This window comes from Bacillus rossius, chromosome 1 (assembly GCF_032445375.1).
Source record: "Bacillus rossius redtenbacheri isolate Brsri chromosome 1, Brsri_v3, whole genome shotgun sequence".
In the NCBI taxonomy this organism is placed as follows: Eukaryota; Metazoa; Arthropoda; class Insecta; order Phasmatodea; family Bacillidae; genus Bacillus; species Bacillus rossius.
Genome location: NC_086330.1, coordinates 259,716,118 through 259,839,745, shown reverse-complemented (window position 1 = coordinate 259,839,745; position 123,628 = coordinate 259,716,118). Strand labels below are relative to the sequence as shown.

Genomic DNA, 123,628 nt, shown 5'->3' with positions numbered 1-123,628 from the left:
ATAGGCATGCAGTAATTGCAACCAGCAGGCAAGTGGGGGACACATGCAACAGTATTTACGAGCAGAAGGCTCGCCCCTTCGTATCAGTCGCACCCCTAATTTTGGGCAATAAATGTTTTAACATTTTCACTGTAAAGGTAGCCCTCAGATATGAATTGCGCCATATAACTGTCTCCGTATAATACAAGCTTATTGCAGTGTAAGAAATGGCACTTTTGTAAGTACAGTATAGAATTTGATTTATCAGGTGCCATTTTTTTATCATTTGGAATTAATTCGGATACACAAGAACATGTGGTGTCAACCATACCAAGTATTTAAATTAAATAAGAATTTAATTGTGTTATCTGTTGTTTTACTAAGTTCACATAAATGCAAAGAAAAGTGACAATACATGAAACAATCTTCACACTTGGTAATTCCTTAACATTCAACACAAGACCATAGGATGTGTAAGTTAAATATAATGTAGTTTTCAAGATTCTATACTGTACTTACAAACGTTACATACAATTTGAGAACAAAATGAATGAGACAATCTGTACAGTAACCTCTGGGCAAAACTAAGCAGCAAATTATAGCGCATGAAATTATGAAAAAAAGTAATATTAAAACTATCAATATGTGTTTGAGTACAGAGAAAAATGAATTTTCTATATAGATTTATTCATACAATTCTTTACCCTTAAAATTAGAACACTATGTAAGGGTGGTTCTACACAATAAATGCCTGTACAATTCTCCTTTTACAGATACTTTTGCACATGTGAATCCAAGTTTGTCAGCATACTACCAGTTATGGAAGTCCTATGTTGCAAACTGGTATTCTTGTAGTTCACTATGCAGTTTATTACCACTGCAACTTCTGTTACACTGTAAAACGATGCTGGGTCTTCTGATATGTGTAGTTTGGTACTATGATCTTCGTAGTAGGTCTGGCACTTAAATGCTCATGTGCTTTGAAGGAACAGTTTATGTATCAGTTATAGAGACAATCTTCTATTAAATGTTGTAGTCTGTAGTTTGAAAACCACTATCAAGAATGCCTCTTGATTAGCAATGTTTCCCCCCAGAAAGTCTTATGTGGTGATTGTAGACACATTTTTGGTGGTCACTGACTTAAGTCTAGACGAAGTCTCACTTCGAATTATTTCTGGTTATCTTATTGGTAATGTTAGATTCTTGTAGCTCCGATAATTTTGCATGCAGCCTGATGAACACTTAAAAGTCCTCAAAATTCTCAACTCTGAGAAGAAAATAAACAATGTCTTCATCGTTGAAAAACCAACTACAGTAGAACCTCGATGATATGTTCCCGTTTCATACATTTTCCAGTGTCATACGCCGATTAATTTTGGTCCCGCCGAAAGTACTATATTTACAATGGTTTACTTTCCCGGAACATACACTTATAAAATAATTAATTTCCCGTTTCATACGTTTTTATGAAGCGGAAAAGTCCTAAAATTCACAATTTTTTTTTTTTTGTTATATTCATCCTGATAAACGTTTTAATGTTTTTATTTTGAAAAACGTTCATTGTTTACCTTTAAAACGTAAGAAAATAACTTTATTGCACCATAGATATGAATAGTACCAGGAAGACTGTGCACTTCGCTAGTAGCATCTTTGGCAAGCACCAAGCGAGACTAGTGGCGCAAACTAGCAATGATTATGAAAATGGTGCACGCGCTTTACCAAGGCACGGATCTCATATTTTGTGCATTCATTAATCTTTGAACTGAATATACTCGTTTGTTATTGTTTTCTTACGATCGGATTGTTTTGTATTTTACGTTTCTCAAGTTAAAATTTTATTGTAAATTGTTCTGTTGCATAAAGTTGTTTGTAAAATGAAATAAACAAGCAAAAATTCCTGATTTTCTTTTTACAATAGCCTAATTTTTTTATTTCTAATTTAGGCTTGGTGACTTTTCCCCCCCTCCAAGAAAGGACTTCATAACATTTTGTAAGGCCACTGTTTCTCATGTCAGCTTTACTTGATTATGGACTGTATTTTACATTTCTGGTGGTTTTATATATGTATATATAATGATGAATTCATATCTTTCATTAATATAATGCAATTATTTACACATTATGTATTTAAGTTTAATCTGATACTGTGCTGGTATGCTAGATTGAAAAAAAAAATTATTATTGCCATTCCCTTTTCATACACTTTCCCGCATCATACACCATTTTTGTGCCCTCCGTTGAAAAGTGTATGACAGGGGTTCTACTGTAGTTAATATTGTCTGTAGACTCACTTTATTATAGGCTACATATTGCAAACCGTCAATATGTTTACAGTTTTTTTTCCCCCTTTTTTTTATGAGATGAGTACAAAATTTATGTTATTTATTTAAAATGTTTTATGTTAAAAACAAAGTAAGAGGAAGATGTGAATAAAGAGCCTTAAATCTAATTAAGGATGCTATTGCAAAGCTATTTTATCTATGCATTTATAAAACCATTACTATATTTTAGCGCGGTTTAAATTCTCGTTATTCCTACTTGCATAAGTCTGTGGATTTTCTATTCCAGCTTTGGTTAATTCATCTATGGTTGCTATAAACAGGTATTCGTTCGATAGTGGTTGTTTCGAATATGGATTCTTCAAAAGCAAATAGAATACTGAGTGAGAGTCGTACTTCTCTTTACATTTCCGTTCAGCTCACAAGAAGAGACTACAGCGGAGTTCTATTATTTTGATAGAGGTCAAGTTGAGTTCATAAAATTCTGCATTAATTTGACAGAATTATGGATTTTCCGAACTTCAAGAATGAACTTACACTTAGGTCGATATCTACGTTCCTGACCATCCTGGGTTCAAATCTTCGTACTTTCCATTCCTGAAGGATGATGGTCAGTGCCGTCAGTCACTGTCACAAGAATTCTGAGACCTGAGTTCCCGACAACCATGACGACCATACTTCTGAGATTCCATGTTGTCTACGTTGGTGAGATCGTTTCACATTAATTATAAAGACTTTTCAGGATCAGATCAGAGAAGGATGCTGGACTGCTGTCATCTAATTTTTCAACTAGAACAGTAGTATTCTTAGTTTTCAGCTGGTCGAAAACGTCCTTGCCTCTGGTTACCGCAATCCAGAGGTCCCGTGCTGCATAGTTTGAAGTGTCTCCGAACAACTGAACTAGGCGTAAGGTTATGTGAATCGTGACATTACTAGTATGAAATACCTTTACTTAGATTTTTGGCTTTCTAGGAATATATTTCCGCATACAGATAACTATCACTGATCTAGTACATATGTTATCGAGACTTTGATCACCCAAATAGATGTTTTTATGTTTTCTTCTTTTAAGGCAAGATAATATAATTAACATTTTGAAAGGTACAACTAGTTACGTCAAATTCCTAACCTTTGGCATATTCTTTTTAAATATCCATTTGACAAATTGAATTCACAATTGAATATTTAGTTTATGATTCACACTACACTTATTTACTACACATTTTGGACACTTACATGTTTTGAAGCGGAAACAAATTAGCCAGGAACAAATGAGTATAATAACTTGGATTAAGCAATATTGATAAGAGGAATCATAATCAATTGTTTATTTCTGGAGATACACCATACATATAGAATTAGGCACCCAGTGTCAATAACAATAAGTACTAAATATCCCACGTTCTACAATATAAATGGTCCTAGCAATTTCTAAATAAAACTTTAGCATTAGGCTTAACTATACGACTAGCTTCTTGGTAGTCACATACCTGATAGTTCTAAAGAACAAACAAAATTTCTTTAAAATGCAATTGTTTGCCAAACAGATAATATTTACATTACTTACTTTTAAAAAAAAAAGTGCAAAGTTGTTGATTTACTGAAATAACTGAATTTGTATAGTATGCTCTGCTACATTAAGTAATAAACATGTTATCTAGAAGGAAAATAAAACTTTAATTACAATTGTACCTCATCACTCTTTGAAAGTTGAAATATCCGTATACAGTAAAGCATCGCGTTAACGAACTTCAGGATAACGCACTCTTCACTATAACGAACATCTCTTACAGTCCCGCGAAAACGCAATGCAATCAAATGTAAATTATTTTCAACTATACAAATTTTCCATCAATATTTTGCGATAGGTTTACAAAATATTCACGTTAACGAACACAATATATACGCTGTACAATCATCATAAATACTTCCATCTCAAAATTTCGTTATGAAATGATAACGAAACGTAAGAAGCAAAACAATACGGCACACAATGACAGCAGAACACATCAGTTAGGTAACAGCGCTATTAATATCTAACGTCTTTTGTTGACGCGCCTACAGCGCTCCCACTTCCAGCATCTGCCGCCACCTTGCATTGGCGCGCCTGCAGCGCTCCTAACTTCTAGCATCCGCCGCCAAAGGCCATTTTCCGTTGCGGATGTTTTGTATACACCATTACGTCATATCCATGTTGTGTGTTTTTATTTTGCGCCTGCAATACGAAACGTGTTACGTAAATTGTAAAGTATCGTGTGAGTTTTAAGTTTGTGTTTTTTTTTTTGTTGACGTTTTCAAATTGTTTTGGCAAAATTTTGCTGAGAAAGCGGAAATCAATTGATATGAAAACGAAACTATCTAAAAATAAAGCAGTAGACGACGGGAAGAAGAAAACCGACATCGTGACAATTTGGAATCACAAAATCTACTTTGTCCACAATTTTAAATCACCTGTCTGAAATTATGAAACATGATTTTTTATCCCACAGCCGAAAACGAATTTCAGCAGCACCATATGAAATCCTGGAGAAGCGATTGTTTGACTGGTTGATGCAATCAAGAGCATCAAACATACCAGTAGCTGGGAATGTCTTGCAGGAGACGGCACTTGAAGAAGCCCTAAAATTTGGATTTGACAACTTTCAAGCTTCAGGTGGGTGGCTACACAGATTTAAGGCAAGGTACAACTTGAGTACCCTGAAAGTGTGGTGGAGCTGCTGCTGTTGATGTCACTGTACTGGATACATGGCAAGCCGAACTGGATTCTCTGATTTCCTGTTATGAAAAGAAAGACATTTTTAATGCTGATGAGGTGGGAATATTTTTTAATCTCCTTCCTGATAGAACTTTGGAGGTTAGGGGTCAAACATGCCATGGAAGCAAAAGAAGCAAAGACCGTTTCACAGTGTTTTTTTGTAGGGGTGCACGAGTACTCGAAATTTTGAGTCGAGTCAAGTTTTTAGTACTCGACTCGAGTCTAGCTTTGAAGCTCGAAGATTTCGATTAGTTAAGACTTGAGACATTGCCACATTTAAAATCACGTTAATAGGTTAATACATACCTGAATGACTGCACTCTCTGTAAAAGTCGTTACTTTAAAGAAATGTGGTACAAGTAATATTTACAACTCAATATTTACGTATTGAAATTATTAACCCGGCATTAATTATAAATTTGCGATGGCAAAGTGTTATGCATATTAAATGCTGCTGCCTTTCGCGAAATAAAGTAAATTTTTACAAAGAAATTATATTTTATTTGTTTCACATTACTTATGTATGCTTTAGTTTCCATATAGTTATGAGTTAATGTGCGTTCTGTATAATTACGTAGGTTAACATTAAAAAATAATGCTCTTCTATAGACTTTGTGCTCAAAGAATGGTTAGTTTCACACTTATAATAATTTTTATTAATATTATGCTATCAATTTATTTTCCAATACGAACATAATTTGTACCATTTACTTATAAACAATCGGTACAAACACTTTTATAATAACTCGTCACTAAGTAAAACTGCTTGGCTGGTGCAGACGCACAGCACAGCAAAGCATTAGAAACAAGAAAAATGAACAGCGTACAAGAGATAAACACCAATAAAAATGGCATAACTATCATCCCTAATCTACTTTTCCAGTACCATATTCCAATATATACATATTGCGTAAACGAATATTTTAGCGACACTGCTTGATACACCTACGTTATGCGCTATGCCAAAACTGTCATACGGTAAATATGTAGTGTACGGATTAGCGCCAAAAAAAATCGTACAAATCTGAAATAACTTTTATTATATGCTCTTTTACGTCCTATTTTCATAACCGCCTGAAGATAAGAAATTCCAATTACTTTTGGAGATATCGAATTTTTAAATTTTAATTATTGTAAAAAAAAGTTTATAAAAATCTGAAATAACTTTTATTATATGCTCTTTTACGTCTTTTCATTACAGCTTGCGGAGATAAGAAATTACAATTACTTTAGGAGATATCGAATTTTTAAATTTTAATCACTATACCTGCACATTCACACGGCTATCACCATTGTTTTTTGTTTAGGAGATCAATTGTTTTTTTTTTTTTGATAATGTTGTCACGTGATAGTTCGTGATGGGCCAATATTCAAATGAACCAATGGGCCGCCTTCAACTTAGGTGAGTTTTTAACGTTTCAAATTTTTATGCTTTAAAAAATTACGTTCGTTCCTACTGTTAATCCTTTGTTCCGGTTTGTTAGGTTAGGTCAGCTACATTATAAATACTTAAAACCATACAACAAGTAAAATTAATTGATATTATTTTTAATTTCCGTTTAAATTGAAGTATATATAATGTAACTAACCTTACCTAATGGAAAATTTCTGTTATTTAGGCATTCTTGCGAACACGGCAAAATATAAAATGGCGACGGTCGAATGATTGCATAGGTCTTGTATTGCAAAATAAGAACGGCGATATCTCCAAAAGTAATTGGAATTTCTTATCTCCGCAGGCGGTTATAAAAAGAGGATGTAAAAGAGCTTCAGATTTGTACGATTTTTTTTGGCGCTAATCCGTACACTACATATTTACCTGTCATACAATTAGACGTGTATATCGCACGTATACCGTATTATAGTTTTATTCTATCTATATTAATACATGGGGAAGACCAAGATTAGGCGATGGAGTTTAATGTTTAAAAACGTTCTGTAAAATTTATAAAAATATTTTCCTATGTAACGGGTATCCAAAAGGCTTCTGGCCCAGTCAAGCAGTGGTGATGAAGACGATAGGGAAACCGAAAATATTTTTATTTCACAGGAAGCTAGCCTTCTCAAGAGCAACAATGGTACTGCAACTACTGAAAAAAAAACCAATTTGGATTTTTTATTCAAAAAATAAGAGCGCAGCCAAAAATGACGCTACTACAACCTGTAACTGTTGCGGTCAAATACTAAAAATTAAAACTGGCCAAACAACAAGTTTGATTGGACATTTAGAAACCAAGCACCCAGTAAAACATGCACAGTGGAAAAATGAAAATAAGGATTGACACTCATAAACTGCCTCAAAACCAGCTTGTAACTTACGGAGACAGGTATCCATGATTGCGTTTGTACATTCTACAATTAAATGGCCAAAAAACAGTGCAAAAGCAACAGCTCTATCTAATCAAGTGGCAAAATGGATTGTGAAGGGTAACCATCCTTATTCAATTGTCTGTGAGCCTGAGTTTAAGCAACTGATGTACTTAGCTCTTCCGGAATATATACCTGGACGTAATTATTTTTCAAACATTGCAATTCCTTCACTTTACATGAAAACAAAAAACCAAGTGTGTGAATATATCAAAACAGACATAAACACATAATATTTGGAATCATTGTGCATGACCTCTGATATCTGGACTTCAATGCTAATGAAAGTTTTTTTTTCAGTCACTTTGCAATATATAAATCAAAACTTCACTGTGGAAAAATTTCTATTGGCAAATTCTTATTTCTCAGGAAGTCATGATAGTGTACGAATAAAAGAAAAAATTAAGTCAATCATGAATGAATATGATTTGAAGGAAACAACATTGCTAATATTTGTTATTACTGACAATGCAGGGAATATCTCAAATGCTGTGAAAGGTAACTGGACTCATCTAGCATCCTTTGCACACACTTTGCAATTAGTAATATCAGATGCAAAAAAAACTTACAGAAGGCATAGGCAAGCTCTTGACAAAATCTCGTGCTATTGTAGGGCACCATAAGCACAGTTGCCAAGCAAGAGAGAGACTTCAAGCCCTTCAGAAACTCCATGGGTAGAAATGCTTGGAAGTTATCCAAGATGTTTCAACCAGATGGAACAGTGAATTTCTTATGTTAGAAAGACTTCTAACAATGAAAAAGTCTATTAAATGCAGAACTAGCTACAAATCCCTGCTCTGTTTCTACACTTACAGAAGGAGAATGGTGCTTGGCAGAGTCATACTTTGCTCAATTACAGCCACTTCATCAAGCAACAACAGAAGTATGCTTGGATACCAAACCAACTCTCTCTATGGTTCTACCAATAGTTTTTGGACTAAAGCAGATGAACAATAAGTTTATTAGAGAGAAACAAGGATCAATGTCATGATGTTTCTCAAATGACCGATTCAATTGTAGTGTTGATATTTTTAAACGACGCTTAATGAGCAGTGGTATGTTGGTATATGCTCCCAAAAGGCAATTCCAGCTACCTTTATCGGGCATCCAACTACCTGTAGCTAGTTTTCGGCGAGTGCAAGAAGTATAGAAGTACCTCAACAGAACATGACTGCTGTAATCAGAATTTTAAAAGTGGAAAGCTGACTATACTGGTCCAGTATTCTCATGTAATGTAAGGCAGGTGGTTTCTGGTTGCAAGGTACTTGAATTTGTTGGCTGGTTGCTTGCAGAAATATTCGCAGACAATGATGGTATATCATTCATTTAACTCTACGTTCACTGGGCGAGACAGCCTTATGCCGGGTGATTTAGGGTATTACCTTGGCGGAGGCAAGTACACAAATATTTATCCACTCTTGGACACAGTCTGGCTAATGAGAGGAGAAGCTAACATGTGTTCTCTAGTTGAGGTAGGCTTGGATGTATTGATTATCAGGTGTCCAGCGACAGGTGGTGTAGTGAGTTAAGATGTCTAGTGGCGGGTGGTGCGGTGTTGTATGACGTCCAGAGGTGGTTGGTGAGTGATGCAGTGATTTATGATGTCCAGCAGTGGGTGGTGCAGTGTTATGATGTCCAGTAGCAGATGGTGCAGTGAGTTATGATGCCCTATGAAGTATGACGTCAAGCAGCGGGTGGTTGCAGTGAGGTATGACGACCAGCAGTGGGTGGTGCTGTGTTATGATGTCCAGCAGCAGGTTGGCAGTACATTATGATGTCCAGCAGCAGGTGGTGCAATGAGTTTTGATGTCCAGCAGCTAGTGGTACAGTGATAAATTGTCACCCTTATATATAATTTCCTGAGGGCTCAAAGGGTTCAGGGGTTACTCCTAACTGCTCGTGGTTTTCCTGAATTCCAGGCCAGAATAGTGTCGTGAGTACTTGACCTGCTTGCGATAGATTGCAAGGCTGTCGAAAGAAACTATAAGGGCTCGGAGATAATTTTGTCCCACCCCCTCCCCATTACTTTATATACAGATTTTTAAACCCCACAATTAACGTGGCCATAATTAACCGTGATCAGGAAAATAGCATAACTTAAGGTTTCCAATGAATATTATTAGCAATGGAACTATTTTTTGTTTTACTATCAGGGTAAACACTATAATAAAAGAATATTTTGGAACTCAACTGGGCTCCCATTGGTGCTTGAACCTCGGGTATTTTGTCTCACCCCCATCCCCTATCTTGGCGGCCTTGGGGGAGGGGTCGTCACAGGCAGTGGCCGGCGAAGTGGACTCTGACCCCTCAGCATTGTGTCTGGAAATGGAGCACAGTGGGGCAAATGACTTATTTCCCTGGATAAAACCCAAAAAAAAATAAAAATTTACTTTACTGCATATGTTGGTGCTATGTAATGTCCAAAACAACTAAAACCACCAGAATCAGAACATTAGCTCTATCTGCTTACCTGTGAGAAGTCTCCAAAGTAGCCCGATTATGCGGATTTCATAATTTTGCTTTTATAGTGTCACAAAAGAAGGTACAATATTCCCAGGCTAGTTAGTGGCACAAAACTACAATGTATTAATTTGGCCATTAAACAGCAGTCCATTCTTATGTAGGTGAGAGAGCTGAAAACTATAAATTTACACATTGATCAGGTTATCAGTTTTTTTTTCTGTGTGAGGTCAAGTTTGGCATACACATTTGTACATTCATAGACGTATAAAATTTGCCTCACTAGCCCCAACTTTATTTTTGGTACTAACATTTTCAGAAAACGATTATCTATAACATACAAGCATGACATGTCACCTCTAGCCATCTTGATGGGAAAGCACGAATGAGTGACAACATGCACATCTTTGAGCGAGGCCTGGTGGACAGGTGGAGGTTGGACCTGTTTTAGAAAGAGCAGTGTTGCTAGCAGTAAGAGAGAGTTATTCAACGCTAGGTGCCTTGAAGTTTCACGGATATGTTGGTCATATTCACTTATCATGAGATATACAATCTTCTCATGGAGAAGAAAAGTTATATTTGAAGCCTTCGGCACTTACATGTGTGTGATCTCGTTGAAAATAAACTTGGCATGAGAGGTAAGAATAAAGTTATCAGGCATTCCGTCACGAGAATAAATTCTCGTGTTAGAAAAAGAAATGCAGGGTGTCTACTGACCCTGGAAAACCTGGAAAACCTGGAAAAATCAGGGAAAAATCAAAGAATTTTTTTAAAACTCAGGGAATTTTTGTTTGGTAGGTTGTAGTTGGCAAAACGTTTTTGTTTATTGATCAGCTTGCATTGACGTAGCATCAAGTGTATCCCCTCCCATTTTTATTATAACGAACAGTTCCCACGTCCATTTTCTTTTATTTACCATCGGATTCGGAAGTTATGTTAAATCACGTGATACAAACTGGTTGAAGCTGGTCTGTCATCCTGCTGACGTATGTGCTGCGGCATGTGCTTCCTGCGCTTGGATTACACCGACAGGTGCATTTAATTTTAAGTAATTGTGGATGCCCCCAACGTAAACTGGGCATTTTTGTTAGCTTTGAAAATACATTTCACAGACACTTTTGGTGAAGATTCGCCATCGTTGCTAGAAATTGGTAGCTGTGGGCTTCATACGGTCCATGGTGCTTTCAAAACTGGAATTTCTGCTACACAATGGAACGTTGTTAGTTTTTTGAGGCACAGTTACTTTTTGTTTAAGCATGTACCTGCAAGGAGGGCAGATTACCTACATTAGAATAACTAGATCAGAGCTTTTTCCCAAGAAATTTTGTGCAATCAGATGGTTAGAAAATACTGCAGTTGCTGAGCGTGCCATGAAAACGTTACCCCACCTAAAGAAATTTGTTAGTGAAGTTTCTATTTCATCTGTCTTTCAATGTAGTGAAAAGTGCTCTTGAAGATAATCTTCTAGAAGTAAAATTTACATTCTTCCACTCTTTGGCATCAGAGCTGGAATTGTTTCTTACATTGTTCCAAAGTGAAGCACACATGGCACCTTTTCTGTATGATTCACTGGTAGACATTTTATTAGCTTGGGCAGGAAAGTTTGTGAAACCAGAGGTACTGAAGAGCTTTAGGGAAAAACTGAATGTATCTCGATTGGATGTAGATAACCAGGAAAATCTATTGACTGCTAACAATATCAAGTTGGGTTATGCAGTACGCCATGCCATCAAGAAAGAGAAAGTACCAGAAAAGTCTGTCCTGTTACTGAAAAAATTATGTTAGGACTTGCCCAAAAGTTATGGTAAAAAAACTTCAAGACAAAAGTCCACTAAAGTACAAACTTACCAAAGGAATTTCCTGCTTATGTCCGTCTATGGCTTTAAATTTGGGTGTGAGGAAACAGCGTGTGAAGTACAGTTTAGAATTTTGTATTCGAAACAGGTGGCTATCAGGACAAGAAGCTGATAACATTGAGTGATCATATCAGTTGGTATGTTCCTCGCAATATTCTGAAGCACTGTTCTCGTCTTTTTCTCACTTTTGATCACTTGTGGATGCTCATTCTTAAGGCACATACAGTAGTTGCCAAAACAGGCCTTCTAAAGTTTGTGAGGATGATGATGGAAATGCATCATTGGAAAGAGGATTTTCAGTGAATTCTAATCTGCTGACTGAAAACTTGCAGGAAGAAACACTGATTGCACAAAGACAAGTGTATGACTTTGTTCAATGTTCTGGAGATGTAGAGCATGTTGATATCAAGTCCATGTTACAGTATGTAAGAAATGCTAGTTGTAGGCGTAAGGAAGCCCTGCAAACAAAACAAAAAGAAAAGGAAGCTACAGACAAGAAGAAGGCTCGAGTGTTGGATTTGGCTTGTTCTGAAGAAAGTGCTATAGACGCAAAAGTTGAGTCACTGCGAAATTGACGGGAGCTTCCTTTTACTAATGTTTTTTGCAAAAGTAAGTGTGTGAAATATTTTTAGCAGCATGTTTTATTTGCCATCAATTGAGTCACTTTGGCCACATCTAGAAGAAGGTAATATTTTTAATAATTTAAGTAAGTTGATATACTTTGAAACCCATCAATGTATTGTTATGCAGTTTTTCAGTTTCGTGGAATGTCGTAATTGTGTTAAAGAAAACCTGGAAAAATTCAGTTTTAGACCTGGAAAACCTGGAAAAATCAGGGAATTTCATTTACTAGATCTGGTAGACACCCTGGAAATGGGAACAACACAACATAACTGAAGAAAATTTTATTACTGCTTGCAAGGAATGGCTGGCCAAACTGTGGATCTGGAAAACAGCGGCAGCCTAACGCACTCATGTTAAATTAGGTGAACTTATTTTTAATTAAGTTTCCATTGCATTTTGTTAACTGTGTATAAGCTTTCTGTCTTAAATTGAACACTTCAAATAAAAGTATTTATCATTTAAAAACTATTACAGTTGTTGGTGCTATTGAACATTTAAATAAGTTGTATTTTAATTTTGGAATCTGCATAGTATATGTATTACCCTATTGCCCAGACAACTAACTGGGTTCTGTAGAAAGCACCAGTTTCTTTGAATTGCTCTTCGTGCATGTAAAGCTAATTAGCTAACTATAAAAATATGAAAGTTCTGAATGAATTATTCATTTGGCAGAACAATGTCAAAAAGTCATAGGGAGAGTTGAAAAGTATGTAATTACAGCAAATGTACTTGTTTCTAACATAGTTTTTAATGTTTTGTTTTGTTTAAACTAAACAGTGTTCTATTTATATTTTAACTTATTTATTACTACTATAATTGACAACATGATAATTAAATTAGAAATTTATGCATAATGAATTCTGATAGTGTTGTCAGGAATATAGTAAAAGTAATAATAAATTGAATTTTCCAAGGACTGAAGTGTTGTCCAAGAAAATCGGTCATCTGCCTCACCGTGCTGCGCAGATCATTTTGTTTTTCTGCCTCGATACACAAATGTGGATGGAGGATTGACGGCTTATTGTTATCGATCCAAAGCATACTGCATGCAGCACATCAATATTGACTATAGCAAGTGTTTTATAAATAAGTAATTTAAACAGGTGTGTAAAATCTTTTTGTTTTAACACTCGTGAACAATTTTGTTGTAACGTTTAAACTTCGTTTGGAGTGCGTAGTGCTGTGTTTCTCTTGGTGGGAGCTGTACTACACGTGAGACTGTGGACTCCTCCTCCAAGACACTATCCCCTTTTTGGTACTGTTATTAAATCTTTAGTCTGCGTGATTCTTGGCTTTGATTAGTTTTTACTCCAATTTGGTTGCACTTGAGTTAATATTGTGAACCATTGTTGACAAGCCACACAATTTTTTGAATATAATGTACAGACTTCTTATTTGTGTAAAATGAGTAGAAATTAGGGCGGTACGGGATCCCAAAATTCGGGAAAAGTTTCAAGATCGCTAATATTTTTTCCTCCATTGGATAATAAAAATTGTGTTTTTTTTTTTCAGGTTTATTCAAGGATAAAAATGGGGGGGAAAAAGTGGGGAGATATTATTTTCCACTACATTAAGTGATGTAAATTGAGAGAAAACAAATACAAAAAAAAATGATTTAACATGGATGGTCCGAGACATAACAACTGTTTTATTGGCTTGCGTAATTTTACTGAGAAGAGAGTAAAAATATATTGAACTGTCAGCAATCTGAAAAAAAATTTTAATTAATGGGCATTCATGTCGCAATAAATGTAATTAATTTAGTTTTATGTAAAAATAAAGGTTAAGGCCTACATAGTATGAATTAATCCACTGGACTGAGCTATGAATTTAATAATATAGCTATAGATAATTAAAATGTATTTCAATATATTTACTTAAAGAAAAATTTGTGTAAACCTGTAATCTGTTTTAAAAAATAATCAAAAATGTTTTTACAGTGATGAAGTTTGAACCTAATAAAAAAAACTACGCCTAGAGATTATTGCCTCTGCATTCTACCACTGTGCTATTGTTACTATTGAGGTTTGAAAGGAGACTTTGTACTATGAGTAGTGGAATGACAGTTTTCTTACGTATTTTAAAACTCTGATGCTTTTTAGTATGACTATTTTAATCTTCCAAATATATTCCAGGTAGTTTCACTATCATAAAGTTTGACTCACTAATATGTTTGTTTGGTGTGTACCAAAGTTTACGAAAGTGACTATATGGGTTTATGTTGCTACACATGGGTCCACCATCTGTGTGTCACATTTCAGTTCATTGACTTTTGTTTCATTTTCACGAAATTACTAATACCAAATGCTGTTTACCGAAGAGCTAAAATGTTTGCACGTTAAAAAAGATCGCTACACAGTGTAATTAAAAAACCTACATATTTTTTTTCCCCCACGCAGGAAACTTACTGCCTGCAATCCATCACCCTGCATTCCGCATTGCGCCCGCTCGCTTAGCAACAAAGCGATGTCGGGGCACCTTGACTTCTCTGAAATTGCATGATTATGGCCCCAAAATAAGTAATTGAAGTTTTATTGTGGCCTAGTTTGGTTTAATTTAAAATCAGTTTTGTGTTGATATAAGAACAGTAATTTAGTCACCATGGAATTGAGTTAACAATTTATTTATTTATTTGTAATTGTAACATGCCAACTAACAGGACAAAGCCTTTAATGGTTGATTAAAAAACAAACAAGTTGTTGTGGAAATTCCTAGAAGTTTGTTTTGGAATCTAAAGACTTAATGTTATAGTTTCTGAAGAAAACAAATTGCTGTCTTACTTTCTTCTGCTGTTGTTTGAACTGAGGGCGCCAACTAGCCTAAGTTACGGGCCTGCGGGCCAGTTCACAGGTAGAGCACGATGGTTCTCTTCTAGGCGTGATGTCACCACGTGGCATCAGCAGACGACAAGCACGATGCTATCAGGGTCCCTCTTAGTGATCGAATGACGGGGCAGTTTGTAGCCAATGAAAATAGTTGCTCGGTTAAGGCGACTGGTGCACGGTAAAAAACGGTCACAGGCCCGAAAACAATGAATTTTGTATCATATGACCACTAAAGAGTCTAGATGCCTATGTGGGTGACCATTACTATGTAGGGAGGTCAGGAGCTTAGTTCCAGCTCGTCAGTGGCGAGATGGCCTTCATACGGGAAGGGTGTCGCTGGTGGTTGCTCTGCGGCCTGCCATCTAGCGGGAACTAACAAAACCTCGAAGGTTGTATCTCGCTCTCCCTCTAACACACAGCCGATAAGGTTCTATCGTGCCCGGAGGAGGGGAAGGTTTAGCAGGTTTCTCTTTCACTCATCCTTCGCCATGGGGAGGCGGAATGGATTATTTTTTGTCCGCAACTGTGCAGACGTCATGTGGCCACTCCCGCACTCTTCTCACTCAACTCGCTCATTCTCTCACACTATTTCAATAAATCTTTTCAAATCTTCAACATCAATACTTTAAACCATTGCGCTTCCTACGGATTAATTATATTTCATGCACGTGCCCGAATTCAGCTGCAAAAAAATAAAACGTGTAGTCAATTTTTTTCTTCAAAAACCTTCCGAAACACTATGTGTTAAAAAACATTCTGAAAGCCCGTTTTTCTAGATAAATGGAAAATCTAAATCACCTACGCCACAAGGAAACATTGTGCTTTAATATTATGTAAAGAAAACACCTCTTAGTTTTATAGTTATGTAAAGGTGGTGTGATATGTTTTAGATGTCGCACCATCTTATCATCCATGTAGAAGAGTTACCCGAAACGCTAACAAGACTATTGCCATGGAAATGGAAATATGGTTAAGGAAATATTTTTCAAATGTTTGTAAACAGTAAACAACATATAAAAAAACTTATAACTGTAAAATTAAAATACAAACAACCCTATAGCAAATTTAATTTCAATATGAAAAAGTCTACAATAATGTTTACAAGAAACGAAATTGCAATAGCAATACAAAAATATCGCAATTTTGTTACATTGTTAACATATATATTATTTTTAATAAAGGCAATAAAAATGACATACTCAATATTTGGAATACAATAAATACCTTAAGCCCTACATAATTGCTGCGATATTCACAATAAATGCTTTTCTTAAATATAGTAATTAAAAAACATCGTAAATAAATTATGAACATACATATTATGGTGAAGGAAAGTGGACACTATCACACTGAAAAATCTTAGAGGGTAGTTTTCCTCATCTTATTTCTTTCTTTGCGTTTTTGGTCTTGTTCGTTAAAATATTTCATGTTCAAATACTTGATACGCATATACGTTCTTGTCCTGACAAAACAGTATATAACTTCTTCTGGATATTTATTTTCAGTAGTTCCGCAAATAATTTAAGTCAGTGATTCAAAAATCCGCTCTTTTTTGCACAAATTGTTGCCATGAACATTATCAAAACACATTTCAACGATCTTTATTGATTCAAAAAATTCATTAGTGGGACATTTTAAGTTACCCTTTGATTGTACATGTATCCAGCTATCGTCCTCCGAATTGAAATCCGTAGTGCCAAGGTCAGGATATTTATTTCTGAAACGGTGAGCTATATAGCCAGAAACATATGACGTCCCTCGGCTTGAGGCCCCCGGTTCCCTGCTTGCGTGAATGTCCAGTTATGCCCGTACTGCTCTGCGGAGAGTGGGCTCTAGGCCAACGTGGCCGGGACCGGGAACTGCGGGACCTGGAGGGAGGAGTTAGGTGGAGAGGAAGATTGGTAAATTGTTCCAATAACGATTTGGAGTTGACGGTTTTCACGAGCCCCTTTTATTAACGGTTTATGACCCTGCCGCAGCCTGGCGAAATCACCGCGGAACCAGCTCCCCTCCCACGGCGACCTAGACTCACGTAACACCGTAAGGTCCGCTATGACGTCCCGGCACAGACGGAGGCGGCTTTCACGTAATACTAGTCCCGTTAAGTTACACCACGAAGAAATGCTGTGCGCGTGCGCCCTGTTACGTAATGTATGGTCCGGAATGCTCCGCGAGTAACGTCTCTCGGAGACTCGTAAACTCAGTAACGCGGCGAATGACTCGCGGAGGCAGCTTGACTGCCGCACTCGGCTGGTAACGTCACTTGACGACTCGTAAACTCCATAACGCGGCGAAAGACTCGCGGAGGCAGCTTGACTGCCGAATGACTCGTGAACTGAAAGCGAAAAGTGGCCACGAGCTCCGGGTACGCGCCTCGCGAGCAGCGCGGAGCGGCGTACTCGACCGTCCTCGTTCGAGCCCTGAACACGACTTACTCTCCCCGCCCGCCCGCAGGCCTGGCGCCCGCGGGCTGCGGGGAGGGGAGGGGAAATCGGCCGGCGTGGGAGAGAGCCCCGTCTTGCGGCGCGCCAGGCTGCAATTACATACTAGCATACGTGCGGAAACACAGAATATTCACAGCAAACGAAACAGTAATCACAACAAGTTTACAGAATTAATAAATTATATACAATATTTACACACTCGCACTGGCTCACTGGCATGCAAGGGCGCATGCGGGTGCGTCCCTGGCCGTCACACTTCACCGGGGAAGGGAGGACGTTGACGAGGCATAACGGCCTGAAGGAGCCGAGGAGACACTTGGGTCAACGTCACATATTTCAGCCCTTCAAGAGAAATTTCGTCACTTGAAAGGGGCCTGGCCTCTAAATCTAAGTCTATTTCTTCCATGTCAGCAAGATCTATTTCATTTAAAGGTGATTTCTCTTGAAATGTCTTTGTAAAATACATTTCCTTGCACAAAAGTAGTTCTGTAATTTCATTCTGATAAGCACTGTCCTGTTCCATTTCATTTGACGAAAAATCACTTACCAAACACATTTCGTCTGTCTTCTCATCCGTGTTTTTCCGTTCAGCAAAAACTGCTGCAGAATGTTTTCACAATATGTAGTTTATAATTCTGTATTTAAAGTAAATGGGCGACATGCGTATTTTGATGTTCCATACCTCTAATATACGGACAGAGAAAAAACCACTCTAACACATCTTAGTTCAGTTTAACTGTTAACAAATATTTAGGTTAACAGGTCCTATACATATTTCCGAATGTTTTACTGACTGAGTTATACTGGACATTAATTAAATTGATCGCTGATATTTATACTTTTAAACGAAATTTTGGATTTATCATTTTATGTAAACTCTAATGCGTTAAAAAGTGTAACGCAACACTACACACAGGTAGTGATGTCTAGTGCACTGCCCTATGCACATTAGTTAACAAAAAAATAAAATGAAATGTTAATTACTGATAAATAATACCTTGATGTCGTGATACAAGTAACACATGCTTATCTGATATTTATCTCAATTAGAATACGAAATAGGAAGATAAAATAATTAACTGATTTTAAGACTGATTTATTACTTACACAGTACAGTGCATTTTGAAGACAAATGGGTCTTAAGAAGCGAAAATCGTACTCGATTAAAGGATGGTATGGTGTTCGGTATATTAAGGTTTCCCTCAAAGTAACGGTTTCAGAATGCTTTTAAGATATTAGTTACATCCGAACATAAGTGTAAAACATTTCTCTTAAGAGTGTGCTTCGTAGCATTAAAAAATGTGCCTAATTATTTTGCAAATTTATCATTGTTATGGTGACGATGTCAGGGGTTTTCGTAATTTTTTTAGAAATATAGTACAGTATTAGCAACTACGTTAAGAACTGTTATTTTATTCACACAGAGAAAAGAAATACAAAATGCTAAAATTTGGCGTTTGTCTTTTTATATACTATATAGGTTTGTTATTATATGTGTGTTGTAACATGTATAAAAATGTTAAATATATTCAACAATATTTGGTAATTATATATATTAAAAAACTTTTATGTACGCGACTTGAAACTACGTGAAAGGTTTTCAGTCTATAAAGGCCTATTCTATGATTTTTTTAAAATTATTAATTCTTATGCAAACAATTAATAAAATTGGAAGTTTCTTACATTGTCAATATATGCATAGCATTACAGTTATTCCAAACAATTCTCTACCAGTGTTTACCTAAGGTTTGCATGTTACGTTGGTTCTTCTACCAATACACGTATATTACAAGAGGTTTGTAATAGATTAAATGAGGTAAGTAAGAATTCGTTTTTATAAACGTTGTGTATGAAATTATAATTTTGAGATGTATAATAACAAAAAGAAGTGCGTTCCGAAGACATATGTCGGTAGTGTTACCCACTGAAACATTATTCCCAATTCAACTCTCTGTAAAAATAAAAGTAAGGGGTTGAATGCGTCAAAAGGGGTATATAAATAAAATTTGAGGCTTCTTCCTTATTTCATACGCCGGTGTCCCCCACTTATAATTGCAAACAAAAATTTTTCCTCAATGTTGTAATTTACTCTGCGTATTCACAAAAATTTTTGGCAGTAAATAAGTATTTAATTTTTAAAAATGAAAGCATTCATGTTTCGAAAAAAATATTAAAGAGATGTGGGGAAAAATGTTTACAGATACTCCAGTAAAATTTTCAGTTTGATTGTTTTGATAGTTTCGGAGCTGTTGCGAGTTTAGTTTGGAGGATTTTTCGGCCGCGCGAGGCGAGTTTGGCTCTTTTTCATTTTCTTCCAGCGTAGGAAGCCGTGGCTTCACCTCGCATCCTCTGCTGGCCTACCCTTGTCCTCTCCAGATGTATTACTGTATATTAGCTCCATGAGCGCGACCTTGACAGACCCTTCGTTTCTTCGGCCTCCTATCTCGTCATCCCTCTACACCCCATTCTTCCCCCTACCCACCCGCAGGCTGCGGCCAGCCGGCCGGAGCTCCGCCGGACTACCTGGTTCCGACAAGCGTCGCCCTCAGCGCCACGTTGCGGGGACATTCTTCCCGGCGGCGAGGTGTTTTACACGCAGCACTAGAACTGTCACTCCAGAGGGCATGTTTTGAGTCGGATCGTATCAAAAACAAAAGGATATGAAAATATATACATAACTCAATAGTGTTCTGCCAATTATGTTTTCATTTTCATTTAAATTTATTCTTTAAATCGCTCCTGAAGTAGTCCAGCAGTGATCAATGGAAATTGTCAATATTAAACTGTAATTTTGACGATGAAAATTTTTTCTTCTTACTTTTATATGTGCAGAAACCTATTCGTACACTCGTTTCTTGAACTATACTTAAGTTTAACATAATTATGTGTTTTCTAAATAATTCTGGCTTGGAATAAAAATAAATGCATTTAAAATGACATAACTCAGTAAAAAAAAAGTTTATTAAAAATATCCTAGGTATATTATGTCTTAAAAAGAAGCATCAAAAATAAATATGTACAGTTAAATTAGTTTTGTCGTAATATTTTTCATGCACCAATCGCCTTAAGACATTCATTGACATGATACGCTCATACGAGGACTGCGTGGACATGGTCTGTATTGCATCGGTGCTGCATGCCTATCCCTATTCGCTCGTGTTCTGAGCATCACGGTTTGGTTGTTACACGGTCAAATACGTTACGGGCCTGCTGGCCTGGGTCAAGCATTAAACGTGCGGCACTAAGATGCTGCCTTGACATGAAAATTATGCGTTGCGCATTACTGGACGGACATACAATTACACTAAGAGTTACACTGCACTGGGCATACACGAAACAAAACCCTACATGAAAATACGCGACACTGAGAAAACAAACAAAACTCTTACAGCTCTGTGGCCATCCCCCAATGGCTACGCAGGCGGATATCACAAAACCCTAACATTAAGCACTGTTAATAAATTACCACAAGCACGTGGGGAAAACATGCCGTATTGTGCAGAACTAAACTGGTGTGAAGCCATATAATAAATCCCGCCGCACATGAAAACGAAAGTGCAGGCTCCAAACGTCCTTGAGCCACCTTAAATAAAAGAGATTACAGTACACATTTCGCTAAATTGACAGCCTTGTGTGGGCTAAGCTAAGGACACACTGGTGGCATCGTTCATACGTTGCGCCCAAGATGCAACATGCGTCCGAGCGAAAGTTTGTGGTCACGTATAATGCTAAAAGTCCCTATAGGTTACACATGATTAGATTACGCGGTGGCCAGTCCAGACGGACCGAAGGGTGTCGTGGAGTCTTAAAGAAAGAGATTCAGAGAAATTAAGCTACGGAAGTTACAGGGCCACAAAGGTTGAGGACTCCGTGATGCGAAACGCAGCTTACCCTGTTGAGATAATCTACTGCCGGGGAAAATGGCATACCCCACGCCACTACGGCCCTGTTCCAACGAGAACGTGTCGTGCGCAAAAGTGTAACACAAGCCATGTTTCTGTTTGGTCGTGCAGAGACAAGATTAATTACTTTTTAATTGAGAAGCTTTCCTGTGGAAAAACATTGTTTATAGAAAGGTCCTGTGAATAGATATTACAATAAATGTGGGACCAACATAGCAGTACATGGGTGACGTCAGTGGGTCGAGTGTCGTGCAGGCGACAGTCGATCTGCTAGTGGCAGTTGGCGTTCAGTGCACTGCACTCGCCTGCACACACATGTTCACCATGCTACGCTCACCTACCCCACACGCACTCCAGAGAGATGTCGGTCTGCACTACGTCAATATGAAGCCTGTTTCTAAAACTTTTTCACAAACAGAAGTGGGCATACTGTTGCAAGAATGGATAGTCCTGAGACAGCCAAGCTTGAATAATTGTTGCAATATTATATGTATGAACCATGACATATCACCTCATACATGAATTATCTCTTGGAAATGTGGGTGACACTATTAATTTTTGAGATACAGTTTAAATGAAGGCTACACCAGCTGCAACTTAAAATTTCGCATACTTAAATATAAAGACAAAGGCATAGCACAGTTTTGTTTTTTAATAAATGGGTTAAGAATACTGCATTTGAATTATGAATTGCTTACAAATTATAGGCATATATTAACATAATATTCTGCTTAGCACTGATTAATGGCATGTTTCACGAAAACCCTGCATAGCAAAGTTATTCTTATTAAACACACAAACATTACTACTCATATTCCAGAGACTGTTGGAATTACTAATTTCAGTCTGATACTGACTGTATTCACCTGAAAATAAGTTGACCATGAAGGTTCGAAGAAAAATTAACACACCTTTTTTTCTTTCCTTGTTTAGTAGGAAGTCACTGCACAAAATATAACAAAAAAATCAGAATAATTTTTTTCTCGCCTGAAATGTAAGAATTAAAATACTTATTTGATATTTAATGTCATCAATAATGTTTCTAATAACTAAAATAAAAAAATTAAAATTCTACAATTTTATACAAATTTGTACAATATAACAGCTAATCATTTTCCCCATCACTATCACAATGCATCAATCCTACCGACATTCTCTTTATCACACCACAGCATGTCATCTTCAGAACCATCCATGGCATATGTTTTTACATAACCTAAATACTAATAGTGATTGGAATAGTTTGCTGTCCGTTATGATGACCCCAGATATTTTGGGTGATTTTTCAATGAAAAAACTTGTCTTATTTTTAGGTGAATGTGTAATCACCACAGAGAACCCTGAAAACTTACAGTTTTCTAAATGATCAAAAAGTTTTAAGTTGTGGCAAAGTACACGTGGAGCTTGCTATTAACAAAACTTTTAGTGTAGGAGGAATACCTATTTGTTTTTATTGTAGGAAACTGGGTTGTTCCAATGACTCTGAAGTGATATTAGGCACAAGAAACAGTTCACATATTTTTAAAAATCTAGTTATCACAAGGATAACGGAAGAAACTTGAGTGTGTCAGTGATGTCATTTTGAGCGACAAATGAGGATGGTAAGTTGACAGCGGAGTATTTGAGATCTCGATTGGTGATGTGATGAGTAAATACTGGTAGATTAACGAATACCATGTTTTATGGTATAGTAGTCGCACATTTTATACTAAAATCAAGTTTAAAAAATTAGGGGTGCAATTTTTATGAGTGAAAAGCATTTATCTTGCGGTAAAGTTATTCTATAAAACAAAACCTATTCAATAGTATGTTTAATTAAAAGGTAGAGTATACAAAAGTACGCAATTATATTAATAAGTTGTGGAACAAAAAAAATTTATTTAGTTCAACTTTAAATAGAAAAATGAAAAATGTGAGCCGGATCTAATGCATAACTATTGTCGTAGTACACACTACGAGAGTGCAGGCTATCAATATCAAGATTTGACTACATGCACGCACTCTATACACTGTAAACAGCGGTGACGAAGACGAACAGATAAAGGTTATGACTACACGTGTGCGAATATAAGTTTTTTAGTTCAAATTGAATACAAATACGAAATTATTCTCTAATACAAATATTGAATACACTAGAATGAGAATTATAATCCCACTAAAAAATTAGACAAATAATACTAAAGTGAAAAGATGGTAAGGTTGATGCGGGGGGGGGGGGGGGGCCCATCCTTCGGCTTTATGGTGGATTGTTAGTGGGCGCCACCACGTGGTACGGCATGTGGACCCGGTGAGACTCCTAACTCAGGGCGTGACGTCGCCCATGTGAGAAGTGATATTCCCCCTTGAAAACATCTAGCACTAATTCCTGCCCGCTCTCAGCGTCGGGCACGCTTTTACCTACGAAGTGGGCTCTCAGGCGTCCCACACGCCGTCACACTCCACGTGGTCACACAGATTGAAAATAAAAGAATAATACGTTAAATTCACACACCTGATTTATTCCGCTAATTCAGCTCACACGTACACGGTTGAAACTATGCAAAACGCCCGCGGCACGAATCGGTTTATAGGTGATGAGCCACCACGTGGTCACATATTAAATTACGTAGTACGAGGAAAAAGACCGAGACTGGCCGTAAATTAATTAATAAAGCAGTCCCCCGACCGAGAGCCGCTCCGAGGACTAAAAGAAAATGATTGAGACGAAATTAAAGTTAACAGAATTACTTGGCAGAGAATACAAGCGGTGAGGTCCCCGGAGTGCTGATGCGTCTGCTCTCGGTCGTTGATGGCGGAAGACTGGGGTGAGGTCATGGCTTGCTCGACTAACATGGCGTCCTCCCGCCGAAACAATTGCCGTTAAAATATATTAGCGGATTCGTGCCACGGGAAACTAAATTAACATGACAAGAATGCATTGTAAATTATGTAACAATTTTTGAATGAAGAGAAAAGATTGTACAAATAATAATTATTAAGATTGAAACGTAATTATTGTCTGGCTTCGGGTTTCCTCGGGAATGTCCGGAAACGCTATGATATTTTAATACATTATTTAAAAATAAAAGTACATAAAACCCTCCCGGCCGATCTGCCGTCATGTTGCACTTAGGGAATATAAAAACAAACAACACAATTATATATACTTATATTTTTTGGGGTGCGGCGCACTGGCTCGACAGCGCCCTCTTGCCGGGCGAACACACACGCACGCACACGTACGCACGGGTAGGCGGGAGGTTTGAATGGAGGGTGGATGGTGTTTGGGCGGTGGCATATCGGACTTAGAAGGGGCCGCAGGCCCGGACGATGACAAGGTTAAGCTTGCTAAAATAATTACATGTAAAATATTTGTTAAAATACTTAAACTATGAAATTAAAAATTGTTTTTGATTATGAAACTAATCCAACTTAACCTAATCTAAACAAACCCACCAACTTTTTTTCATTTTACATTTGCTGTATTTTCCAGAACCTGCTACTTTACATATTGATCCAGAAAACTTTTGTGAACCACAAAATACAGTGAAATCCAATGCATTTCACGAAACAATAAATTTTTTTATAAAATACTGTATTCCTAAATTAGTGATTAATGAGCTAGTATTTACAAAAAATATAAAAACCTAGTTATCCACAAGTTTTTGTAGTTAATTACAGCCAGGTATAAGGCTACGGCCAGACGAGCGTTATTTGCAGCAATGTTCAGCGCGACAAATAAAGCAAGCGTTAAAAGTCGCAGCGCATGGCCAGACACGAGCGTGAAATGTCGTGTGAAAAACGGCGTGAAATGTCGCAAGTGAAACGATACACGGCCACACGTGCAACAAATAGCGCTCGCTGCAGCCAGTTGATTGTAGTGTTCCCACTATGGATGTCGTGGAGGAAGCTGCAGTAGTAGCAGCACTTGTACATCGACGACAAAAACGTCGAAGGAAATTGTGGGTACACCTTTTAATTAGTGAACGTCCAAGAAAGGGGAAGTATATACTACTCCATGAAAAACTGAAGCAGTACCCCAACAAATTTCATGAGTATTACCGTATGTCGGTGGATTCATTTATTTACCTGCTATCAGCTTAGACTCTGAGTGGTATGTTAGCAAAACAGAACACCGTTATGCGGGACTGTATAGGAGTGGAAGAAAAACTAGCAGTTACACTAAGGTAAATTAATGTAGTGATAATACAGTGTTACAAGATATAAAATTAAAATTAGAAAGCACCCAACCGTTGTGCTTCAAGGCAACGTTAAACAGTGACATGAAAGACTCGTCTGACTCATGTGATGCCACAGACGTAGGCGACTGTAATTATGTATCTTGGGTACACTGGACGAAGGATGGTTGGGCACCGTAAGATGATGGAGCTTGTGGATAGAAACCCAGAGTCGGTGCAATGGAGAATGATTTCATTACCTCCAGCATCCTAATCTGCATGTCCAATTTATACTCAGGTTTGACAGCTTGCATGCTAGGCAGCAAAGACAATAGAAACATTCTATCTGGGTCGCATTCAAGTTCTTCACTAATATTTCGTGATATCTTGTTACTCCGAAGAACATCTATGAGTTCCCGCTCAAAAGAGTTGGCATCTCTTTTGCGTTGGTGAGAATTTGTCGGCCTGCTGACTGTAGGCCCGATCACTTGAACATCCCCTTGCTCGTCCTGTGTCCTATGCCCTGATCCATCAATGTCAGGTGAAGGATGTGACTATTCTACATCCATATTTCCAGAGGTCCTGTAATATAGATTATACGGTGTTGGGAAAAACTTCCACGTCTTTCTGTATTGTATTGAAATCACTTGTGCTTATAATACGCACCATCTACTAACTGCAATATGGTCCCTGGCATTGATATTGCACACACACCACCACGAATTTGAAATGTATATTAACTGTAATGCACTAATCGACTAACACATATATCACAACAAAAGACATCAACTTGCACGTTTTTCCCAGGTGTTGCACAAAGTTTTTAACATAGTAGTTTGCTGTAAATTGTTTTATATTATTGTGTCATATTTGAGCAAGAGAATTATTTATATTTAGATTAGACATAAATAGTGACCCTGGATTGTTATCTTTAAAAACATTTTTAACTATCGTTGTTTTTATATTACATGGTTTAACTGCAAGTGTTACGGTTTTACACATATAACCACAACCAAGTTAACTACAATCAGTATTGTACACTAAAAACGAGCTCATGTGCTACTTCAGCACATATTAAAACACACACATTAATATGTTTGTAATTTAAAGAACACTTAAATTGCATAAACTATTTCCAAATCATCTCTTTTTTTCAATTACCAAAATCCATTGCGCGCTACGTAGATCACCGTGCGTGGCTCTACGTTTCTCCGTCTGCTGCAAATGTCGCACGTCTGGCCGGTATACTGCCGCATTTGTCGCGCCCAGAAATGGGTCTGGTCCTATTCGTTCTGCGTGACGCACGTGTCGCAGCTCGCTTCACTTGCTGCGGCGCGTCATTTGCGGCGCGTCTGGTCAGCCAGGCTTGCTGCCATGCGACGCATTTTCTGGCTACATTTTGCAGTGCACGAGCCGCTGCAAATAACGCTCGTCTGGCCGTAGCCTAAAACCACATAAAAACCAAACGTCATCGTTTTGGTATTAAATTTTTTGTTTTGCGTAATGTTGAAACTGGTTACATTCTTGAATTTATCATTTACTTCAGAGCTCAAACAAATGTAGCTATTCCAAAGAGTTTTGGAAATATTTTCAGCAATATTATATAAACAATTTCTACTGATTTCACCTGAAATCCAAAATCATTATTTACATTTTTTAAGTTTTTTTCTGTCACGTCTGTTTTGTTATATATGTAAACAGCAAGTAAGCTGATACTGTGTCGCATGTTGTTCAATCAATTGTGACTATTGATTTATACGACATTGAATTTATGGCAGTTTCTTCTTTTAACGGCAATCACAATGGAGTGTCCGTGTTTTGTGGTGTTGAAGTGCATGGTTGTTGACATTGAATTTTTCCCTATGTAAGATGCATGTGATGAAATAAATATATATTTTTGTTTTCAAGTTTGAAATCACAAATATGTAGTTTTGCACGTTTTGAATTGTTCAAACAATATTTCCATTACTGTTAATTGAAACAGTCCTAGAAAAAAAAAACTTTTAATAGTTGTTGCATGCTTAAAACATTGCTTATTTTTAATCTTTTTAATTATGAAATCGTATCAAAACATCAAAAAAGGCTATTTATATTAAACAAATGACTTTATCTCTACAATGAACGCTGGTATAAAATAAACTCACAAGGTATGCTATATTAATTATTCATAAGCAAACAAATACTGTATTTACTCGTGTATAGCGCGCACCACAATTTTTGCAACAAATTCCAAAGAAAAAAAATTATAAATTTTTTTCCCATAAATAAATTTTACTAACATTTTGTGGTACCCGTTAAGTAATTACTTACGAAACAAATGTTTATTTACATTGATGTGTGATGTGTCAGGAAAATACTTAAATTCAATACTCTTCCACCTGAAAGCGAAACTTTTGTGGCATACTGTACCATCTGAAACGACACGAGCAAGCTAAACTCTGCTGTGTAGATGGAAGATAATGAAGCGCTGTATCGTCACAACTGGTACGAGGGCGGGAGGGAGGGAGGCAGGCAAGAACGGGACTATGGCCATCAAGTAACCTTGACAGTTGACAGGACTAAACACCACCACTCCCGTCATCGTTGCTAAGCTGGCGCGGAGGACTAGATGACTCACCTCAGGCACGCACGTGTGTGTGTGTGTGTGTGTGTGAGCGTGTGTGTAAGAGAGACCAGGTTGTGTGTGTGTGAGCATGAAAGAGAGGCCTCGTTGCTTGTGCGTATGTGGGTCACCCATCACCCGGCAGTTAACGACTACCACTCCTCCTCCCCGCCTCCCCCCCTTCAACCTTTTTTTTCCGTGTATAGTGCGCATCCTTGATTATTTCCTTTACTTGAGGGAAAAAAGGGCGCGCTATACACGAGTATATACGGTATTTGTTATTTCAAAGTGTGAACGCTGGTGTAAAATAAACTCACAAGGTATGCTATATGAAATATTCATAAGCAAAGAAATATTTGTTATTTCAAAATGTTAATATTTGAGGTTAAATTGAATATGAATAGTTTATTATTCGTATTCAGGTTCGAAAATTTATAGATCACACAACTTCGTATTTCTATTAATTATATAAATGGTAATGTCCAAATGAATAATAGATTTCAACTTTAAAATACATCATTTTATAAGGGAAACAAAGTACAGTAAAACCTTTTTGTTGTGACCCCATTTATTGCAACCACCTCTCTAATATAACCCAATTTCGAGGAACCGTGAAGAAATTCCCAAAAATCCGAAGGAAATCGGACAGAAAATAAGTTTCTTGTGGTGAGTAGCGTGTTACTGCGTTTCTCTTGCCGAGTGCTGTACTGCCATAGGCAGCGCATATCTAAAAATAGATACCACTTCCTGTCGACCGCTGTCAGTGCTTAACAACCCCCATTCCACGTTCCTTTGACGGCAGGGTGCAGATAAAGGTTTTTGTGGCAACGTGTTTACGTTTAGCTTTTTGCGAGTGTCTAGTGTGGAATGCAGTTAAGGCAAAGCTACCAGCTGGATTTCTCTTGATTTTGATTACTATCGGTTGACAATACACAGCGACCGACTGGATGCACGCCCGCCGCGACTTGAATTTTAACTGCCGCAGCGGTGTTTATTTTGACAGCTCAAGTAATTATCTTTTCCCGTGGGTTGATAGAAAAAGGTCGCTTCACCCAGCATAAATAAAAAAAGGCTACGCCACTTATTCCCCACGCAGGAAACACACTGCTGCCGTCTGTCTCCCCCACATTTATCTTTCTTCTAACATTCCATGTCTCACCTCTCACGCGAGCAATAACGAAGCAACCAAGCATTAGGCCGTTTTATGCTTTGTATGGTGACAGCAGCTTGATTTTATTCGGTATATTCCTTTTCATAGGACCCTTGCTATTAAAATAAATTTATATTTAAGTTTGAAAGCTTGTAAATTCCTTGCCAGAGATGACTGAACTCGAACTTGGTGTGAAAAGTGACATATTTTGACCCCTCCCTCGCCACTTTAGTAACCCATTCATAATAGCCCAATTTTACAGGAGAAGGGAGGGTGAAACGAGCATTTTCTCACTGAAGGTTTTTCAAAGGAAGCGAAGTTGGGGTGTTATAAGGGAGGACACTAGATGGTTTGTGTGTCTGGGAGGGATGAGCTAGCCTTGAAGAATGCTAACGAGGGGTGGGAGGGGTGAGCTCATGCGTCATGAAGCCGGTGCCGCCAGCCAGCCGGGCGAGCTTCGTGTGCGCCCACTCGCGTTGCAGAACCTACAGCTGCCATATTTTTAAAGGAAATGCCCCATTATTTTTTTGTTATTCTTACATGAACATTATTGTGAGTATTAAAGCCGACACAAAAATACGCTGTGTGTTAAAATTAACAGATTTTAATGATCTTTCATTTCGTTTTTTTTTTTTTTTAATTTTTTTCTGATTTTCACATTTTGGTCAAAATGTCCAATTTTTGACGGTTCCCGAGAATGTATTCGTAACATCACTGCTTCATTAAATCCGGGGTTCGTGACATCGGGGTTCTAGTGTATGTATTTAACTACGGCAAGCAGAAAACGTACATGTAAACTAACCAGTAAACCTAAACTGTCTTTTGATATATTTTCTTTATAGAAGTGGCCTGTAGGGCGACTGACTTATCATGAAGGTTGAAGTGGGTTTAAAGCAAAGCCGTCTAGCATTGTGAGTGACAGCATCCTGCCATTGAACGGCTGGTTTCTTAGCGAGTAGCGGTTTGGCAAGGGGGGGGTGTTGAAATCAACTGATAATTTCGGAAAACATCTATTACGACCCCCCCTCTATTACGACCTTATTCCTGGGAACCGTGAGGGGTCGTTTCAGAGAGGTTTGACTGTTTATGCACATCTTATATGGAAAGAAAAAAAAATATATTGAGAAAATGGTGGGGCCGAAACATTTATATTAGACGGAAAATTGTATTGTGTGGGTCCATCTTAAACAAATTGTACTGTAATTGTAATTACTGTATTTTTTCATTATAACTACCAAACTGCCTGACAGAAACTTTAAAACAATTGCTGTTGCACGGTGCTTTATCCTGTCATGTTTACTACCTACAGAAAGCACTCAAAATCTAACAGGACCAAAAACAACATGCACCTTTTATGAGCAATTTTTTTCTCACCTAATTTTGCCACCCTAAAATAATGGTGTGATTTTCATGCGAGTGCGACGATTGTGCGATAAAACACTGAACACGTTACGTTTGTATGTCCAGTTTTTTCTATTGTAATCCTTTATCCTTTATAAAGTTTTTTTTTTTTCACACTACTGGAATGCATGATAAAAAAAAATTTTGTTTTTTAAGTTAAAAAAGTCAAAAATATTTAGTGTTTCCAATTTTCTGCGCAGTATATCCTGCTACTGTTTCACGAGAGAGTAATGAAGTAACTTTGAATACTTTCCATGTATTTAAAATGTCTACAATAGCTCATGTTCATCTTACATGGGTATTTACAAGCACAAGACAACCTCATCAGTTAACATTTTGTTAAACTCAAAACGTCTACTACATAAACTATTCCAGTTCACGAACTACTGAATATTCAACATTGTTGATGTTCAAAATATTCACATAGTCATACAGTTTCTTACTTTTGACTTTAAAAGTTGGACAATTTTTCTTTATAAGGTAATGAGATTTCACTGGTTTCCACCCATGTGTGCAAATAAAGAATTAACAATGAGCAAATATTTAACATTTTATTTTTTGTAGTCAAAACATTTTCATATAATTACAAATTACAGTAAATGATCAAGTAGCAATTTACATGTCTATCATCACGTAACATCAGTTGGACAGTGGATGTTGCACCTCACATGTGTTGAGTTACATATTAACATACAGGTGCAAAAGTCTCTTAACCTGATACATCGCAAAGTTTGGATAAAACTTCAGCATAAATTACTAACTAGTGCAATATGTGAACAAGCATTATCATATAATTTATTCAAACAATGCCAAAATAACACGTTTCTTATTGACAACATTTACACACCAATGATCCAACATTTTCATAAATCACTAAGAGATAAACAAGATTATTCACAATAACAACCTTTATTAGTATTTAAAAAAATGTATCACTAAAAATTGACAAATAATAACTGTTTTAAATTTCAAAATATACATTTCATTTTAGATGCATCAGTCTTGTGAAAAATATATATTTATATTTCACTTAACTGCAGATGTATGTATACAGAAAAACTAAAAAGAATTTTAAGTACTTTATGAAACAGAATCTCTAGTCTGAAATACATTTTAGCATTTGGTTTTCACATTGTCTATCTATTTGTACATCACGCAAATTTAAATTGCTGCAGATGTTTAGTTCTTGCCAATTAGCGTATGCATAATAATATTTTAACTGTTATTAATGTCAATTGAATGCATAAAAAAAAAACACTAGCAATACAAAACCCTCCTTCCCTGTATATATATACACAAAAAAAAAATTAGGGACAGAAAATTTTCATTTGAGAAAAAATATTATCCGAATATTTAGTTAATGGTACGAAAACTATCCTACATGTAATCTGAAGCAAATAATAATAAAAATAATAATAATAACATTTAGAACAGTCTCACTCACAAAAGACACAACAAATCACATAAGTTACAACTGAAAATGTTTTTTTGCGCTTTATCATCATTATAATAAAATAAAATCTTTGATTATGAGGGCACTTTCAAAGAACAGGAAACTATGCCTCCAAGTTAAATACCAATGTTAGCCCGGAACACAGTCACAATGGTCACACAACGTGTGCCACTTGTTCAGCAGAACTGAGGTTGGACGCTCAGTAGCGGCTGGAGGAGTTGGACATCTGGGCGCGCAGCGTGCTGGCCGCGACGTTGGTGGCAGCATTCTGGACGTGCTCGCTGCGCAGGAACTCTGACGTGAACTCCTGCTGCGCCTTGGCGAAGCTCGCGCCAGTGCTGCGGTAGATGCGGTGGATCTGCAACGCGCACAGCACCACGCAAGGTCATTTCACACTTTACATCATTACATTTTTATTGAATTAAATTCCTTGAGTGGTCTGAAATGTTGCTAACATGCCATAAACACAGCTATGGTCTGATTCCATAAAAGATTTTTTTTTTGGACGTAGGTTATTCTATAGTTTCTAGAATGGTGCTATTGTCGCAATTTTGCATGTCTTACAACAAATAATAATTATTTAGAAAGTATATTTTAAAGATTTTTTAGTAAAAGAAAAATTACAACTTGAAAATATGTAACTATATAAATAATTAATGAATTTTCCTAGTCAAGAAGCAATTTTGATCCAGCTGCCTCCTCAAAATAAAATCTATCTAAAACAAAAGAAAAAATTAGTTAATTACAAAAAAAAAAGAAGTAATATTTAATAATTAGAATAGTTCAGATACTTGAATACAATTTCATTTTAATCAAATCCAATGACTAAACGCCAATACATTTCTGGTTGTAAAAAAAGGGCCGTACCTCACAACACAGATCACAAATATTGTGCACAGATTAGCCATTCCAGAGGATCCGGGTTCGATACCTGGTGCAATGGTTCCCAGAAGTCACCTAGGCAAATGCTAAGACGGTAATTCGTAACAAGCCATGACTGATTACTTTCCCAAGCCTCTGCGTTGAGACGTGCAGAAGCAGCAGGTTGCACGCACCTTGGACAGAAGCAAGATGTCCATCGCTGCAGCACTCCCAAACCCCAGCGCGATGAGCAACAGGATCACGCCCACCGTGATTCCCCCGGCCGTCGAGTCAAAGGTCTCTATGGCGACCAGGAAGCCGCTGGAAACAAGCGAGCATCGCTGGCCTTGTCCTTGTGCGGCTTGGCACCCTAGTGGTACAACTGCATAGATTCTACATAGTACATGCAAAGATCCTGTTATGAATGCAATCTGAATTCAAAGTTTTGCCTTCTTATATAGACAATGACGGATGGTGAAATTACAGCAATGAATGTGTGGGGGAGATGGGAGTAGCTCCAGAAAACCCAAACCTTTGATTTAAAAAATAAGAATTTGTGGCCTGAGCTTTTTCATCAACAAGTCTGTCCGTCAAAGGTTTTCCAAACTTTAACTTTTGATGAACGGACGGATGAAATCACAACCTCCAAAATGCTAGCAAGGTATTGCCTGCAACCTTTACTACCTTAAAAGTTTTTTAAGTGTGTTAGTTTGTTTAGCTACTTCTATTAAATGTGTTTAACTAACGATGAACACTTTTTTAAGTTTGATGTTTTTAAGTAATCAACTTTATTCAAGCAAAAAATATACAACACACAAAAAACTAAATATTTTCAGAGTGAATCTTATGCTTATAATGCTTTAAAACTTTGAGCTTCACATCAGACGCGAAGGTTGCATCACAACCAAAGCTTCGCATAAAACGAATAAAAAATTTCCTGGGGGAAGCCAAATCAAATATTAAAAAATAGCTTTGATTGATTCACTTAGTCGAAGCTTCGTACAGGCCAACCACAAACTTAAACTAAGTAATCATTCAATTGATTTTGCAGTATCTCAAATTTACCTAAAGTCCTAAACTAATCAACCATAAATTTTGGTTGCACGTAAAATAATATTATCATCACAATGCTGCCCTTACAGAATAATCACAGATATCACCATAATAACTAAACATAATGGAGCCATAAAAATAGTTCTCCAAATCCATTTACACAAGTATACTATGTTTTTATATTTACAGAAATTCATAAACATAACAAATCTCCTTCTAAATTTTAAGTACGAAACAACTCTCCCTAGGATCGCTGACAGCAGTAGTTTCCATTAATTTAGGTGAGTGTCCAGCATTGAGAATTATAGTACAGTAGAACCCCGATTATCCGTGTTAATGAAGGGGACGAGTGAGTCGGATAATCGAAAATCGCGGTTAGCCGAGTCATGCTTGCCTCAAAGGTCATTAGCCCACAGACAGCCATCTGTGGACATTCGGAGATTACATATATACACATGCTTTGTGTGCGTGTGCGTTGTTGACATAGAAGCGGACTGCTTAGTGCTGGGCAGCAGTGGTTTTTAAGTCTTTCGTGTGCGGAGACGTGGGCACGCGAGTCGTTGTTGCACCGAGGTGTGTGACTAGCCGCCCGCCAGTCCGAGGGCCCAAGACAGCTGATAGCTGCCAAGGTCACGCATTCTTTTCATCGCCCGTAAGCGACGCTGCCACACTTAGCTCATTGCTCTGTTGTCAGTAACACCATCGGGCTGGTTATTGTTTTACAGAACGACTGCCTTCAAAATTATTTTCGAGATAAGATTTTTCATACCAGTGCATTGAGACTTGATTTGATGGTTTTGAAAAGGTGTCTCTGTCTCGTATAATTCACGGTGTTTTTATCCCCCTTTATTTATATGAATTTTAAATGTTAGATTTTTTATTTTTAGCTTGCTGAACGTGGAATTAGTGCAAAAACGGCCTATTATGACTTAGTGTTGCAGATGGGTCGGAAATCTTATAACGACCCTAATCTCGGGAACCGTGAGGGGTCGTTATATCTATTCTCCGTTCACTCTTAGCTGAGTTTTGAAATAAACAAACACCGTCGTATCACTGCGCCGCGTCAGCAAGTGATAGGCTGAATTTATCTTGCGTGCCAAGCACTAGTTGCAACACACACACTTCCGTACAGTCGGTGCTCATAAAATAACGGGGAAGTAATATAACAGGAAAATGGTTCTTCTGTCAAGCCTAGTTTTTTTTTTTTTTTTTTTTTTTTTTTTTTTTTTTTTTTTTTTTTTTTTTTTTTTTTTTAAAATTTACGTCTGCTGTGATAAAATTACACCACTTAATGGTACACCCTCCGACCTTTTCTGTTGAAACCATTCAAACAAACAAGTGTCCAACCTGCTAAATGTGGATTCTTTCATCGTCTTGTGTTTATTTAATCCACTTGAAGTGTCAGCCTGTGAAGCAAACTGAAGGATTTTTTCGCGATGTTTTATGATGTCGCGCACTGTTGTGTTACCGACATTAAACTCAGTCGCAAGTTTGCAATCGTTTCTCCACTCTGAAATCTTTCTATAATTTTTGTTTTGCTGTCGATGGACAGTACCACTCGCTTTCTTTTCTGTTCATTTGATGACATGATGAAATGTTGCGCTCAACACTTCCGCACAACACAATGGTATAATCCGTAGGAATGCAGATCACTGTTACAATACATAAAATTATCACCACCTTCACGCTTCAACAACGTACACTAATGGAATGGACTGTCTCCATGCGCCGGGTAATCTCTGTGGCCCGGCGCCGTGCTGCGCGCGGGAGTGTACAGTCCGGTCATGCGAACGTGGAATCGCGCACCAGTGTATAATCTATTCACGTAACACGGAACACAAAAATATTATGTACATACGTAGGTATGTACTAGTATTTTTTTTAAAAAACTTTGTGTATATAAACATAACTGAGTCAAAGTACTTTGACCAACATACATTTTGCAAAGTATTTTAACATTTACATACATTTTGAATCATTGGTTATATGTAACTAAAAAATTGGACTTGATGGACATAAATCGCGGTTAATCCGCGAATCGGATGATCGAGTCGCGGATAATCGGGGTTCTACTGTATTTGGTAATTTCCTTCCATTTTTCTAAACAAAGTTCTATACAACTCTCCCAAGGTAGCACTAGTGTCTATGGTTTCCATGTTTATCCATGAGTGTCTGACACTGCCTTAACCTGATCGAGGCATTACTTTCAGTACAATGTTAACATCAAAGATGTACGAGGGGGGCCCAAAAAACCCGGAATGAGAGTGTGCTGCCATTCGTAGACGTAGTAGAGAGTTCTCCCATTAGATGAGGTTACTAGATATCTTCACTAAACAGCTGCCCAAACGGTGTTAATTTGAAGGTTAACTTTAGATCATAGTAATGTTTTTCTGTTACTGTTCTCCTGTTTCGCCTGCGAAGTCGTTATGGCAGATTTAAAAGAAGAAAGAGTGTGTTTGAAATTTTGTTTCCTGCTTGAAAAATCTGCAACAGAAGCTTACCAAATGCTTAAACAGGCTTTCAAGGAGGATGCTATGAGCCACACACTAGTTTTAGAGTGATTTGGATTCTTTAATCGTGGTGACATGAGTGTTGAGACCATGCTTGTTCTGGGCGCCCTTCAACATCTCAAAACAATGAAAACGTTGAAAAAATCAGCAAAATAATCAACGAGGATTGTCGTTCCACAATCGATGACATTTCAGAAGCGACAGAAGTGAGTTGGAGCTTGTGCCAGTGGATTCTGACTGAGGATGTGCAAATGAGGCAAGTTGCTGCTAAATTAGTTCCTTGCCTCCTCAAACATGGATAAAAAAAAAAAAAAACATTCAATTGAATTTGAGCCAGGCCTTGAAAAAAGAGCTTGAAAGAAATCCAAACTTCTTGACCAAAGTCATTACAGGTGATGAGAGTTGGAGTTACTGGTATGACCCAGAACCAAGCAAGTGTCAAGCCAGTGGAAGACTCTCAACTCCCCCAGAATAAAAAAGCCAGAGAGTGAGGTGGACAATGATCATTGTCTTTTTTGATGTTTGTGGAATTGTGCACCGGGAATTTGTTCCCCTTGGCCAGACTGTTAACCGCACTTTTATTTGGAAGTCTTAAGATGTTTCAAGAGGATGTGCAGAGGAAACGTCCGGAACTTTGGCGATCAGGTGACTGGTTCCTTCATCACAACACCCCCGCACACATGGCTTTACTAGTGAACTGCTATTTGGCCTCTCACGAGTGGTCTGTCGTTCCCCACCCTACGTATTCGCTAGACATAGCCCCAAGCAACTTTTTCCTGTTCCTGAGAATGAAGAAATATGTAAAAGGGAAGCATTTTGATGAAGTGGAGGTGGTAAAGACAGCTTTGCAAAGGGCACTGGAGGATATCACAGTTTTGAAAAGTTCCATGAGGTGCTTCAAACAGTGGGAAAAAAGACTTGATAAGTGCATCCCATCTAATGGAGAATACTTTGAAGGTGACTCAAGGAATTTCGTAGAAAAGGAAATAAAATTTTATGACAAAAATCAGTTTTTTTTGGGTCCCACCTCGTATGCATATTAGGACATGTTTTTTTGAAACTCACCTGTACACACACATGCCTACATAGTTCCCATGTTTTCATTTACCATAGTTTATGTATATTTGTGTAAGTTATGTTATGTTATGGTTATGTACAATGAACTCTCGATATCGCTGACTTTGATATCCTGGACATCGGATAACTCGGACATCTGCAAAAGTGGGGTGCGCGTCATACGTGGGTATTTGCTGGCGTGAGGTGTGAGAGACTTGGCATCAGTACGTGGTGGGCGGATTGGGAGACGTGGCACCAGTGCGCGGCGTGCCGAGGTGGCTATCGTTATTAGTCACGAGCCCGTCACGCCGGTGGTAACAATGGCAGTTATTGATGCACTTGTGAACTAATGGGTAGTTGGAAAAAATAAATTGACACGTAGCAGTATCTTTTTTGTTTATGTTCAGTTAATTCTTTGCACATTATAATGGCGCCTAAACGAAAATGTGTATCTTTATGTATCGCGCAAAAGTTAAAATTGATTGAAAGGCTAGAGTCTGGCGTGTCTGTGGCTAATTCGTGCGTAGAATTTGGGATTGCTAAACAAACTGTTTCGTATTTAAAAAAGAAAATGGAAAAGTTGAAGGCGTTTGCTGTGAAGTGTGATGCTGAAGAAACTGTTACTAGCAGAAAACATTTAAAGTTGCCAGGCGATACAAACTTGGAAGAAGCTGTACACAGATGGTACGTAAAGCAAAGATCCAGTGGTGTAGCAGTTCGTGGTGTTGAGCTACAAGCAGCTGCCTACAAGTTGGCTAAACACATGAACATTCAGTTCAAAGCAAGTGACGGATGGTTGTGGAGTTTCCGACACAGACACGGCATCGTTAGTAAAAGTATGTTCGGAGAAACTTTGAGTGCAGACACTGCGAGTGTTGAGCCATTCAGAAAACGGCTTTGCAACCTTAATTGACGATGAAGGACTGACAAAGGCGCAGCTTTACAATGCGGATGAGACAGGCCTATTTTGGCGTTCACTGCCTGAAAATACACAAGCTTATAAACACGAGGGCACTGCGCCTGGGCGTAAACTGAGTAAAGAGAGGCTGTCTGCTCTACTGTGCGCCAATGCTGACGGCAGTCATCGTCTTAAGTCGGTTGTCATGGGAAAATCACGTTGACCTCGAAAGCTAAAGGATATAATGACTGATCTGCCAGTTCACTATACCAGCTCAAAAAATGCTTGGTTTACACAGGCAATTACAGGTGATTGGTTTCATAAACAGTTTGTGCCTGAAGTAAAGAAAGTTCAGACGGAAGTTTTAGGCATTGATCCAGAAGATGTCAAGGCTTTGCTAATTGTTGACAATGCACCATCCCATCCCGATACGGAGATGTGTAGAAAGGATGGAAAAATTAAATGCTTGGCATTGCCTCCTAACACCACATCTCTTATCCAACCCATGGACCAGGGAATAATTTTAGCATGCAAGAAAAAATTTCTAGACGAAGTGATGGTGGTGTTGGAAGAATCAGAGGACAAAGAGGATGATACTCGAGGAATGAGAACACTGCAGAACATTCGAAATTACAGCATTAGGTCTGCAATTTTCAACTGGACTTCTGCATGGAAGGAAATCAAGACATCTACACTTGCAAATGGGTGGAATAAACAGCTCTTTGACGGTGACATAGAGCCAGATTTTCTAGGGTGTGAAGCCAGTGACTACCAGCGCACACTAATGGCTGGAGGTGAAATAGGTTTCACAAAAGAAGACGTTACTGAATGGTTGGATGCTGATGAAGGAGATCTTGTAATCAGTTTCAGAGAGGAAGAGATAGCTCAAGATGTTGTGTCTCCTACTACCACGCAGCAAGACACTGACGAAGAGGATGAATTAGAGCCGCTGTCAAAGCAGGACCTTTCCAGTGCTAGACAAGGTGTGGATACTCTTATCGACATTGTTAATTTAACTTCAGATGCTAACCTTCAGTCATATTACAGACATTTCCGAGCAGCACGGGAATTAGTAATCAGTAAGCAGCAACACAAGACCGTCCAGAAGAAGAGAGACAGCTTTTTCAAGCCTTCGAAGTCATCATAATCTGCAGAAGCTAGGCCAGCTGATTTACTCTCCCCTTCATGCTTTTACAGTGACAGCCGCGAAAGTGTGTTTTACTCAGACTTAGGGCTGGGCCGATACCACTTTTCACCTATTCCACCGATAGCGATTCTTATGGGCCGATACTGCCGATACTCGATGCCGATACTAACCAAAGAAATGTTTGTGTTATGAAAGGATATTTTACTTATAAAGTATTTTTTAATTTCATATTAAGTACTTGGAATTTCCTATCTCCGCAAGCTGTAATGAAAAGAGGACGTAAAAGAGCATAATGAAAGTTATTTCAGATTTTTAAAAAAATTTTTGACGATAATCCGTACACTACATATTTACCAAAAATTGAAATCCTGCACGACCTTTTGTTACAGTTGAATAAGACATGCCAAATGCACTGACATGCATTGGAACAGTACCAGTCCATGAGAAATAATTAGCAGGATTTGCATTTTGTGTGTACTTTTTCCCCTAATAGCTGGACATACCTATTCAAACCCAATTATAAAATAATGTTCAACTGTTCAACATACAGTACCTACAGTTTTTTTTTCATATAGTCAAGAATGTTTGTTTGAACTTTCCTTTGAGAAATGTCTTTCATAACTTTGCAATGCTGATACCCACACGCTTTTGGGTACTCATAACTTCTACGGTTAGGCCTACCTACATATGCTGCCGTAATACACTAAATATAAAAATATAAACTAGTTATCCACGTCGTCACGTCGCCATTAAACAAACTTCACGAAACGTCACAAAATGTTCACTAGCGTCGGAAACTGTGTGCCACTAGATCTGTTAAATAAATGTTGTATACGTATTACATTTGTGTACAATTGCCAAATATGTTAATTTGAAATGATGTTTACAAGCAAATTATGGGTTAGGTCATCGAAACAGAAAACAAACAGTAACATAATCGCATTAGTAGTCGTTGGCCATCGTATAATCCACGTTTTATGTACCTAGCCAGATATGGCCGCCATCGGCCAATATCCATTGCTACAAATTTAAACGCGAAAATATGCATTTTGTAGGATAAATATTATTGAATTGTTTTTTTCTTAGTTGAAAAAGTTAGGCGTTTTTTATTTATAACTTGATTATTCCGCATAAATGTTATGTTGCTACACCAATCACACAAAAAACGGACATTTTTTTATACGAATGAAATTTCTATCCGCACGGTTACCAGCACTGCACCTGCCATTTTACTCAACGAAATAAAGAAAACGGCTGTAAACAATTTCCACAAAACCTGTTGTTAAACAAAGCTATAGAATTGGGAATGAAATGAGAAAATGTTTAATATTTTGTATAATAATATCGGCAAAAATAAACGTATTAACGAGAAATTAAAGTCCAGGGCTTTGAAAAACGTACGTTATATATTTATTATGCCTATTAATTTGCATGGCGTTTCAAGACCGGTGGCTTTATACGTTATACTGGATTGTACGTTAACAAGAGGGACGTACTAGAGAGAATTTGCTGTAACACAGTTTAAGAACTTGGACTGAGGTATCGGCGCGAAGTATCGGCAATTATTTTACAGATGCTGCCGATGCCGATACTCTGAATATCGGCCGATACTCAAGAATCGGAATCGGCATCGGCCCAGCCCTACTCAGACTCTGACTAAACGATGTAAAATCAGAACATGGTACAGTGATAATTAATGTTTATTTTCACAGTTATAAATTTACATTACATACGCTCATAAAAACCTTTATCGGTACATATTTTGTATCATTATCTCCCACGTTTTCCATCCGCCCCCTCCATTCCTTAAGAGACGTTGAGAAACAGACAGCTGACCTCGCCTCTCTCCGTCTCTCTCTTTCATCTCCTCCCCTAGACCATTCTGTAAACAACACGAGTCTCCGCAACAGGCAAACAATGGATTCATTATTCAACATATAGCACAGGCTTATCTTATCACCACGTCCCTTACGTTTTTTTTTGTATTTAAGATGCGCAATGTAATACCACAGCCAACCGTAGCCCTGATATAACTTGCTGTGTTGCCACTTCCCGCATGCCATGTGTACTAACAGTACAGTCTGTCCCGTTAGTTAAAACATATGGCTGTCTTCTCTCCCTTTATTTCCCTTCGGTATCTTGGACAAAGGGTAACTCGGACCAACTCTCACCCCTTTTAGTCCAAGATATCGAGAGTTCACTGTATACCATACTTTATGTATAGTTTTGCACTATGAAAAGGTTTACATTGTTTGTTAAAAAAAGGTTTTGTAATTTTAACAGTTCAGAAAAGAAAATGGAAGAAAACTATTTTCATCTAATTTTAAGTAATTACCAAGTAGAGTAAAACCTGTCACAGCCAGACTTAATAACGTGACCGGCCAATCTGGATATAGGAAAATCTGGTTACTACAAGGCCATTTTTAAATAGTTAGAGGGCTAGGAATAATGAATGTGTTTGTTGTTGAATGTTTTTTTAGACGTTTCTTTTGGTTTAGCATTTATATTTGTACAAAAATATAGATGTGCAGTACACTACTGTAGGTACAGGTATCACAATGTGATGTAGGCAAAACTTTAATATGTTCATATGTATACGTAGACAGTACTGTACGTACTTATCAATATACTATTGTATTGTATTGAAATACTGGTACATTATTCTTGAACTCAGTAAAATATGTTTAAATATTTTCAGTACAGTACATTACACTAGTCTTTAAAATAAAAAAAGTAAAATTGGTTACAAAGTTTTACTTACAGCACTCCTATATCAGGTTTTGAAAAAGTTTGTCATTTTCGGCTGCTTCACACACTGCACACTTTTTTTTGGAAACCATGTGTCTAAACCTTCTTAAAAGCATCACTTCAGTTTCACTGTTTCATCTTGATGTTGAACATAACTGATCAGAGATTCAAAGGTCTTGAATGCCTCAGAATGACTCATTAAAATAGGCTTGTCGTCATCCTCTTTGGATTCAGAGATTTTCTCATCGCTATTGCACAAAATTTCTAAAATGTCACTGTCTGTAATTCTGCTGACTTCATCTTCACTTAACTACTTCTTGACTTCATCGTAATTGTTTCTTCACATCCAGGCAGGTTGTTTACAAGCCCTGCAATCTGACTCTCTGCTTCATTGTAAACAGTTTCATTGATTGCTTCTGGTTTCTCCCCAGTCCATTTTGCAGTTGCTTCGTGATCTATCAGCTTCCTCCATGACCTAACCAGTGTAATTGGTTTTATTTGATCCCATGCTTGGGATACCCACATCACCACATTTAACATGTGCACCTTTTTTAAGGATTCCAAAACACTTCCACCCTCATCCATTCCAGCAATCAACAGAGTCTGTAACTTATGGCAATAAATAAGTTTCAGTGATTCAAGAACATCTTGGTCCATAGGATGACAAAGGGATGTCACATTTGGAGGTAAAAACACACATTTTATGTTACCATTTTCCAGTTCATCTTCACATGGGTGTGACCAAATTATTTTCTTGGAAAATTATTTCTCGCTAAATGTTTTAAAACTTGTGGCACAAACAGCTTGTGAAACCAATCACATAATATTTCACTGTTCATCCATGCTCTGTGTTGGTTTCTGTAGAAAACTGGTAGGGAAGACAAATCTTTAAAGTTTTTGAAAGCCCGTGGCTTTTTGGCTTTTTCAATAAATCTCAGTGGAAGTTTAATTTTGTAGCATTGCTACAAGCTAAAATGGTCATACTCATTTTTAAATTTTTACCCAGGTCAATATTTTCTTGTTTTGAATTGTAGATAGGCTGTATTTTATAGTTGAGCCCAGTCTAATCACAATTATAGAAATGTTCTCCTGAAATCCCATGTTCGTCTAAAAAGATGCTTAAAAATGTTTTGAAGTTATCCATATCATCTTGATTAGCAGAAAGTTTTTCACTGCTGATCTGTAGTTTCCGCACACTATAACATTTTCCAACTTTCTGACCATCCCTCACTTGCTTTAAATTTTTCATCGGCTCCGATGTCTTTATTGAAGTGCAAAACTTTTTCTTTTAGCAAAGAACCTGAGATAGGCAATCCTTGCTCTCTTCTTTGGGTAAACCAAAGATATAAAGCCTCATTAACTTTATTGTTAGTGACTATCATTTTCAGTTTTTGTTGAAGCTTGCAATGAGCACCACTATTCAATCTCACTCATTTTTTCCAGTCACACACAGTGCTCGTTTTTACTCCCATGTCAGCAGCAATCTTCTCAGCATTTTTCACCAGCATCCTCTTTAGAGCACAAAACTTTTCAATTGTCACAATAGTTTTCTTCCTTTTCTCTGCCATTTTAGCAAAAAAACAATGATAAAGAATAACAATAACTGCAAACACTTCTGACATATAGTTTAGAAACTCACTTTCAAAACAAACCCACTTTAAAACGCAAATACAGACTGCAGGTAGCAAGTGGCAAGCAGATGGCAACCGAGGTTGAGGTTTCCGGGAAAGAGCCATTGACCGAGTCAAGGCTGCAACCCTGCTCAGAATAGACCAGGCGTGCAAACAATATTTCAGCTGCAAATTTCACTTTACCATCCCTCCCATCTGGCACACTATCTCATACACAGAAATTTCGCTAACCAAAATTGAAAATTTAGTTTGGAGATGTGTCTGGATATCACAGGTCCCGATGTGACAGGTTGTACTATATAACTATATTATCATCTGCTTTCTTAATTGATAATCTTCGTTTATTTAACTTCAGTGTTTGTGACAGCTATAACCTGAAGCAGCATCAGCTATTATAAGTTCTTTAAGGTGTAGTATTCCAGAATCACGTAGCCCGGCTTGTTTTTTAATTATTCGCCTCAGATTTTTTAATTGATTTTTATTTTTTCCAGTTTTTAGGTACTTATAAACTTCTTACAAGGGTTCTATACTTATTTAATTTATTTAAAATAACATTTTTAACTTTGGTTTACATATGTCGTTCTTGCACCAAGTCATTGTTTAGCTTTGATACGTTTTTATCGTACGGTACTACAATTATGGGATACATTTAAAAACGAATCTGAGATTCGAATCTAACTTATCCTCAGTACCTAAATAAAGTTTTTTTCCTACCTGCCATTATTTTTTTAGATCACTGGAGCCGTAGAAATGAAACACACAGGAAACACCCACTATCAAGACATTTTTTATATTCTAGACAATTTCCTAAAACACAGGTCATGCTTCACCGTAATTTCTGATCACACAAATGACACAATTGTCACTACACCGTACACAGCAGATAAGTTTACGCCATGTTCGTCCTTTAGGCGGTGCAGTTGATATAATAAAATTTAAGTCTATGAATTTCTCTTGAATGATAAACTTGCATAAGCCGAGAAAAAATTATTACAGCAACATATAAATATAAACAACGTAACACAAACACAGCCCAAAGTGGCGCACGCACAGCAAGAACGGACAAAGACAAATGAGCAGTGAACCCAGTGTTGCCAGGTCCGCCCGCACGTTCATATCTAGCATTCTCATTATGTAACTACATTCACCTCCAAAACGGCTTGAAACACTACAGTAGACTAACTAAAATTCATTAAAAAAATGTTATAGAATTTAACAAACAGCAGACATGATAAACCACCGGCTGAGTGGCTTTTATCACAGTGGGAACTAAAACAACATCACACCACATCCACTAAGGAAACCACTGGTCTGGCAACACTGGCAGTGGATGCTTGGAAGTAAATCGTAGTACGTGCCAGAAAAACCATTTATTTGGGACGAAACACTTGTACACCGTGGCACCTTTACACAACAAAATTATCTTGGTAAAAATAAATATGGAACATAAAACTGGTATGTATACCAAGAAAATGGTACGTCTTACTACACCACTGCAAAAATGTAGAAATATCTGATTAGTAAGTTATGGATTTACGTTTTTTTAATATTATTCCCTGAATTTTCCAGGTATCACAACAATCACAAAAATTTCCTGACCTTTCCCGGTTTTCCAGGTTTTCCCGGTCGCTCGCTAGCCTGTGCGCACAATCGTACGCAATAAGGACTCTTACCAAAAGTTTATGTAAGTCTGATGCTGTTGGTTGTACTAGCGAGAATATATTTGACATTAGATACCGGAACAGAAATGAACAGATGATTCACGTGGAAAAAGTTGTTAAATGAATGTTGCAATGAAAAAAATAATCATTGGCCTGACAGGATTGGTGTGAACCAGGTGGTGATACACGAATAAGCACTTTAATTTTTGAAAAATTAAAATGTAATTATCCGGACAGTAATATCAGTTTCACTTTCAGAAAAGGATGGTTTGGAAAGGTAAGCAGCATGAGTTGAAGGTCACGCCCGGGCGGGCAAGTCACACGGCCGACTGACGATAAATTTCATAACCACGTATCTCCCGTTACACGGTGTCGTATTTGTCATACATAGGGCCTGGAATTTTTTGCGATCGCGAATTTTGCGAAAATTCGCGCGAATTTCGCATGAAAACGCGAAAAGTAAGTACATTCGCGAAAACCACAACATTTCTATATTACACTGCGAATATATCCCCGAAAAGTACCATTACAGTAGAATCCCGCCGATGCGAGCCCCCTCTGATGCGTCCATTCCGTTTATATGACCGTTTTTTGAGAAAACAGGAAAAATTTAAGCAGAGAAAGTCGAAAATTTGAGTAAAATCGGCTGAAAAACAAGTCTGTTACACTTTGTTGGGCTCTATGCGTTCACGTTTATCTTGGCGAGAGCTGTACTGTAAGCAGCCAGGCATACAAAAGACGTCTAAAAATAGATACCACCCCTCTAGACTGGCCACGCGGCAGTGTCTAGACGAGCTCGGCGCCTCCACTAACGCACGAAAAGCCGTCTCAGCTGTCATGTTATCTTACCCGCCCGACGGCTTGACGTCATACGTGACGTGACGCGACTCTTACCTCTCCCATCCCCTGCTAATTCTTCAAGGCTCATCCCTCCCAGAGCCACAAACCATGTAAAAACAATTCCCCCCCCCCCCTATCCAACTAACATTTCAACACATTCCCTCCCTTATTTCAACCTTCTGCGTGAGAAACTGTCAGCGTGTTTTTTTTTTCTCTTTTTTTTTACGCTGCGAAGGGACGTGGAAACGATAATTGCTTGAGCTGTCAAAATAAACATCGCTGACGGCTTTGAATATATATACTGTATAGAAGTCGCCAGCCCAGGTTAAGATTTCTAATACGGTTTTGAGGTAGTTGGTTAATTCACCACCGCAATCGCCACCATCTATAGGGCATCGACTTGTGGTGGTCCCTAGCGGACAAGTGTCGAACTCTTCAAACACCCCTTCCCCCTCCCGTTGAACGACCATGAGCTGCAGTGAATGATGGACGAGGGGTGCGGGGAATGACAGCGGGCAACAGCGCTGCGCTCTAACGTGTAAATAACAACTAAGACGATACAGGGCGTTACGGCAGCGCACTGCAGCGGTGAAGTTCCCAAGCTGCTCATCATACGCATCTAAAAAACGTAGAGTAAATCCTATCCACTCGCGACTTCTATACAGTATATATATTCAAAGCTGACGGCAAGGGCGGGAGCGCATCCTGTCGGTCTGTCGCTGTGATTATCTACTCCAAAAACATGTCACAGCATTTCAGGATAGCATTGTTCTTATTTCTTTCGTTTATAGCCGAATGTTTTCTACTTGATCCACACAAGGTTAAAGTATCCTTTAACCCAAGTCTTGTGTTTCAGCATAATTACCTTATTTTTACATAAGCCGTGTTCGTGTATGGTTTTGATGCTCAAAATTGATCTGGGGTATAGTTCACACTAAGTTTCTTCTCATTTGTGCGCTGGGGTTTGTTCAAGTGGCAACCCCATGTTCCTCCACTCCATTAAATACGAGCATATCAGTATCAGAAACATGGGTTTTATTGTACTGACAATAGCACAGTGATGTGCAAATTTTGCAACTGTAAAGTTTCATGGGATAGAAAAGATTTAATTGACAAACACCTAAAGTCGGCTAAGCATGTGGCATTGGCAGCAGCAAAATAAAAAAAAAAAAAAAAATAAAAAAATGTAGTTGCAAACATCTATAGCAATGTGTCTGTTTTGTGTAACTGTTTTGGATTTAATTGGCTGTTATTATGCATATTAGCCTATTCCTAGTATACATGGATTGTTTATTAAATATGTAAACTATTATATTCAATAACTGCACAATTTAGTCAACATTTAAAATACCGGTAAAATTTCCATTGCATAACGAAAATACCGACTTTAAACCACCGCTTTTCTAATTTGAAAGTACCGCTTTTTGCATATTGAAAACACCGAAATTTTCCAGGCCCTAGTCATACAAAGTGCGATGGGAGGCATATAAAGATAAATAGTGTGAGATATTTATAGTTGAGTGTTATTCAACGCATTTGTATTTCGTAAAGTATATTTTCCTACACAATTTTGGAACACATTAAATAAATTAGCCTTGCTATTCTCCGTTCACTCTTAGCTGAGTTCTGAAATAAACAAACACCGCCGTATCACTGCGCCGCGTCAGCAAGTGATAGGCTGAATTCATCTGGCGCGCCAAGCACTAGTTGCAACACACACACTTCAGTACACTCGGTGCTAATAAAATAACGGAGACGTAATATAACAGGAAGCACCATAGCACTTTATTTAGCGTAGGTGGTTCATTTGCGAAGAAAAAACTATGCACTTTACGCCTAATAACCGTCTTCACAAAATAATCACAAGTTATTATAACAGGATACTCAAGTTTCCTTTTCTTCCCGGAAGATGTTAATGTCACGGTGTCCTGTAATTCTTTCCTTGCACGAAGCACACTGCTCTTCGAAACACGCCTAAATTCCGCAGTTAAACTCGCAATATCGTTCACACGACAATCCGGATATTTGTCTGAAAATGTTTTAAAAACACTCAACACAATAGTTTTCTGTGCACTTTTCAAAGGCTTTCCCGTTCTGTGTTTTACAAAACTCGGTCCGACGTCAGCCATAACAAACCGTGCGCGCGCGAATCCGAAATGCAAATGTTGCGCCGGGCATCAACTGTACACTGTACAGTACCTTTTGTCTATGCCACCGTACACACGGCGTCTGCTAACATAATTGTAAGTACATACTTGCTGACACATTAAACTGTATTGGAAATTAATGATGAATCGCTATAATGCTATATATCAACAATTGTTATAAAAAAGACAGTGTAAAAATACTTACAAATGGTACGTAACCAAGGGACTATTTCTTGCGCACGAATAATGTGCGCGGCGGCCGGCAGCCAATGAAAATGTTTGTTTACAAGAGGCTTTGTTTATACCAAAACTCAGGTAAGAGTGAACGGAGAATATTTATGGAAACTAATGCTTCAGAATACACAATTTCGAATAACACGAGCATTTTTAGGAACAAATTAGTCGTGCTAAGTGAGGGATATGTGTATATCAGAGTACAATATGTTTAGGTCATATAATATCACAGTTCTCTGAGCAAAAATAGGATTTTTCATACATTTCCCTTATTTTACACTTTCCCCGCATTTTATAACATTTTCAATAGTGTAAAAAAGGGATTCTATTGTATTAACTAATGGGTTTGGGTTGATATTTAATATACATGAACCCATAAATATTGCTTAAATAAAATGTAAAATCTGTTCATAAGTGATTAAAAAGAAAATGAAAACTAACAGTATGGCAGTCAGGGGTGTATGCAAGAAGGAACAGGGTAACCACTCTATTAGCAAAACCAAATGCCAGGTTTTTAATAGGACATTTTAAGGTTTTCTAAGACAAATCATAAAATATTATTACATTAATAAAAAATATATGTAACTTAGATAATAATGTTGGTTGCATCAGAGCTGAAACCCAATCAACCATTTAATATTATATATCAAACATTTATAATTATGTAAAACAGAACATATTCCTGTAAGACTATATTTTACTTCTGTGATGAATATGCATTTCTTAAATATGTATACCTAATTTAGTTGCTCTAGTATGTTGTTTTAAGTATGATAATAGCAATAAACAGCAAAATTTTACGAAATGACAGCACTGGTATAAATAATACAGCAAAATCTAACAGATATATGAAATTTTCTTATGGTAGCCCTTAAAAAAAATCTTATTTATTAAGACACAACAAAAAAGAGAATTATGGCCTCATCTGCTATTCTAGTTTCTTCTACATTCAAATTTATTTTTTGGTTTAGCTATGCAATAGAGGTCATTCACGTGACAAATAAGGTACCTAACAGTTTTCAGTTCTGGCTTGTATGTTTTTTACTGTCCATAAAAATCTTCAGACGTGAAAGTAAAAAAGAAAAATTAAGAAGCTACTTCCTTTCCCTACGGTGAATCCCGGCAACCCACAGTACATATTATATTAACAAGTGTCGCATTCCTCACATCTTCTGCGGAGGTTCGCCAGTAATGGCATAAGTGACACAGTTCATAAGTACCAACGTCAATCATTTTTCAACATGTTTCTTTCAACTTGCTAGGCAAACAAATAATTTGTGATGGCTTTCAAAAATTCATGGGGTTCTTACAGTTTTCCTGGCACCAAAAAAATTCCCTGCTAATTCACCGTTTCCTAATTTTCCTGGTCGGGTGACAACCCTGGGGAAGATATACCCCCACCTACCCCACTCACTTGTGGAAATCCTAAAACATCTGTAATTCCCACCAACAAATGAAAAGAATTTGAAAGATAACATTGAAAAATGGTTTCATCCCCTCCCTTAGTAAAAATTCTGCATACACTCCTGATGGCAGTAACAACCCACCAAAGCAAATGCAAGTTATAGAGGGCAAAGATCATAAAACTCAAGCAAAGATCATAAAACTCAAGCTGACAGAGGTCTGTTAAAAAAGGATATACACACATGATTTGGTGGTCAAGTTTAGGCGATGGAAGCTGCTACAGGGATACAAAACCAAACACCTACAGTTAACAAGTAGTAGTAGACAAATACAAATTATTGTACTTTATTTTAAAGATATGTTTCAAAATAATATTGAGCACATGTTATTTTTTTTTCCAAAGATCTAATTTTAGTTGAAATGATTATGCCTAAGTGCAAAGATGGTAAAAAAAATAAAGGATCTCAGCACAAAGAACTCTTTGTTTTCATTGGGGCTATTCCAACCAGCATTATCATTCCATCAGATAGGAATGGTCAGCGGCCTAGAAGAGAATGCTGTTGCCACTAGCAATTTTCACAAATTAAGAACCATCCCTTATCACACTGGGTGCTGATAGTAACTAATTATTGGTTTAAGCCTAGGTAAGTTATGTTACCCTACAATTGCATTTTATCAGAATTCTACTTTATTATCACCAGAGAAAGTTTGTCTTGTCAGCTTTCCGTGGTACTGGAATATTTACGGTTCTCAGTACCAGTTATATCGTCGAGAACCGGAACTGACACTTCACTACCTTGTACTCTGAAAATATAGAATAAGAACGGTTACGTGGACACATACCAGGTGCCGGACCCTGGGATGCCGATGGTCTGGATGACGGCTACCATGAATTGGAAAAAAAACACGAAGAAGAACACCATGAAGTTAAACGAACTATCGCTCCTGAAACAGTCACACCCAAACAAGCAATTGCAGTCAGTCACATATCAAATGGTACACATTTGCACACCATACAATGAGTCAAGAGTTATTAAAAAAAATTATTGATGTTGAAATGTGCAAAATAACTGTAATTTACAACCTGTCATTTAAGTTTCTGTCAAAATTTACAAATAAAAGATATAAAATACTAATTAATTGTATTTTTTAAAAATAGATCAATATGTAAGAGACCTTAAAAATTTAAGCACACAATTAGTGAAAAAATTATGAAATTTGCTGATATTTAAAGTTTTTCCAGTGAAATTTTAATGTGTTTGTAAAAAACAAAATTTGGCACGGAATAATTCCATTTTCGACAGTACTGATGAATAGCACAAACGAGAGAGATCTTTGTGCTGGATGTAGTAACAATAAAGTTACCATATCCATTTAAATACTACACAAGGATTTTTCCTAACTTAAAAAATACAAAATTCTAATTTGTCTTGCTTTGGAGTATTACAAAGTGATTCACATGTGGATACCTGTCCTGCTTGCCACTTAAGTTACACTAATATCACAACCAATTATTTCAGTAATAATAACTGCATTATAATTAAATAAAGTAAACTACATTGTTTGCAAACAATTAAATCAGTGGGTACTAGGCATGTGCCAAAATCAGATTTTTCGTTTGAATTGAATACGTATGCAAATACCATATTATTCTCTAAAATGAATACTGAATTAGGAATTCAAATAATAATAATTAGAATTGGAATCCCCCAAAAATTTTTTTTCACATCACATAACAAAGAACAAAACTGTAAAATGTAGTGCAGTGGCTTCTGGGAGATTAGAGATATAATACTGAAGTGAAAGGTTGGTTAGATTAAGTTAGATACAATAATCATGGTGCGAGGCTTATTCAAAACTTGAACACGCTGCATGGCAGTGCTACATAGGACATGTTCTTTCAAGCTCCAAGGTTGCATAAAGGAATGATGGACATCTTGCACGTGGTTTTTTTCTTCTGTAACAAGACATTGCAATGATTACCAAATGTTTGCGGTAGTGATTATCTACGGATGATGAAAAAACATAAAATGATTAAAAGGGTTCAGGATATGAAAACTTAAGCCTTAGAAAGAATGAACACTGTCATGGAAAATTGTATACGTAATTGTAGAATTTTTTTTTGAGTGATGGTTGGTGGTAATGCAATAAAAATTTATGTGAAAGGTGAAAATTTGTTGCATGTGCTTCCACAGCAAATTCCCAAAGTATTTTGTCTATACTCTTTCGAGCATAGCATTGAATTTAGTCATCTGTGTTCGAGATGTTAATGGTGCTTCACTGCTGTAAAAAAAACAGCTGTGATAGGTAGGGGTGTTCAAAGTCCATTTTTCTATGGTCGAAGTCGAATTTTAAATCTTCAAACTTCCGAAGTTCGAAGTCGAAGTCGTAACTTTTCTACAGAATAATTGAAGTTTTTTCACAGTATTGATATTTGTTTACAGTCAAACCTCTATCTATCGTTTTTCAGGGGACTAACAAAAAAATTCAGTAGATGCAGACATTCAATAGATGTGGACTTCACTCTTAGATTTTGAAAAAAATATTTCAACCTCAAAATTAGTGTCAGAAATATATCAGTTAATTGTCATTATTGTTTAATCAATTGAAAAAAAATAAAAATGGAAGCTTTTATATAATTCAATTTACACTTTAAAAAAACTTAGCCTATGCATAGGGATAGTGATTTATCGTTTTCGCGAAATAGATGCGAAAACATGCTAAATTATATTTTTTCCGCTATAAAATGCGAAATCTAGACTATTCCGAGATAAATGCGAAATCAAGGTAAAAAACGTATATTCGTTTTCACTCTACACAATTTATTTACAGATTGTATTTTGTTTCAGTTCAGTATCAAAAGAAACCATTTTATGGCGTATTCAGCACAAGTATCTTATTGTCACATCATTCACAACAACCATTGTTCGTAAATATTGAATGAAGAATGGCCATCCATCCGTCCGTGCCTCGTGAAAGCAAAGAACAACTAGCTGGAAGATTGTCCGCCATCTTGCAGAGTACAAGTTTTTAGGCCACCATATTGCAACATCTCTGCTTCGCCGTGCTAACAATTGTAAGTCTCATTGAAAGCCGCATTCTTGTGTAGTCTGTGGAAGGTGGTGTGTTTACAAATAACATGCACACTCATGAATGTGTTGTATACTGTTATTTCTCGTGGTAAAAATGGGACGAAACGTCATTTACATTCGCTATCACATAAATGAATACAAAAGTGAACAGTTCTACGAAAGTGATAAGAATATTTTAATGTGCAATTTATGAAATCGCTGTCTGAAGTGAAAAAAAAAAAGATATACTTGAAAAGCTCATTAAATCTGAGGAACATCAGGCTGCAAAAAAAAAGATTCACCGAGAAGTCGGATGAAGAAAAAAGTCCGTAAAACGGCAAGCAGCGGTTTCTGGCATGATCAAAAACCTTAAAAAAAAAATTTAAAAAAAATTCAATAACATTGTTTGTGCACTCTTCATTAACTATGGCCATGAACACGGCTAAAAAATATTTACTGTAATTTTAAGTATTCATTTATTGCACTCATAAGTGCTAAAATGTTGTTTGGAAACCGGCCAAGATAGGCTATCTTTGTAGTTGTGCTAGATATTTATTTCTGTGGTGTTAATAATTAATGTGTGTATTATTTAATGCTTTTTAAAAATATACTTTTCTTCAGTAATTAAAAATGAGAGAATTGGTTAAATCTTGTTTTTAAAAATGCTACAAAATGATCAATTTCAAATTAAAAATGCTAAATGTTATTATTTTAAATGCTATAAATCACCATCTCTACCTATTCACAATAGACCTACAATTCAATTTCAATTTCTTCAATAATCCTAATCGTTCATCAAGTGTTCTCACCTGTTTACTATGCCGAGACATTTTAATCGCTCTAAAACGTTAACCTCAATTTTGAATTTTTTTTAATTCAACATTCACGCACATGTAAAGGAAACACAGATTAGAATCAGGAAGCAACATGTGCCATACATAGATTAGGATAGCATCCTCGAACAATGAAATACCGGCCTACAGAAATGCGTTCACGATTCTGCACAGGAATCAATAAATTTTCAACGCCACAGCGGAAGCCATATTGGTTTCTATGTACCTTATAAACGAGACGTCTCAATGCTCAGTCATAATAAGGGACATGTTTAGTCTTGAAGTGATTTTATATACGTACGGTATAAAATGTTTCGTTTTTAAGTTACCATTTTAGCCGACATGAAAAAGTTTCGTACATAAATACAAGTCGATAGTGTGGCAACGTTTCGTGACGAGTCGATTTCACGGAAATATGGCACCAATGTTAGCCATCTACTGTTTGTTGACAGTTTACTCGTTGCTATTATAAAATGGCTGCAGATTTAAGGTGATTTTTACTACTTCTGTATACTATCGTTACTGTTTTTATGACGGTTTCTTTCTAAGAAATGGTTATTTCTGCAAAATCTTTAAGGTTAACGATCATCTATTATAATTTATAGTGACGGGACCACATATTTTGTACAATCAATGCGGACAAAACGATAAATCGAATATCGGTACAAGCGGACTTTTAACCTTAGTTGTATGGCAATTTTGCCGGGACCGTAGAAAGTATACGATAAACACAGACAATCGATACATGCGAGTTCGATAGATAGAGGTTTGACTGTACAGTAGAACCTCGATGATACGTTCCCGTTTCATATATTTTCCCGTGTCATACGCTGATTAATTTTGGTCCCGCCGAAAGTACTATATTAACAATGGTTTACTTTCCCGGAACATACACTTATAAAATCATTTATTTCCCGTTTCATACGTTTTTACAAAGCGGAAATGTCCTATAAATTCACAAATTTTTCTGATATATTCCTCCTGATAAACTACGTTTTAATGCTTTTATTTTGAAAAACGTTAATTGTTTACTTTTGCAAACGTAAGAAAATAACTTTATCGCACCATAGATATGGATAGTATCAGGAAGACTGTGTGTGCACTTCGCTAGTAGCATCTATGGCCAACACCAAGCGAGACTAGTAGCGCTAACTAGCAATGATTATGAAAATGGTGCATGCGCTTTACCAAGGCACGGATCTCATATTTTGTGCATTCATTAATCTTTGAACTGAATACAGTCAAACCTCTATCTATCGAACTCGCATGTATCGATTGTCCGTGTTTATCGTATACTTTCTACGGTCCCGGCAAAATTGCCATACAACTAAGGTTAAAAAAGTCCGCTTGTACCGATGTTCGAATTATCGTTTTGTCCGCATTGATCGTTCAAAATATGTGGTCCCGTCACTATAAATTATAATAGATGATCGTTTAACCATAAAGATTTTGCAGAAATAACCATTTCTTAGAAAGAAACCGTCATAAAAACAGTAATGATAGTATACAGTAGTAAATATCACCTTAAATCTGCAGCCAAGTAATGGAGCACGTAAATATGAAGAAAAGACAAATGAACAACAACTTACGAAGAAATATGGATGATGTACCATAACTACAGTACAAACCCAATTGTTATCCTAAGATAATTACCATAAAAAGAACTAAAGATTCTTTGTCGATACCATAATTACTACAGAAGCACGAAAGCTACCACATTTGCACTACAGTTACCGTAACAACCGAGATGTCTATTTACCGTGACGGTGATGTATTTATTTATGACATATTAAAATTAAAGAACATTATTGAAAAAAAGGATGTTAAATTTTTATATGTACGTTTGGCACATGTTGCGAAGAAATAATGTGATCTGAAATAATGCAGTACTACTACGAAAACTGAAAAGGGTACTCGTGGATTTTTAGGTTATGGCAGTCTCTCTCGTTTTTCAGTAATATCGGCCGAAAATTAACAAGCGTATCGGAAGTCGGCAGAAATGCCGATTCAATTAAATATTGGCAAAATCAGCTTCTTCAGGACAGCTCTACATTTGATGACATGAGTAAACATATTTCAGACTTCAGGATATTGAAAACGACTTTAATTTCCATGTAGATTTATTGTGCTTATGTTTTTTTTTGCAAGTGTAAATTGAATTAAGTAAAATACTTCCATTTTTATTTATTTTTCAACTGATTTAACTTTAATGACAAGTAACTGACATATTTCTGACACTAATTTTGAGGTTAAATATTATTTTTTATAAATTCTTAAGAGTGAAGTCCACATCTATTGAATGTCCGCATCTACTGAATTTTTTTGTTGGTCCCCTGAAAAACGATAGATAGAGGTTGGACTGTATACCCGTTTGTTATCGTTTTCTTACGATCGGATTTTTGTATTTTACGTTTCTCAAGTTAAATTTTTATTGGGCTTGGTGACTTTTCCCCCCTCCAAGAAAGGACTTCATAACATTTTGTAAGGCCACTGTTTCTCATGTCATCTTTACTTGATTATGGACTGTATTTTACATTTCTGGTGGTTTTATTATATGTATATATAATGAAATGATGAATTCATATCTTTCATTAATATAATGCAATTATTTACACATTATGTATTTAAGTTTAATCTGACATTGTGCTTGTATGCTAGATTGAATTTATATATTTTAAAACTAATTTATGTTATTTGTAATAATTGTTACTTAATGGGAAAATATTTTTCCCTGGAGTATCGAAAGTATCGAACTGAAAAAACAATACAGAATCTAGTATCGAAAGTGTGGTATCGTCCCACCTCTATTAAAATAAGATGTCACTGCCGACCGTCGCCGTAGATATTATTTAAATTATTTTTGCTAATGAAGTACAAATATACGGTTCTAAACTCTCTTTTACTTTAATAAAGTAATATTATATTTACACCAATCATCCTTACAATATTGTTGAATGAAGCCTCAAGATAATTGACAAGTTATTCATGATTCCTTTGAAAAAAATTCTTGGTGTTAACTTCGAACCGAAGTCGGCAAGCTCCGATTCGACTTCGACTTTTTCGAAGCTTCGAACACCTCTAGTGATAGGTAGCCATTAGATTCATTATTTTTTTTTCCCTATTGAATCATGGCAAACATGTTATAATTCACTTAATCCATAAATAAAATATTTACCACCTGCTATATTTTGTTACATGTATTCAAGACAAATAATATTACTGGAAATATTTATACATTTAGTAGTACTCTTGAGGCAAGAATAAAAAATTATGCAAAAAATAACTTCAGAGGTCAACACCAGTACCAAGAATACTAATAGTTGTAGTACATAAAATCTTAAGAGGTAATTCATAATTTTGAATAAATTACTAAAGTACATAATAAACATTTAATATAAATTTGAAATATGGCCTCAAGCTCTGTTTTTAAAAGTTTGATGTGAGGCTTTTTCTAAACAACAAATATTTGAGGTATGGAATCTTCACAAACAGCCCAATTTCAAGAGAGAAATATGAACGAATAGCACATAACGTAGGTATGTTGTTTTTTGTGTAGCAAACTGGTTTTTAACAATTTCCCTCTTAAGTTTTCCCTGTTAATAAGTTTTTTTAGCATCAAGTCACTTGCAAAACAGGATTTTTACAGTGTTACATGACTAAATTTGATAAAATTTTGAAACTATATATTTATTTATTGTATCTTACATTTAATTAATGAAGAAAACAGATGGTTTTCAACTTGACATGAATTTGTGACTAAAATACTGGCTGGTTTTAATAAATCAGAGGAATACACTAGTCCTAGTGTTACAACTGTCCGCAAGAACCCTGGGAGAGCTCACCTGAAGGCCTTGTAGGCGGGCCGGAACCAGCAGAGGAAGGAGAAGGGCATGAAGAGGATGCTGTAGAGGATGGACAGCCCGAAGGTGGTGAAGTCGCTCTTGTGGATCATGAGGGCCAGGCTACCCACGATGTTGGCGACGAGCACCAGCGCATGGACTGCAAAGCACGCACCATGCACACACCATGCACACACAACACACTAACCACTGTATTAGGGTTAATGTCTCGTCACAAGCGAGATCATTAAAGTGTCCTTGCAGATGCTTTGGTTGTACAGTAGAATCATGCAATTATGTTTTCTGAGCGGAAGAGGAAAAAAAAAACTGTTACACGCAGGAAAATGCTATACACAGACATAAAGAATAAAATATATGGGAATGCCTGTGAATGCTCCTAATTGCTCAGAAGCCTGACTCCAATTAAAAAGTAAAAATGTGGACACTACCTAATAGAGAGGTACCGTATGGAAGGATTTTGCCAAACCATCACAATGTTATAACTAATCGGTTTATATTGATTTAAATCACTAACACGGCGAGATAAAGAGATTATGTATTGTTATTTAATGTTTTAGGAGAGTAATCAAAAAAATTATACTTAAACATATTTTTAAAAAAATCACGAAATATGGAAATTTTCTGTAAATATTGAGAGGAATTTTTTCTCTCCTTCAGGCATAGTTTTTCTGCGTTATTTCAATTTTTGCTCAGTTCAAGGTGTCGTTGGAGCAATAAAAATGTTTTGCATCTTTAGAGCAATCAAAATGTTTTGCAATTAAACACTTTTGCAGGTGTTGACAGTTTTAAAAATTTCCAGTCTTGTGGTGAATAATAACAACACTTTTTTGTTTCTCATGATGATAGCCGAGTCTATTACGGCATACGTGCAAGACACACAATTTTAATTTTCATATTATTTGTGAAATAAATTGTAATTTTATGACAATGTTCAAAAGAAAGACAGATGTTTGGTTACGATAATTCGGTGAGGTTGTCATCAGTAAACAAAAAACAAAATGGTTGCAGACATCATAGAAGTGTAAAATCTTGGAGAAGTAGGAACTACCTGAGAAAAAAGTATCAAAACCATAGTATTATTTATAATTGCTCTTTTTTTTTTAAGACCCCACGAAAATAGTGTAAACTTTAAAAAATGAGAAAATATTTTATATAGATAGTAATTTGTAACTCATAGTTGAGAAAAAAATGATGGCTTGAAGACAGTTGAAACCAAGATAGTGCTTTTGGTTCCCATCTCAATCCCATAACTACACACATTATTTATGCCCATGCTTTTAAATTACCGTATTGGTCCGAATATAAGGCGACCATTTTTACATAAACGAGAGATGCAAAAATTGGAAGTCGCCTTATTTTCGCACCCAAGACGTCAGAACCGCAAACATTAGTTCCAAGCTGAAAGCTACAGTAGAAACATTGTTTAACAAAACGTTCACAATTTTTTATATTAACTAAAACTTTGTTACCTCACACGGAGAAAAACGATAAATCCACCTAATATTGCAGTAATTCACAATTGTTTGAAGTTGAAAATTAAAATATTTGATCTTGAGTAAAAACGTGAATGTTGAAGCATCTCAAAATGGCAACCTTTTATTTCATAATTCATATTTGTACTTTGTGTACAATCGCGTGTTAACATTTACGGTAATTTATCTTCAGATTTTTAACGGTAATATTTGTACTAAAATATCACAGTTATTTTCAGAACGATTGTTTACGTTTACAAACATTTCGGATGTAATGTTTGGAAATTCACGGCTGCCAACAGTCTTTCCACAATATTTCTTTGTTGTAAAACGAACATTGCCGAACACGCACGAAGACGCCATATTAACATGAATTTGGTACGTTGCTTCAAAAGCTATTTTAATAATCCACTCTTTATTTATGTAAAAACCTTTCATAATTATAATAGATTATTCTTTCAAATTCATAGAACAGACTCTCTCTGTCAGAGAGTAATATGGACAAATATACGCGGTCACGTAACCGAAGTTATTCTTGGCCGTATGCTTCATCATGTCAGCTAGCCACTTGTTTTGTTCCGGCAAGATGCATTCTTTGTTTGCTTTTTTTACGTTTAACACACTACTAAATAGTAATACGCCTTGTTCTGTGGTAATATGTAGCTTAAGTCAAACGGAAAGTTAAATGCTGTATTTTAAGAGGGATTAATAGCCATTGTAAAAATTTTAAATTCGTAGATACAGTAAACTGTGAAAAATGAACAATCACACATCGGTGGAACGGCGGGGAACGAGCCCTAGACAAATAAACAGCTCTGAAATTATGCAGCTTCATTAGAGTAAACATACGAAAAAATTTCTAGTGTAATACTTAAAAATGTAAATATTTTCTAATTGTTTTCTTTTGACTTTTAGGGTAGGCCATTCAAACTTATTTTAAATAAGTAATGTGATAAATATAAATTAATTGTTATACATAAATGCAAAACAATCTTTTATCAACACAAAATGTATGTCTAATGAATTTTCACATTAATTTCTACCAAAAATTATTTTTACATTTGTTTGGCCTCCTGAAACTGCAGGTCGCCTTATATTCAGGGTCGCCTTATATTCGGGCCAATACGGTACAAGAAGACTGTGAATCATGTAAATAAGCTTAATAATTGTGGTCTAATTGTAAATGAGTAAGAATATAAAACAGTAAGGTCCATGTATTAAGATACGTATTAAATTGTTTTAATGTGACAAATACGTATGTACATTTCACCAAAGTAATGCTCATTGATGGAAAAAATCCCTAAGTTATATGATAATATGCCCATTGATTTATGCATGCATTACAATAGACCAACATTTTTATATGCTGTACTGAATTGTATATATAAGAGGGTGACAAAGAGAGAATTCACTGTATTAGCATCCCATGCAAGATTGATATTGACAGAAATTGTGTTTTCAAGTGAAATTCCTGAAGATATGAGTATTATAAATAAAATTCCCAGCTGTATAACTGCTGGTATTTGGAAATTAAGGGCTGTAGGAAAGTAGCGCTGAGCCAACTCACATATCCAGAGGTAGTAGAGCTGGCGGACGTGCTTCTGGAACTCCAGCGGGATGTCCACGTTGATGTCCTGGTAGAAGCACGGCTGGAAGCAGCACTTCTCGGGCAGCGGTGGCCAGTTGTTCCTCCGAGCTGCACAGACAAGCATGCCATCACACGGACCATGCACGGCACCAACATCTCGCCAGCACAGAGGTCACTAAGCATTCATTCATTCATTCATTCATTCATTCATTCCTGAGCACATTATCTTGTTATCTCAGCGTGGTGCAGCTACCACACGAATCCAAAACCATACAAGTTCAACAATATTGTCTTACAAGTTTTAAAAATAAATTGCAAACATAAACTTTTTTTTTACTCTATGGCGTACTATTTAATATTCAGTTTCATTTGAAGAACCACCTCAATAAAGGAAGGAGTGAATCAATACGTGAGAAGTGTTCCTTGTCAGTTCTACATTTTCTTGAACATTTCAAGTCTGTGCACACACAGAAAATTTTCAACCCCTTGGTGAAATAATTTTTTTTTAACAAGCGTACTTTAAAATGTAGCACGAGGCGTGAAACATAAACTTGACTCATCAAAACATTGCACCAACATTTAAACCCACTGTTATGTTAACATGAAGACGAACTTATCTGCTTGGCTAGACAAAACATAAAAAACAACTGTTTTTAGTGAAATTATTATTTATGAAATCCAAACGAGCATATGATAATTTTATACTGGATTGCTGATCATAGACCATGAACCAACAGAATTGATTCAGCTAATAAAAATTACCTAGCCTCATTAGTATAACAAGTGGCATCTTTGAAATTCACGAAGAGAATCAAATTCTAGTAAAAAAAATTATTCTTGACTTTACATTGGCTTCCACTATCATTTCTAGTTCTACCATTCTTGACTTTACAGTGCATTCCGTCTAATCTGAGCTTTTTTGAAATGTACTTCTGATATTTATTCCCGTAAACAACTAAACAACATTAAATGCATCCTATCTTATGCTATTTTGCAAAGTGGGGCAAACAAATGTCACCCACAGCAAGGTCAGGAGCAATGGGAACACAAGACACATACAGAGATATTGAAGAAGGAATCAGTAATAGCACATGGAAAGGAACCGTCCCAGCATTTAGTGACCACTGAGGACAGGAGGATTCCAACCATGTCCTCTGTACTGAGTCTTATGCCCTAACCACTGCAGCCAGGGCCGTCAAGGAGGAACAAGGGACCCGGGCTCTAGGATGGGGAGGGGGGGGGGGGGGGGAAGAAATAGAGTTTGGAAATATGTTTTTAATGTGTGTGTTTTTACCCTGATGTTTGTACAAAAATTACAAGTATATTGCTAATAAAATCTATTGTAAACCTAAGTTATGAAATACTCGCATATCACTTTTATAGTTATGGCCATGATTACATTAAGAATTTAGATATTTTTAGTTTGGGGTTCGAAAAACTGTACATTAACAAGTAATGGCAATTACAAAATAATTTGCCCCCGAGCCCTTAGTTTCTAGCCCCTTGCTTCACCTCACACCTGCTCCAAGCATCACTGTTGCTGTGTTAGCACAAGCGTTTTCCCATTTTAACACCTTCACGAACTAAGGAAACCCTTTGGGGAGAATTCCACAACGATGTTGGTGACCCAGCAGACGTGGGAGGGGTTTGCTGTTACCATTGTAGGGGGAGTTCTTGAGCTCCTCTTCGCGGCGAGCGAGCTCCTGGGCCTTCCTCTCCAGTTCCTCCTGGCGGCGCTGCGGGCAAACACACACGCGGCCGTCACGCTCTCGCCCCACGGCCAACCAACTGGTACACACTTGTACCGCACAACACTTTAGCTCACACAGTTATTTCTGGATTTCAGGATCACATTTCCTTAACTTTTCCTGGTTTCCCTTGCAAAAACTAATGATAAATGTTCAGTCATTTCTAAAAATTAAATAGCAGTTATGTTAAATAAATGAGGACACCAAACTAAAAAGGCTTCAGTTGTTTAAAACAAAAATGTTTGTTACATTTGTTTACTTTTCTACAGTATGATAGTACCTACCTGGAGACCTAGCTGTGAGCCAGTATAGAGTTTTACATGTTAATTACTATTTGTAGCAGTTTTTACATTTTCACAATATGTATCACTATCACACAAAACCTTATTGTAGGTTTGTGTATACATATAAGTGTAACATTTATAACTTTTAACCTTATAATAATTTTCTTATTTTTGCAATACACAGTATGGTTCCATGGCAGATGTAAAAGGAAGGGGCTGGAAGGATCCACCTCCCCACCCCCCAAATGTTATGAAAAAACATGCAAGATTTCAGTGAAGGCAGTATGTTATTTGGGTGATTCAAGGTGAGTTGTTACACCTGGAATCACACACCATGAAGACAGTGTTGCATGTAGAGAATGATAATGTAAATGTTGAAAATATTAATGACACAATTTTTTTTAATACACAAATTATGCATAAATATATATTTATTTATTCCCAAAAGGATTCTTGTATCTGCCACTGGTATGGTTATTGTTTAAACAATAAGCAATATTGTGAAATACAGCTGGATAATGTCAAACAGTAATTGACATGCAAAAACCCACGCTGTCCGCGGCTGTCTCTCCAGGTAGGCACAGCTGGTAATACTGATTCATCTTTTAGTCCTAGTTATTTAGTTGCCACCCATGGATACAGTATTTGCAGTAAAAAAATTTATATTTCTAAAGAAAATTAGTTTATGAACACTGTACTATAGATTAAATTTTTAAAACTTCAGCAATTGTTTTTTCTGCATTTTTTAAGTCTTCCCAGACATTTCCAGGTTTTTCAAGATTACTCTCAAATTCCCTGAATTAACATATTAGAGGGACATAGGTTATTGGCATACTTGAAAATACAGAAACTGTATTCAGCTTGAAGATGAATGCAAGCATTTTTCGCAATCAAGGCAAAGACTCATCCACACAATTATGCTCCACACTCCCATATTTTTACAGATTAAACTCAATTACATACTTTAAAAAAGTATTTAGTCTACAGGCCAGTCTAAATCGATTTTCAGAATACCATGATGCAACCCAGAAATTATTTCCTCAAGAAAGTTGCCAAATGGCCTGTTCAGAAACTACAATGCAAACAAATTACATGAGAAATCATTTGAGTGTTTAAATTTTGATGACAATACTAGGGTACCTATTTTACTCCATCATTAGTAATTTAAAGCTAATATTGTGTAATTATTTATTGCTATGATTTTTATTTAGTTCATGGTATTCATAAAAAGGAAGATAAAAATTTCAAAGAAAACACAATTTAAAATCAACCATTCCATTACCTTCTATGTATGTGCGCATGTTTCAGCTTGAAAAATAATAAATACTTTTACCGACAAGAGGTCTAAGAAAGTTAATATCCACGGAAACAGAAAGAAGATAACAATTGCGTGATAGACAATATGACTGCAGGAAAAAACCAAACAATTTTACTATCTGATTAAAACAAAACTAATATGAATAGCACCTCCAGAAAAGTTAACAAGTTAGACAATAAAAATATTTTGTTCATATATATTGATTGCATTTATGTTCGACATTGTAATGTTTTACACATGTTTCAAAACTGTCTACCATTATCTAAATATATTTTCGATGTAATTTCCAGAATCTTTATACCCAAGTCATAAACGAAAAAGCGTACAAGACCAATGTATATACAGTCACATAACATAGTTGTTTTAATGAAGTGAATCATTTCTACACAGTAATTGAAATAAATTATTTATTTCATTGTATTATAAATTCTAAAAACCTCTTATTTTTTTATTTTTTTTTTAAATCAAACATAAAAGATTAAACATATGAGGATAAACTCCTGAAAGATTGGCCCCAAAACTGTAGCGGAAGTGAGGCAATGCCAGTGTCATTGACAAAGTTAATGTCGTGGTTGCCCTATGTCGCAGGATTGTGAATAGCTATGGTGGTATTGTTGGTATGGTATTGTGAATAGCTATGGTTAGAGACAAGATTTTATGGTTTTATTTTTAGGCAGATTTTGTTTTTAAAACGTGAGATTTAGATATTGTTTTTATATTTTTACGAAATCTGTTTATTCATAAAGGTAGCACCATTTTCAACAAATATGAGACTTACTTGTTTAATGATACTACTTTACCAAAACAGTGTCATTTTGACTGATACATGATGCACTTTTACAATATAATAATTTGTAATAAGCATTTCGAACTACTGGGAACATAACAAACAAACCAGCAAGTATATGTGCATTTGAAAACTATACCAACGTTGTTATTAGTTATTAATGACAGTTGCAATATAAAAATAAATTTCAGTATATTTAGTACATACATTTTGGTACTAACACCATGCTTAATATTTATATTCATTGAATTAAATATATTAATTATTACATTTTTAACATATGAGTTGAGTTTTGATTAAATATGCTAATTAATTTAATTATTTTTGTTGAATGTTGGTGCTTTATGGTGTATTAACTAGCATTTCAGTGTTATATGGTGTATTGGCATGCTTTTCGGTTTTATCGCAATTCACCATATAATCTTGTCCCTAGCTGTAGCCTATCAAGCCTGCCATGATGATACATAATATAATGATGATGATATCTGCACGCACAAGCTGCGCAGTATGAACATTGTGGCTTCCATCACTGAGCTGCTAATTTGTCAAAAATGGGTGTCATTAGGGTCACAGCTGGCATTTTGTTGTGGAATTAACAGTTAATTACCACAGCATAACACATTCTTTCCATTTTCGATGGGAATGAGAGATTGTTCTGTGTGTGTATACCTCTGATCAGAAGACATAAGTGACATTTTACACCCACTATATTAAACTAAGTGGATGTGTGTTGAAAGTTTTGTGACAGTACAACAAATGCAAGGGAAGTATCAGGTTGTAATTAAAAAAAATAGACCTGTAATTAAAGTAACCATAAAAAATTAATAATCAAAGTGTGAGACATTAAGTCAGTGTATCTAGCAATGATGTTAAACACCCACAAATTAAGGTTCTGTACATAGTTTCTAAATGCTAGAGAGTGTACTACTTTCACTATCACTGTACTGCATAAAAACATTTTTTTTTAACAAATACTAACAAACATGCCACTACTAATGATACAATTTCTACACTACAAATTCAAACCCAAAAAATTTAAAAATGAATAAATCCTGCTAACCTTCAATTCCTTTTTTGAGAACATGGAAAGCACAAACATAACAAAATAATTTATTGAATAAAAATTAAATTTCCTAACAAAGTTATGCATTAGTTTGCAAATGAAAGTAACACTCACAAAGGTTTTTAATTTGTTGCCAGATCAGAGGGAAGTACGTGATTATAGAAGAACTCTGGGGCCATGCTTGCAGAGGCATTATGATCAAGAGGTGGAGGTTGTGGTCTTGCACAACTCCAATTACTAGCACAGAGGAACCCAGGTGGCTCGAAGTCCACTATAATCTTGGAGGTTCTGTTTTCACGAAGATGGAAATTGCTGGGCAAATCAAACAACTGACTTTGTACTCATGGCAAACTGAAGTAGCAATAAGTAACAGTTAAACTTATGGCCCAAAGTTAAATAACTACAGCAGCCACACACATCCACCCCAATCAGCTCATAATCAATTTTTCTCAGTCACAGAAAAAGTTTTCTGTAAGAACCACTCATTTTAGTACCCAGTTTAAATTTTATGATTATATTTAAGATGCTATTCTCTTTTAATAAACCAATTTAAGAGCCATAAATTATTGTGGGGTGTGTTGATACAAAGGCTACTGCTGGGCACAAAAGTTTAAAAAAATTGTAAAACTGAAAGTAAAAGACCATAAAATTGTTTAAAGGCACCATGTAATAATTTTCAAAAGCTAAATTGTGCAAAGGGACACTAAATATACTGAATGTAAAATCTATGTTAAAATTCTCTGACTATAGATAAAACATACTGCTTAAAGATCAAGCAAACAAACAAAAAAAGAAGTTTAAATTATATTTTCCAAATACATTTACTAATATCATTTTACATTGTTAGACAACTAATAACAGCCATCAATTTGAAAATGAAATTAATTCTTACATTTGTTTTATTTTTTTACTAGATTTCATCAAATATATTCTAGGTTCTGTACTGGAAAAAAATGTTTCAGGAATGGGGCACAATTATTAATTTTTTCCTTAGTTTTATTATATTTTACAAAACACTTTCCGTATAATTCCCTCAAATTTTCTGCAAATTTTTTTTAAACTCGCATTGGCATTAAAATTTTTAACTTTAAGTGTAATCCATTTATTTTTATGGTTCAACATGTTCTCATTGAATCCTGGCATAGCTGTTACTTCAGATTACATGCTTGTCTGTTCATAAACATCAGAACCATTACAAAGTGAAAAAAAAAAAATAGTGCGTGGAGTCCCTCCGCGCAGAAGAAGTGAAACTTCGTAATGTGGAAATGAAAATAGGAAGGGGTAGAAATTGATTTTTAGTGAAATCATATTGTTTCTTTAAGACAAACTTTATTAACATTGCTTACAATGCATAGCAAGAATACCACGCGCATGTGCTTGGGATCTACCGACTCACTCTCTTTCTCTCTCCTACTTTCTACCTTTGTGTATCTTTCTCGCTCTCTCCTTCTTGCGTTGTGTGCTGGGTGGATCTTTAAGGTTTCACAATGATATTAGAAATGAACAGAAACAAGGTGTGATTCCATCTGAATATAATTACTCCATAATTAGGAAACTTATAACAGATATTAACACAAATATTAACATACAATATTAATTACGTACTTAAACAGATCTCAGGTATATTCAGAAAGAAGAAAAAATATGGGCCGGCCCTAAATTAAATTATAAAAAGGTTTCATTAAAAAAATACATAAACCAATAAAAAAAATACAAATATGTTTAAACCATCCCAGTATATATTCTTAAAGTCCAGAAATGATGTTTATCTAATGAACTTCGTCTGATGGCGTAGGTTAAGAAAGTTCAGAAAAGGTTAAAACATACAGTAGCACCGGAGGTCGGGGCGTCTTTTCCCGGAGATCAATCGGGAACATGATGCCAGGGCACCTGTGTGTGGTTGAGGAAGGGTGGTTAAAATGCCAATTCGGTGTCCGGCTCTCGGACCCTGTCTGGAACAGTCCGAATCAAAACTGATCAGAAATAGTACACAGACAGCAAACTGGGCAGAAAATGCCCGCAAAAGTTAAGGGGAGGTTGGGGAATGTCGCGGATCGTAACTCACCAGACAGGGAAGATGGCTTCTATTTTCCGATGCGTCGCCAGTCCGGAACTGGAGCCCACGAATACGCGGCTGGGCGCGGACGTTTCCACCATTTCAAAAAGAAATTATTTAAAAGAAAATAACTACTATTCGTTGTACTATGCAGACTGACTAAATTACTTAAAAAATGATTACAGGGATAGCATCCCTTATTTAAGTGACTACATCGTCGGTTGCGGCCAGATGGAAGTACAGTAGTGTATCTCGTCGATACGCCGATAATCACAAACGGTCAGTCTGCAGTCGCGACGTGAAGTGTCTAGCGAAGAACCGCGTCTCGTAATTAAAAGTAAATGTTCAATCAAAAGTGCAGGGGGAGACTGATACACCTGGTCCGAAAGGTTCCGAAAATCCCCGAGTGAGACTTGTAGCCGGGAGGTTAGTAAATTTGTCACCAGATGTCGTGGGGGTCAGCTCCACGGGCTCGTGACACGAGAAGAAGTTACTATGTCCGCCGCTAGATGTTGTGTGTGGTCCATCTTTGCACACACATTTTTTTTTGCCAGTCGTCCTTGGAGTCGGTCAACTCTTGGCGAGGTTCACGACCGGTCAATGCTCCGGGGCTAAATTCTTAGAACCGAGAGGGGAGGGGGTGGGCAAAAACGCAACGACGCTGGGAACGAGCGTCCATGATGTGACTTTCGAGGAGAGAACCTAAGACGTATTCGTGACGGTAAAGGCTATGGTCAGCTCGTCTCTGAGAAATGGTAACAACTCGTCCAGAGCTGTTGTATGAAGTTTTAGTCATGAAGGGAAGTAATGTTACAGGCCTGGGACGTGCCTGCAAGCGGGAGAAATGTCAAATGGGCTGCCAACGAAGTCTTAGATTTGCAAAAGATCAGATAGGTCTCTGAGAAAGGTGCTTCAGTCTACTGGCACAAAGTTTAACTATGTAGAGAACACCAGCCTAACAAAGTGTAAATCGCCCTTTAGTAACCAAATTATATAGCAAATAAAATTTCCAAAAATAATTTAAAATTATAGTAAAAATTAAAAAAGGTGTTGAAAAACCTAATTTCCGGCACAGTTGGAATATTGGACGCTACTCGTTGCTAATGCTCGCGCATGCGTTCGAGTGCCACGCATTCACTCTCGCTGTTTCTTTCTATTCCCCCTCCCCAGGAGCGTTGAACGTTTAACGCAACAGTGCTTTCATACCCCCTCCATGGTAGCGTTAAACGTTTAACGCAACCTTGTTGGAAGTCGCATTAGAAGTTTCACTTCAAAAAAAAACCTGAGCTGGTCTTTTAGTACTCGCCAGTGATGTGTAAACATCTAACCTGGGTAACAAGATTATTCATCCGTTCTCATGTTGTTCATGTTGTTCATGTTGTTCATGTTGCAAATTAACTTATAATACAAAACTGAGACACAATATTTAACGTATAATTATTTATTTAATGTTGAGCGTGATAAATATATTAATCAATAAAAATTTGGTTTCTAAGTACATACCAACATTTCTGGATGCAAATCACACACACACTTTCCGTGCCTGCCGCTAGAATTCGCTGCCTGAATCTTAAATGATGCTTGCCACCATAAGAGACTTGAAAAAAATTCTAAACCTTGGCTTTAGACCTGATTTTCGCCAAGGAGTTTTATTAAAATAATGGCTACCTTGTAAAAATTCACTTTAACAGTTAATACTATGTATAAAGTTTCTGCACACGTTAGAAGTTACAGTACACTCACAATTATCCAGAGTAATGATTAGCAATGGTCACCCATAAATGAAAAATAAGAATAATGCAATGTCAAAAAACAAATAGTTTGATTAAATTTTTTTTTTTTACCTATACTATCTAGATCAGTGATGGCCAATTTTGTTGACTTCAGGGGCCACATAGCAATTCAAAGTACACTCAAGTGCCAAACCACGCACTGACATAATTTTTACAATTTTACGGAATTCTAAAAAAACACATGTTTTGTATGTTCTGTTTACTTTTACTTATGAACTCTATTACAATTGACTAAATAGAGAAAAATAATTCTAAGAATTTCTTAAAAAACAGACACCTTATATAAATACACTTATCATTTTTGTTTTTTTTTTTGTTTTCTAGTACTTAGTGAGAGCACTGTGGCTTTTGGACACTGTTCACCAACGACTTAAAATCCACATCTATTTTTGATGTTGCCACACGAAGCAAATGTGATAACACGTCATCGGAAAGTCTATTCCTACTCTTTGATTTTATGTGCTTCAATGCTGAAAAAGCTGCTTCACAAATGTACGTACTTGAGAAAATTAAAACAGTTTCAGGGCCCAATTCCTAATCAAAGGATAACGTTCATGCGAAAGTAGTTTCCAAAACTCTACTCCAGTTGCTGTGGATATTTTAACAGAGGGATCACACTGGAGTTAACAGAGTTCTAGCTGCAATTCTCTTGGCTGACACTGAATGTTACACTTCAAAGCATTGTTGAATAGTTCCATGCTAGGATGGAATGTTTCAAAATCTTGAAATCTCCTGTCGAATTTTGAAGCCAGTTGGTTAATATTTTCCACGAACTGCAAGAAAGTAACCATTTCTTCACCAGAGAGCTTCTTACAGTTCGGAAAGTGGAAGAGGTCATTTTGTTCCAGTGCAGACTTAAATACTTGAAGTTTTTTTTTCGAAATCCATCAACGAAACCCATCATCTCGAAAACAGTCTGATTTTTTCCCTGCAACTGAAAATTCAAAATATTCAGATGTTGGGTGATATCTGTGAAAAAAGCTAAATTTTTCAAGATATCAACATTCTTCAGTGCTTCCTGGATATCTGTTGAGTGTGGAACATTGTCACTCAAAAAGGAAAGTATTTCATTCCGCAGTTCAAAAATCTGACTAGGCACAGTTCTCGACAAAGCCATCTAACTTCCGTGTGTAATAACAAATCACCATAAGCACAATCCAATTCTTCTAAAAATGACAGAAATTTTCTGTGAGTTGAAGAACGGTTCCCCCTCTTATCAAATTGGTGATCTTGGCAACAGTAGCCATTGTGCCTGACACACTTACTGATTTGGCACACAATGCCTCCTGATGTATAATGCAATGCAGAGTTGGCAGGGTAGCTTGTTTTTGTTTTAAAAGTCCAACAAAGCCACATGATGTTCCAACCATTGCTTTAGCACCGTCTGTGACAACTGAAGATAGTTTCTCGTAACCTCCATGTTCTTCAACTGCATTGTTAACTTCCTTAAAAATATCTACACCTTTGGTTGTGTTATGCAAAGAACATACTTTTAATAGTTCTTCAGTAATAGTGAAATCTTTTTGGACGGCTCTCACAAAAATTAACAACTAACTAGTGTCTGTAACTTCTGTGCTTTCATCGAGAGCTAACGAAAAATACGAACAGTCAGAAATAGAACCTTTCAGGTTTGTCAGTATTTGATTGCTAATATCTTTAACTCTCCTAGTAACAGTTTGTTTTGACAGAGATACAGAATTAAACTCTTTTGCCACCTTACCTTTATTAAATGATTCTGCCATTCTTACTGCACAGTTTTTGATGAATTTTCCATCACTAAGTGGTTTTTTCGCTTTCGCTAGCTCGTAGCTAACAACGTACGAAGCTAAAAGACATGCTTCTTTGTTTCTTGACACACTGGTGAATACACTCATTTGCTGAGAAATTTGTTTTTTCAGTTGTTCAACAAGATGTTTTCTTGACTCGCCTGAACAATTTTCATATTTGTGTTGATGATATGATAAAAAGTGCCGTTTGAGATTGTATTCTTTTAATATAGCTAGCACTTGAAGGCAAACTAAACACTGGTTTCATGTCCTTATTAAGTATAAACAAATATTTTGTTTCCATTCTTCTTTGAAAACACGATTTTCACAGTCTACTTTCCTAAATTTGGAAAACATTTCACACTAACTACAACATCAAATAACTTGCAAAACGTAAACGTAAACAAGTACATAATCTGTGTGCCGCGAGTTACCGTGCTATTCTGATGCCATATGAGTCATGGTGCTGCGCTCTCTCGACATTCCAAATAAATACGTAAGGTCGCTGGCTCAACCGGTAAACCGCTACGCTTCTTTGTCACACGCAATATGTCAACCTCTCATATTTACTCGGCAGCTGTGTTCGATAAAAATATTAATTTGGTTGGAGCTATGACATTTGTATAGTTTGTAAGGAAATGTAAGCCAATGCAAAGCAGAATGAGTGTAGCAACGACTGTGTATTTGCCAGTATTTTAAATTAAAATTTTCCAGCTATTGTACAGCCGTTGCATAAGTCTGTTTTCGTCTCGACGGATAGTTTTTGCAGGCCACATAAAACGTTACCACGGGCCAGATCTGGCCCGCGGGCCGCCAGTTGGCCATCACTGATCTAGACAAACACTGTAACACTTGCCCCTCGAAGTAACACCTTAGTTTGATCCAGTAAAACAAGAGCGCCAAACAAAACAATGCTAATCAAATGTGTTCTTTTTCAAAAAATAGTATTTTAATTAAAACAATTTTGTTTTCCAAACAGGTAAGTAGGCTTGCTGACTACCATTTTAATCAAGCCCCTACTCCCGTTAAAATGAATTTACTGTACTAATATATATGACTAAATATTTTTTATGTACATTTAAATTATTGTTGAATTACATTTTGAGATCAAACAGTCTAAAATTAAATTTAAAAATTCACGAACCACATAAACAGGACTTGAGCATAACATTCCTAAGTAGGCGCAACCATCATTTCTGAGTGAATAATAATGTTATTGATACAGGAGATATATTTGCATTACAATAAGATTTAAAAAAGCATAAACTTAACATTTTATATTATTAGAAAGATTATTTAACCAGTATACATAATTTCCAACTACATGTTGTTTAACAACTACATTTCTGCCATGATTTGCCACTAGCGCATCCTAGTATGTGCAAAATAAACTAGCCCTGAAAGCTTCTGGTTTTTCTTTCCAAACCTGCTGCTAACATGCAGGATGGTGGAATTTAAAATTTTGCTGAACACTTGGGCATTGTTGGAAATAAATATGGAATGAAGGATTCGAATAGTTATTGAGGAAAGAGTAAAATATTGTTTGATACGTCACATTATTAATGAGTTGCATTACTAATTCAATGCATTGTATTTAATGCTACACAAGTGCGGTTGCCACTGTACGCTCACAAAATTAAAAAGTTAAAAATTATTTTTGTTTTTTATAATTTATAAAAGTGAAAAATGACATGGTTAACTCGCAAACAGGATAACCCGCCCCTGGATAATCGGGAGTCTACTGTATGCTCTATGGCATTACTAAAATATTAACCTGAAACATTTTAAAACACATATTATAACACTAAGTATATGTTTGCATATTTGTTTTTGCCTTAATGACTGAAATTAGTCTGTAAATACTTCCTAAAAACAAACCTTAATCTTACAGAGCTGATCCAACATTATTATATATATTATAATGTTATTAAAAAAGTAAAGAAAAAGTTTTTCCACTGATAAGAATTGAACCACATCCCTGAAGGTTTAAAAGCGCTCACTACTACAGAGCCTGTTTGGAATTCGCAAGTAGAATATGTACTATAATCATTGTAATGCCAGATTTCTTAGGTATTTGAAAACTTTTGATTACTTTTTATTATGACTATTTTAGTTTACCAAATATATTCCGGGGTAGTTTCAGTATCATTGTGTTTCCGTTGGCACAACAATACTTTTAGTATGTCCTCTAATGTTTAAAGAGATAATTTATGTCTTTTTAGTATGCCAAAATTTTAAAAACATTTCAAAATAGGAATAGGGGTAAAGGAGGCAGCAAAGTGTAGTGTGGAGGGAGACGCAGGGTTCTTACAAAAATCTGGTTGTATTTTCAAGGACTATTCAAAGGTTGTGTGGAAGTATAATATCATGGACCATAATAAGATGAGTCATGATTAAACGTTTAATTATGAGTTGGAATCAACTACACAACATTTTAAAATCAATAAATACAGTAGTTAATACAATCTATACATATATATATGTATGTGTGTTAAAAAAATAATTATGTGGGAAATACCTACATTACAGATGATCATGGTAATGTTTGTGAACACTCAGGACTCACTTCAGTACCTCATGCATGTGATTAGAACCTGACTCCACTACTGGCCACTCGTACAATGTCATGTTATTTGCAATCGTGGAACATTGTTGGACCCCTGAAGCAGGAACAGCCCTCACCTGGAGCTCGGCAGTGCTGATGTGCGACTGCAGTGCTGGCTGCTGGGCGCTGCGGGCGTAGGCGGGAGGCGGGGCCTCCTGGGTGGGCTGCATGATGGCGGGCTGGGCCGGCGGTGGCGGGTTGGCAGCTCCCCGCGCCTGCGAACCGACCCCTGCAGGGTGGACTAGCACGTCCTGGCAGAACCAGCCAACTCTTACAGTTCTGTTCGCAACTGCATGCATCCACAACTGCATGTAGCTTAGCCTGGCATCCTGCTACCATAGTTAAAAAAAATATAAGCACAAGTAACTTTATATTATTTATAAAGTTTCGTTGGATAAAAGAGAATGTACTAACCTTATTATTAACAGAATGGATCCCGTTTGATTGAATAATTATAGAGTAACATTTCATCAACATAAGGGTCATTAGAGATGGTGAGAGGTTTCGATGTAGATGAGAATGGAGCCTTAATGCAAACAACACTGTATTAAATTGATTATCAAATACACACATCCAGTACCTGCCTACTGCTGTATGAACTGGGTGTGTTTCAAGAAACGCCGCAGGGTAGCGCTTGTGTGCATTCAGCGGCTGCCCGGCATTCACAGCTGATCACCGGAAAATGTTTGACCTGAAATAGCGCAGGGGCAAGACCATCCTCATGCAGGCAGAAATAATAGGTTATGCGCAAGAACGGCATGCCGAACTCAAGTGTTATGAGAAGCTTTCGTTAACACAAAACTCCAGGAGCGCCGCTGCTCAACTAGTTTTGATGAACTAGTTTAATTTGTGGGGTCCAGCGATTTAGCAGCGAGCTGTTTAGTTTATGTGCAATTAAAATGTGCTCAGTCAAGTGTGACAACACTCACAGTTCCAGTTTTCAATTGTAATCAAAATTATTTGTGCTACAGTAATTTTATCATCCTGATAGCAGCCATAACATTTGGAATAAATAAATGTTGGCATTTATTCTCATTGACATTTGTATTTTCCTTCTGGGTATTGAACTCCTTTGTCTGTGCTAGTCGTTAACAAAGTTTGTTAAACCGGGATATCTGCAGTTGGGATTTCACGGATATTGCAACAGTTGATAAACTAATTTATCGTCAGATTTCCTTTGTTCTCAAAGTTTTTAATTTCAAGCTTTTCAATTCCCTGCTTTTCCCTCTTTTCATGAAATTTTTGGCAGTAATAGAATATTGCATCATGGTATTACTTAGACTGCCTCCTAACGGCGAAAACAAAAGTGTAGATGTAAAGGAATTCAGTTTTCTCTATCTTAGGGAAAAAACACACACTCTTCTACTGGCCTCAGTATGAGGCTTTTTAACTCCTCATGGATAAGGAATATTAAAAAATGTTTAAAAATCAACATGTCAAGAGGTTTGGTGGAAGAGTTTCCTGCTTTTAAAACTAATGAAAATAGGAGACAAGCATTTCATAATGGTGACACAATTATACTACTTAAAAGTGGAAGATCTAAACTCCTTCCTAGCAGTGTTGAACTGGGACAAGCTTCTGTAAAACAGCACCAATCTAAGATGTGTGATAGTGAAAACTAAATTATTCCTTGGTTAACCTTAATGAATACTGACAAAGAAGAAAATACAATAAAGCAGAGTTGGCCGGTTTAAATCACAATGGTAAAAACCACAGTTTTAACCAATATTTAAACCTAGTCTTTTTATTTAAAAAAAAAAAAATTAATTATGTATTTTTAAATAGAATAACTTAAAAAATTTTAACAAAAGGTCTGATTCCACTCTAATAGCAACAAAAGTTAGATCATTAATTTTTCTTCTTGTTATTTACAGGAACAAAAAATTATATACTAATCAAGATCTTATCATTTAAATTATCTGAAAAAATTGAAAATTACACTCAGATAAATACTCGTGTAAAATTTAATTAATTAGTGAATTGTAGACAGATGTGCACATTTGCTGGACCAGTTCTTTGATGTTATGACTTTTCTGGTTCAACATAAATGGCAGAAAGCGGGATGTTGTATGGCTTTCATTTGAACATGCTGAGAACCAAAATAACTAAAGTAATAAAAAAAGCTGATTTAAGCAACAAAAAAAAACCTGAATTAAACAAAAAAAAAACAGGTTATTTGGTTTAAAAAAAACTGATTTTTTCCAACCCTGCAATAAATGTAAACCTTATGGATATGGAGAAAACTATGAATGATGGTGGTGAAACATAGCACAAAAAATATCTAGCCCCAAGAAATTCACACATTAGACTGAATTCACCGATCTCTGTAATTTGAAAACTTTTGGATTGTCAGAGTTCATTGAAATGTAGTCAAAGCTCTTTTTACCACTCCACTTAGAAGATGTGTGATGTCCAAGTATCAAAAATGATGGTACGTGTAAAGTACAATAAAAATTATTATTTTAAACACTGCAGAAATACATAAGGAGATGCAAATAGCAGTTCCAGCTAAATATCAGGTGATCCCAGATCAACTATTGGCAGGGTCAAACCTCGATTCTCACAAGTGGTAAATGTTGCAGGCATTGAAGTGTACCAGTGGGTTTTCAGGGGCAATGATGTTTCCCACATACCTTACATCACTGTTCCATTACACACTGCTTCACCCCTCATTGTCTAATGAGCTTGATGTTGAACCCTATTCTCTCCATGTTGAGAGCCACACTTAAAAAAGGATGTAACAGTCACAGCTCAGTTTGTAGTTGTAGACTGCTACTCACATGACTTGGGTAACATCCATCACTTACGTGGCTAACATACATGACTAATGACTGCACTATCTCTGCCACAACTAGCCAAACAGCACTTGGTAGAGATTAGAAGAATCAAAACTACAAACACAAAACATTGTTCTTTGGTGGTAATTATCTAATGAAACCTCAAGTCTAATAATGCATTTGTTTACTTCCAGACATTTTTATGATCCTCCTGTAAAATGGCAAAGCTATAATTGTATTACTGCATTACTCAAGACAGAATAATTTACCCTAATTGAATACATGTAACAAGATGTTTGCATGTGGATGTTATAAGTCATTGATAAGATGAGTTATTTAATGTTTCTTCACACTCCGTAGTACTAGTGATTTATTTCATTAGCGTAATAGGCTATAATGTTTCTGAGGCTAGATTTTCACACGTTGCTGATTCTTGCAAACACAAAGTTTCACTGATTTAGGTCAGCTACATTAATAAAACTATTTTATATAATGATTGTATGATTAATAAAGCTGACCTGAACTAACCAACCATTCACACTTTTTTTTTACAGTATTTTAAATGCAGCTAACCTAACCGACCATACACAAACTTATTCACAGTCATTTACATTTAGCTAACCTTATCAACCTAAAATACCACTAAAACTTTAAAATATTGGTGGAGCACTTAAAATGTTACACTACCATTTTTACATGATGTTTAAAAAACAAAGCCAGAAAGTAGGAAATTGTGTTTTTTTTTTCCTTCTAATAATTACAGTTTTTGTTTATGAAGTTAACAAACACCTGTGAAAACAATAGCTTCTCTTTTCAAGAAAAACTTTATATGTGTTTGATACTTTTTGCTAAGCTTGAATAGTAGCCAGCTGCTATTACACTCAAGTCTGGTGGCTCCTAGGGGAAGGTGGGCTAACTGGAAACAGCGGGTAATGGTAGCACATTAACATCTGGCTAAAGAGATGCACGCGGGTGCATTGACACAATTATGCGGCAAAAGGTGTAACTTCATTCTAGTTCAGTAGCAATGGCGTGCAGCTGAAGTTGTCAGATATTCGTGTTTTTTTTTTTTAAATTGAAGATTTTTTTTCCTGTGTTTATTGCATTCGAGGTAAGATAAAAACATGCACTATTGTAGAACTTTAGATATTTATAAATAATTAGTGTTTTTTTTGCTATAACTTAACGTGGTAAGCACTTGTACTTCGTGATCGTTTCAACTGTGACTGTCATTTACTAACATGGCATACCAATATACTAATATTCCATCTGTTTTTAGAATGGTTGGAGCACTTTGTAACCAACGCTCAATCTTCAAAAGAGCATCCTACACTTTCAGCTTATAACTTATGTAGAGACAATGGCATAGTAGCTATTTCCTTCCCTCTTGCCTCACACTAGTCACCGAATGCAGTCACTGGACCTGACTTTTTTGGCCTCTCAAAAACTGCATACAAAACAGGATGTTCTTTATTTTTAAAAACCAATGAGTTTCAAAGAATATCCAAAGATGTCCCTATTAAAGACTGGATATGAAAAAGTAGCAGGTATCAATCAACAAAGCTGTTTCTTGTTTTGCAAACCAGGAACTTAGCCTTTCAATGACAAGAGTTTTTAAAGAAGACGACTGTCTGAGTTATTAGATGCCGCTCCAACAGTCGTGGAAACAGAATCTAATGGCTATGGTGAAAATTTACTTGCCACAGTTCCCCAGGAAAATTTACATACTGATGGGGCTCAAGAGGCAAGTGTTATAAAGGACCGTTGCATGTTCATGTCACAGAAATTTCCCCATTTCCAAAGCCGTCAACATAAAGAACTATAGGGACCAGAAAGGAGCCGAGAAAAAAACCACACTTGGAAATTCTAACAGACACTCCAAGAAAAATGATGCTAGATGAACTGAACAGGAAAAATAAATCAAAAACACAAGCTCAACATGATATAGGGAAGCCCAAAAAATGAAAAAGAAAGCAAAGAAAAATATTATTAACAATACGCCATTTATTCTAGCAAAGACGAAGGAAATACAAAAGACCTGTGTCAATATGGCCTTGAATATTTGGATATTTTGGCTTTATCTCTACCACAAAAAAAAATGGCACTAAAGAGATCTGAATATTTTGTGGAGAGTTTGGTAAGGACAGAGAACTGTGGTACCGTTGTGGTAGGTGTTTGAGATGGGTCCAAATAATCACTTTAATTTTCAATACGGATTTTGTCAAGCAAATAGATAATTATTTCAATAACTTTAATACTGAAATAGGCCACATCCTTTTCATGTAAACAATTTAAATGAGTTATTTTGATGAAAAATTTTATTTTCCCCTATATTTGCAACTATGGTGAGTCATAATGTAATCTTGTGTTAGCTCACCCTAGTTATACATTTACAACGTAAATAATAAGTAATATACATTCTCAACTATATATATAATATCATCCAAGTATATCAAATTTTTACGATCACTTAAGTTCAAGCTTGATTTACAGGCTATGAAAAATTAAAATTGGTAGATAAAATCAAGTCATGAATGTATTTAATTTGATAAGAAAATAATTACATCCTTTCAATGATTCATGCAATATGGAATTTTGATTTAATGCAGTTTTTTTGGACATACGCCATTGCAGTTTTGCACTGTTTGTCATGGAAAAATTCTGAAACTAAAAAAAGAGAAGATAAATAATTTCAGAAACAAGACAAGACTAAATCAGCAGATGTTGGACAAACGGAACCAACAATGAAACTAAACAAGTATTATGGACAACACCACGACGACAGCTGACAAAAAATGTTCAACCTCTAAATACCAGACAGCACAAGAATTCCCTTGAAGGAACTTAGCCATGAAAAATAAAATAACAATACAGATGAACACAGTGGGCTAACGAGACATTAAAAACAGGCCGCCAACAAACCTGGACAACACACAAACAAATAAACACAACGATGAAGATAAACAAGTACTATAGACAACACACACAAGAAGTACTAAACACATCAAACACTCCACTTAAAATCTGGCTTCATTATGTTGACACTTTCCTTATTTGGCATCATGGCCCCGAAAAATTAGAAGAGTTTGCCCAGTTCCTCAATTCTCTCAGGCATTCTTCTATACAGTTCATATATGAAATGGAAAACAAAGGGAAACTTCTTTTCTAGATGTCCTAGCTTCCAGGGAAAACTGGTACACTAAAGTGTACAGGAAACCAACTCATACAGGCCAATACCTTTATTTCAATCCCAAACATCCAAAAAGCACCAAAACTGGCATAATACACACTTTTATCAACTGAGCTGAAGTTATTTTTTCCAACAAGAAATCAGTTGCTAATGAACAAAATCACTTACAGCATGAACTTCTAGAAATGGCTACCCACCTGACATTAAAACAGCACATGAGATCAAACAAATCCCAAATCACTCAACAAAAAAATACAGATATATCAAGTGGCACATTAATTATTTCCTATGATTGTGGTCTCTCTGAAAAAATAAGACCTTTGGGAAATAAACACAGACTAAGAACAGTTTTATTTCAAATTCCACTATCAAAATCATGGTTCCTAATGTAAAACCAGCCATAGATAAGTTTCTATGTCAGAATTGTGTGTTATCAGATCCCCTGCGAATGTGGTTTCATGTACGTAGGGGAAACTGGCAGTGCCCTTTCAACATGCATTAAGGAGCACAAAAATAACATAAAGAAGAGTGAAACACAAAAATCTAAACTTGCCAAATGTGCCTGGGACAATAGCCATAGAATACTGTGGGATAATGCTGCACCACTCATACAGGAACACCCAATTAAAAAGGAACTTAAGGAATCAGCATTTATTGTCAGCAATAGCAATATTATCCGTCAACAAAGCATTTAATTAAAAAATATATATGGATACCTTTAACTAAAAAAGAAACCAATTTACTATACAACTCAGTTGCAAACCAACAACCCTCACCACAATACATCAGCCAATAATATCACCCCTTTCGTACGTGACCAATCAGGATAGCCCTCACCTGCCATTGGCTGTGCAAGGAGAGGAGCTCTTACATATATAAACCCATGGTTTTCCAGTTTCCAATATCAGACTGTTTGTGCCTGATGACAGGAACAGATGTCAGTTCCTAAAACATCGCAAGTGTTGTCATTGGAAACCTGTGTTGGTCAGTGCTATCGTCGTGGTGTTGTCCATATTACTTGTTTAGTTTCATTGTAAGTTCCATTTGTCCATCATATGATTCTGGTTTTTTTTTTCAGTTTTGGAATATTTCATGACAGTGCAAAACTGCAATGGCGTATGTCCAAAAAACTGCATTAAATTAAAAGAAAAGTATTAGGTCTCTAGTGTAATTATAAATATGTATTTGGTTATTTAGGTACATTATCAAGTTAAAAAAAAAAAACTATATTACCTTGCAGGGAATGTTCGGAAAATTTTTATGTACCAGAAATGACATAGGGGTAATAGTACGTAACAAAGTCAGTGTGTACGATTACCCACTCAAGTTAGATAATTGTAAGCAAAATTTATTTTAATAATTAAGGAAATAAAACACATTTCCCTCTAAACAAAGTACTTATAAGGTAAGTGTACCGGTACTCATCACTGCTCCAATGGTCGTCACTAGCAACTTCAAATGTAAATAATAGAGAAGTAGCTCAATATATTGACAACTTAAATATTGACAAAAATTTGGTCGACTTCCTAGCTGAAATTACCACAATAGTTTTCAGAACGCACCCTATTTTCAATCAAAAAAGTCCGTGCATAAAAAGTTGGTAGAGCAGTGAAGATAAATAGGGGAATTCCTATACTAAAACACTAAGGAGGTAAGCGCAGACCTGCCAACATTTAAATTTAAAAAATCATGAGATCCTCGATAAAAATTTTCAGGCCCACAAATACATGTTAGATATAAAAATCAACAAATGAGATCTTTAAATTTAAATGACATACCTGTACATATGGTACATGGTCTCTGCTTCAAAATTTACTTCAACAAATTATAGGTTGCAGATTTTGCAGCCTTCAAAAATTTTTCATTGAAGAGTTGTTCGTAACACACGCCCTCTTGTGCAGTTTTTACTTTAAGTAATGTTTCAAGCGATTTTTCCTACAATGACGATCTGAATTGGGGTTTTGTCTTCTTCACCTGGCTGAAGATCCTCTCACACTCGGTGTTACTATGAGGAATGGATAAAATACCTAGCATAAGTTGAGCTAACTTGTCATACTTCCAACTCCCATCTGTAGTCTTCATCTGTCCAATCAATGACCACTTAAGAGTCAATTCTTTCCTGCTTCAATATTTCCTTACGAATATCTTCTATTTGAAATTAAGAAAATTGTGACTCCAATCATCAATTGCAGCATCTATATCTAGTCCTTCCATAATAATAATATGTATTTGGAAATTTATCAACAAAACGTCTTGCACTAGAAAATAATGCATAGTTTATGGTTTCAATTCATGCTACTTCTGCATGAGCTAGAAATGTACTTTTTAAAGGAAATTTGTATACTATGTAGTCACATGCAGCCACATAATACTGCCTAATTGAATTGTAAAACAATTTTCCCTGTTCAACACTCAAGCCACTCACAAATTTAAATGCCGCACTACCAATAACCAAATCATTATCCTTTTTTTGATTATCATGAGTGTGATAATCAATCTCCAAATGAGAAGTAGATGATTTTACTACATCAGCACACACAAATTTTGACATCAAGTTTCGCAACAGGTCGTAAAGTGTGGATTTCAGTTTCTGAATCTGAGGTTCTTGCGACTGTAGTAGTACATTGGTCTTGTCGAACATAGGGATTACATTTAAGAGAAACATGCAAAATGCCTTGTTTAAATCACTAGATAAAAACATGAATAGCCCTTCTTCTCTAGTAAGTTGGGATGACATAGGTCTACCTTTATCTGCTGGTACCTGAGGAACTGATGTTTTCATTTTAGGTCTGTGTGTTAACTTGATTTTCTTTGAGCTGGTCACATCCATTTTAGAACTGCGCTTCTTTGAACTGTCAGGTTTAGAAGCTATTTTACTGGGAAAAATGAACTTGGATTTTTTTTTTTTTTTTTAATTTATAATTAGAAGACACTGCATGGCTACTGTTTGTACTACCACTACTTTCTGTGTTTGTGGCACTGGACAAAACTGTGAGGTTACTTTGACTACCTTGATGAGATGGAATTGAACATTCACCTATTTTTCAAACTAGTTTGGGGATTTTGTAGCTCTGAAGTGTGCTCCTGCTTTCATCTGCAAATTCAGTCAGACATTCTACCAAAAAAAAAAAACTAGTTAATGGCTGCCATTGTTATACCAACCTTGTGAAGCATTTTCCTAACGAAAGCCATCGTTTGAGCCACATGTTTGAGGACTTTCCTAGTGTCTACGTCATACAGCATCTTAAAATCTTTTAGCTTTTCTTTCCTATTTACACTCTTTTCCAAGTAGTAAAATATATCAATCAAAATGTCATCCACTTTAGATGGAAGACAAGCAGCAGCTTTTTCAGCACATAAGTTTATCAAATGACATGGACAACCAACAGCAATCAAATTTTTGATTTTACTTTTCATAACAGCAGATGTCCCATCATCACTGGCGCATTGTCAGCGCTTAACGCTAAACAGTTTGAAAACGGGATGTGGTTTTCTTTAAAGGTATCAAGTAAAAGATTACCAATATTTACTCCTATTGAGTCACCTTTGAGAACTGGTACTGCCAAGAGCCTATTTTGAATTTCGAGCTTGTCTTTACTGTGGAAAGTAACCACAATGGGGTAAAGTTTCCAATCACTTTCATTACTACCATCGGTTGCAATGAAAAATGGTGTATTACGTAACACAGATACAAGTTTCTCACGCGAGCTTTGATCCATTTGTCCCAATATTGCTGCAGATTTGGTCCTCGCACAGCCGTATTTTTTTGGCAATGTCACTATCGGGAAACATCTTTCTAAAAAGCGGCCATGCATGATCACTAAACGACAGCGCTAAATTATGTTCAACTAAAAAAGATGTAAAATAACATTCTGCTCGTGTAACACTATTATCACTGTTCACAGCAAAATTTAGTTTTTTATTGGAAGCAATACACTTCACGTGTTCGTTGCGTTTTTTTGTAGCGACATGTTTCACAATGTCTCCTCTTCCACTATGCGAGATAGAAAAATCAGCACGGCACATGCTACAAAACGCGAAATTGCTTCCTTTACGTGACTCGAGTATTGATGGAACCTCGTTACTGTAAGCTTTCATAAAACTTGTTTTGTAACTTTTACAAACAGTTCTATCAGACATGTTCACGTTGCTCTAGACGAACAAACACCGCCGCCATTTGCCAAACAACAAAGGGAGCAGCGCAAGACGCAAACGTTGGTGGTCAGAGCCAGGCCGAGTATTAAGTTAACCTAATTTTTTTTTATTTTCATTCGGACAGTACCAAATTAGAAATTGTGATCACCTTCGTCGGCGTTTGACTCGTAGCGAAATTCGTTTTCGCTGGGTGCGGTCATGTTTAAGGCCGCACTAATTTTGTGTACTTGCAGTAAAAGATTACTGAAGGACGTTATGTTTCGTTAAATCACATCGCGCAAACTGTGAGCATTTTTCGACGGGCAGATGTACGTGTTGAACGAGTGAGAAAAACTGTGAAAATGATTGGATTCGTCTATGCATTCTAGTTTGAAAAATAAAACAACAAAATTTGCAATCGGCGTTGAACCTCTGTTTATTTTTGTATGTGACGAACCGTTACAAGAGCATGAGCTCGGCACGGCCCGGCCGAAGGCGAAACGTAACTGTGTAAAATATCAGCAACAGGTTCAAATATAACAATACTGTTTCAGTTAACACAAATAAATCATAGTATTTACATAGCTGAACCTCAAAATAAATGCAACCTTAACATCTTATTCACAGTTGCGTTGCCACTAATATTCCCCCTTGCTGATGCAATATAATTATGTAGTTAAAAAAATCTTGAGGCCCCGAAAAATCGTGAGGAAACACTATTTTGGCGTGAGGGCGTGAGATGGACCTTAAAATCGTGAGCCTGACGCCAAAATCGTGAGAGTTGGCAGGTCTGTAAGTGCACATTTTTACTTCTAATTATGTAATTTTTCATGTTTATTTGTGATGTTTTGTGCTAAATGTGCTGGTTAAATGTTCTTGAAGAGGTGAAAGTGTTTATTTAAAAAAATTCATTTTCTTTGTATAATTTAGTTTGGGTGACGAAAACTGGATCAATAAAATCCTTGTATTGCTAGTGTTCGTCATACCTGACGAGCACTGGTAAATTTGATATTTTATTTAAAGTTGTGCTAAGTTACACCCTAGAGTTCTTAAATAATATTGGTTCTTTGTTGTTGATAGGCAAAGTACATTATTATGATCAGATCCAGTAGTCGTCACCTATGACGACTTCCGATGCATGTGTATGACGACTTCCGATGCATGTGTATGACGTCTTCTGGGTCAGAAATTACTTTACTTTATTGATTGCAGAAATTGTGTAGGCATTGTTGTTTACATTAATTTAGGGGTCATTTGATTTATATTTTGACATTAATAAGTAAATTCAAACATTATAATGTGTCTCATTCTTTAATTACAGGGCAAAATACCAAAACGGAAAATACTGTTGTATGAAGAGTCAGCCATGGAAGCTGCTCTTAAAGATGTAGCGAATGGTAAGAGTATAAAACGAGCAGCGGAAACACATTGTTCGATAAACACAAAGGCAAATCGCCCTTGGGTAGGAAGATGGGACCAGATTCATTTTTAACAAAAGAGGAAGAGGGTTTGTTAGTGGAATGGGCAGTTACACTTGCTAGGTTGCTAAAGCAGGTTTTCCTATCACAAGAGAGGACTTGCAGAACAGTGTTCAGCAACTAGTGAAGGAACTGAAACGACTTTCCTTTTGAAGGAGGCCGCCCAGGAAGGAAATGGTGTGATTCTTTTATCAAAAGAATACCCTCTCATTACGAACGCACCAAAATTTAACAGCAAGTCGGGCGAGTGTTTCCCTTGAAAATATAAAGGCTTGGTTTCAGGAGGTTGACAGTTATGTGAATGAAAATGGGCTGCAATCATCATTGTTAGACCCAAACAGAATTTTTAATGCAGATGAGACAGCATTTTTTCTAAATCCAAAAGTCAGCAAGGTTTTGACTCAAAAGGGTGACAAAAGTATCTACCAGCAAGTAAATACAGACGAGAAAGAATGCCTCACCGTTTTGATCACCGAAAATGCAGCAGGAAAAGTATGTCCACCTCTAGTTTGTTTCAAGTATGAATGTCTTCCTCAAGACATTGTTTCCTCAATGCCTGCACATTGGGGCATTGGGAAATCTCCCAATGGATGGATGACGGGAGAGGTGTTTTTTGAATACATGAGCAACATATTTTACCCATGGCTGGTAGAGGAAAATATTGTTTTGCCAGTTTTATTTTTCATTGATGGACACTCATCGCACCTGATTCTACACACTAGTAAATTTTTTGCAGAACACGGTATTGTTTGTGTAGCATTATTGCCCAATTCCACACACATTCTTCAACCAATGGATGTTGATGTGTTTAAACATCAGTTTAAAGAAACTGAAGATGTCTGGCTTGGGGAGATTGAGGATACTTTCTTATTCCAATTTTGGAAGTATCTAAAAAATCTTACGAACGAAGATGACCAGCAAAATACCACTTCCAACACACCACCACTTGAAGATCGCATAGCAGCAGGAAGTTCACTTCTTTCTTTGACACTTGGTGCTCAGACAGTCACATCTGATAATGTACCTGATCCTTCAGTCTCACCAATGCATAATGATCAGGCAACCACACCTTTTATTTCACCAGGTCTTTCAGCCTTGCCAGAACATGTTGAAAAGGCAGCTACCAAAACCTAATGAGTCTTCTTCTTCAGTGTTACCATTACAGGTTGATCAGACAGTTGTAACAATTGTTGCTGAACCTGGTCCTTCAATATCATCAGTAAATATTGATCAGGCAGTCAAAACATCTGTCGATGTACCTGGCCCTTCTGTTTCCTCAGGTCCATTGCCTGCTGTGACTCCAAGTGGGAAGATAATCCCCTCTCCTTTCAAGCGCTCTTTATTTGGGCCTGGGCCTCAACATAAGAAAAGTAAAAGAGCACCAAGAGAAAAAATCCCGACAGTGGCAAGTTAAAAACTATAGCAAGAACATTATATGCGAAAAGAAGAAAAAAAGGACGCACAACAAAAAAAGGAAGAGAGGATTGCTGAAAGAAATCGGAAGAAGATGGAAAAAGTTATGATGGCCGCTACAGCTCAGGCTCAGAGATCATCCCAACATGACATCATCAGATGATGATCCTCCATGTCTAGAATCATCAGGCGAGTGCAGCAAATCCAGTGAAGATGGCATTTTTGATGTTCAAGAGCCAAACAAAGATAACTTGCGACCAGGATTCTTTGCCCTCATCACATTTCAGGAAGTGAAAAGTAAAGTAACTAAATACAGATATGTATGCATCATACAAAAGGTAGAAGGAACTGAACTTCAAGTAATGGGTATGAAGTCTACAGATAGTTCCAAAAAGACTTTTGTAGCAAAAGATGATGTCTCGTACATTAATGTGTGCCAAGTTCACGGTATTCTACCCTCACCACTAATGGTGCAGCAAAGAGCCAGAATGAGGTACATTTTCGGTGATCCCGTTGATGTGTTTGAAATGTGACAATTGATTCACTATAAGATATTTCTGGATTTTTGTGCTAAGTTTTCAGGTGTGTTTTAAATGACATTCTTTTTTTTTAGTAACAATCTAAAATCAGCTGTAAATTGCTTTAATTGTAATGTAAATAACTACTGTAAGAAGTTTCTAGATTTTTGTGCTGAGATATAAGTTGTGCTTAAAGTGTTTTTTTTTTTCCATACAATATCCATCTAAAACAGTTGAATTTATTTTCTCTCTTTAATTATACTGTTTGGGTAAAAACAAAAAAGACGACCCTAAAATTATATATTATTGTTGGAGAAACTATTATTTTGTTTGAATAAGTGATTGTTTTCTAATGTTTTCTAAAGTCATTGTAATATTACAAATGTAAATTTTACGAACTTTTGATATATATGTGTGTGTGTGTGTGTGTGTGTGTTTGTGTGTATATATATATATATATAGGGTAAGTGGGGGGAATTGGGTGGGTGGGGTAATTGGGTGGTAAAATATTAAATTATTTTAACACCTGTATGGGATTGTCATGCTAATGATTATAATTACATCTTTAGATAGTAAATTTTTTGGTACAACACACAATTATTCCAGGTTTTTTTATTTAAACACATTTAAATGGAAAATTAAATTTTAGCCACCTCCGTAAAGCCACAATTCTCAAACTGAATTTGAACTTTATCCAGGTGGACTATTAAGAACACCAATTTTCATGTTTGTGGAAACAAGTTTTATTTTTACTATGAAATGAATGTATATATACAAAGGAATATGTAGCATATTTTGATCTATGCATTTAAAAAAATTTTAAGGAGGAGGAGAAACAATTACCTCCCAATTACCCCCATGTGGGAAATTGGGAGGTAAATTTTATATAGTTTTATTTTAATTTTGATATTATTTTATGTTTAAATATGTACTACTAGTACTGGTTTGGTAATATTATCCTCTGCAAATCTATACTTTGTATGATTAATTATACCACCCAATTACCCCCAAAAGGGAAATTTGGTGGTTACTACACAGTTGGTAGTAGGTATTGTATGGTTATTATTCAAATGTTTCCCATAATTTAAGGTTATGTTTATATCTCAATTAATTATGTTTACAGGTGCAATGGTGTGAGAGAGTTGTATTATTGTGATTATTGAGTGTAGGAGTGAGTTTTGTGGCAGATCAAACAATTTAAAAAATTCCTAGGAACTATAAGAGAAAAACTGAACCTAAATATGATCTAAACAAATTTAAGTGTGCAATGGAAAGTATAGAAAAAGGTGAACCTATTTATAGTGTTTCAAAATGCTTTGGTATACCAGAGAGTACTTTAAGAAATCGGATTCAGCGAAAAACCAAGCCTGATGTTCAAGGAGCTGGACGCAAACAACTTATTCCTAAAAAAATAGAGCAAGATATTGCTACTCATATTAAATATCTGTGTGATTTACAGCAACCACTTACTAGGGCAGAGATAACATGTATTGTGCAAGAATATTTTGAAACTAGAAAACAACCAAATCCGTTTTCCAAAACGAACAAAGCCCCTGGTAGGGAATGGATGGATAAGTTTTTAAAACGATACCCAGAACTCGTAAAGCGAAAAGCACAAGGTATACAAAAGGCCAGAGTGCAGTGTGATTCTCAAGAATCATTTACGAAGATTTTGAAATGCTCAGTGCAAAAGTACAAGAACTTGACATAACAAATCCAGCTCAAGTAATAAATCTCGATGAAACAGGATATTCCAGCTCCATTAGTTCCACTGTTTTAGCAGAAAAAGGCACTAAGTGTGTGTCACTGGTGCATGGTGGCTCGGGGAAGAAAACCTCTATAGTTGAAACAGTGGCAGCTAATGGCCATTTGTTTCATCCTCTCATAATCTACAAAAGCAAAAATCTTTGCAGTAGTTGGTGTATAAATGGACCTGAGGGAGCAGCGTATGTATCATCCGTGAGTGGGTGGCAAGATAAAACCACGTTCTACCTTTACTTTGAGAAACTTGTTACTTGGACCAAGGATTGGCCAAAGCCAATCCTCATTATATATGATGGTCACAAAAGTCACATACAGTACAGAGTAAGCAAGTTGGCTCTTGAAAATAACATAGGTACACATTCTCTATCCCAGCACACTCGTCAGATAAAATACAACCCCTCGATGTTGAAGTGTTTGCTCCTGTGAAAAAGATGTGGTTGCAGGTAAAGAGAGATCTTGGACGAAAGACTTCCGTCAAAAATATTTCCAAAGAAGACTTCCCATCATTGATGAAGGAACTTCGTCAAAAAGGGGCCTTCAAAGAATCTAACATCAAAGCTGCATTCAAGTCAAGTGGAATTTAGCCAGTTAACTTGACAAAAGCTCTGGGCAAATTGCCACCGGCACTTGACGGCCCATCGACTAGCCATGCAACAGTGATTCCAGCTACAATTTACCTGCCATCTGCATCAGCGACTACAACTACAGGTGGCCTGTCATCTACATCTAAAGATTCAGCTACAGATGGTCTGTCATCTACATTTGTCGGTCCAGTTGCAGATGGTCTGGCACCTACACCTGTGAATCAGGCTACAAATTCCCCGCGACCTATGCCTTTAGATTCAGCAACAGAAGGTCTGCCATGTACACTGGTGGTTTCAGCTGCAAATGGCCTGCCTTCTACAACAGTGTATGCAGCTACAGACAGCCTGCCACCTTCATCAGTGTCTCCAGCTGCAGATGGCTTGCCTTCTACATCAGTGGGACCAGCTTACCTGCCATCTTCACCAGTGCATCCAACTACTGATGGTCTGCCACCTACACCTACATTAGCAGATCTCACAGCCTTTAGAAAAATACTGTTGAAAGCTGTTACCCCTAAAGAGAATAGAGATAAAAGCAAAAAGAAAAAATTAACTTTCAACAACATGGCTCTAACTGAAAAAGATGTTATGAAGCAAATGGAGGAAGAGGAAAAAAAATGAGACATAAAAAAAAGGACGAAAGGGAGCAAAAGAAAAGAATATTGGAGACAGAAGTGGAAACTGAGAAAGGAGAACCAAAACAACTGAAGATAAGTAGATGCAATACAATTGAAAAATCCTATAAAAACAAAAAAAAGTCCAAAAAAATTATTGACGACTTCTGAAGAAGAGGAAGATGAACCTTTTATTTCAGATGTATCAAATGATGATTTGAACCAGTTTCTTGATGAGGACACAGACGAAGAAATGTGTTTGGCTGCCAATCAGTCTGGCTTATATAAAAACCCTCTAGTTGAAAAAAGTCATAAACCAAAACAAAATGACTTTGTAGCTGCCTGCTATGATGACAAATGGTACATTGCACAAGTCACTGGTACTTCAGAACTAGGTGACCCATCCAACATGACGACATATTACAAACTACAATTTACGGAAAGCAAAGGACTGAACAAATTTTCTTTGCCAACTAAAGTGGATGAAGTGCCAACACTACTAGAAGACATTCTGTGTATTGTTGATCCTCCGATCCCCATTAGTTCGCGGCACATTGGTTTAGACCATGCAAACTATAAAAAGGTTACCAATTATTGTAATAATCGTGTAAATATGTTTAACAGTGTTTAATTCCATAATTTGCTTATTAATTAGATAGGCTTCTTTGGTTTGGGACTACCAAATGGAAGTGACATAATTTTTCAGCACCTATTAATAGTTTTCATAATAATAGTTTTCATGTAGCCTATTCTGTTATGCTGTTTTTATAAATAGGCAAGCTACAAGATTCTCAAAAATATTTGCATTCTTATTTTTAAAATGTGTTAGTGCTTGTTTATATGTTTTATATGTATGAGGAGAAGCAAAAGTTGGTCTTACTGTTACAAAGTTTTCTAAACTAGCCAAATTTTCTTGACTAAAAAATAAAATTGAAGTAGGTTTTTTTTGTTTTGTAATACTATTGAACTGTTTGTGTAATGATTTAGAAAGCTGTACGTAATAAGGTAAATTTCCTACATAATTTTTATTTAAAAGTATGAATATCTGATAAAATAATTTTTAAATCATAAAATTTTGGTAAAAAAAAATTTTCTGGCTAAATCCAAGTGATATGTACTCTTCTTGCCATACTTTTATACCACCTAATAGCCCATAATATTAAGAATGCACTGTTTATGGGTTATAGGAGTGCATCCCAATTACCCCCACAGGGGTGGTAACTCAATTTTTTTTTAATATGTGAACAATTAAAAATTATGTAATATAACAGAAAAGTTAACAAACTGCAATATGAAAGAAATGAAACACGTATGCATTAAAAATAAAAATATGTTTATGTCTGAACAGTTAAATTTATAAAAAATACCTCCCAATTCCCCCCGCTTACCCTATGTATTTTTTTATTATAATGGTGTTTTCAATAACTGATGAGCGTATATTGTCATATAGTTGAAGTAATATATTTTTGTAATGTATGTACTATCGTTTGTAATTACATTTTTTAAGCATAATGTTATATAGGTACAATAGGCATATTTACTTTTTATTTTTGATGCTAGTTTACCTTTGTTATGTTTAAATTATCTTAATATGGCTATAATTATATTTTTTCAATGTTAGCATGCAAGAGTGGGTATAATTTAAACATGTTTCATTTATTGTAGCTTTACTTATTTTCATGTTAGTTGTGGAGTCCCTCTTTGTTCCGTGAGTGCTATAAGTAAAATCAATATTAAATGAGGATTATTTATTATATTACTAAACGATATTTATGAATTGCCATTTTGATGTTTAAAATATAGTACCAAATAAAATTTGAAGCCCAAATAGTACAATACTATCATTCTGGATCCATTAATGAAAACTAATGCAGCCAAAATCACACATGACTACTGGCACAAACATGTGACGAACACTGGGAAACACAAAAATTTGCATGACTACTGGCTCGAAATCACACTTTTTTCAAAATTATAAATCTACTAAAATAATTTGTTTTTATCGAAGAGTGTTGGATAGCATTGTAGAGTAAAGTTTGAGGTTAAAAACAAAACATGCAGGGGGCAGTAATACACCTACGAGGTTATGTACACAATTTTTTTTTCTAAAACTCTTCTTAGCATGACGACTACTGTGTAACGAGTCCCACTGTAACGAGTAATTTGTTGAGAGTTGTTTATCTACATAACTATTTGAAAATTTTAAACTCAGTCGGTAAAATATTCCTCTAGATATAATTATATCTGCCATCGGCTAGTTAAAGAGCAGGGTATTCGTGGGCAAATTTTAGAAGCTAGGTTCTTTACTTTCACAAATTCTTAAATTATTAAAGTTCGAGAAGTTAGGCTAATTGATAATTTGAACTCAATATTAACAAGACTCTAGAATTAAAATTAATTACTTACTCAGTTCATATTTTTTTTCAATATTACTTCCGGATTACAAAAAAAAATAATCTCTTGTTCAAGGATGTCCAACGTTCGCACAATCGTTGACGTTATAGTCTCTGTATCGGTCGTAGTTTCCTCTTGATATTCCCGGGGATAGAACCTCGAACCTGTTCCGTCTTCTGGTAGTTACATGTTGCACTTACCGCATATCCATACCGAAGTCTGTATATTCGTTTCGGACAATCCAATCGCCGACGTCACCAAAAGTCAACGAAATTCGCGTCGTCTATCACAGTTAGATGATCTTTAATACGGATCATGTTCGAATTCTGCTTCTATAGGTTGGTGGTCGTAGTTTTCGAAGGACTGGTGCTGGTTTCGGAGACTCTTCCTTTGACTCATAGAATGGTAAAGGTGCGGCTCTTGAAGTTATAACACGCACACCATCGGTTCTCAAAGATTCTCATGTTAAGGTAGATCAAATATTAATAGTGCGTCTCTTGGTATGTATAATCGCACGATTAATTCACTTGTAAAGTCGGTAGTTTCTTCTTTAGCGCGACAAATCAATCGTACCGACATGGATGAATCCATCCACGACAATAGTATATAGTAATCTTGAGAGTTCACTCAAAATACTGAAGTAATTTTATAGTATATTTCTATAATTGTAGTAAAATAATTTTATGATGTAACTTCAGTAACTTACGAACATTTAATATTGCTGATCTCAGATTTGACATTTATTCATGAAATCCAATTCACAAGCTAATGGCTCTGCCAAACATTCTTATTCGTTCTCCATTCTTTTTACAAAGATCAAAAATCGTACTAGACAACAACATTGATTATAAATTTTAAACAACCATAGAGATCGATGATAATACACAAATTCTAACTTACACATCAATGATATTAAACAATATTAAAATAAACATGACATACATATTCAATTAAGGTTGCCCTTTATAACTGGTACATTTACCTTACTTGGCTATAGGTATTTGAACTCACTTAATGCTGCATTGCTACAAATTAATTACATTGTTGTTTTAAATTTTCTTAACAGAACTGTAATGTGTCGAAGTTCAGTGCATGCAACTACCACTTCCCCTGCGACATTCCTTGCTGACATGCTCTCATCTAAAATATTTAATCTCTCAATCTTTCTTATCAAATAGTATTTCCCTCTTTCCAATCTTCTCTCTCTAAAAAAAAAATCTTGAGATTACCTCCTGTTTTTAGTTTTACCTCTCTCCACCTTGTGACCCAGCTTTCCCCATACTCCCACCCCACTCAATTTCCAGTACCACTTAAATCTTACAAATAAGTAATTACAAACAAATAAACAGCGACACTATTTTAAAATGTACTACAAATATAACTGTGATTTACGTGGATGTTATGAACTATGAAGTAAAGATAACAGCTCACTGTTGTTCACAATGTGTGATCTACTACATTATAACTTAGGTGGACAATCTGTCGCATCCATCAACTAAAAGACTGATTCACAATACTCTGCACATCTGTCAAAAATAATTTTTCAGAAAATTTCTCATGTGAATGTTGAACACTAGAACCGCGGCAGCGGTCAAAATGACCATTTTCAAAGTTTCGTCAACGATCACAACCACATAAACTAACGTAGCAAAATGGGCCTTTTGGACATTTATTATTTAGTGTTACACTATGCGCTCTAGTGACTGAAATAAATATAGAATCTATTTTTGTAAAGATACACGTGTGTATACCTAAAACTGCGGGCTCTGTCATTTTGACCGCTGGATTGTTATTTAATTTATTTAATTATTTTTATATTTATTTATTTATTTTGCTCATAATTTTAACTTGTTTCAAAACTCTCAACTAATTCTAGATCATTGTGTGGTTTTATCAACAGTGTGCATGTTGCTATCTTACATGGAAGGTGTAAACATGCACGGAGTTCACTCTATTTTCAGTAGATAGCAGTAGTGTCGGAACTGTCTTATAGTGATGTGTTGAAAATGGTGCGTCGTCGTTTGACAGCAGATGAAGCTCTCAGTTATTTGGATCACTTATGTCGAGTTTCGGAGCAAGAATCAGAAGGAAGTGAACTGGATACAGTAGTTGAAACAGTAGAAAGTGATGAATACATTCCAAGTAGTGCTCAGTCAAGCGATACAAGTGATTCAGTTTCAGATGAAATTTCTTCTAACGTATTTGTACATAATTTACCACTAGAGAACGTATCAGCTGCCCATGACGTTTTTCCTTCAGTGTCTACACGCCAAGAAAAAAGAAATGAAAAATCAAACAGAAGAGGTAAATGTACTGCAATGGGCAACAATGACAGTGGTAAGAGAACAGTTTCTAACCTCCAACCAAGTGCAGGAGAGAGAAGTTTTGCTCGTGAAAATGAAACTTTGTCTGAAACCTCTTCAAATAATAACCCCGTGCAGCATGTATTGCTATCGACATCCACCCGCCATGGAGGAAGAAAAAGGAAATTTTCACACAAACAACAAAGAAGAGGCAAGTGTACATACAATACAGCACAACCAGTGAACTCTTCACATATGGTAGGAAAAGATGGGACAAAATGGGAAATTGCAAGCACAAGCACAACCACAAGAACTCCTGGAAGGCTACCACAACAAAACGTATTGCGACAGGCACCAGGACCTACACCATATGCTACGAGAAGTGTAACAGCCAATAGTGTAGCAAGTTCGTGGCGGCTTTTCATCAATGAGCGAATGCTCAAACACATAAAACTTTGCACAGAATCAGAAGCTCGCAAGCAACTCGGGGACAACACTTGGTGTATTTCACTTATGGAAAAAGATGCTTTCATAGCATGCTTGTATGCACGTGGCTTTTATTGTGCCAAGGGACTGGAAGTCGACAGTTTATGGTCAACTGAATGGGGTCCACAGTTTTTTCGAGACACTATGTCAAGAGACCGATTTAGAGAAATTGTGAGGTTAATTCTATTTGATTTGAAGGATCAGAGGTCTGCAAGGTTGGAAAAAGACAAGTCTGCTTTAGTATCTGAATTTTGGGACAGTTTCATTGAAAATTGTTTCCTCTGTTTTGTTCCTGGAGCCAACATCACAGTTGACGAACAACTGTTTCCCACAAAGGCAAGATCCAAATTCACACAATATATGGCTAATAAGCCTGATAAATTTGGAATTAAATTTTGGCTGGAAGCAGATGTGGATACAAAATATCATGTAAATGGTTTTCCATATTTGGGGAACGACAACAACTGACCACCAAACCAAAGTCTGCCAGAACACGTCTTGAAACTAATGGCCCCATACCTTGGAAAAGGTAGAAATGTGACAATGGACAATTTTTTCACATATCTGTCACTAGCTGAGAAATTGAAAATGCAAAGCACTAGTTTGGTAGGTACTATAAATCGTGCTCGACGGGAGATACCTCAATAGTAAAAACCAGAAAAGCCCCACTCTATGACACCATAGTGATGAAAAACAATGAAACAACCTTGACTGTGTATCAGAGAAAGAAAAACAAGAACGTTCTATTGCTTAGCACCCTTCATCCAAATGTTTACATTGGGAATGATCAGAAGAATCTTCCAGAAACAGTGTCATTTTATAATGCAACGAAGTATGGAGTCGACATACTTGACCAAATGACCAGAAAATATTCTGTGAAAGCAGCATCACGGCGTTGGCTAGTACAGGTTTTTTACTACATACTCGACATTGCAGGAATAAATGCTTGGATTCTTTTCAAGCAAATTAACCGAAGAAACATTAGCAGGCGAGTCTTCTTGCAAATGCTCAGTGTAGAGTTAGGCTCTGCCTCTGTACAGTCAAGACAAAACAGGCCTGATGTGAGATGTCCTACGTCAAGTCAAGCAACTGAACGGGACTCTGAACCAGCAGCTAAACGTCAGCGTCGGCAGTGTCAACTTCACAAGTGTAAGAATAAAACTTATGACATGTGTGACAAGTGTGTTGAGAAAGTCCTAAAATACTGCAGTGAATGTTGTTGAGTAATGAAATGTACGACAGAAAACTGTGCATACCATCTACTGTAAACGATGATTATGTAAACACTTTTACTGTTCTACAACTCAATTTTTTAGACGTAATGTGAATACTAAGTAGCTGCTTATACCAATATTCATTAATCATGAAACATTTAAAAATCACATTTTTCTTTTACTTTTTTGACATGATATAACTATGTACTAAGTGTTTACTTATAATGTAATGTAACTACTTGTATTCCAAAAACATTTAATTAAACTTTTATTTACTTATAGGCATAATTTGACTATGTACTAATTTGCAAGAATGTTTTATAAATAAAATATAAATTATAAAAATGATTCTTGCATCTAAACCATTTTATAATTGTTGAGGTCAATTTGAACGCAGCAGCGGTTCTAGGTATGCTGAAAATTCTGCAGTTCTAGTGAGTTAATAGTATGATGATCATGTGGGATAAGCATTTGAAAATCACTATACTTTTTTTTTTGCTTTGATACTTGATTAAATATATTATTGAGTTAAGCTAGACTCTCATTGATCTGCCACATCTGTCCATTTCCCATCCCTTCATCAATCACATAACAAAGCATTAAAAAAAGCCTTAAAAATTTCATCTATCAAGGCGTCAAAAGTTTTCAAAGTTTTAACTTTTTACGGATGAACTTATGCAATAATAACCTCTAAAATTTTAGCAAGGTATTGTCAACAAACAATCTTTAGACCTATGAACTTATAAGGTTTTGAAGTTTGTTTACTTCTTAAGCTGCTTTTATTATATGTATTTGACTTAAGTGTGAACACATTCTAAACAACTGAAAAAAAATTAATATCAGGACAAAAAAATTGATTTATTAATAGAGTTAACTGTAACATTCTTACAGAACAGTTTTTCCATGAAGTTATAATAAAATTACGAAAACATATTTTTCATACACTAGAGACCTTCCTGTATTTACCCTGAAAACAGCATTTTGAATTCCTACTGGTTTCTGAGAAATCACCATTTATAATTTACCTGCGCAATGACGTGGCCACCACCATTTTTCACTTTTCCATGTGGGTCTGTGTACATATATGGTTTGAAGAACTTCAGTTAAATCGCGAGAATGGTCAATTACATTACGTTCGCTACAGTAAAAATACTTCTATTATGGATTGGGTTAGTATAGCTACATTAAAAATAATGTAAAATATTTTTAATGGGTGCTTGGGAAATACCAATTTAATATGTAGCTATCCTGACCTAACCAACCATTCACATGATTTCACAATATTTTTTATGAAGCTATACTAACCCAAGCAACTGTACATATTGTTTTAAAGTAATGTAATCAACCATTTTCACAATGTAATTAAGTACTCTCCAAATCATACACACACACACACACACACACAGACACCCACACAAAAAAGAAAAAAATGGTGATGGCCACACCAATGCACAAGTATTGTAATGTAACCTATTAATAGTGATTTCTTAGAAACCTGTAGGAATATACAAAAGCTGTTTTTAGGGTAAATATAGGAACAACTCTAGTGTCCGAAAAAGTATTTTTGGAATTTTTTTTATTATTTCATGGAAAACCCAAGTTGTAAGAATTTTACCAAGTTTAATGATTTATCAACAAGCTTGGCTTGTTGACGAAAGCATGGATGTCGGACTGACGAACTTGACCGATCATTGTGAGCCCAGCTTTAACACTCGCTACTGAAGAGAAATATGGTTACAGGTTATATTTATACAGGGCATTGAGCACACTACCGTTGCTGGACGCTGTTCCCCCTGATCGGCAAAAGGGTTGTAATCTTCCAGCCCTCGTTGAACATTGTTTGTATTTGCAGTCACTTGCTGAACAGCTGGGTCCTGTAAACATTTCAAATCACAACGCACATATTACGAAAGGTAAAATATAAAAAACAGAACGGTGACATATCAAAAGTCAGATGGAATTGATGTCAGCACGTGAGCTGTGAGTCATAACACTACAAAGCTAGGAGCCAGGTGACATTTAGTAATCTTACCGCAAATGGATTGTCAACCGTTGGTTCTCCAAAAGGATTTTCGTCGAAACGAGACATGACTGTTAATTTTAATTCCTAAACCAGCTCTGAAGTTTTGAAAGCAACTAAGAGTTAAATCTGCGATACCTTATATATATTTTAATCCATTTTCTTTTACATACTACAACCAATACCGACTTCCGTCGAATATTGCTTTGATAGAATGTCGTCATAAAAAACAACCAATAAAAGCTGGGATGGTGGGCGCGGTTGACTTAAAATAAAACAAAAGACTATTACTAAAACTTCCATTTAATTTTTGATTAAATACATTTTAACATAGCTACAAATAACTAGAATGTCATTATTATGTGGCAAATTATGTATCTAATAATATATCCAAAAGCTACGTAATTCAGGATCGACAGCAATTTCAGAAAATGATAGTCGTCATGTAATTATAACCACAGTAAAGAATATCCCACAAATAACTAGTATTAGCCTACGTTGTCGATGCAGCCATAAACCGGTTTGTTACTCAATAACAGCTAGCGAAGATTTCTCTGTAGTGGTACAAAATGTAGGGTTACAACTATAGCCCATATCACAAAAAGTAATTCTTACATTCTAACATTATATATGGCCTCCAGCTTGACGCCAAAAGGCCAAAGGGTCAATTTGTTTCAGTGCAATCATCAATTTCAATTCGTTGGTAAGCAAATATCAGCATGTAAATTTCACATCCATGCCTTACCCTGGAATTAAACCCAGGACCCTTCGCACCGTGAGCCGGTGTGCATCCGACTATGCTGTTAGATAGAGCAATTTTGTTTTATTAATGTAAGTCTGGAAATTGTGTGTTGACAGTTGGCAATATTGTTCTAGCATTTTTTTATGTCTTGAGGATGTGTGAAAAGATGGCGGCATGTTTTACAACGTGGTTACGATGTCTGAAATAAATCAGTCGTCAGAAGTTTGTAGAAAGCCTTTTATTTCTTCGTTCCAACTTTAACAGGTTATGATGCCGTCAACCGCGGTCTCGTGTTCGAGTCCGGGCGCGAGTTCTAGCGGGGTGGCTGGTCTGGTTAACGTTTTATGTTCCGGGAGGGCGCCAGGCTAGCTCGGTGTCTAACCGATGAGGGTTCATGGTTCGTTGCCCCAGCGTGGTCCGCTAGAACCGTCGGCGGTCTTGCCTGGGAATTTACGTTAAAGAAGAATGCGTGGGATTGCCGTAGTAGCGACGTGCCTTTATTCAAGGGATTGACGTCACACCATACAATTACTGAGCACAGACATGCCCCTGAGGGCTACTTGTCCGTTGCGGGGTGCAGGCCGGTACATGTTCAATGTTTCGTGGCACTGGTTTCTCGGGTAACAGTATGCAGGCCAAGTACACTTGATGCAAGAGAGGCGCGCACAGATGACATGGCGCAAAGTTACATTAACAAAGTACACTTAATGAAAATAAGGCGCGCACAAATGACGTGGCGCAAAGTTACGTTAACAAGTACACTTAATGAAAATTAGGCGCGCACAAATGACGTGGCGCAAAGTTACGTTAACAAAGTACACTTAATGAAAATTAGGCGCGCACAAATGACGTGGCGCAAAGTTACGTTAACAAAGTACACTTAATGAAAATTAGGCGCGCACAATTGACGTGGCACACAGAGTTTGTGGGTGACTGGAGTCGGCCAGTCCCGTAAGCGATTGTTTCTACGCTGGTGCCGTGCCCACTGGGGTGGTACACGCACCGCCACTAAACTTGGCGAAGTTTTCCTTGCGGGTTTGTGGTCAGCGCGAAGGCGCGTGGCCTTAAGAAAAGTTCTGTGGTTTGCAGGAGACGGCCCGTGCCGTATGCTGAAGAGCGACCCTGCGCACCAGGTGTGGTGCGGGGCGTCTTTACATTTACGCGGTCGGATTAGGTCCTGAACCGTAAAAAACGGACCGGGCACGCACGGAGAGGTGAATAGAAAAAGGTTTGGTTTATGCTAAATGACTATATTTACCGGACGTTACTTGCGATGAAGACAATGGATGTGTTCTCTCTGTGGGACGTAGGTCCGTCCCGGTCCGCGAGTCGAGTTGAACTGCGGAACTGGCATGGCGTCCGGTGGCGCGTCGGCCCCTGCCGCGCCAAGCTTGACCTCATTACGTTAAAAACTAAATGACTGCGTCTGGAAGAGACTTTAAGGTCGCAAAATTCGTAATTAATTGTTTGAGGGGGAATGGGTGTGGTTCGTCTCTAGTCCACTCGGATTTAGTGTGCTTTATAATAATAATGTCTGGTTTGGCCGTTCGGCTCGGTGGCTCGCTCGACTCGGGTGGGCCACGGCCAGGGGTGCGTTCCGTTAGCGGGAGAGTATACTGGCGGGTGCAGGTCGGGCTTAGGGATGGTCGTCGGTCGGACGACGTCAATGGGCCCAGTATTGGCTTAAGAAACGATAGCTACAACTATCAGAAACGGAACACAGTGTCTAAGAGGCTTGCAAGAAGTAATCGGCACAATGGCGACGCCGTTACAACAGACTGGAAACATAAAGCCGTTTGAAGGGACAGGCTACACCTTCTGGAAACACAGGATCAAGCTGGTACTGGAGCAATCCCGTGTAGTAGAAGTTCTCACACAGAAACCACCTGCAGAAGGTAAAGATTTGGACGCCTTTAAGTTGAACGATGTGAAGGCAAGGAATATCATTACACAGTGTTTGGCGAACAATGTGTTGGAGTCAGTTATGGATAAATCCACAGCCAAGGAAATAATGGATACGTTGGATTCCACCTACATCAAGAAAGGAATAAGCCGACAAGTCGATCTACAGAGAAAACTAAGAACATTTCAGTTTAAGTCAGGAAGCTTGAAAGACTTTATCAATACATTTGAAAATACGGTAAACGAGATTAAAAGCTCGGGTGGTAATGTGTCGGATGCTGAAGTCATGACTCTCCTACTCTCTTCTATGCCGGAAACCTACGACGCTGTGACTCGTGCCATTGATATTGTTTTTAGTAAGAATCCGGAAGATGTTAACTTAAATTATGTGAAGAATGCTCTACTCCAGGAAGAATTACGTAAAAAGGAAAAGGTAAACAGTGAAGAAAAAGTGGTGGCATTTAACTCGAAGAAAACATTCGGTAGGAACACGCGGAAGGATATGGACACAAATGGTGATGGTTACAGAAACCAAGGTAAAGTGCCATTCAAATTTAATTGCTACAATTGTGGACGCAAAGGTCATAAGAAAAGTGAGTGTAGATTTACTGGGGGAAAACAAAGCGGTAACTATAAGAGTAACCATAAGGTGCGTGAGAATAATGGTGAAGTGACTTTTGTGATGGCTAATGAACATGAGCAAAATGTACAGAGTCAGTGTCTCATGTCGGACAGTTCAGCGATCTCTTTTATTGTGGACTCTGGTGCTACTAATCATTTAATAAACAAGAAACACGAAGAGCTTTTAAAGGATACACAGGAAGTGAATTTAAACATAGCAGTGGCTAAAAGCGGTACTCATCTCAAAGCACTGAAAAGTGGGACCCTACAACTGGCTACTCATAAAGGTAAGCCTGTCACTATAAAGGACGTTATGGTATGTGATAACTTAGAATATAACTTGCTGTCAGCTAAAAGAATTGAAGAAAATGGATTTAGAGTACTAGTCGAAAATGCAGAAGTAAAAATATTGAATAAGGACTGTGATGTTTTGGTGTCTGGAAGTTTGATTGGCAATCTCTATGTGATCAAATTCAAAATCGATGAGAACGTTGTATTGTTGACCAATAATGCAGATCTTGTGCACAGAAGAATGTCTCATTCATCGTACTTTCCCTCAAAAAGTTTTTGTGAGATTTGTGTTAAGGGCAAACAAACTAGGAAAAGCTTCAAAAGCCTACCTCCAGAGAAGAAACCCAGCAGAATTCTTGAAGTTGTTTCTTCAGATGTTATTGGACCAATCTGTCCCCCAACTTATGACTCTAAAAGATACATTGTGACATTCATAGATCATTTTTCCCATTTTTCCATGGTTTATCTGCTCTCTCATAAGTCAGAAGTTCTTGAAAAATTCAGGGAGTATGAGGCAATGGTGACAGCTAGATTTGAGACCAGAATATCAAGGCTTCGTTGTGACAATGGAGGTGAATATAGCTCTGGACAGTTTACTGACTTTTGCAAATTGAAGGGTATCCAAGTAGAATATACAGTGCCTAGAAATCCTGAGCTGAATGGTGTGAGTGAACGTTTTAACAGAACATTATTAGATTCTGCCAGATGCATGTTATTGGATTCCAAGGTTGAAAAGAAATTTTGGGGAGAATCCATTTATGCAGCAACATACACACTGAACAGAACACCCACGTCAACTTTGAAGAAGGGATGTCCTGCAGATATTTGGTACGGCTACAATGATCAGATCATTGAGCAGGATAAGAGTATTTGGGTCAGTAGCCTATGCCCATGTTCCAAAGGAAGAAGTCAAGGGTAAACTTGACCCGCGATCAAGGCCATTAATAATGATGGGTTACACAAGTAATGGTTATAGATTGTGGGATGAGAGTAAGGGTAGAATCATTACAGGATGTAGTGTTAAATTTAGGGAAGTTCAGGAACCTAACCATGTGATGAGTCAACCCCAGTCGTCAAGAGTGCCCATTCTTGACTATTCTGGACAAAACGATGATGAGGACAACCCAACTTTTGAAGAAGAACCTGAGGATGATTTTTTTGGATTTCCTGAAGAAGATGAAAATTTGATTCACGTTAATGTACCAAGAAGGAGCCATCGAAAAGTAAGACCTCCAGAAAGGTTGCAAGATTTTGACACAAGTTTGTTAACTGCATTGTCAACAGGACTTCTACCAACACAACTACCTAACACATTTCAAGATGCATTGGAATCCGGATGGCAGGCAGCCATAGATGAGGAACTCAACACCCTAAAGAAAAATAATGTGTGGGAATTGGTTCCGGAACCATCAGGAGACAACATCATTGACTCGAAATGGGTTTTTACGGAAAAGGAGATTTTAGGTGAGAAGATAAAGAAGGCAAGACTTGTTGCAAGAGGATGTTTCCAACAATCGAAGCCTGAAGAAGAAGTTTATACACCAGTTGCTCGCCTGACATCTCTGAGGTGTCTACTCTCCACGGCGGTCCAGAAAGAATGGTGCATCGATCAACTGGATGTTAAGTGTGCATTTTTATATGGTGAGTTAAAACAACCAGTTTATATGAAGATTCCAGAGGGTGTTACTGTGAAGATGGAGGACCAAGATGGGAACCTTGTATGTAAGTTGTTGAAATCTCTGTATGGTCTCAAAGAGTCCTCACAATGTTGGTACAATAGGTTGAAAGATGTACTAATATATTTGGGTTTTAAAAGGAATGTTGTAGATCCATGCATCTTTATGCAAGATGATTTGTTTGTCATTGTATATGTGGATGATCTGTTGATTCTTTCTGACAGTAAAGTAAAAATAAGCCATCTCAAAGAGGATTTAAAGAAATAATTTGAAATGAGGGAGATGCATAACAACACAGGGTTTTTTAATTTTTTGGGTTTGGAAATAATTGTTGAAAGGGGTCTGATCCAAATAAGTCAAAAGAAACTAATTGACAAAATTTTACACAGATTTGATATGCACAATAGTAAAACCTCAAACATCCCCATGGAACCCAAGTTGAATTTAAATCCAGCAGATAAATATAAAGTAGAACTACCATATAAAGAGTTACTAGGCTCCCTCATGTACGTTATGTTAGGAAGTCGACCAGACATATGTTTTGTCATCACTTATTTTGGTAAGTTTCAAAATTGTTATAATGAAACTCACTTTAGGCATCTAAAGAATGTACTGAGATACATTAACAAAACTAAAGATTACTGTCTTTGTTATTACAGATGTGATGATAATGATATTATAGAATCCTATGTTGATGCAGATTTTGCTAATGACACTTGTGACCGTAAGAGTATATCTGTTTTTTTTTGTTAAGGTTTTTGGTAATAATGTTTTTTGGAGGAGCAAGAAGCAAAATTGTGTGAGCCTCTCTAGCACTGAGGCTGAATATGTTGCCCTTGCAAACTCAGCCTGTGAATGTTTGTATGTTCGAAATCTCATGAGTGATATTCTTCACCTCCCAGAAATGGGTATTGTGATTTATGAAGACAATCAGTCCTGTATCAAGATGTGCAACACCTTTGAGACCAAGAGATCAAAGCACATTTCTGTAAAGTTCCATTTTGTAAAAGATCTGGTGATGGAGAAGAAAATTTTGAGATTATGCTATGTTGAAACCTCTCAGCAATATGCAGATTGTTTGACCAAAGCTCTACCTCACAGTAAATTATTCAAATGCATTGAGGGGCTAGGTATTGCAAAATTGAGGGAGAGTGTTAGATAGAGCAATTTTGTTTTATTAATGTAAGTCTGGAAATTGTGTGTTGACAGTTGGCAATATTGTTCTAGCATTTTTTTATGTCTTGAGGGTGTGTGAAAAGATGGCGGCATGTTTTACAACGTGGTTACGATGTCTGAAATAAATCAGTCGTCAGAAGTTTGTAGAAAGCCTTTTATTTCTTCGTTCCAACTTTAACATATGCTACGGAGGTTGGCTCATAATAAGTAAGTTTCCTTGGAATATCTTGTATGGCTTCTGTGGAAGAATTAGCAAAGAGTTTTCATAGAAGTTTATGTAATCAGTCGTTTCTAATTTTTAAGCAAGGTTTCATTAAAGGTGGAAATTTTACCCAATCAGACTTAAGTGGTAGTGTGTCCCTGGTGTTAAAAATTGTCATTTATTTGGGGAGATTGACATTTTCTTGATTACTGTTTTGAAATCGGTCCGCATGTGGTCTGATAAAGCAGCTACAGCCTTAAGATGGGTGCACAATTGAAAAAAAACAAAAAAAACAGTAGGTCATGCGCACACGCATTGACCACCATATCTTCGAACCTACTGATACACAGATATAAGTAAATGGACCAGATAGAACATAAACACATCGTTTAAATGAGGGGTTTGTTGTCAGGGAGGAATGGTGAGGGGGAAGGTCCGCCATATTTCTTAGTGAACAACATCGTTGATTTCGCCATTTGATTACATTGCGAGTAGTTGAAAGTTTGTTAATTTATGTATCGTTAATTTGGTTTTAGAGTGTTGTAGGTGAATCTGTTGTAATTTCTCAAAAGTTTGGTTGTTTTAGAAGTAGATTGTGAGATTTTGAACCAGTGTGACATTCTATAAATCATGATTTATTAATATATTATGGCATCGTGTCTTGCATATGGTTGTGTGAACAGAAGTTCTAGGAAAACTGAGAACAAGTTACTGAAGGAAAAGCATAAGAAGATAACCTTTAACATGTAAATTGTGTTTGATTATTTTAGTGAAATACTATTTTTATCGGCTCTATTAGTTGCTATCTATATACTATTTAAGATGCAATAGACAATGTCGCAATTCCATTGAACCAAACGTAATCAGACGGTATTGAAAAAAACAGTGTTACGCATTGACGTCGTACCGACCATGGCATTTAAGCCCGTGCTCCGCACCGTCAGTATCGTTTCCCGTTTTCGGAGCGCGCCCCTTGCCCAGCCGGATTGAGTCAGGCGAGCACCTCGGGCGTGACCCCAATAGACAACAAACCTCATTAACAATCACCGCGGCCACTGGCCTTAGTTAAAATGCCCGTGACTATGATCGTGTCAGATTAGAAGAAATCCATCTAAAACAGCTCACAGTGAGACAATATGTTGATAAATTTACAGTCGCCAACTTGATGCCACAATTAAAATAATTAAATAGTACTATAAAACAGTTGTTAAGCCTTAAGCACACAATTACCAGGTGCTACCTTTTAATTGAGCACCTGGAACGTGTTTTTAGCTTATAATAGAGCAAATTAAGTTAATATAAGTTTTTTGACGCCGACTCACAAAGAAGAGAAAGTTTCACTTCCTTGCGAGGCGGCCATGTCCGGCAGTCTCGAACTACTCCGCGCTGGGAACAGACGTGTGTCCGTGGGCAGCATCCAAGTTTTTCTTTCTGTGATTATTTTATTCTGTACTAAATATTTAAATTTAAACCTCTTATTTATTCATCGCTGCCCACGTCGACTCGGCGCGTATTTTACGGAACCGGGCCTATCCCGACAGTCTTCATCGTGATACCGCGCTGCGGATTGTATCAATCACGTAAGTGTTTCGCCGAACTCAGGAGCCCGCTTATCGACCCCCCCCCCCCCTTGCAACCGATAACTTTTGGCGCTGGCCGTCTCCAGTGAGCATCGACCCGCGTCCCGCGAGACTGCCGCGGTAACCATTAGTGTCGCGTGGTGTTATGTTTTTTCTGTGTTAATTGTGTAACGGCTAGACGTCGCCAAGTGTTGGTGAGAGTGTTTTGTAGCGGGACTAGATTAAAGGTAATTCTCACCAACTCGTGTACACTAATTTTCCGGAGTCTCCCGTCAAGCGTAGAACCATTCAGGTTACATTCAAGCCTTGTACCTGGCGGGGAACGCGGTGGCAGAGTACCCACGACCCCACACCAACGGCCTAGCAGCCCGCTAGCCTGGCGCCCCTCCGGACAACCAGAGCATCGCGATGCCCGTAGCGCCCGTCAGGTAGCCCCCGGGCCTTTCACAGAGGTCGGGTGACGGCAAATGGCGCCCTTGCGTTGGGCATAACTACAGCCGAAAATCAGACAAAGGGGACAGAAGACGGCCATTTTGGACGTGGGCAGTGGAATTTGGCGCACAGAGGAGCAGCGACAAAGGGACCAACCAGAAGCGCGCGTCACCGCCCGCGCCGACCCTCGCCAACTTTCACTTTAACCCCAACCCCTCCCCTTTGGGCCTTCAGCGAACATCCTCGACCGCACCCCCCCCCCTCATCTACCTTCACATCCTCGCGCTCCCCGCTTTGTGTGGCTGTCCGGGCGCTCTCGGCCGCCGCTACACACGGCTATCCGCATCCCCCCTTCGCAGTGGCCAGTCTCGGCTCTCCCTTTTGTGCGGCTGTCCGGGCGCCTCTCGGCCAGCGGCCCGAATCAGCGCGCGCGCCAACCCCCCTCACCACTCTACATTCATCGGGAGTCTGTTTGTAAACAGAGCCACGTGCGCGCACGAAGCGACTGTCAACACCGACGCGCCGCGCGACGCAATGGCAGACAGACTCAAGATGAACACCTGTCGAGTCTGCTACTGGCCACAGGGCAGGGACCTGGTAACGGGGAAAGCGAACCCTCTACAGACATATAAATGCGCACCGGATTACAACTTGCCGGCAATCAAGGTCGAAGCGCTCATAGAACCGTGGCACAACAGCACGGAGACGGAATTACAGGCGCGAACACCACCGGTGGACAACACATCCCTACCGAGCCATACCACCCCGGCCATCACCGCCCCCCCAACCACCCACGCCAGCGACTGGAGCTCGCACCCTGGCCACGCGACGCACGCGCTGGACATCACCGAGGCCAAGTGCGTGTGGCCCGGCCTGGAAGACCTGGCACGAGCCCTGCCGCCCCGCAGAGCGACTCTGCCAGAGTTCGCCGGAGCCCCGCACGAGGACCCAGGGGATTTCCTGACACAGTGCGAGGCGCGCCTGACCGGGTACCGGACGCACCAATTGGAGTGGACAGAGCGGGTCAGCGAGCAGCTGCGAGGGACCGCTCGGAGCTGGTGGAGCATTTGGGGCCGGTTTGCCATGCCATGGGGCGAGTTCACGGACACGTTCCGACACCGGTTCGACACAGGATCGCCCCTCATCGAGTGTACCGCCTCATTCTATTGGGCTCGGCAGAAGGACAGCGAGGCAGTGGAGGCGTTCATCGCCACTAAACTTCAATTGTTTCGCTGCATCTCGCCCGGCACCCTCCTGTCCGGGGCACTGCCCATCATCACGGGCTTAGTGAGGGACGAGCTGCAGCCCTTCCTGCGTCGCTGCCACACCGGCGGTGTAGCGGTGTACGTGCAGGAAGCACGCGAGTCGGAACGCAACTTCCAGAGAGCCTGCAAGGGTGGCCCGACCACGAGCACCCGAGGGGGTGACAGCCCCCCAGAAGCCCGGCGGAACACCGCACTACGGGACTCACCCTCACACCAACACCGAGGACTAAGAGCCATCGAGGCGCCGCCAACTTGGCGAGCGGAGCGACCGCGGGACGCCGGAGCACGGGAGCAAGTCCCCCTGTGTCGCTTGGGATGCCCACGTGGCGAACGTCACTGGCACAGCAAGTGCCCGCGGGGACTCAAGGCGGCGCGACCCGCCACACCGCCGCGCCAGGAGACGCACCTGGTACCACCTCCGCCACAGCGCACCAGCCCGGCCCAGTCGGGAAACGACCCCCGGGGGGACTGGGATTAGAGCCCCCTCCCCACGCACAGACCATCAACCCCGCGCCTAGCGGGGTGCGCGCCCTCCCGACCTTTGGACAGCTGGGCCGCCCGCGGGACAACCTGTTCCGCATCCCCGTGGAGGTGAACGGCCGGCCAGCTGCCGCGCTCGTCGACACCGGAGCGAGCGACGTGTTCGTACGCCCCGTGTTCGTGCCCGCAGGTGCGTTGCGTCCGGGCAGCGGCGAGCTGTGCCTGGCTACCACCACACACACCGGGCGGATGCTGGGGCATGCTGAGATCGTGGTGAGTACGCAGGAATTAAACAGTAGTGTGTCCGCAGTAGTCGTGCAAGACTTGTGTGAGGAGGTGGGGCTAGGACTCCCCTGGTTGGTCCAGCAAGATGCGGTCTTGGAGCTAGGACCCCCCTGCCACAACCTGGGAAGAGCCGAGAGGTAGGTGGTGTACGCACTAGGACAGACTCCCCCCCGACAGGGTGCAGTGCTGACCCTGGCAGACGTGCGCCACGGCGTCCCCCCCTCCTACCAGGCTGAGGTAAACAAGGTCCTCGCCGCCCGACCCGAAGTGTTTGCCGTGGACGGAACCTTGAGGCAGACCACCGTCACAGAACACTGCATCCCCACCCTGACTGATGACCCACTGTTCGACCTGCCTCGCGGCTATGGGTTTCGCGAGCAGCGAATCATCCGGGAGCAGGTGGACGAGATTCTGCACGACGGAGTCATCGAGCCAACCCACAGCCGGTACAATGCCTGCATTGTGCTGGCCAACAAGAAAGACGGGACAAGCCGATTTTGTGTGGACTTCCGGCCGTTAAATGCCGTGACCGTCAGCACCCCGCCCCCCCAGATTAGCGTCGAGGCCGCCATAGCCGGCTTAGGAAAGGCCCAGGTCTTCAGCACCTTGGACCTGAAGTCCGAGGACTGGCAAGTGCCCATACGACGTGGGGACCGGGAGAAGACGGCATTCACGGTGCCAGACGGACGGAGATTCCAGTTCAGAGCCATGCCGTTCGGCCTAAAGTGCGCCCCGTCCACCTTCCAGTGCATGATGACCTGTGTGCTGGAGGGCTACATCGGGCAGTTCGCCCTAGCATACCTGGACGACGTCATAGTGTACTCAGACACCTGGGAGGACGACTGCCGCCATCTGGCCTTGGTGATGGAGCGGTTGGCCACAAACCACCTGACAGCCAACCCAGCCAAATGCCATCTCGGAGCCGCCGAGGTCGACTTCCTGGGCCACATGGTCAACGCGGAGGGGAACCGCCCCCAACTAGGTCACCTCCAGCAGATCGCGATGGCAGAAGTCCCACACACCCGGAAGCAACTGCAGCGCTTCATCGGGCTGCTGAACTGGCTCCGGAACTATATTCCGAATTTTTCACAAGTCATCGCGCCTCTGACGGACCTGTTGTCGCCCCAAGTCCGCTACCACTGGGGCTCGCCCGCCCAGACGGCATTCGAGGCCGTCAAGAGCGCGTTCACCCGGTGCCACACACTGGCCCGCATCGACCCCAAGCGCCCACTCGTCCTCCAGACGGACGCAAGCGCCCTGGGAACCGGAGCCGTGCTGTACCAGGTGAACGACCACGGAGAACGGCAGGTGGTGGACTACGCCAGCGCGAAGTTCGGCGCGGCGGAGAGGCGGTACCACAGCAACGAACAGGAGTGCTTGGTGGTGGTGTGGGCCGTGAAGAAATACTGTCCACACCTGGAGGGCAGGCATTTCACCCTCCGCACCGACAACCGCTGCCTCACCTGGCTCCACACCATGCAGGGGAGGAAGGGGAAGCTGATTCGCTGGGCGCTGCTCCTACAGTCGTTCGACTTTACGGTCGAGCACATGCCAGGCGCGGAAAATCAGCTCCCCGACCTGCTCACGCGCGAGCCAGACGGCAGACGGGAGGTGCTGGACGAGGAGGAGTAGGACGAAATCCTGCTTCCATCCCACACCAGCACGACTGCCGACGGACACCCTACCTGCACCCGCCTCACGCTCGGCGTAGAAGGGATCGAAGGACCTCCCAGTACCGAGGCCGACCTGGAGCAGCGCGTCCTCACGGCCCAGCACCGCTCGCCGGATGCCGACCGGCGCCGCGAGACAGCGCGCGGAGGAGAGCACCCCGCCTGGCAGCTCCGGGGCGACCGGGTCATGAACAGACCACCAGGGGAATAGGACGAGGAGAAGACCTACGTCCCACCCGAAGCACGCGAGGCAACACTGCGATTCTACCATGATCATGACCTCGCCGGACACCAGGGCTCGGACCAGACCCGGAGAGCCGTCTGCCGGTACTGCCACTGGCCGGGGGTGAACCGGGATGTCCGGGTCTACGTCCGGGAGTGTGAGACCTGCCAGCGCCGCAAGGCCCGCCGAGGAGACGGTACACAACAGCAGCCTCGCCAGCCGTCGACACCGTTCCAGACGCTCGCGCTGGACGTGATGGGGCCGTACCCCCGCTCGCCGCGGGGTAAGCGCTTCCTAGTGGTCGTAACCGACATGTTCACCCACTGGACAGAAGCCTACCCCTGCGGCAACGCACGGGCTGCCACCATCATCGAAGTCCTGACGCGCGAGTTCCTCACTCGGTTCGGCTACCCGGAGTCCGTCTTGACGGACAACGGCAGCCAGTTCCTGGGGAACCGGTGGAGAGGGTGGTGCCAAGAGGCACACATCATCCACCACACCACACCCTCATACAACCCCAGGGCCAATCCGACCGAGCGCAGGAATCAGGATCTGAAAACTTAACTGCGGCTGCGCCTAGGGGAGGACCACACCCAGTGGTACCGCCACGTCGCCGACGCACTGTTCTGCGTTCGGCGGCGCGTGAACGCGGCCACTGGGATGACCCCCGCCGAGATGATCCAGGGGCGTAACCTGCCGCTGCCCGGCGAGCTGGCAACACACGGCGTACCGCACCCAGGAGAGCAACCGGAGGATCGCGACGAGCAACGAACCCAGGAGCATGACGCAGCACGCGCAAGACAAGCCCGCTACAGTCAGGGAATCACGCCCCAGACAGCACGACCCCCGGCACAACTGCGGGCCGGCGATCGGGTGTACGCCCGAGCATACCCCCTGTCGGCAGCGTCGCGCAATTACTGCTCCGGACTCGCCCCCCACTGGGAGGGGCCCTACACCGTGACGCGGCGCCTGGGGGCGACGTCCTACATGGTGGACTTGGGCGACCGCCACGTGCAGAAGATCCACCCAGAACCACCTGCAAGTGGCGGCGACCCCCGGGGAACCACTCCCGACCGAACCCGAACATGGGGACACGGCAGACGGACAAGACATCCCCCTTCATGCACTCCTTCCTGGAGGACTTGAGCAACAGCGAGAGAAAGCCGAGGACACCGCTCCAGACGAGCCCGAGCACCTCACCGACGAGGAACTGGATGCGGACGCACCCCATGACCCCGGGGAGGCACCCTGTCCCGCAGAAACCGTGCCACGAGGGGAGGCCCACGAGAGCGAGCCGCCCCCGCGGCATGAAGAACCTACGGAGACTCACACCACGCCGCGCCGGCGGAGAAGGGGCCGGCCCCGCCACGCCAGGTGCCAGGTGACAGAAGTCGCGGGGGACGACTCCGACGACCCCGCCAGAGCGACCCCTGACCCCGAACCCATTATATCCAACCCAGACGAGGACGAAGAGGAATCGCCCCCGAGCCCGACCAGAGGTGGTTGGGGGCATGCGGCCTCCCTTGCCGACGCAACTTTCCGCGTCACCATCACACAACCGCGCGAGGAGGGGGCTGGACGTCCCCGTCGGACATGACGCAGACCAGCGAGGCTGCAGGAGTTCATCCTGAACACCACCCCGGGGCGGAGCTCACCCAGCCCGGCGCTGATACCCGAGCGGGAACGCCAGCCCTACGGACAGCAAGGCCCGACGAGCCCCGCGGGGAGTAGCACGCGAGAGCGCCCCCGACGGGAGCGCCGACCCCCGGCCCACCTTGCCGAGTACGTCCTGGGCAGTCTCGTCATGCTGCCCCACACATCACACGCCCCGGCGCCGCCTCCCGGCCCAGCTGCCCACGCAGCGACCGAGGCGGCGTCCACCTGCGCCAGCACCTCACGCTCCGCGGCGCCGCCTCCGGCCCATATGCCCACGCAGCGACCGAGGCGGCGTCCACCTGAGCCGACACTCCATGCGCCGCGGCGCCACCTCCCGGCCCAGCTGCCCACGCAGCGACCGAGGCGGCGTCCGCCTGCGCCAGCACCTCACGCGCCGCGGTGCCGCCTCCCGGCCCAGCTGCCCACGCAGTGACCGAGGCGGCGTCCGCCTGCGCCAGCACCTCACGCGCCGCCGGCGCTAAGGCGCCACGCGCTATGGGATCGCGTGTCGAAGGGTGCCGGCTGAGCTAGGGGGTCGTCGTACCGCGGGAGCGGGAACACGGTGCGGAGACGGGCTTCCACTGGGGGGGGGGGAGCATTTGACGTCGTACCGACCATGGCATTTAAGCCCGTTCTCCGCACCGCCAGTACCGTTTCTTGTTTTCGGAGCGCGCCCCTTGCCTAGCCGGATTGAGTCAGGCGAGCGCCTCGGGCGTGACCCCAATAGACAACAAACCTCATCAACAGTCACCGCGGCCACTGGCCTTAGTTAAAATGCCCGTGACTATGATCGTGTCAGATTAGAAGAAATCCATCTAAAACAGCTCACAGTGAGACAATATGTTGATAAATTTACAGTCGTCAACTTGATGCCACAATTAAAATAATTAAATACTACTATAAAACAGTTGTTAAGCCTTAAGCACACAATTACCAGGTGCTACCTTTTAATTGAGCACCTGGAACGTGTTTTTAGCTTATAATAGAGCAAATTAAGTTAATATAAGTTTTTTGACTCCGACTCACAAAGAAGAGAAAGTTTCACTTCCTTGCGAGGCGGCCATGTCCGGCAGTCTCGAACCACTCCGCGCCGGGAACAGACGTGTGCCCGTGGGCAGCATCCAAGTTTTTCTTTCTGTGATTATTTTATTCTGTACTAAATATTTAAATTTAAACCTCTTATTAATTCATCACTGCCCACGTCGACTCGGCGCGTATTTTACGGAACCGGGCCTATCCCGACAGTCTTCATCGTGATACCGCGCTGCGGATCGTATCAATCACGTAAGTGTTTCGCCGAACTCAGGAGCCCGCTCATCGACCCGCGTCCCGCGAGATTGCCGCGGTAACCATTAGTGTCGCGTAGTGTTATGTTTTTTCTGTGTTAATTGTGTAACGGCTAGACGTCGCCAAGTGTTGGTGAGAGTGTTTTGTAGCGGGAATAGATTAAAGGTAATCTCACCAACTCGTGTACACTAATTTTCCGGAGTCTCCCGTCCTCCACACGGCCGAGCGGCCTTTCCAGTCAAGCGTAGAACCATTCAGATTACATTCAAGCCCTGTACCTGGCGGGGAAGACGTGGGCAGAGTACCCACGACCCCACACCAACGGCCTAGCAGCCCGCTAGCCTGGCGCCCCTCCGGACAACCAGAGCATCGCGACGCCCGTAGCGCCCGTCAGGTACCCCCCGGGCCTTTCACAGAGGTCGGGTGACGGCAGCATCAAATGTTAATAACTGTTGGATGGATTCATTGTTAAAGAACGAGATATTAGTGGGGCGATGGCTACTTTGAATTGTTGGCTGGGGAGAAGGATTTAAGGTTGAAGGCATAGTTTGAATTTATGGATCTGTAAACAAATAGAAAGCATTCAGTTACCTTTCTTTGCTTAAACTTCATCTGGGTTAGGTAGGTAATGATGGAACTGATTATTGTGTTTGAAGGGGTTATTATCTCTACTAGGCCATCTTTCTCAAAAAAAAAAATGAAAAAATCGGCGATACTTATATTTTGTGCTTCAAAATTTCGAGATATCGGCTGTCAAAGTTTTCATACATGTAGTGGAAAACTGTAGTGAAGATTAAAACTATTCAACCATATGTGTTTGATTAGTTATAACTTTTACTATGGAGATCTGACATTTGAAAGCCAGACAGTCAATTACTCTGATCTAGAACAAATAAAGAAGAGAACCATGTCAAAGGCCCTTTTGTTAGAGTACAAGAAAAAGACCAATATTCAGTTCTCTGCATTAAAGGCTTTCATTTTTACATCGGTTATTTGATGCAATAAAACTTCAGAAACTTGAAATATCATGATAAGTAGGCCTATGAATAGAACAAAAATAATTTTAGAAACCAATACAATATTTGTTTATTAGGCAAAAATAAAAAACGAAAAAATCAATAAAAATCATTGCAACATTCTTATTCAATAGCCAAATCAAGTTCTTCATTTACATCTCCGTTCAAACTATCTGTTTCATTGCTATCATATTGTAATACTGCATCTGCTAGAAACTTTTTATAAAAAACTTTACTGTCCTCCTTCAAATAAATGAATAAGTCTTGCAAATCCTTCACTTTAGCTGCTTTCAGTGGAACTCTTTTGGCTGTTGTCAGCTGGATTTCTTCAGGGTGTGTCTTCATAAATCTGTACGGTGGACATGCACGATTTCCGTGTGCTGGATATGCCACCATGGTTCCATCCCTTTTGTATTTTAGTTTAGAAAATTTTTGTAGCGTAAATTTGTTTCTTAATGATTGTGGGCTCTTAAGAAAATGAGATCTTAAAGCGTCTTCCCAGTCGAGAATATCGATATTGATTTTGAGTTCAAATGGTGATGTTTCATTGCGGCATTCAACTATTTTGGAATAATACACATCAGGCACCTCTATTACTTCTTTTTCTTCAATGATGACTTCAACACACCAAAGTTACGGTCGCACTGACCAAAAGAATAACCTCTTACTGGGTAGACATGAGTGATGTCAACACCAAAAGTTCTGGCAGCCCAAGAAGAGAACATTATCATTGTTTTATTCTTGTTCTGACCGCCTGCTGCATCAGAAAGAAAAATGATCTCTTTCAAGTTGGTTATTACATTGGCTTTCTTGCTGATGCAGTCAAAAATGAAAGATGCAACAGAGTTTGGACCCTTTTTTGCTGTTGATTCCAACATAGTATAGAAAAAAGAGGAATTGTCGTTGTGACGTCGGCCGACCGAAGGCCACCTCAAAGCCCGACCTGCAACCACCAGTATACGTTCCCGCTAACGAAACGCACCCCTAGCCACGGCCCACCTGAGTCAGGCGAGCCACCAGCAGACAAGGTAGAACCCGGCCCCATAATAAACAGAACGACATTACAATCGATCACTTTGATAAAACACACACAGAATATAAACAAAATTATGTATAAGTTAAATGTTCGCTTAATGAAAGTGCGACGTAGGAGTGCCCGGGCACTCACGTGTGAAAATGTGTCGATACGTGTGTGAGTGTTTCCCTGGCGGCCTTCTGCCTAGATTAGTTAAGTATTTCATGTGACATAATTATTACCCCCCTGTGTTTCGTTATTACCCCCCACCGGAGCAGTCCGGCAAGAGACAAACAGTCTCTGGTGTGACGTATAGTTTAAAAAACATAATTCGTAAACATACTAACTCTAAATTGTAGAAGGGATGAGTAATGTTAATTTAGCCTTAATAATTAATGTAGGAATTTAGCGCCCTTAAAATCTCTTGTTAACTTGTTAAATTGGAAAATAACGTAATGAGGTCAACCCTGGCACGAGGGACACCGAGCCTCGGCCGGACGCCATGACACAACGGCAGTACAGCGGGACTCGCGGACCGGGGCGGACGCCATGACACAACGGCAGTACAGCGGGACTCGCGGACCGGGGCGGACGCACGTCCCACGGAGAGACATCATCCATTGTCTGCATTGAACTCACTTCTGGTAATTATGGTCACTTCCTCTAAACCTCTTTTTATTAATCTCTCCATGCGCACCCGGTCCAAATTTTCGGTCCAGGACTTAATCCGGCCGCGTAAATTTTAAAACCCCCTGCACCACACTTGGTCCGCGGGGTAGTTTTCAGTATACAGCACGGGCCGCCTCCCGAATCACAGAACTTGAATTAAAGCCAGTCGCCCTGGCGCTGACAACACCCCGTAAGGGAACTTGGACGAATTTAGCTGCGGTCTGCGCTCCACTACAGTGGACGCGAACACCGCCTCGAGACATAGATATACAGGATTGGCCACCTCCAATCATCCTCACCCCCCTTTTGTGTAACCATCATGCTCAGAACCGCCTAGTGCCACGGTAATACGTAACTTTTTAGTAATTTTGTGCAACGCCTTGAACCTGGAACATTCTTGAGTAAACTCGTGCAACGCGCCACCACGTAACATTTTTGTAAACTTGTGCCACGCCTTCATTACATAACTTTTCAGAATAACTTTGTGTAATTGTGTAACTTATGTGTTGTGTGACGTCACCCTCTGTACGACGTGGTGTGTAATCCACCGTATTACACCAAGCCCACAGTGCATGAATAACCGACGCACGTCATTTGCTGCATTAATTCAGCGCCTAATCAATTAACCATACAACTCCCAACCACCACCAAGTAGGGAATCCCTCATATCCCACGCAACACCGCCGACAGTCCTAGTGGGCCATGCAGGGGCAACCGACCCCACGACCCACCTATCGGCTAGAAACAGAGCTAGTCTGGCGCCCACCCGGAAACACTACATCGACAACAGCCATTCCCGCTAGGAGCAGCACCGGGACTCGAGCCCGAGACCCCGGACGATGGCAGTTGTGTACATGGGCATTAAAAACATACAGCCACAAAAGTCTTTTATAGAATTGCTTTGTTACTGTTAACTTGGGTAGTGGAAAATTCTGAGAAAAATCAAACTCAATTACCAAACATGAAGAATCTGTTGATTTAGCCTTTTCAATGTACTCTTTTTTCAGCTCATAGAATCTCTCAGCCTTTTTTCGGTGAGCTTCATAAGGTCTTCGACATTCATCATTTGGGTTATTCTCTAATTTCACTGCACACTCTTCACAAAAGTAAAATTTGTTTGCCGAAAAAATTTGAAGTAAGTTTTAAACTTCATATTCAATGTTGAGTTTGTTTTCTCTGGGAAATAGTTATTAGAAAACTCATTGAAAATTGTTTTGATGTTCAAGTCAGTGTTGTCAAAGTAAAGTCTGTTACTCTTAGAGCCAGCATAGTGAGATGGTCTATGTGGTATACTTTTCAGGTGTTCCATAGCTAATTCATACACTCAACAGGTATTTTCTGTGAGTTAGGTGTTTTTCCTCTCTTTTCCTCAAAAGAAGCCCTGCTAACAACTTTGTTCTGTAATACTCTAACTCTTTTCTGGGATAATTGAAAAAGACTGAGAAGGAATTTTCGGCACACCTTTATCGGACAGGCATTCTGTTTCAAGTAGAACTCCCAGAAATTTTCTTTCTTAAGCTTGGGCTCAACAACTCTACGTTTCACTTCACTTTTCAATGTCATACAACCACTCAAATAAATAACCTAACACTCCTTACTTTGAAGATCGTAGAAAGAATCAAACAAACTTTGTTGTCCACATCTTGAAAAATGTTCTGACTTGTCTCAGGCAGGGGGGAGAGGAGCGGGAGCAGTCCCCAAGCAGGGGTCGCTGCCCAAGAGCAGGGAGAGAGTGGGAGCAGTCCCCGAGTAGGGGGGGGGGAGAGTGGGACCAGTCCTCAAGTAGAGGTCGCTGCCCAAGAGTAGGGAGAGGTAGGAAGGAGGAACAGTTCTCCAGAGAGGTCGCTGACTACCTGGGGAGGTAGGGGTAGGAGCAGTCCTCCAGAGAGGTCGCTGCCTAATTTTTTTTTTTTTTTTTTTTTTTTACAAAGGGGACTCCCACTGAAGGGAGTCACCCACCAAAAAATCCATCATTTAATAAAAAAGGGCACAAGGTACAATAAAAGATTGGTACATGGGCACAAGGCCTGCAAGGTGACAATAGTCTTTATTCAACAACAAAGCAGAGCTTCCCCGACGAGGTCGTCCTTGATGCTCAGCTACTTATTGATGGGCGAGTTCTTCACGGCTGCTGGGGGGTCCTCAGGGCTCGGATGGTGCCGCGCCATCGATGGGCCGGCGCGGAACAGCGGAGAGAAGATCATCATGGCGGCGCCGAGGAGGATGGGGTTCCCACAGTGCTACCAGTCGGCGTGGAGGCCCCAGGGTCATCTGTCTGGTCCACCGGCCGCGCCTACGTCGTCCGGCTGTCCTTCGTTAAGTAAGTGATCGTAACTGAAAAGCGGACGTCGTGGGTGCGGTGCGTCGGGCGGCGGCTCCGCCAGCTGCCGAATGTACGGATTGTCGCTACGTCGGCAACGACGGAGGAAAGTGTCGGTCGTCTGACAGAGCAGGTGGTGGAGGTGCGGAAGTCCCGTCCTGTCCAACAGTGTCTGGCGGAGCGTGGCGCGAGGGAGGCCGAGGAGAAGGCGGGCACCAAGAAAATATGAGCACGTGACAGGTCGAAGGTTGGAACGAGATGAGTGAACCCAGACCGGGCAGGCGTAGATGAAATGTGAGATGACATATGAGCGATATGCGGTGAGGCGAACTGGGAGCGGAACGGCAGAGGACGGCCTGAGTACGGTGGCCAGCTGGGCCAAGATGGCGCGGGACTTGGTGCGGACGGATTCCAGGTGTGGAAGAAAAGTGAACGAACGATCGAGGGTGACCCCGAGATAGCGGAGGGTGGGCGACCAAGGGACGACTACGGTGGAGATGCGGGGGGGGGGGGGGCGGTCCTGGTGAGGATGAAGACGGGAGAAAATGATAGAGCGTGATTTGGAGTGATTCAAGCCAATGCCGTGCGCAAGGAACTGGGCGTTGAGTGAGGTGAGTCCGCGGGCAAGGCGGTCGCCGAGCAGCCGCTCGGAGACGGAGGAGGCGAGGAGACAGGTATCGTCGGCGTACTGCACCAGGTAGGTCCCAGGCGGGGGCTGCAAGTCGGAAATGTGGAGGGCGAACAGGAGAGGCGAGAGAATGGCGCCCTGGGGGACGCCGGCGAGAATGGGCCGGGGTGCGGAAAGCGTCCCCTCTACTCGAACCCGGAAGGAGCGACCCCCCAGGAACGAGCAGAGGAGACGGACCAGGTGCGGCGGAAGACCGATGGCGGAGAGGCGAGAGATGAGTTGGGAATGCGGAACGGAGTCGAATGCACGGGCCAGGTCCAAGAGCACCATGCCCGTGTGTTGCCGCCTGGCGAACCCCTGCACCACCAGGAGTTCCACACGAGCAATGGCGTGGGTGGTGGAATGACGGGGGCGGAAACCGAACTGGTGATGGGGGAGCAGGTGAAGGGTGTTGACTTGAAGAAGAAGGCGCCGGTGGATGACTCTCTCTGCGATCTTGGAGAGGATGGGGAGAAGAGAGATAAGACGGTAGGAGGAAGGTAAGGATGAAGGCTTGCCGGGCTTGGGGATGGGCGAGACGATGGCGAGTTTCCAAGGAGACGGAAAATGGCAGAGGATGAACATGGCGTTAATGATGCGAGTGAGAAAAACAGTGGCTTTACGGGGAAGATGGCGCAGAACGGGGGCGGGAATGGAGTCGGAGCCGGGGGCCGAACGAAACTTGAGATGGGAGAGCAGAGAGGTGACTTCAGAAGGCGTGGCAAGCGGGAAGGGCAGGACATCAGGGAGGAGGGGGAGAGTGACGTTACGGGACAAGGGGGAAGGAGCATCATCATCGTCCGAGGACTCCGACGACAAGGTGGGGTGGGGGGCGGAGGCGAAGGTGGTGGCGAGGTAGGCGGCGACCGCCTCGGTCCGCTCCGAAGCCGTCTCCGCCACCCCGACAGGAAGAGTGAGGGGAGGGATGGAGGTGGGGACGGAACGAAGGCGACGGACGTAAGACCACAGAGAGCCAGAGGTAGCGGTGAGGGAGCCGAGGCGCCGCGCCTCCAGTCGGGCCCTCCACCCCGCGATCAACCGGCGGCACCACCCCCGGAGCACCAGGTAAACTCGGCGATGCAGCGGGGAGCGGCTCGCCTGCCAGCGACCACGGAAGCGGTTGCGCAAGGACACGTCGTCACGGAGATACGGCGGGAAGGGGACGATGAGAGGGCGCGGAGGCGCGAGCGGAATGTGAGAAGAAGCGGCCGTTGAGATGGCGTCGGAAAAGTAGAGGACTCGGTCGTCGAGTTGAGCAGGAGTGGCGAAGGGAAGCGTGAGGTCCAGAGCAGCGGAGAGTGAATCCTGGAAGCCATACCAGTCGGCGTGGATGAAGTCGTACCGGGGGAGGTGAGGGTTGGTGTGAGGAAAGAAGTGGAGCGAGCCGAGGACAGGCAAGTGGTCGGAAGTACCGGCGGTGATGGTGCGAAGGTGAGAAATGACGGGAAGGGGTGATGAGAGAGCGAGGTCGATGACACTGGGGCGGCGATGGCGCTGGGCCGGATAGAAGGTCGGTGTGGGTGGTGCGTGAAGAGAAAGGTGAGTACGCCGGAGGAATTGACGGAGGGAGCTGCCCCGCCGGTTCGCGGCAGCGCAGCCCCAAAAAGGATGGGTCGCATTGTAGTCCCCGGCCAGCACGACGTGGGCGTCGAGCCGTCCGAGGGCCACAATGTCGTCGGTAGGGAAGGGGAATTGGGGCGGGAGATAGAGGGAGACCAAAGTCAGGGAGTACGGAAAACCGTGCAAACGCACGGCGACAGCCTCGGCCGCGGGGGAAGACGGAACGAGACGACGATGGTGGGACAAGGTAGCGCGGACGTGTAACGCCACTCCTCCGCCCCGACCATCACGATCGGCGCGGTGAACGGCGTACCCCGGAATATGGAGGGGTGTGGGGGGGTCGAGCCAGGTTTCTGCGAGGAACACGACATCGGGAGAATGCACCCGGAGAAGGTGGAGAAGATCGTGGAGTTTGGGAGGAAGGGAGAAGGTGTTCCAGATAAGGATACTAAGGGGTGGGGCGTGATTCATCAAAGAAATTGAGGAGGGCTTGGAGGAGCACCTCAAATTTCTCCGATGGGGTCTGGGCACGGGAAAGCGCTGTCAGGACCTGGCGGATGAGTGGCAGGTAGTGGCGGATGAGCGTGATGAGTTCCCTCAACATGGATGTCAGCGAAGTGTCGTCTGAGTCGGCATCGGCGGGGCGAGTGGAAGTGGATGACGTGGCGGGTGGCCTCTGTGAAGAGGATGAGGGGAGGTGAGCAAGAGGTGGTGCCCGGGAAGAGGAGGAAGGCGGGTCGTGGCCCTGCCAAGCAGGAGTCCGCAGGGCCGGGAAAGTCCGAACGTCAGAAGGGAGCGGAGCAGACGGGCGCGGAGCGTCGGTCGTCATCGTCGGGTCAGCAGGTCGCGGCGGGTGTCGTCGGATGTATGCCTGTATGACACGGCAGTCCGTCGAGGTAGCAAAGTGCGGCCCGTCGCAATTGACACACTTTTTAGTCGTAGAGGTGCAGTCTCGCGACCAGTGGTGCCCAGCACATTTGAAACACCTGGGGTCCCGCTCGCAGCGTGTCGATGGATGTCCGGTGGACTGGCACCGATAGCACTGGGGTACCCTCCCAGAGCCCCGGTAGCGCTCTACGGTCACCACCCAGCAGCCTAGCGTCTTCAGTTTGAGGAACCGCGTCGCCTCCCCTAGTCCGTTGGTGCAGACGAGGAAGGGCCGGGTTGTTGAGTCGGCGGAGGTGCGGAGCGGCAAGACGGTGCCCACCGGGAGGCCGAGGTCCAGGAGAGCCTCCTTGACCTCGTCCGCGGTGGTGGAGGAGGGCAGGCGCTTGACCACAACACGGTCGGTGCGCTCGTCGGGACGCAGGTGGGTG

At 39.3% G+C, this 123,628-nt stretch overlaps 1 protein-coding gene across 1 annotated transcript; it reads right to left on the bottom strand.

Moving 5' to 3' along the window:
* Nucleotides 1-31,338: 31,338 nt before the first annotated feature.
* On the bottom strand, nucleotides 31,339-100,108 carry LOC134527526 (secretory carrier-associated membrane protein 1). Its single transcript, XM_063360271.1, has 9 exons — nucleotides 99,590-100,108; nucleotides 99,330-99,431; nucleotides 74,766-74,903; nucleotides 62,926-63,004; nucleotides 61,248-61,376; nucleotides 58,191-58,347; nucleotides 51,288-51,389; nucleotides 33,310-33,436; nucleotides 31,339-32,612 (listed from the first exon to the last, which is right to left on the bottom strand). Exons 1-9 carry the CDS (start codon nucleotides 99,644-99,646, stop codon nucleotides 32,454-32,456), a joined length of 1,050 nt encoding a protein of 349 aa, XP_063216341.1. The 5' UTR covers nucleotides 99,647-100,108; the 3' UTR covers nucleotides 31,339-32,453.
* Between the last annotated feature and the right edge of the window lie 23,520 nt (nucleotides 100,109-123,628).

What these genes read in the sequence shown, in the direction of transcription:
- LOC134527526 (XM_063360271.1), bottom strand. Translation starts at nt 99,646, where the DNA reads ATGTCTCGTTTCGACGAAAATCCTTTTGGAGAACCAACGGTTGACAAT. An exon ending in GGGAACAGCGTCCAGCAACG is followed by an intron (nt 74,904 to 99,329) that starts GTAGTGTGCTCA and finishes GTCGGTTCGCAG; the next exon opens with GCGCGGGGAGCTGCCAACCC. An exon ending in ACATCTTGCTTCTGTCCAAG is followed by an intron (nt 32,613 to 33,309) that starts GTGCGTGCAACC and finishes TGCGCGTTGCAG; the next exon opens with ATCCACCGCATCTACCGCAG.